General features: G+C 35.8%; 1 protein-coding gene across 4 annotated transcripts; it reads left to right on the top strand.

The window, feature by feature from the left end:
• Positions 1-39,900: 39,900 nt before the first annotated feature.
• On the top strand, positions 39,901-140,167 carry Atp2b1 (ATPase plasma membrane Ca2+ transporting 1). 4 transcript variants are annotated; one of them, XM_090328369.1, is made up of 22 exons: positions 39,901-39,993; positions 80,203-80,631; positions 91,508-91,705; positions 100,376-100,630; positions 100,718-100,843; positions 106,368-106,508; positions 108,774-108,812; positions 109,518-109,679; positions 111,133-111,347; positions 113,524-113,766; positions 115,213-115,454; positions 119,454-119,691; positions 122,368-122,547; positions 123,329-123,416; positions 123,755-123,861; positions 125,279-125,470; positions 125,698-125,911; positions 126,358-126,569; positions 128,161-128,268; positions 129,781-129,963; positions 130,357-130,443; positions 136,978-140,167. In XM_090328369.1, the coding sequence occupies exons 2-22, from the start codon at positions 80,424-80,426 to the stop codon at positions 137,287-137,289; spliced, it is 3,750 nt and encodes a 1,249-aa protein (XP_090184495.1). In that variant the 5' UTR covers positions 39,901-39,993; positions 80,203-80,423; the 3' UTR covers positions 137,290-140,167. The 4 variants fall into 4 exon arrangements, with proteins under 4 accessions (XP_090184495.1, XP_090184498.1, XP_090184497.1 ...); XM_090328372.1 differs by having other exon boundaries at positions 39,902-39,993; positions 130,357-130,510; positions 136,978-137,096; XM_090328370.1 differs by lacking the exon at positions 39,901-39,993 and adding an exon at positions 40,417-40,686.
• Positions 140,168-144,179: the final 4,012 nt, after the last annotated feature.

The following is a 144,179-nucleotide window of genomic DNA, read 5'->3' as shown; positions in this document are numbered from 1 at the left end:
TGTTGAATATCTCTCCATCATCATAGGCCATGTTTATTTCTTCTTCTGAAAATTTTATTTTCAATTTATGTGTTCATTTATTTATTACATTGTTGTTTCGGGTGTTTTTTTGAACTCTTCATATTTTCTGGATTTTAATCTTTTATCCAAGGAATATCTGGCCAAGATTTTTGTTTCTAAAGGTTGTTTCTTGGTTCTGGTAATCGTTTCCTTTGCCATGATTAACAATTGAATTCAATTGTCACTTTTTTCTCTTATGTCCTAAGCAACTTGGTATCCTATTCAGAAAGATGTTGTAAATGCTTACATTTTCAAGGGTCTTCCCTCTGCTCTTCATTAGTAATTTCAAAGTTTAGACTTTATATTCTAAACAAACATTTTTGTAAAGGTAAGAAACAGGTTCAGTCTTCTTTCTACATGAAGTTATCCAGTTTTCTCACCATTTGTTGAAGAGACTTTTTCCCCCAACACATGTTTTTGACACCTAGTCAAAAATCAAAGGCCTAGTTATATGAGTTTATTTCTGGATCTCCTACTCCTAATGCACTCATTCTTTTCTATTCTACACAGCATACCTTTGCTTGTGCTAATAATCTGCTGTTTCTGTTGTATGCTTTTAAATCAGATGTTGTAATATCTCCAGCATTGCTCTTTTTGCTCAGGATTGTTTTGGCTATTTGTAGTCTTTTATGCTTACATATATATTTGGGTTTTAAAAATACTTCTGTGAGAAATGACATTGGAATGTTGATGAGGATGTAAGGACTGAAGATTGCTTTCAGTAGAATGATCACTTTTACAATATTAATTATGCAAATCCATGAGGATGGGGGTCTTCCATCTTCTAATGAATTCATTATAGAAGTAAATGTATATCAGAATACTCAAGTATTAAATTTTTTGATTTTTTTCATATATTTTTATTGTAATTAATAGAAGGGTTACATGATATTTGCCAGATAGATGGAGCATTAATTCCCATACATTGATACCCTTTCACATGTCTTGGTCCCCATTTCCCTCCCCCCCACCCCCACCTCTCATCTTGTTTTCCCCCATTCCCTATCCAATTTCAAATAACCAAATACAAATATATCCGATATATCAGGTAACAAAGTGAGATACTGTAACAATATGAGATAACCAAGGGACAGCAAAAGAGATGAAAGATAACATAGTACCTTAAGAACAACAATCATTCATTATATGGCTTATGTTTCTATATTCTAGAGATCCTTTCATTCAGCGTCCTACTATATGGCCTTTTGCATCAAGGTTTTGCTCTACTGCAAATCTCTGCTAGGAGAGCCCAAGGTTTCTACTGATTATGACAAATGAGGGAAACCATTGAGCCTAAGTTCCTTTGAGTCTGGCTAGTAAACTAATTAGGAAGCCTACAGAGTGGGAGAAGATCTTCACCAACCATACAACAGACAAGGGCCTCATATCTAAAATATATCAACAGCTCAAAAAATTGAATCAATCCAAAACTAATCTCCAAAGAAACAACCATCCCATTAAAAGATGGGCCAAAGACTTAAAGAGAGTCTTCTCTGAAGAAGAAACAAAAATGGCCTATAGACACATGAAGGAATGCTCAACATCTCTGGTCATAAAAGAAATGCAAATCAAAACAACTCTAAGATTCCACCTCACTCCAGTTAGAATGGCCAGGATGAAGAAAACTAATAACAACAGATGCTGGAGGGGATGTGGCCAGGAGGGATCACTACTACACTGTTGGTGGGAGTGCAAACTCGTTCAACCACTATGGAAAGCAGTGTGGCAGTGCCTCAAAAGACTAAACATAGAGCTCCCTTATGACCCAGCAATTCCACTACTTGGCTTTTACCCAATCATCCAGAAACAAGGACATACTAAATCCACCAGCACAACAATGTTCATTGCAGCACTATTTACCATAGCAAAGATATGGAACCAACGTAGATGTCCCTCAGTTGATGAGTGGATCAACAAGATGTGGTATTTGTACACAATGGAATTCTATGCTGCTGTCAGAAAGAATGACATCGCCCCATTTGTTAGGAAATGGAAGGACTTAGAAAAGATCGTATTAAGTGAATTAAGCCAGACTCAAAGGAACTTAGGCTCAATGGTTTCCCTCATTTGTCATAATCAGTAGAAACCCTGGGCTCTCCTAGCAGAGATTTGCAATAGAGCAAAACCTTGATACAAAAGGCCATATAGTATGACACTGAATGAAAGGATCTCTAGGATATAGAAACATAAGCCATATAATGAATGATTGTTGTTCTTAAGGTACTATGTTATCTTTCATCTCTTTTGCTGTCCCTTGGTTATCTCATATTGTTACAGTATCTCACTTTGTTACCTGATATATCGGATATATTTGTATTTGGTTATTTGAAATTGGATAGGGAATGGGGGAAAACAAGATGAGGGGTGAGGGTGGGGGGGGAGGGAAATGGGGACCAAGACATGTGAAAGGGTATCAATGTATGGGAATTAATGCGCCATCTATCTGGCAAATATAACGAAACCCTTCTATTAATTACAATAAAAAATATATGAAAAAATAAATAAAATAAAAAAATCTAATCTCCCTACCTGGTCGGGGTGTGTTCTCTCTCTATCCCTTCTGCAGGTGGGGTTTTTAATCCTCAGTCCCTTCCCACCCTCAGGAGGGATAGAGAGAACCCGCCCCTCCCACCTACCTACCCTTGATCTGGAACATTTGTCATCAGCCTTTAAACTCTGACACAGACTCGAACTTACATCATCCTCATTCTCAGATTTGGAGGCTTAAAATGAAAATTAGATTATCGATATTCTTCATTCCCATGTCCCAAGATCCGACTGGAGTTGTTGCCCTCTGTTCTCTACCTTGCTGACTACAAATCCTGGGATTTCTTAGCCATATAAATCTATGAATACAAATGTCTCTGCCAGTTCTATTTCTCTGACAATCTATGCTAGGACAGTAAGCAATCAATAAATATTCACTGAATAAATTAGTTAATGGTGTTATATATAGCTAAAAATGTGTCAGAAGAATTAGGACACAAAGCTAAATAAATAGCTATATTAATAACAAATTAAAAGAACTATGCCTTCACTATATGCAATATGCTAAAACACCCTAACAGACCATTTCATTTAATCCACATATATTTATGTAATATTTATTTTTATTATCTTTGCTATAAAGAACATTACAAAAAGCATAGAGAGAATGGGCTACTTTCTATAGTCTCCTTATTACAAAATTTTAAAAAATAATTTCAAAATAGAAACATCTTTATTATTTAAACTTACTATTGTGACACCCTTGGTGGTTTATTCTAAGGAAATTAAGCCACAAACAGTGATACAGATATCTCCCTGGCTTCAAGAAATAGTCATAAATCAACTGATGTCTTTGGATAACGTTTACTTTTTTTAGTTGTAAAACTCTTGACCATAGACAAAAATTTGAAGAGCTAAATAACAAGTACTTACAAACAACTATAAATAAGAAAAAAATAAGTTCCACAAAGTCCATATTATCAGTAACCTGGGAATTACGTTTTAATCTAAAAGCTAAAGAATCTGCCTCTGGTAGAGCTGACTTAAAAAAAAAACCCTCTTTTACCCTACAGTTTATCTTGATCTGAGGTTAACAAATCTTATCTGTAAAAACTCAGATAGTAAATACTTTTACCCTTTGAAGATTACCCAGTGTTGGTTCCAACAACTCAAATCTGCTGGTACCACAGGAAAAACAGCCAGACATTATAAGTCTTGCTATGTTCCAAAAATACATTTCTAAAAATGTATTTCTAAAACTGGTGGTGAGCTAAATTTGATATAAGAGTTGTAGTTTGCATGATCCAGAAACTATAAGCTTAGGTGTCACATTCCCAAGTGAAAAACCATAAGCAGAGAAAAAAGATAGCCTATTCATTTTATGCAAATTATCTATTGATAGATCTAACTTGGTGAATACTAGTGCTTCTAATAAAGAGTATGTTGAGAAAGGTAGCAGTAATTACAAGATTGTATCCCTTCTAAAGTCTATCATAAGTACAAAAGAAGCTAAATTATTCAATAACCCAAGAGATTACCACTTTTAAGACAGAAAACTCAGCATTATACTCAACATCACATAAGTTTTGCATATATATATTTGCTGGCCCTAGAATGAAGCAGATTTTTTAGTTTCCTCACAATTATAGTAACTTGTTTATAAAAGCATAGATGCCAATTAGATAATAATATCTGCAGATAGCTTTTCTAGATTATTTCTTGCCTTTCACCTAATTCCTAACCAAAGCTAATTCATATAATAATAAGAAAGTCTTCACAGTCAAAACACTCAAGTTTATCATCCACGCTGAGTTTTAAATCACAATATATTGCACTGAAGATTCTACAGTGAAAAGTCTGTAAAGTTAAGACAATATCCAACAGCCATTTCTCTTTTGTTTTTCTTTTGGTCATATTGCCTTGCACTTGGCTAAACAAGTACTCTAACATTGAGCTACACTCTGCCTCTTTTTGATTTAACTTACTTTTCAGGTAGCATCTCATAGCTTTACGTGGAGTCAGTGCCACCATATCTGGTCTTTTAGCACCAATTTCTAAGTCAACTTTTACCATAGTTCTTCCCTCAAGCCACTATTAAATGGCTGTTTTCTAAATGCACTGTGACAAAGTATAACATATTAAGTGGTCTAAATAACAGAAATGGCAGAGTTTATGCAGAGTTTGCATCTATAATCTCAGCTACTTGGGTACTTGGGAAGCAAAGATCAGGATGACCATGGTTCAAGGTCAACCCAGGCTGAACTTAACTACTTAACTGAAATCTGAAATCAGTGGTTTATACCTGTTATCTCAGCTACAAGTCACAGTCTAACATGCACCAGAGTAGGAAGCACCATCCTATATGAAATGTAAGCAATACATAAAAGGATAAGAGGAGTGGGCTACATTCCAAAAATACCTATATTTGTAAAACTGGTGGTGAGCTAAATTTGATTTAAGAGTTATAGTTTTCATATTCCTGGAATTAGAAACACAAGTTTCTAGGAAATAGGAATCACAAGTTACAAGTTCAAACCCTACAACGGCTAGGGAGGAACAAAGGGAGGAAAGGAAGGAGCAGTGGGGGGAAAAGAAGGAAGGAAGGAAGGAAGGAAGGAAGGAAGGAAGGAAGGAAGGAAGGAAGGAAGGAAGGAAAAGGAAGGAAGGGAGAGAGGGAGGGAGGGAGAGAGGGAGGGAGGGAGAGAGAGAGGGAGAGAAGGGGGAGGGAGGGAGGGAGGTCTCATAGCACTGAAACCTATATATTTGGCATAAAGGTGTTAGCATGATTGGACTCTTCTGCAGGATGTGAGGGAGAATTTTCCAGGCCTCCTTTCCAGTTGCTAGTACTATGATTGTCATCATAGTACTTTGGAATTTTTTTGTTTGTAGATACATCATTCTTTTTCTGCCTTTATATTAATATGACATTATTCCCATGTACTGCTCTGTCTCCGTATCCAAGTTTCTCCTTTCTATAAGAATATCCATCTTACTAGATTAATACCCACTCTAATGAACTCATTTAAAATGGATAATAAGCATTTCCAAGTAAGACCAAGTTCATAGACTAAGACTTAAAAGTTCATTGGCTAAGACTTAAATGTTATAAAGTCCTTTGACATGATGTAAAATGTCATAGCAATTCCACGACTTCACAAGATACACCCAGAAGTGACTTAATAAAGATTTTAGAACTAGAACCAAGAGTCCAGATAACTAGTTACATAATAAACTCAAGTACTGGCATATATATTTTTTCTTATATATAGATGAAAGCAGCAACAAAAGAAGAAAACTAGACATGTACAAAAGATTTTTTAAAATAACATATAATAAGAACACCAAATAGAAACATAAAAATAAATAGTCATGAATTGTGATAGCATGAATCACTATTTCTGGATAAGTCTATGGCTGAGACTCAGATTCACTTGCCTTTCCAAAGGTAAGTTTTATTTCATCAGGCTATGTAACTCAAGCAAAAGTATTAATTAATATTATTAACATCTCTTGAAACTCATTTGTAACCATGTTTTTCTACTTTTATCACTGAGGAGATCCCAAAAAAGATTAGATTATACAAAATGCTCCATGCTAAAAATTATTGCAGAAGTATATTCTACCAAATATTCAACATATTATTGAATATATAAATGTTCTAGTAAACCAAATAAAAAGTCATTGAGAGACATTAGAAATGTGAAGAATGGGGAAAAAAACCTACCAAGGTCAATAAGGACTTTAATGATTATGTAGAGATCCTTGTAATCTTAGAATACAGTAACACATACTTTGGCCTTAAGGAAACATTTATTAGCTCTGTTGTCTACTGATGGTGCCTTGTCTTCCTAGATGTTTGTTAAGTATTTCTTAATGTATTGAGCAAATACTGACATACTTGAAGAACTGGTAGGACTGAAATTATAGGGAAATATTTATTTGAGAAACATGAAACCTATGGGGAAAGACAAAGTCCCTTTATTTCAGAGACAGTAAACATAATAAAACTAAAAACTAAAGTGATAGTAATAGTTACTAACAATTTTCCTCAAGATCAATCTGATGGAGTCCTAAATACTGGGTGAGGTGAAAATCAAAGAGAAAAGTAAATTTCTCCTAGATCTCCTAGATCACCTAGATCTCCATGGGTCATTATTGTTTTGACAGCAGCAGACTGATGCTACCATCTGTTATTCACACTTAACAACAACATGAAGTAGCAGAAACAACATCAGAGACTTTAACATAATGACTACTTTTTGTATGATTGCCATAATAATTTCAAGAGAAAGAAAATAGCACACCTCCAATGGTATTCAAGAGCACTAATCTATAACCATATTGGAGGCCATTTTCTAGGGATATTCTGAATTATTTGAGAAGAACATAAGACTGTACTTCCTATATAATTATAACCTTATAACCTTACTTTTGCTCCTGAGTATGTCTAGTTAGAAAAAAAAATATTTGAGACAAGGGCTCACTATTTAGTCAAAGCTAGCTTCAAGCTGTAGCTCCTTTTGTCTCAGCCTTCCAAACACTGAATTGTATGAATGTGCCACCATGACTAGCTAGAAGTAATATTTCTAAAGAAATAGTGAAACATGCTTTTTTGTATATTTTCAACTATTCTATATTCACTCCCATTTGTGGTTTTACCATTTTCTGAAAAATTTTGGTTGTACAACTAAACCATTTTAGCATTTAATTATTTTGAAAAATCACAATGAAGTATTTATTAAGATTGTTCTTAAATAGTAACAAAAGTTTCAAGGATAAAGATGTAGGCATCAAAACAGTAACTAATGCCAGATATTTATTGCTTATTATTTATTTCAAAAGCACTCTCTGTAAAAGTATAATCAAAATACTTGACCAGGAGCTAGTGGCTTATACCTGTAATCCTAGCTACTCGGGAGAGTGAGCCCTGAGGACTTTAGTTTGAAGTAGCCTGAGTAAAGAATTCATGAGACTTTTATCTCCAACAAACTACAAAAAAAAAGCCACAGTGGCAGGACTGGAACACACACACACACACACACACACACACACACACACACACACCTGATCTATTGTTTTTATTATTATAAAATCTTAATTTTCAATTTGAAATATTATTTATTAAAACTGAAGTCTTATTAAGAATGCATTTATATTGTAACTAAACAACATGTTCCATTTGTTATTTAGAGCAATGTGTATCTACAGTATTTTATATTATTTAATGTTGAAAATATTCATCTAAAATGACACTGTTTTGAGGACTGAAGGAGCTGGATGAAGTACCTTCCAAGGAAAGAGCATAAGTCTCATGCTATTTCCTAACCACTAAAAGACATTGCTGAGCACTTTGAAGGCTTCTCCATCCTTGACAGAATCTTCTGCCTTAACTGTGCTTCAGAGAATTTAATTTTAAGTCTTACCAGTCTTTAAAATTATATCTTTTGATTTACAACTATGTGGTATTGCTACCACAATTCTGAGTTACATGCAGGGAACAATTGCTAGAAGATTTTGACCAACTTGTAGAAATTTTTTAAAAATAAGTAACTTAATGATGTTAATCTTTACTTAAATTACAACATAAATCATGACAATAATCTCAGAACAACCAAAGGAATGCTTTGTGGGAAAAGTAAGAAAGTTAGAGAAAATTAAATTCTTACTCACCCATGGGAACAGGTTTGGAGAATTACGCATACATTTTTCTCAAGTGTTCTTTCAGTCATTTCTGTACCTTATAAGCAAGATTTTTGTACATAGCAACACTGATCAGTTGATTATCAACAACTGCTTACACCATCCACAATGTCAAAAAAAATGTGGTTAGACACAATGAAATTCTATGCTGCCATCAGAAAGACAACATCACCCCATTTGTAAGGAAATGGAAAGACTTGGAAAAAATCATATTAAGTGAAATAAGCCAGACTCAAAGAAACATAGGCACAATGGTTTCCCTCATTTGTAATAATTAGCGAACATCTAGGACTTTCCTAGCAGAGGATTACAATAACTCAAAATCTAAATACATAAGGTCATATAGGATGAACCAAATGAAAGGATCTCTAAGATACAGTAACAAGTGCTTCATCTTCTGTGATTGTTGTTTTTAATGTACTATGTTATTTCTCTTCTTTTTTTGCCCTTTGGTTAATCTCATATTGTTACAGTATCTGAGTTTACCTGGTATATTATATATACTTTTATTTGTTTATTTAAAATAGGAAAAGGGGAAAACAGGATGATTGGGAGGGCTGGGCAGAGGGAAATGGGGACTAAAACATAAGAAGAGATATCAATGTCTGAGAAGTAATGCACCTACTATCTGGCAAATGTAACTGTAACCGCTCTATACATTACTCCAACAAAAAAAATAAAAGGAAAAAAAAGAAAGAGAAAAATGTAGAACCTAATCAACTGAAGGAGGTAAACTGAAAAATTTCAGAGAAAAGGTTGAGTGTTTTGAAAAGGACAACAGTGTAAAGAGATTAGAAAACAATAGAAAAGAAAGTGAAGCTGAAGAGAACAAAAAAAAGTGGCAAAGAAACTTAAAAACAGGTGTATGTTGAATGCATGTCACTTTCACACAAAAAAATGAAAAGTTAACTAGGAAAAATAGAAAAATGAAAGTTAACAGGCTAGGAAAAGCATAAACTGTGACTACTCCCAAAATTATAGAATTGAAAGTTTAGTTACCAAAGGAGCACTTTTGTTTCACAATTATATGTTATGCCTACCATTTCTAGAGCTGATTTGCTGCCTCATCTGATTTGCTGCCTCACCTGATTTGCTGCTTCATCCACTATCAGATTCAATAACTCATTCCTTGTTCCTTCCATCAATGCAGGGCTGGAGTCCTGGTGGTGTAAGTCAATGTGTGCTAGAATAGAATACTAGAAGTGCAGCCTTAAAAGCATCAGTTTCCTGGTCTATAGAAAACAGGTAATCATAGAAATTTTGTAGCAGCTAATTCAGGCAAAACGCTAAAACCCTGATCTCAAAGTGTTGCTCCAAAATAATGATAAAAGAGAAAGTTTATCTTTACAATAAAGAAATCTTGAAGCCTCCATCTTAATGGAATGATGAGAGAAACTCACCAAGAATAAAACAACCTGATATTCACCTGTTGTACTATTCCTGCCCAAAATACTTTAACCTAAATCTAATTGTGAGGAAGCAATTGATCAAATACAGAATTTGGGACGTTCTATTTAACAAGTGACCTGAACATTTCAAAAAAAGATCATAGCATGAAAAAACTGGGAACCAGTTCTGTTAAAAGAGATGAAAGATGCCACATTCAAATGCTTGCATGACCCTAGACAGGGAACTATGGAGAAAAAAATATAGCCATAAAAGATGTTTAGATATTTATAGCACTTTAAATATACAAAGCATATGAGATGACAGTTTTGAATTATCATCAGTTGTCATGAATGTAAAAAGATTTATTTAAGAGATTATCCTTATTCTTAAAAGATGTAAGTTAAATATACTTGCATATGATAGAATGCCTGCAACTAACTTATTTTCAAATAGGTCACCAAAATATGTGTGTGTGTGTGTACACATGTGTACATGCTTATAGGTATTTACATGAGTATGTATCAACTGCGGCAATAAAACAACTGTGATGAACTAGGTAAAAGTTATACAAGTTTTCAGTGTATTACTAGATAAGTTTTGTGTGTCATATTATCAAAATGTCCTAAATAAAAAAATTGATCCTAGACAACAATGGCTCATGCCTGTTTCCTTAACTACTCAGGAGGCTAACATCTGGAAGTCTGTAGTTCTAGACCAGCCCAGACAGAAAAAGTCTATAAGACTCTGTCTCCAAAATAGCCAACTAAAACCAGAGTTGGAAGTGTGTCTACAGTGGTGGAGTACCACCTGAAAAAGCAAGTGCCTCAATCTTGGGTAACTGAGTTCAAACACTGGTATGAGCTAAAAACAAAAATATAAACCAAATGAAATTAGTTTTTTAAAAGCCCGGTGGCAAGTGGGTATTAGCAAGTTGTTGGCCTAAAAATCAGAACTTAAAATCTTTAACTATTGTTACTGTACACAGAAAGCCACTCCTCCCTCTGAAAATGAAAATGGTAACATTACTGAGCCATGTGAGGATGATTAACATATGCAAAAGACTACTTGTGGCGGGATTCAGTGACTCACGCCTATAATCCTAGATACTCAGGAGGCTGAGATCTGAGAATAGGGGTTCAAAGCTAGCATTACAAAGCTGTGAGACTCTTATCTCCAGTTAATCACTAGAAAAAGGGAAGTGGGACTGTGGCTCAATGGTAGGGCAGTAGGCCTGAGCTGAAAAGCTCAGGGACAGCGCCCAAGCTGAGAGTTAAAGCCCCATGACTCGAAGGAAAAAAAAGGCGACTTGTGAACTATAAAACACTTAACTTCAGTGTTGAGTGTTTAGGCTTAGACAACAGGGTTTTATAAATTTTGACAGGAAAGTCACAAGCCTCTAACTGAATTTAACAGTTTCTTTGATTATACAGGTAGGCATGAGTTAACATGTGTGTATTTAATACATGGCGAAAGCTTAATAGATGTTAGCTCTGTTATCATAGTGGTCTATTCTGTTAAACTACACAGATGACAGTCATGAAAAACATGAGTCAGTGGCAGAGCTCTTACAATCCTGCATCCTCTTTTTCTTTGCACATCCCAAAGAACACGCCTACTCTGAGCCAATATTATGTGCAAGATACTCTGTAACTGACTCATGCTTTCCACAGCTCTCACTTGTGCAACAAAAAAAAAAAAACATTGTAAGAACGGAACTAATGCAAATGCAATGTGTTCCAAACAAAACTCATGACTGACCCTCCATAAAACAGAGCACTCAAAGCCTCTTCCTGTTTCCTACACCCTATTCTTAATCCTTAAAAAAAAAAAAATGCTGATGGGTCGCCTTTTAAAATATAACAAAATTTAGAATGAGGCTAAATGAAAGGACCTACAGGATATGGAAATAAGAGCCATATAATGTGTCATTGTTGTTCTTAATGTACTATGTTATTTCTCATCTCTTTTGTTGTGCCTTGGTTATCTCATATTGTTACAGTATCTTACCTTGTTATCTGGTATATTGTATATATGTTTATTTGAAATAGGATAGGGAAGAGGGAAAACAAGATGAGGGGAGGGGATGAGGGGAGGGAAATGGGGACAAAAATATGAGAAAGGGTATCAATGTTTGTGAAGTAATACACCTTCTATCTAGCAAATATAATGTAACCCTTCTATTAGTTACAATAAAAATTTAAAACAAATATATAACAAAATTTAACAAAATTGTAATTACTATCCATCACTTCCAATACTCAAAATTGAGCCACCACCATCTCTCAAAAAGCTAAGACAACAGCTTTTCCAACAGGTCTCCCTGTTTCTTTTCTTGCTAACTTGATTCTATGCCATCTATACATAATTATCCTTTTAAAATATGCCACATCATCCCTTCCTCTACTTAAGAATTCAATAGTGCCAATTTTCCACAGAGTAAAAATTAAAGTCCTCAAGGTGATCTCAAGAATATATAATCCTTCTCCTCCCCTGGTTACCTCAATTTCCGTCTCTACCCCTGCCCTGTTGCAGCCACATTCACTATCTTATAGTTCTTTCATCAAGCCAGGTATGACCCACCTTAGAACCTTTGTACTGGGTGTTCCCGCTGCTTTGAAATGCTTTTATTTATTTATTTATTTTTTGCCAGTCCTGGGCTTGAGCTCAGGGCCTGAGCCCTGTCCTTGGACTTTCTCAAGGCTAGAGCTCTACCACTTGAGCCTCAGCACCATTTCTGGCTTTTTTCTATGTATGTGGTACCGAGGAATCGAATCCGGGTCTTCATGCATGCTAGGCAAGCACTCTACCACTAGGCCAAACTCCCAGCCCTTGAAATGCTTTCCTCACAGCTATTTATGTGGCTCCATGTCTCTGACAGAGCAAGAATAAGACCTAACCTCACAATCCTACTTAAAATACTAGCTTTGATCACAATTCCTAACCCCTCTCACCCTTTTCTCTTTCTTGATGCCCCTTATCACTTCTTCAATATAAATTATTTAATTGTATATTATCTATATCTCTGTGTAGATATGAAACAATTTCTACACACTTCCATTTACTCATATTTATAAGAATCTAGAGCAGTGTTTACCACATAGGTACTTTAAAACACTTTACTAAATGTGTACATACTTCACATAAAAATTTCAAATGTCATCTCCATCTAGAAGATTTCCAGAATTACTCAGGCAGTTTCCAGCTAAAATTCTCCAGTTTTTGCTAAACTATGTCTTCTTGAGACTCTTTGAAGCATTTGTAATACATTTGGCCTTTCCTTTTGCTCTTATGTATTATCAATTATTAACCTCATAGTTTCAGCCATAGCACATGTTTATCAAAAATTCTGTGAAAGAATGCATAGTTGAATATCACATACACCAGTGTTGAGCCTACCTCAAACCCAACTCTGAGATATCCTGTATACAAAGAAAGTAAGTGTCAGCTAGAAAATATATAGAACTACTTTTTTCATTGTCATAAAAATCAAAGCTTCACAGTATACAATATCCTTTTACATATGTTAATATCCTTTTACATGTGAGGGGGGAAACACAAAACAAGGATGAATCTAATCCAAATACATGGAGGCTGGGCATGGAATGGTGTGTCACATCTGTAATCCTAGCTACTTAGGAGGCAAAGGCAGGGAGAGTTATACTCAGGCAAAAAGTTACTGAGACACAATAGATTACACCTGTATGCAAAAGTTATGTGTTAAAGGCATTGGTTGAAGGATCCAGGCCTAAGTCCCCTTATTCCTCCTTGAAGCAAATGCGTAAAACCGTCTGAAAAAATAGCATAAAGCAAAACTGGGACTATGTTTTAAGGAATAGAGTACTTTATTAATAAGCAGGAGATCCTAAATTCAAACCCTAGTACCATTTAAAATAATAGTAACATGGAAATTTTTGTAATAAAAACCACAGGTTTCAAGATTCAGCTGTTTAAGGTCCCATTCGTGTTCTGGAGAGAAATAGATAAAAAGTTTAGAAAAGTGCAGTTGACATTTGTCATAATTAGTATGTCTAGGATAATCCTAGCACAGCTCAATAGTTACATACATATGACAATATAAAATGATGCCAATCCAAATGAACTCCAAGATAAAAAAAACAAAAAAACAAAAAACCAAGAGGGCTTGTGTTTGTTTGGTTGGTTTTGTTGTTAATGTACTGTGTGAAGTTGTTTCCTTTTTCTTTCATTTTCCCCCCTTTGGTTTATCCCTTATTGTCACTGGGTTTTTTTGTTGTTTTTTCTTGTTTGTTTGCTTTTTTTTGCCAATCCAGGGCCTGGACACTGTCATTGGGCTTTCTCAAGGCTAGAGCTCTACCACTTGTGCCACAGCACCATTTCTGGCTTTTTGCTATGTATGTGGTACCGAGGAATCGAACTCGGGTCTTCGTGCATGCTAGGCAAGCACTCTACCACTAGACCAAACTCCCGGCTCTGTCACTGTTTTTGATTCTGCTACCCTGTGTCTTATATATACCGTTATATGATTGGGGAAGGTAAGGGAAAATAACAAAATAGTGAAACAAAGGACAATGAGTGAACTAATGCAACAGTGACACTCATAAGACACTATGTTGGAAATGAACTTTATCACTTGGCGGGGGAAACAGGGGAGGAGAAATGGGAGAAAAAGAGAGAGGGGACAACAATGTTCAAAAAGAAATGTACTTATTACTTATGTAACATACATCCTTTACAATGAAATTTAATTTAAAGAAAACTGCAACTGATACTCTCCCACCTAAAAAAGAAAAGAGAAATTCCCTGGCTAAAGTAAAAGAAGGTCAAGATGTCTAAAATCCATCCTGTGATACCTATTATTAGCAGTGAGGAATAAAACTTTGCAGGGAGACTTATGGTTGTGTTGCTCATATTTACTTCCACACAGCCCCTAGGAAATGCTCCAGATTCTTTGGCAGACATGTCTGTAAACTAAGAAGCAGGCTCACATCGGGATCCTGAAACAGCTGTGAGCAGTGGTGAGGAGGAAACCCCCCGCTCTGCTATGTCACAGCAGAAAGGCAGCAGCTGCCCAGAAGAGTAGGGAAGAATGGAACAGAGCCAACTGTACAGAAGCAGAGCACTGGACAGTGACAACTGCCACAGGAGCAAATCTTCAACTTCCCCTGTGGAGAGCATATGTGAGAAGAGATATGGTAGAGCTTAAGTAGGTAGATTTTTAAGTTAAACCCTCAAAATCCTTACTTATCCCCTCCCTCTGTCCTCTGGGGCTATTATTCCAAGGAAAAGCACAATTAGCTCAACTGAGTTGAATTGTCCTGTCTTGATTCAAATTTCAACTACACTTTCAGTTACAAAATGGGTCATAGAAGGTCTGTGTGCCCTTACTCAGAATTCTGTATTCCCAAATTTCACACTGGTTGAGTTTTTCATCAAACTGTGGATTAAACCTCTATGTAGGCTTAGATCTGAACATTGAAAATAACTTCTAATGGCTGTTGAACAAAGTCAGGCTACTTCCTTCACATCCCAGACCCTCGTTCTTCTATTTTTAAATGTCTCTGTTGTGATACCTAAATGAAAAGCTGTAGCTTTTCGAAGGGCAAAGAAGTAGGAGGTTGGGTCATGATGAAAAAAATAAAAGTAACACTGTCTACACTCATAGGCTCCTACCACTGGCCAAAATCCAAACTCACAAGCAGCACACAAAGTCACAGAACCTGATGAACTGGACAGCTCAGAAAATTCCTCCAGCATCTCTCATCTGCCTCAATCTATCTGAAAGCTTGGTTATGCTTCATTAGTATTCAGTGGTGTGCCTTCTAGTTGCTTACCACTATCTCCTCAGGACACTTTTTACAATGTTCTGTCAGTTCTAAGAAAGCAGGACACCCCAGGGAAAATATCAGCCAGACTCACAGTACTTGCCAGGAAAGCAAATCAGACACGCAAGTAATGTGAAGTGGGGAACCACCCTTATCACGTGCTGAAGAATGGGGTGGGGGAGGAATGAAATTCACTTTTACTCCATGACTAAGTGCTAGATTATACTCCCTTTAGAGCCTTTGAGTTGGAAGAATTCTTAAATCTTAAAGGCTAAAGTATTGAGAGAGAAGAATTCAGAGAAAAATGGAAGTTTTTAAGGACTGGGTAAAATGGCAGCAGAATTAAGAAGTGAAAGATCCAAATTGCGAATGTGGGAAAGAGTTCTCAAAAAGTATGTCTTGGCTATTTGTCACATTTTTCACTAGCTTACCATGCAGAATCTATATATAGATGATCTTATAAATGATTGTAGGTCCTAGCTGTTGCCATCTAAAAAAGCTATTCCTACTTCTGTTTGTTTTGCGACAAGTGTAAGGGGATGTATAACATCTAAGTCAAATGAGGAGAAACAAAAAGCTGGAAGTGGTGCTGTGGCTCAAGTAGTAGAGTGCTAGCCTTGAGGAAAGCCCAAAGACAGTGCTCAGGCCCTGAGTTCAAGCCTCAGGACAGGAAAAAAATGGGGGAAGGAAAGGGGAAAACTACACTCATAATTAAGCTATTGTTGGTCTAATTTTGTTATTTGCAGGTGGAATCATGCCTGACAAATGGGAAATTTCAAAAATAAATAATATTAAATTGCCTACCTTGCTGAGTAATACAATGAAATCTTCTACCATCCCTATGTTCCTTCTTTGGATACAAATCATTCCTTTGTTCATTGTATCCTTACTACCTACCCTACCTGACAGTCACTTAGTACCAATTTCAATGACCTCACAGTCAGTTTCACAGTATTTGCATTTAGATAACCCTTACTTGATTATGTTGTTAAGTTCTTACTATTGTCAAACTTTCAATATGAACATTTTATAATACTCATGACTGTGTCAGAAAAACATATTCTAGATATGGGATTCAATACCACCAATGGATTCAAGCATCCACAAGGGCAGAGATCTTAGAACATATACTCTTAGAGGAAGATAGACCAACATATGGTCTATTTGAAGCTGGGAAGGCAGAATTGGGCAAGTGCAATAAAGACTACATGGGCTACAAAAGGTACAGTAATTACTACCAGGTCTTTTACAGAAAACATTATCTTGCCCCTATTAAACTACAATTATTACTACCCCTACTCTGGTCCCAGATTTAGAAATTATTTAGTCAATCCTTTCATGATACAGAAGAAGAAACAATGATACTCAAAGTGTAAGTGACTTGCTCTAGGTCATATGAACAACTATGGCAATTCAGACTTTTTATTTGTCTATCATGAAGTACAGCCATTAGATGTTACAAGTCAAATTTCTTGATTCTAGTATTTAAAAGCATACTTTTAAATATATTTTAATTCACAGGCTTTCAGAATTTCTGTAACTCACATTTATTAACAAGGACTAACTTTCTACTAGATATCATCATTAATCTACATATAGATATCATTTTATTTTGTTTAGCAGCTGTTTATTCTTTGAGATACTAGACAAAGCAAATCAATAAGAGAAATTGCAACCCATATAGACATTGCATTCAAAATCAAGAAGACATTACACAATATAGAGTGCTAAGATCTATCTATAAATACACACGAACTATCATAATATGAAAAGAGTATCCAGAATACTCTAAGAATTTTCAAAGTATTCTTTTGTAGGAACCATCTGACCTGAGATGTAGATAAGACATGTCATGAGGGAATCTGGGAAGGTTTTATAGACAGAAGAAGCAAATATTGCATTATTAAATAAAAACAAGCATTTCAGTGCAGCTTTAGCAAAACAGGAGGCAGAATGGTGGGAAAAGAGGAGACCAGCTCATGAACAACCTTGTTAATCATAGAAAATAAGTAAAATTGTACTCTCAGTAAGGTAGTATTCTATTTAGATGGAGAGCTCAGAGTCAAGGAGCTACAAAATCACAAAATATCATTCTAAAATAAAATCATCAGTTCTCACTATGAGAGATATGATAGGTATAGGTCTTAAGTTTTAGCCATTAACAAATATAAATCTAAATGAAACATATAAAGTAAGGCTTTTCAAACACTGGACAACTGGGCCTACAAGGCTGTCATCCCAGAGTATGAAAATCTGTAATGAAGCCCCCATTCATCCTAGCTGCTTGCCTGCAGGCACTTTCTCACTCAGCACAAGAAAGTTGAGTCCAAAAAAAAAAGTCTTTGCTATATGGAGGAAAAAGATATTGGAGTTTGAGGATATTGAAGTAACTGAAACTTGTGGAGCTTCAGTAGTGTTCACCCTATACTATTTTTTTCCTTCTAGTTTTCTACTCCTCTCAAGCAGCCCCATAATTATAAAGTGATTTTATACATGTGTATGTGCGCATATATAGATGACCTTGGGTGTGTTTGCACGTGTTTATCTTTCAAGTCTAGTATCCACATATGAAAGAAAACTTTTGTCACACAGTCAACTTCACTTAACACAATACTCATTAAAAGTGTAAGCACAAACGAGATAGAGCTCATCTGAATGAACACCCACAACAATATGGCATGGCTATAACTTAATATGGTTATATGTTTTAAAAAAAACATAGGATCACTTAAACATCTGAGTGAATAATGCTATATCCACATGAGTAACTGCAGAAGTCAGTTACTCATAGTAACAGCCTTGTGGCTGACTATAGAGTTACAACTACTAAAACAACTTTTAACACTACTTAGGGGATCATGCTTAAAAGAAAATGAGACATTTCTATTCAATAGTGACAAAATTTTCCTATATCAGGATACACCTAGAAAAACAAAAAGAAAAAACAGAGAGAAAGAAAAAAGAAAAACAAAAAGAAACTTTGGGGCTAATTATGAAGGATATATGGATAATATATAAATGGTCATAGAAATAGAAGATCATTTGCAGCAAAGAAGATTTTCTCATGTGCATAATAAATAGAATCTTGAAGAAATCTTAATTTATGCAGTATCCACACAGGGAACTGTGCCCTATTGTGCACAGTGGCAAAAGGGAAACTTCTGCCATGTTTTGTGCTAGAGTACAATCAACTTTTAAATGTTAAGGTTCCTAAGTTAACACCTTTGAAAGACATACTACCAAAAGACATATTAAATCATCCTGTTTTCCACACAACTGGGCTAAAATATCATTTGATTGTACCCTAAAGCTCTAGGTGCATATCTCTTTGATAACATTCATAAGATGCTGTTATTATCTCCACATGTCTGTTTGCCTCATAAGACAGTGTAATTATCTTATTCAGTACTTAGCAGACAGCCTGGTAGAGAGTAGTGGTTAATAAATGTTTATTTGATGAATGGGTGGATGGATTAATAAGAAGTGACTGAGTAAATGCATAATTTTCAATTTTCATTCAGATTTCTGCTCAAATAAGCTATCTTTAGAGAAGCTTTTCTAACCAGCCAATCTAAATAACCCCATGTTTGTCAGTATCTCTTTTTACCTTGCTTTCCTTTTCTCTACAATATTTATGAATATCTGAAATTAATGAATACATCTGTTTATTTTTTGTTATCTGTGTCTCTCAATAGAATGTGAATGTGATGGTTAATTTTATGTACTTAATTTTCCAATTTGACTGGGATAAGGGATGTCTTGATAGCTGGCTACAAAGTAGCTGGCTACTTTGTTTTTCAGTGGTATCTGTGAAGATGCAATGGAAAAAGATTTACACTCGAATTAGCAGACTGAGTAAAGCAGAGAAGCCCCATTCAATGTTGTTATGCATCATTTAATCTGTTGGGAGTCTAAATAAAATGAAAAAGGCAAAGGAAAGGCCAGCATGCTTTCTCTGCCTGAGCTGAGACATCCATTTTCTCCAACATGTGGACTTTCTGCTCCTAGTTCTCTGCTTTTTAGACACAATGTCTTTGAGAACCTCAATTAGCATAGTAATCTTTGTGGTAATCTTTGATTAGGTTATTTACAGATGAATTCCTTAGTACTCAAAACAGCTACGGGTACTATAGTTTCTTTATTATAAATAATAATGAATTTATTGCCATATAATAAATTACCCTAAAAGTTAATGGGTTAAAATGACAAATAGTTTACTATATCTTATGGTTTCATAGGTCAGCAACTAGGGCAGGGCTGAGCTGAGGACCTATAATAATATTTGGCTGATAGACTGGTTGGTCTATAGAGAGACCCTAAGAGAGCTTTACTTAAATTACTTTGACAGGGATGACTAGATAACTGGGTTTATCCAGGTCTGAAAACTACAGCGTCTATTATATGAAGTCATTCCAGTGTGGATGTCTTAGTGTAGGCAGACTTATGTGGTGATTTCGAAGTCACAGAGTATTCAAAAATATGTGGGTAGAAGATACAAGATTTCCTATTACTTAGTCTAAAAAGTCTTCCTCAGTCATAGCCTGTTCATCAAGCAAGTTATTAAATCTGATCTATTTTCAAGAGAATAGAATGCTCTCAAAGGGAAGATTCGCAAAGAATTTTTGGACATTTATTAATCTTCTACATATACTAAAGGAATAATGAATATGTAAAATCAGGCAAGAATCTAAAACAGATTACTGATTACCAAATGAACCAGACAGAAGTAGCCACGAAGAAAAGAATTTACCATCCCTGCATTTTTTTCTCCACCTTCAAAAGAACAACTTCTGTGGGAAGAAAGTGTCTTTAATACACTAACTACATATTAACCACTAAATTAGGTAATTTATATGTATTCTCTCAGTCCTTGCAAACCACACAATTGAGTGGCCATTATTATAATCACTCACTTTTTACAGATTATGAAGCAGAGTAATACAAAAGATCATGTAGTTAGCAAGTGACAGATTGAACTCAGATACCAGAAAATTTCAACCCTAGACCCACACACAAGACTTTTGAAATAAGCTTTATACCATAGAATTCATTCTAGTATACCAGCTCATGGTGACTTTCACCCAACACATGAGCAAGTAGGACCTAATTTCAAGGCTTTAGAATGAAGCCTGTGTTCTTCCTAGCTCTAACTGTGCCACTGTGGGTAAGTTATTTAACATTCATTACTCATTTGCAAATTAGAGATACTAATATATAGTTTGTAAGGTACAGTGAAGATTAAAGATAGAAGTACAGTGAAAATTAAAAATTAAAATGTCTAAAATAGAGCTATCACTGAAAGACTAAAAAAGCATTACTTTCTTGGATATATATCTAGTGCCCTACTTACAGGAGAATCAATCCCATTGTGTGTCACAATTTTTCAGAAGAATTTCTCATGACATAATTAAATATTTAAGCTCAGAGGAAGAAAAAGTGCTTCAGAAATTTAGATATATCCATCCCCTTAGCCAGTTTAGTTTCTGCTATATATGAAAAACAGACTAAACTCTTTAAACAAAATTAAGGCTAAAAACAAAACAAGAGTTAAAACAAAAGTGTGACAAAACAGTTTTAGAGATCTGTCAGTACAATTTTGCATTGGTGGTATAGACAGCTTTATAAAGTGCCTACTTTTAACATAAATCAGCATTCAAATGATCTACAAAGTAATATCAAAAATGAAAACTTGCCCTAGTATCTAGTGTGATAGTCTACTAAATATAATAGGGGAGAAATGGTAGTGGTGAGATGGTCCATTTCTAACTCTCACAGTATTAAACAACCAAAGTCAGTGTTCTGCTGGCAACAATGTATAGTCATGGTTTTGTAAGAAAATGTTTCCTTTGTCACAGCTAAAAACACACACACACACAAGATTGGCACTCTGCCAAATATACTTGTTACGTATAATAATTTGCACTGTTATTTTAAGTCTTAAATTAATTATTTGCCTACTATATAGCAAAGAACATACCCTTTTCAAATTCTGTACTTTGTTTCCTTCTAGTTCCAAGGATTTGAACCCAAGATATTGCACATGCTTTGCAGTAGACTTCCACTGAGTTATTTCCAGTGCAAATTCTGTACATTATGAGTAGGGATATAAGTAAACTTGAAACAATCTAAGAATACAGAATATTGGTGCATGATTTGAAAAGGGAAGTAGATTCGCTTTCAGTGACTCAAAGAAAAGATTTGGAACTTTTAGAAGAAAAACAAGCAAGAAAAAGTAGTTGGAGCCGGGCAGGGTGACTCACACTTATAATCGGGCTGAGACTCTGAGTATCTTGGTTCAAAGGCAGCCCAGGCACTAAAGTCCTTGAGACTCTTATTTCCAGTTAACCACGGAAAACCGGAAGTGGTGCTGTGGCTCAGTAGGTAGGGCAGTAGCCTTGAGCTGAAGAGCTCAGAGACAACACCCAGGCTCAGAGTTCAAGCCCCACCACCAAAAGAAAGAAAAAGCAGTTGGAGGTCAAATGTGGAATAATTCAGAATAAATACCTAGATAAATAAACAACGAACATAAAAGATTAAAAAAACTTTCTGGATTTCTAAATATACTATATTGATAAGTATCACATTTAAAAGTTCTCTAGTACATATTTTATCATAGTCTAAGTTGTCAATCAGAGTTCTGAATTTTAAACTAGAGAGATTTCTCATTGGAAATAAGAGAAATGGGTAGGAAAAACAAAGTCTGGTGATTCAAATCTTAAAAATAATGAAGCTGGATGGGACTGGGAGTTTGACCTAGTAGTAGAGTGCTTGCCTAGCATACACGAAGACCCTGGGTTTGATTCCTCGGTACCACATGCATAGAAAAAAGCTGGAAATGGTGCTGAGAATCAAGTGGTAAAGCTCTAGCCTTGAGAAAGTCCAAGGACAGTGCTCAGGCCCTGAGCTCAAACCCAGGTCTGGCCAAAAAAAAAAAAAAATTATGAAGCTGTATTTTCTACAGATAGGCATAGCAGCAGCAGAACTTCTGTGGTGGTAGCAGTGGTTATTGTTGCTGGGGTTTGTTTGTTTTGAAACAGGCACTTACTATGTAACCCAGGCAAGTCCAACTTGTGATCTTCCTGCCTTCGATTCTCAAGTGTTGGGAATATAAACATGTACTACCAGGCTAAACAACTTGTATCTTGACAGGAGAGAACTCAAAGGAATATATGAAAGAGGAGATTGCTTACCTTTCAAAAAAAGTCATCTTTAAGGTGACTCTGTGCTGTTGACCCAGAGTGATAGAGTGACTACAATTATAAAATTAAGTCTTTATGGCCAGTGACTAAAAATGGATCACAAATCTCTCTTAATTGTGTAATAAATGCATATCTAAAACCCTCCTATGACTTAGCCAGTGGAGACCAATTAAAGATATAATAGTTTGTTCTGTGCTCATTAAGTTATTACCAGAAAGTCTGGCAGCCAAACAAGGAAACAAAAACAAAAGAAAATGGACTTTTGTCCGTGGAGGGTATTCGAACTCTATGCCCTTTATAGTCATGGAAAATATTACAAATTACTACACTTAGGATTTTTGTAATTAGCTCACTTACTAAGCAAGATACAGTGGAAAAGTGGCATGGTCAAAGTCTGAAAGCCATAAGTCTTCCAATGCCCTGAGTCACCTTCCTCACAGGATTATGGACTGGGCAATTGCTACATATCCTTTTTTTTTTTTTTTTTTGCCAGTCCTGGAGCTTAACCTCAGGGCCTGAGCACGTCCTTAGGTTTTCCTAAAGGATAGAGCTCTACCACTTGAGCAGCAGCATCACTTTATTATTTTTGTGTCTCTATATATGGTACTGAGGAATCGAACTCCTGTCTTTGTGCATGCTAGGCAAGCACTCTACCACTAGGCCAAACTCCCGGCCACACTACATATCTTTTTTTTTTTTTTAATCGTAAGGGATAAATGGAGATATTAATGTATGCACAATGGAAAATAAGTAAATGTCAACTCAGATATAATATTCTAATGAGTCATTTGGGAAAGAAAATGTTAAGCATATCTAAATGGGTAGCTCCTTGCATATTCTGATTCAAGAATCACCCAAAGTAGAATCTGCTCTCTAACCAAAAATATGTCTATAAGTCATACTTTCCCTTATCTTACCTTTAGGTTTTCAGCTTGTAAAAAAAGATTCTATTTTTACTAATAATGAGGCCAACTGGAACATTAAGACAAAGAAGTCTGGATAACCAGAGTTCAAAAAGAGAAAGAGCTCTATATTTTCCTGAAAATATTAAATTTAGAAATATTAAATGTAGAGAATATAGAATTGGTTACTATGGTGCTTATATCTATTATGTATAACATATTCAAATATGTTCTGTCTCCTCAGACACATACATATCACTTAGGATTTTTATGACAAGAAGAAATATATATGTGCATTCTAAGCTTTAATATCATGGGATATTTACTTTACCATTACAAGACACTGGGCCCAACCAATCTCTTAAGCTTTATTCCTATACCCAACTTTCAATTACATTATACTCTCTAGCCAACATGAATCGTCTGTAACTTGTAAAGAGCTAGCACTTCCTCATAATTCATTTTTTGTACGTGTTATTCCTTTTATATGAGAAGTCTTCTATACTTGCCATTCACAGTTATGCTAATTACTGAAAATTCATTGGACATCATCTTCTTAGTAAAGCTCCAAAGAGACATGGATATCTGACACTTATTACACTGAATTAGAATTTCTTTTTTCTTTTTCTTCCTACTAGTCTGTGAGCCTTTTACCTCAAACCAATTTATAGTATGACAGTACCACAAATGTAGCTAGATACTCAGGACTGTCTAAACAAAAGAGATTGCTACTATTAAGGAAAAAAATATGATGCATGGGACTACTAACAGTCTTAAGATTTCTTTATTTTTTAAGATTTCTTTAAAACAACTATTTCATAACTTTATCTTAATACGTCTAGTAACTCAACACTCTAATCATCATTCTCCTGGCAACTTCTAAATTTTTTTTGAAAAGACTTCTTGCTCTCTGACCTTTCACCTTTAAAAACACTTAACACAGCCAGGTACCCGTGGCTCATGCCTGTGATCCTAGCTACTCAGGAGGATGAGATCCAAAATCGAAGACAGCCCAGGCAAGAAAGTCTGTAACCACTAGAAATTTTGAAGTGGTACTGTAACTCGTGGTAGCCTTGAGAAAAAGAGTTCAGGGAAGTGCCCAGGCTGTGAGTCCAAGCTCCAGGACCAACCAAAAAAAGAAAAAGAAAAAAAAACTTAACACTTTATATAAATTCCTAAGAGATATAGTAGACTTCTTAGTAACTCGTTTTCTCTATTATTACTTATCCCCAAATCTACCCCATACAAGAAAAAAACTATCCTTGTATCATTTTATCAAGTCATCTAATCATTTCCTCAGGGATTCTTCCAAGCCCTAAATGTAGTAAAATAACCACTGGTTAACCAGTTGCAGTGATATTTGGAGTTAAGGGCAGAAGCTTACTGTGGTTCCTTATCAATGGAGTATCTGAGCTACAGAGGACAGTGTTCTGTTTTATAGATCAAAATATAAAGACAGCTATGAAAAAAAATCTATCAAACTAATAAATGCTTTTTTTCACTTAATTAACTTTAAAACATTATTCACTGAGAAAGTCTTTCATCCCTACTTAACAATTATTTAAGGAAAACCAGACAAGAAATCTCTTCCTTGACACAAACATAGTATGCCTACATTGGAAAGACTAAAGAAACTAATCTGGTGGAGTACCTATGGAATAAAAATTGTAGATATGTGTACCGGTTTTTCTCTTATGTCAGCTAATTTATTTGGTGAAAAGGCTGCCATAAGATTATCTTCATTTCTATACTTGTATAGATTTTAGAATTTTGTAATTCATTATGAAAACTAAAAATAACTTTTAAAAGACATGTACAGAAAAAAACTCCTTTACATTACCTTGTAGTTTTATTTAATTTCTTTTTGCTTCTATTTAACTTAAAAAAGAAGTGTATGTTATAAGTAAAATTTATTCATTTGTTTGCAGGAGATTTCTACATGTTTTTTTCAGAATGACTTTTACCTGGCACTTTAATGCTTCAAATTATTGAAGCATTAAAAAGCAGTTACATCATTTTATTATAGTATTGAAATAAGTACAAACAATGTGCTTCTTTTCCAGTTTTAGGGATGAATGGATAGGATAGCAAAGAATTCACCAATTTCCTCCATGTATTCATGAGTATATACTACATCAATGTATGAAAAAACATGATATGTTTTATGACCTCTAAATTTTTTTAATCATTAAACATCATCATAGCATCCTGTTTTTATTTACTGTCCATTCATAATAATTTAAATAGAGACAGACATCAATATTTACTAGTAAAATAAGGTATTTGTGTTCAAATTTCTATATATCAATTTTAAAACAATAATTATCATATCTCACAATAATTTAAAATATACTTTCTCATTGGTTCATTTCTGAACCAATGATAATTGGTAGATAATTACTACATATTTTTGATTTATAAAGAGGTTCTCACACATTACTGGTGAAAGTGATGAGAGTGGCCCTTAGAATCTTAGAAATAACGGTATAGAGTATAAATTTACTTTTTTATTTAAATGTTATTGCAAAGGTGATGATATGCAGAGGGGTTATAGTTATAGTTATATGTCAGGTAATGAGTACACTTCTTTTTGTATATTACCCACTCCCTCATTTAATCCCACTTTACTCTATTATAACTCCCCTCCCCCCACAAGCTGTAAAGTTCATTTCCAGTATAGTATCTGGTGAGTATCACTGTTGAATTGATTCACCCTTTGTCCACCATTTCTGTGATTCCCTTTCAATTCCTCAAACATATAAACATAGGTAAACATATATATATATATATGTATATATATAAAGACCAAGGGTACAATAATCAAAAACAGTGACAACAGGGGATAAACCAAAGGGGGGAACTTTAAAAAGAAAAGAACTACAAATAGTATAATAAAACAAAAACCCTATGAAAGGATCTCTAGAATATGGAAATAAGAAGATTTTTTGACATTTTTGAGGTTATTTTATTAATACAATTATTGACAATAAGCAGGATAAACTAGTACTTATGTACATTTCAGTTAAGCATTGGTAACATATCCCTGCCATTTGATTCATATGTTTAAATATCATATACTTAAGAACACTCTCATGGATCCATCCTCCCGTCACTACAGGTTTCATCAGTATTAAAGGCTAAAAAATACATCAGCACATTATTTATTTGTATTGCTGACAAATATATTCAACAAGAGATTGGAACAATGTGAACACATTTCCTTAATAGTCTCTTTAAAGAATAAGTCTCTTCTAATGATATACTGAATTTACCTGAATTTACATAAAGGAAAGCACTTCTCAGGAGGAAAAAAGACTTTTATCTTGTGTGACTGTGGTTCTTAATGTACTGTTATTTCTCTTCTCTTTTTTTTTTGCCCTTTGGTTAATTTCATATTGTTACTGTATCTGACTTTTTTTACCTGGTATATTGTATATACATTTATTTGTTTATTTGAAATAGGAAAGGGAAGGGGGAAAACAAGATGATTGGGGGGTAGAGGGAGGGGAATGGGGACAAAAACATAAGAAGGGGTATTAATGTGTGAGAAGTAATGTACCTACTATTTGGCGAATGTAACTGTAATCCTTCTATACATTACCCCGACAATAAATAATTTAAAAATTTAAAAAATCAGAACCCTACACCTTATAGAAAGGTCAGATTGATCATCAAGTATTAACTATTTACATGTTCAGTCTTTAGCATTGTAACAAGCCATTTGCTCTTTCTTCTTTTTTGTTCTTTTCTTTTTTTGCTATACATTCATTCATTATATATAAACAAAAATAGATATATCCATAAATATGTATGCATATGAGTATATATATAGCCATACACACTGTATTATTTTACACAAAAGTATTGCACGGAGTAAGATTAAAATGTATATAGAACTGCTGGCATAATTAAAAAAAACTCTCATTTCCATTTCTTGGAGTTCATATCAGTAAGCATCATTTATATGGTCAAATGCACATATAGCTATTGAACTATTGTGGTCTTCTCCTAAGAATATCCTAGACATATTCTAGTTGTTACAAATGAGGGAACCTGAGGCTGGGAGTGTAGCCTAGTGGTAGAGTGCTTGCCTAGCATGCACAGAGCCCAAGGTTCGTGTGTTTGGTACCACATACAGAAAAGGCCGGAAGTAGTGCTGTGTGGCTCAAAGGGTAGAGTGCTAGACTTGAGAAAGCTCAAGGTTCTGAGTTCAAGCCCCAGGACTGAAAAAAAAAGAAAAAACATGAAGGAAGCCATGCAACCTATGTTTCTTTGGGTCTGGCTTATTTCACTTAATATAATTGCTTCCAAGTCTTTCCCTTCATTCTTTATGAATGAGGCAATGTCATTCTTTCCAATAGAAGCATAGAATTTCATTGTGTATATATACTATATTTTGTCAACCATTCATCTACTTGAGGGACATCTGGGTTGATTCCATATCCTAGCTATGGTAAATAATACTGCAATAAACATAGTTGTGCTGGTAGCTTTAGTACAGCCTTCTTGTCATTTGGGTAAATGCCTAGGAGTGGGATTTCTGTGTCACAAGGAACCTCTATGCTTAGTCTTTTGAGGAACCTCCATACTGCTTTCCAGAGTGGTTGAACCTGATTTAAAAAAAAAAAAAAAAAATGGTTGGTACTGGCACAAGAACAGGCCTGAGGACCAATGCAATAGAGTTAAAGACCCAAAAATGAACCTACAGACCTATAGCCAAAATCACAGGATGGAAGAAAGACAGCCTCTTCAACAAATGGTGCTGACAGAATTGGCTATACATGTATAGAAAACTGCAGTTCGATCCTTATATATCACCCTGCACCAAAATCAGTTCCAAATGGCTCAAAGACCTCAATGTGAGACTAGATGCCCTGAAAATATTACAGGAAGGGATAGGGGAAACATCAGGGCTCCTTGGCAAAATTTGAAACTTCTTAAAGACCCAGAAACACAAGTCAAAGAAAGGCTAAATAAGTGGGACTGCATCAAACTGAAAAGTTTCTGCATGACAAAGGACATCTCTAACAAGACAAATAGAAAGCCCACAGACTGGGAGAAGATATTTACTAGTTATACATCAGACAAAGGCTGATGTATACTTAGATCTCAAAATATTAATCGCCTCCCCCAAAAACAAATTCTCAAAGAACCAAAACCTTCTTAACAAGTGAGCTAAAGACTTAAAGAGAGGATTCTCTGAAGAAGAAATAAGAATGGCCAATAGACACATGAAGAAATGTTCAACATGTCTGGCCATAAAAGAAATGCAAATCAAAATAACATTGAGATTCTACCTCACCCCGTTATAAGTCATTATCAAGAAATCTAATAATAACTAATGCTGGTGTATATTTCACCTAAAGAGAACACTACAACACTGTTGGTGGGAATGTAAACTTGTAAATTTACTTTTGAAAGTGCTCTCAGGTTATCTAAAGTACTAATTTTAGAATTTAGTCTCAGAGAGCAATGGTCTCATTATTTTGCTTAGAAATTCATTGCTTGGTTTTTGCATCTGTATGAAAATCTCAGACTCCCTTTATAATAAGCAGTATATCCAGTATGTTAATTTTAAGTGCTGTTTTAAAAAAATGGCTTCCTTCTGATAAACCCAAGACTTTAATAACATGTCCCCTGAATTGATTCTGTAAATGCAGTACTGAAGTTCAGCACAGCAATCTAGGCTCTTTAATTAGACTGCAGCTGCACTGTTGGGATAACATATCTTGTTGAAGAAGTAACTTGGTACTTATTATTTGGGCTCTGGTTCAGAGTTCAATGGTCATCTTAAGCTTTCTGGAAGAATGGCTTTATCTTTGTTTTTAGGGAAGGACATATACTCCCTTGCCTAATCATTGCTCTAAAATACTTGCTCATTTTCTTGCCCTGTCTCTATAGTTACTGAGTTGGCTTTAAATCACAGCAATCATATTCACATATAGAAGGATCTTATATGATTAAAAGTTAGTTATTAAGTTAACTAATATATGTCACATGAATAGAATTTAAGTGTCAACTTCTTTACTACAACCTTCTTACTTTTGTATATACTTGGGAATATGAAGATTTACTTTGAAATATAATAGATTACATGGCAAAAATGATTAAACATCTAATTATTGACTATCTACTATGAAAAATCATTGTCTTAATTTCATCCTCAAAAAAAAAAGGAGCTGGAAGATTCTTCTCATTTAAAATAGGGGGAAACAAAAGAATCAAGAGTAGGTAAAGAACTTGCCCAAGATAAATTCCTTTTTTTTCAGAACATGAGAACTTAGATTAATTATATTTTTGCAAAGAAATGCAAACAAATAAAAATCAATAACTATATGCCATAGAAGTGAGAAAGAAAGCCTCCCCAGCTAAACAGCGATTACTGAGGGAGACAGATACATGGAGAAGAAGCTGATAAATTTCTAAGAACTGAATTGCGGTTCAAATTCAGGCTTTCCTAACACCTAAACTCAGATTATTTTGATATGTCCTATTGTTTGTTCCTCATAGCCAAGTTTAAGATGTCTATTAATTTTAATTTCCTCATCATAAATTTATATAGTACATATTACTCTGTCACACATTTCATATTTCCTTGCAATTATTTTTATGTTTCATCACTAATCTCTAAGTGTAAATGTTATATCAACTTCCTTTTATTTCACAAGAGCTATTACAAAAATTATAACAACTTCTTCCACTGGTAATGCCCCAGTGTGCACTCTATATATTAGTATTATTTGAACTAGAAAGGCACATCTATATAGATGACCGTAGTTAGTGCAGAAAGTATCTAATAGTAAATGTCTGATATAAAAAAATTCTCAAAAAGTACAAGACTTTATCTGTACATTTTATATAATATGCCTAACTTTACAATTATTATTTAGATTCTTGTAGATATAAAGGAATTAATCAAACTTGGCATTTTAATTATTTTTACTTATAATAGTGATGCATAAATTTCTAAAAATCAGAAGAAAGGTACATTAAGAATTAAGAAAGGATTAAGAATATGGAGTTATTAAATATCCAACATTTAATTTTTAAAGATAGGAGATGAATTATAAAGAGTAGTGAAAATGGCTATCATAGCCAGAAAAGTCTGGTAAAAGGCATACAAAGCAAGTACCAAAATAATAAGAAGGGCCAAACCCAGGTTGATGGCCCTAGGCTTATAATCCCAGTACTTGAGAAAGCCTGAGCAGGCAGAGGGTTGGAAGTTCAAGGTCATATTGAGTTTCATAGTAAAACTCTGTTTTACTTATCTTCAAAAAGACCAAAACAAAACAACAATAACCACAAGAAAATAATAGGAAAAATATACCATATTTTAAAGTATTGAAAAAGTAAAAACATAAATCTCAGTTAAGACTACTACCTTCAGTGAAACACAAAAAATCACATAGAGATTTAATTACAGTATTGAAATAACAGTAACCCAAGGAGGATTTAAAATAACCAATTAAAAAACTAAAACCATCGTCAAATTATTTTTTAAAAGTGTGCCTCTGAGCAAGGTACTATTACTTGAGAAAACAGTTGTCTTTGGTAAACTTTGTGTTTGATGGTAGAGTACCTTCTAATAGCATTAAAACAAGGCATTTGAGAAATATAATGTTTAATTGGATGAATAAGAAAATGATATTGATAATGGACATAATTTTTTTTTTCCTTCTTCCTCTTCCCTTTCCTCTTCTTTGTAGCTTGGGGTTTGAACAGGGCCTTGTACTTAATAAGCAGGCATTCTACCTACCGTTCCAGCAATATGAACAGTGCGTCTGCCATTTTTGGTAGCCTGAGCCGACTTGATCAGTGATCCCGCTGTTTGACTTTCTAAGTAACAGCCCAGCTACTAGTTGAGATGGGTGCAGAGTAGGGAATGAGGATCACCTTTTTGCCTGGGCGGAACTCAAACCACAATCTTTCTAAATCACCCTTCTTTCTAAATTAGCCTCTAAAATAGCTAGGATTACAACTGTGAGCTTTTTCTGGTCTAAAACTTGATGTGTGTGTGTGTGTGTGTGTGTGTGTGTGTGTGTGTGTGTGTGTGTGTGTGTGTGTGTGTGTGCGTTTGAGAGAGATTAGTTTTCTTGCAAAATTCAAAGCCTATAAACCTCATGCCATGAATTCCTGTTTCACAGAGGATTTGGGAAGAGTCTACTGTCAGTTTAGAGTAGTTGAACATACTTTAGAGATCAGCTATCACAACATTTTTTTCCCCCAGAAACAGACATAATTAAAGTTCAAGATGGGTCAATATGCTCAAAAACTAATCAACAATCAAGCAGAAGTGATTATAAGTAGATGTGAATTAAGTCCTTACCACTGATCAGATACTGGGTAGGCCTGAAGCAGATAGAGGACATGCTTCCTGGAGTTCAGCACAAACAATGAGAACATGGAGAACTCAGGTTACAGATAGAAAAGGAAAACAAGTCAAAACTTGTCAGGTGAACTAGAACCAGAAAATTTCAAATAGCCAGATCTATAGCTAGAACAGAACCATTTGATTCTGTGACAAGCTTTCCTCAGAAGTTTCTCCAAAATCATCATAACAAACTTTTGTAAAGAATGCAACATGTCTATATTTCAAGAACAGACACACATTAAACACAACTTATCCCCACTGACTACTTATTTAATTTATTGCCTCAAAATAAACCAGATGACATATTTTTCTCGATTTTTTTCTTTGAAGTCTTTTTTTAACAGTTGACCCATAACTCAATGAATCACCTTCACTTATTCCTCAGCAATATCTGAAATGGATTTTCTGGGACCTTTATACTTTGAAAGCTTCACACGAAAACAACCAAATATTTTTTTTCTCCCTCATCACTGTGTCTATTAAAAGAGAAAGGCTCAATATTTCTACTTTTACTCTCTATATCCTTCCCATTTCAAAGGTATAGCACTTCAATTCTGGAGACAGAAAAGATGGAGTAGAAAAGGGCAAAGTATCTTTTCTTAGCCAGATTTTACTGGTAATCCCCTCTTGGCCTTCTGTGTGACAGGAATCCCAACACTGACTTTCTGAAATATATGTGAAATTCTTCACAGGAGTATAGTGCCCACCTCCTATTGCTCTTTTTTTTTTTTTTGCCAGTCCTGGGCTTGAGCTCAGGGCATGAACCCTGTCCTTGGGCTTTCTCAAGGCTAGAGCTCTACCATTTGAGCCTCAGCACCACTTCTGGCTTTTTTTCTATGTATGTGGTATGGAGGAATTGAACCCGGGTCTTCGTGCATGCTAGGCAAGCACTCCCGGCCCCGTATAGCTCTTTCTTATCATGGAAGAGATAGGCTTCATACCAACACTTGCTTCTCTGGCTCAACTTCCTATATGGAGTTGCTCTTGGCAATCTTCTGATAGGTGTGCTTACCTGGCAGTAGGTTTCTTCCAAATAGACCCACAGGGAAACAGATTTGTATGCCGAGCTATATTATGGGCAAACTGAGATACAGAGGATCATGGTTCAAAGTAGTCTGGGCAAAAAAACTCTAAAACACTGGCTTCAAAAATAAACAAAGAGCAGGGCTAGAAGTGGCACTCTAGTGTTAGAGTGCCAGTTGAGCAAACAAGCTGAGCAAGAAAGCAGAGCAAATATGAGTTCAAACCCTCTGCACTGTCAAAATGGCAGTTTTGAAGGAATAACAAAAATACAACATACAAAAAAGGCATTCCTTTCCTTGTTTTTGATCAATAGTGAGCTGCCTGCTTTTTATCATTCCTATCTGAAAGAAAAAATTGACTATGAGAGAAGTTTCTTCATCAGAATAAAAGAGTAAAGCTGTGGGCATAAAATTAGAATTCATCATGGGAGAAATGACAGTTAATTTGCTTGTTCGTTGATTTGGGCCAAAATTTTATATTAAGCACCTATTTGATGCCAAATTCTATTATGCTTGGCACAGGCTATCACCTTGATTCTAATTCCTCATAAATAGAATCATTCCTGCTTTCCTACCTTAGTAACCTCAGGGAGTTATTTGTCAAACTCAACAAATGCATAATAAGCAGAGTAATAATATCTTTATCTTTAAAGGGCTGAAGTAATGAAAATGGGGATAGGAGTAAGGATAGAGAAATGCTCAAGTAGAAATTAGTATTGAAATAGTCAGGAAATTTCAAATTTCAAATTGGATAGGGAAGGGGGGAAAACAAGATGAGGGGTGGGGGGGAGGGAAATGGAGACCAAGACATGAGAAAGGGTATCAATGTATGGGAATTAATGCACCTTCTATCTGGTGAATATCATGTAATACTTCTATTAATTACAATAAAAATATATGAAAAAAATAGTCAGGGAAGAAAAGGTACTGCTAAAAAAATGAAAGAATATTACAAAGAGGAAGAATTAGACAGTTTGGTGCATCAGAATCATCTAAATACACTGGCAACAATATGAGAAAATTTTGATCTTCTTATGGTAGTATATTCAGAGATTGTAGAACAGAAGACCATGAGACTGTATCCTTGGTGGCTGTGCTAATCGGCTGAATCACCACTTTGAAGTTTTGACAAGAGAATAACCCATTACTGTTTGTGTAAAAAGAATGTTTCCAAAAGTTCTTGTGTTGAAGGCTGGATTCCACAACAGCGTTGTGGATTATTAGATCATAAGGGTCCTAATTTCACTAATAAATTAATCCACAGATGAATTCCTACTTAAATGGACTATTAGGAAGTAGGGACTAGTTGGAAAGAATACGCTGCTTGGTGGGATGGGGAAGAGATTCCTTGAAAGCTGTATCTTATCTTTAGCACTCTCTCCCCTCCAAACTTCCTCCTACATTAAGCAGCTTTGCTCCATTATGTGTTCCCCCAACATGACATTCTGCTTCACAATGGCCTGTAAGCAATGGAGTCAGCCCACAGTGGGTTGAAACTTTGAGGCCATGAGCCAAAATAAATCATTCTTTTAAACAGCTTTTCTAATGTATCCTGTCACAAAGACAGAAAATTAATACAAGGTTGGGGCATGCTGGTGCAAGGCTATAATCTCAGTTTCTAAGGATGTACAGATCAGGAGAATGAAAGTTCAAAGCTAAGTCAGGCAAAAAAAAAAAAAAACAAAAAAACAAAAAAAAAACCTGGCAAGACTCTATTTCAACCAATAGCTCAGGTATAGATAGTGCTTCATAGCTGCAATCCTAGCTACAAAAGGAGAAACAGACACAAGGACTGCTGTCTGAAACCAGTGCTGGATCTATCTGAAGAATTACTAAAGTAAGAGACTGTTGAAAAAATAACTAAAGCAAAAAAAAAAAAGATCTTGGGGTACAGCACAAGTGATAGAGCATCTTCATAAGCAGGCATGATGAGGCTGAATTCAAACTCTAACACCACACAAAAAACCAGTACAACCTCAATTCATTTACTTGTAGCCAACAGCATGTCTAACTGATTTAATACACTTAAGAGTTTATTTCCTAGGAGGAGGCTTAGTGTTCATCAGCCAAATTAAATTAAATAATGATGGATGATAAACTTGACATGCTTTTTGATGGTACTGGAGATTGAACCCGAAATCACTTATATGTTCTACCACTTGAGAGTCATGGTCCTAGCCATTTAGAATGCTTTAAAACAGTCTAAAATAATGTCAAACTCATAAACAATTCTATTCCAAGGTAATAACATATTTGACAAAACAAGAAAAATATATATGTACTTTTTCTTTGTCATATATTTACTTGGTAATAAGAAATTAAATAAAACAAATGTTTCTGATTTATAATGACAATATATATTCAAAACTCATACCACATCAAACACTGTATTATGCTGGGAATGGTAGTATCTACCTGTAATATCAGCGCTGCAGAGGAACAAGCAGGAGAGTTCCAGGGCTGCCTGGCCTATAGTAAGTTTTATGCCAGCCTGGATACATAGTAACACTCTATCTTAAAAAAAAAAAAGTAAAATTTTTATTAAGAACTTTAAATAGTTCACCCAAGCCTTATTATAATTCACTATTATTGATGGGGAAAATTAATGAATTTTACTTGAAGAGAGGAGGACTATTAAAAAATAAAAGGCATATGTTTTGAGATAAAGAACATAAAGCTTGGTGCTGGTGGCTGATGCCTGTAATTCTACCTACTCAGGAGGCTGAGGTCTGAGGATCATGGTTTGATCCTCCCATTATCACAGAAAAAGTGGGAACTGGAGCTGTGGATCAAGTTGTAGAGTACTAGCCTTGAGCAAAGGGGGCTAAAACGCATGCCCAGAGTTCAAGCCAAAAGAGCAGCAAAAAAATGAGAAATAAATGTAAATTTGTTAATTTTCAGATACCTTTTCTGACATTTATTCTACAGTACATCTTCTTTTGCATTAATTTAAATTCTGATTCTGTTTTGTGGCACAAGTCAGATCCAAAGCCTCCTTAAGAAACCTTCCTTATATTCACTAATTCAATATACATTATGTAAGTTGAACTATGTAATTTGAGGGTAAGGATAGGTGATGGAAAAATAGGTGAAAATGGTGAAAAGGGTAATATTGATCAGCATGCATTGTATTCATAGTCAAACTTATGGAATTGAAATCCCTTTCAACAAATACTTAGTAATAAAAAATGAGAAGGAAACCTTCCTCAATAATATTTAGATATGATCTTACTCTTTTTCTGATTTCCGGAATTTAAACTTATGATGGTAGCATATGTCCTACTTTAACAACCTTTGGAGTAGAAAAAATGCCTAAAAGGGGAAAAAGTAGGCAGTAAATAATTCTCATCAAATGATGACATTTAATTATTTTATGCTTTTTATATATAAAAATTTCCCATTATGTGACTTAAAAATTGTTCTTTCAGACATACTTAGTAAAAGATAACAGTTCTCTTGTTTTCAGCTAAGTAATGTTTCTCTTGACAGGAGAAAGACGGAAACATTTCATTTACTATTCTGCAACCACCAGGCATTTCACACACCCACCCACCCACACACACATATGTACACACACATGTGTACATTCCCAAATACATACATTTGGTAAAATGTGGTTTTAAAAGTATGCTAGTCTAGGTGTGTCTTTATTTCACTCCATTTAACATGCATATAATAGAGTTCTTGAGGGAATAAAAATCCTAGTATTTCCTTTTAATTGCATTGAGGGTTTTAGAAAATTGTTTCCATGAGTTATACATATTGAATTGATCAATTAACCACCAAATATGTCAATAGCCCAGGTTTCCTCCATTAAAATATACCATTTAAAATTACCTAATATTTTGAATATGCAATATTGACTCAATGTAGTCACCCCAAATAATAACATATGTAGGGTTTAAATGTCTTCATGGTTTTTAGTTGAAACTAAAAATTTTATTTATAAACACTATGCAACCTTAAGTATTTCAACAGTAATTTCTGTTACTATGTTGCTACTCACTACACACTAACACATGTCCAGATCTATTAAATCCATGAGATATCTTTTTTTTTTTTCCCCAGTCCTGGGGCTTGAGCTCAGGGCCTGGATACTGTACTTGGGCTTTTTCCTCAAGGCTAGTGCTCTACCACTTGAGCCACAGCACAACTTCCAGATTTCCTATGTATGTGGTACTGAGGAATTGAACCCAGGTCTTCCTGCATGCTAGGCAAGCACTTTACCACTAGGCCAAACTCCCAGTCCCTCCATGAGATATCTTAAACCTAAGACTGAAGATGATGTGGTTAATGTAATGTACAATGGCATCACTAATTTTACAACGTTGATTTTCTTTATCAGTAATATTACTCAACAGCCAAGAATCTACTCACTTGTAAAGTGCTTAAAGTCTGCATTCCCCAGCACTGGAAAAAAGAAAAAAAAAGTACTAATTAAGCAATCCAATATGTTCGGGATTTTTACATGAATAAAGATTTGAATGCCAAACTTTTGAGAGGAAAACACTAAATTTCTTATGTAATGTGCAGCTATTTCTATATTGTTTTCAACTTTTATTTCAGATTTAAAGAATGGAAATATACATATCAATAATTATCTTGATTATGAGTATAGGTTTATCATGTATGTGACACATGACTTATATTTCATTTAAATGCATAAAAATATATTCTAAGGTATGTATGCTTTCATTTATGGGTGCATCTACATACCTACAAATAGCAACTTGATTGAAATGTTCTATAATGAGGATGCTCAGCAATTTTCATAATGACAATACTTCAAAAGCATACATCTTATAATTTGGGTTTGCAACGTTGCAAATCTAAATCAATTCGCAAAGTGAATAGATTCTAGTTTAATCTATTACCCATTTTGCTAGTGTACTAAAGTAATGACTCATATATTACTTTAATGGCAAATTCTTGATTAAAGTACAATACAAAACTCAATTTTCAACTGTTACTTCCTTGGAGGAAAAGTTGGAAAAAAGCCAAGGATTCCTACATGCATCTGAGCCATTCTGAAAGGTATTTCAAGGAGAAAGAGTAATTCAAATTATCTAAATGCAATTTAATTTGTTCTTCTATTAAGATTCAAAATAGTGTCAAAAGTATTTATTGTACTACACCAACCAATTCTCCAACAGTGATTAAAGAGAGAAAAATGCTATTGTTATGTCCAGGGCTAATTTTGAACATCAAGGACACAGCTCAAGAGGGTTGGGAACGTCAACCTAGCAAGATATAGAAAGTGAAAAACTACTTTCAACGAATAGTATTTTCAAAATACTCCCCTTTCATCTTCAAGTATTTTTGTCTCTAAGCCTTTAAAATATTTTTCAACTCGCACTACCAGATAGCGACTATACAAAATACAGTATTTCTCACTGCCTGGGTGCTTTTGAGAAGACTGAAAAGCAATTCATTCTTCCACTTAGGGAGGCAGGCGAAAGAAGACTGCAAAACATATCTTTTTTTTTTTTGGTTCTGGTTAAGCGATACAGAAAATAACACTGATAAGGTTTGAAGCAAGCCGAGATGGTTAGTGCAAATAGAGGCGATTAGACAAAGATGGACTATGATACACGTTTAAATGTGTCTGTATAGGAAGACAGCAAAACCCACTTTATTTTAAAAGTAGATAAGATGGGCGATTCTGATGATGATGTTTGAACTTGCAAAATCCTCTCAGGGTGAAGGGGAGGGGATGTTACCTTTCAGCATCTAAAATACTGCGTGTGTGTGTGTGTTGGGGGGGGGTCTTCCCCCACTCTCACTGCCTGTTTTCCCCTCAGGAAAAGAAGGGTGAACACACTACAAGAAAATGTTAAGTGTCACCGGCATGGCATAGGTAGAGGACGCCAAGCTGAAACAGACACACAGGTCTCTAGAGCGCGAGGCCTGCCTGTGCGCGCCGGCCGCACGCCGGGGTGAAACCCCTGTGGGTGCCGCAGTGGGGATCCCCACCCCCGGGTCGGGGACCGCAGGCACCCCGGGGCTCCGTTCCCCCAAGCCGGGGACCAGCTGCAAAGCCACTTTGGTCTCCCTGCGCGTGCGTCACCGCCCCGGGGCCGCCACCGAGGAGGCTGGTATGCCGTGGGCGCCAGACACTCGCCGCTCAGATGTCCGCGCGCCGGGGTGTGTGTGTGTGTGTGTGTGAGTGAGTGTGGGGGGAGGCGTCGCCTCCACCTGTCCCCGCCGCCGGGAGTGCTCACCCTCACGCTCCCCTGCCCGCCCGCCCGGCCAGTTCTAGGACCCTCGAGGGATGTCGGACCCGGGACGGCAAGGTTGGGGGGGGGGTGTCAAGGTGTCAGGGTGTCCTCACTTCTTCTGCGGCACTCATCGCCCTCCAGCCTCCACACGTCCCGGGAGCCGCCTGGCCCCACGCTCAAACAGCCGCGGTGACGGACGGAGTCCCCGCCCCAGTCGACCCCCCTCCCCCGCCTCCTCCTCCTCCTCTTCCACCTCCGCCTCTCTTCTCCACCCCCCCCCCCGCATCGATACGTCATGGAAACACGGACGTCAGAAGCTAGCCCGCCAATCATAGGCTGCGGCAAGAGGGAAAGGGCGAACTGGAGGGGGGCGGGAGCAGGAGCGAGCCCGGGCGCTCCGGGAAGGAAGAGAGGGAGGGGCAGCGCGGAGGCACCAGTCCCCCACCGCACCCCCGCCCCTCACACTGGCCACCCCTTTCCCCACCGCGGGCCGCAACTTATAATCCTCGGACGCGCGCTCGCCAGACGGGAGCGCACTCGCTGGGTCCTTCCCTGAAACGCCTTCTGGGTGCAGCTCCGTTCTCAAGTCACGGTCCGAGCGGCGCTGTCCCCGTGCACGCGCCCGCGCGCGCGCGTGCGTTCTCGCCCGCCCTCAGGCTCCCCGCGGGCCGCGTCACGTGACCGCGCCCAGCCAAGGCGGCAGCGGCGGCCGCGCGAGCTTCGGCGGCGGCGGCGGCGGCGGCGGCGGCAGCAGAGGCAGCGGCAGCGGGAGGCGGCTGCGCCGCCAGCGTGCAGCGGGAGGCGTGTGGGTGTGTGTAGAGACTGGAGCGCCGCACCGGAACGGGTGAGCGTCCTCCTCCTTCTCCTCTCTGCCTTAACCCGGGCAATCCGGAGGGCCACCCGGTGCAAGCGAGCTCCTGCCTGGAGCTTGCACGCAACCCCTCGTGCTCGGCCGTCTGCTCCGGGTCTCGTTCCCGAGTGGGCCGAGCGCTGGCAGGGGGGTTGCTCACGGAGGCCGGGAGTGGGGAAGGCGCTCCGGAGCGGGTGGCACCCTTGCGACCCTGCCGGTGGTGGACGGCGGCGTGAGGCCGGCGGAGCTGCCCGGACCGCGCGCGGCGCGCCCTGTGCGCGGCTCTGCGGAGCTGGGGAGGCGGGTCCTGCGGGGATCCGGACGGCCACTCGGTGGCTGCCGGGCCCTGGGCGGGGGCCGGCTTGGGCGCCGCCTCCTCCTCCTCCTCCTTCTTCCCCGTCGCCGCCGCCGCCTCCTCCTCGCAGTGCAGCGTGAGTAGAGAGCCTCGGCTGGTGGAAGCCGAGCCTCTGGGCTCCGCGGTCGCCTCATCCTCCCCGAGGTGCAAGCCGCACCTCCGCCGGGCGACACCCGAACCCTGCGAGCCGGCTGCGGACGCGCGGAGGACCGAGCCTCGCTCTTCCCGCTTCCTCTGCCGCTCGCCGCCTCTCCACCCCGACCCTCTCGCAGCCTTTCCTCTTTCCTTCCCCCCCCCACCCCCTCGGAAAATGGTTCCCGCAGCTGGGCGAGGTGAGTGGTGGCCGCCGCCCGCCCTCCAGCCCGCCCGCAGCGGGGGCGGTCACCTGCGGGGAGGAGGGCGGGTGGATCGCCGAGGTCCGGACCGCGCGGCCGGGGTCCTGACAGGTGGGCGCTGGGCGGCTGGCGGTAGATCCGGGAGAAGTTGGCCGGGCGGGCAGGGGAGGAAGGGGGGGGCTCACAGGTTGTCTCCTGCCTCCGAGAGCGGAAAAGATGAAGATTCTTTGCCGAGCGCCTCAGCGCCAGGCCCGGAGCCAGAGGGACAGGACTCGGTGGAGCTTGTTGTCTACACCCGGGGCTCCCTGTGACTTGGGAACCGCCTCGGCTGAGCCACAGCCCATCCTGCCACCAGTCGCCCCCACCCCGGCGCGTGTTGACCTTGAGGGCAGCGGTGCCCGATCCTCCCTCTCCCCGAGCCCCGGGAGGGTCACCCCTCTAATCCTCGGCTTTGGGTCCCCAAGACGCGCTGCGGGGCGGAGAAGTGGGGGGGCCTCCTTATCGGCCCCGGCCAGAGTGGTTTGATGGATGGCGTGTCAGACCGGACGGTGACTCCCTGGGAGTTGCAAAGACGCCTCGCCTTTCTCCCCAGGTTTTCAATTGCCCTCCGCCCCCCCTCCCCACACCCCCAGGATGTTGGAGGTGGTTTCCGATTCTTGTTCATGGACTTACTTTGACAGAAAAAAAAAAGATTCTTTTTTTTTTTAAAAAAGGAAGAAAATCGCGAGCGTTCTCCCACCCCCACCCCCTCCCCGAAGGGGTCAACCGAGGAGGACGACGTTCTGGTTCTGGGTGTGTGTGTTCATTCCCTTTATTCCATCCTGCGAGAGAATCTTGTACTGAGCTGGTGGGCGACCCCTGGGTCTGCGCCTCCGTCACGCTCGGGGTTCGTGTCGGTGATCATTTCATTCACCAGTTTTCTGCGGGACACGAAGCCCGGGGAGTGCTCCTGCTGTGGCTGTGTTAGGCGCCCCCAGGGGGAGGGAGTCGTCGGGATGTGTCCGGGAGTCTGCAAAGCTGCCTAGGGCTTGACCCTCCTTACGACGCTGATTTTTTACCTTTCCCCTAGGATCTAGCGCTGCCCACACCACCTTTGGCATGCTATGCTCGCCACTTCTCTCTCTCTTTCTCCCTCTGGTTTTTATTAATAATCTAATGGCTCCTGTTGGTATCGACTGCTGTTCCTGATCAATTAGCTGTATGGATTTTTTTTTCCATACATGTGTAGGTATATATGCACTTGTCTGGACTGTCTGCCTTTCAACATGGAAGCCTTTGTTATGTTTAACCTCCCCCACCTGAGGACAGTCTTATTTTAAAATAAGGCTCTTGCTCAGCGTGGGTGTATTTTATAATAAGATGTACTTGTAAGGGCCTGGTTTGTATGAATCTCTCATCAGACATCCCTTTTGGATGGTGGCCCATGTGAGTGAATGAAGGGCTGTCATTTGCTCTGCCACCAGTCACCCCAAGGGATACTCCCTGCCCTTGTTTGTGGCAGGGGTGGATTGGGGGAATTAAGAGGGATTGGAGGAGAATCTGCTTTTTGTACTTGTGCATTTAATTTGATTTAGACCCCCTCCCCTTTTTATTTTTCCTCTTGATAAATTCAAATTCAAAGATAATAGAAATATTTTTCTTCTCGGGAGCCTTTGAAGGCTACTATATGAAATGGATTGTTGGTTTTTTTTTTTTTTCAATCCATAATTTCAGGGAGACGTTTTACTTTCTACCGTGCTTTGGATAAGACAGTTAAATTGCAGTAATTAAGTGTGGATCTCTGTCCTGATTTGGGCTTGGGTGTAACTGTAAAGATCTTTGAAAAGTAACTGTTATTTCCTACCATATAGTCTGCAAAAGTGAGTCACAGTAGGGTGAGTTGAGGACAGAGCGCCACCTTTAATTTAAAATTTTGTGATTTTTTTCCCCCTTTTATTCAAATGGTGAAAATTGAGAATAAGCCTGCTTTGTCACAGTTGTCGTTATTGGCCTACCCAATTTTTCTGTAATAATTTCTATTTGGGGAGGCATTTTTGCATTTGCTGTGAAAAACAGATGTTTTTTTAAATTGAACCTTGGGAATTTATATAGTATTCTGACATAAGATGAGGAAATAGTTTTGATTGAGATTTATAGTAGAATAGTAAGGATACTGGTAGCCTGAGTCTACTTAGGAAAAGAAGTAAGGAAAATAATAGCTGCATTATAAATAGATGTTTAAAAACTAGTTTTTCTACATGATAATGGGTCTGTACCAGCATGATAATGGCTTACTATTTTTTTTAACCTGGTAAGCCATTAACAGATTCTAAAATAAGCAGTCAAAATTAGTAAAATTGTTAATCTTCTTTGGATAAGATATAGTGATTATTTTTTGTTTTTCGTCTTTCATCTTTGCCTTTTATGGTTTTATTGAGGGTTTACAATAGCTTTTTTAAAAATAACACAAATGAGCACTTTTAGCAAGATTTCTTATATTCAATGTTTAATGAAGACCATGTTGGGACAAGTGGTTTCTATGTTTGGCCGCATCAGATGCATCTCTTTAAAAAATGCATTTTTTTCATGCTTAGAAAATAAATGATGTAATAACAAAATTCACAAGATTTCCCTCCCTTCTTTCTTCTTCCCTTCTCCTTCCTCCAAATTTAAGGTACACCATCTCTAGGCACAAGATACTTTTTAATGACTGTACAAATAAGATGAGACAAAAATGAGTGACGCTTACAAGTAATAAATTAACATGGATAAATAGAGTTTTACTTTCAAACTACAAGATACTGCTGCATTTCTGTATTATCTGCATTTGTTTGGATTCAGTATTTGTGATTTCTTCAAGCCACTTGCTGTCTTGCTCTAGTAATTAGTTTTATAAAACTAAGATTAAGCAAAGAATATCTGTTTGAGATGGGAAATGGTTTATGCTTCATGCCCTCTTTCAAGTTGTGGAATATGACCCTCGTTTAAAGGTCGTTAGTTATCTAAGCTATTATATTGACTCATACAAAGTAATTTTATATTATTCCATATACTTTGAATAGAACCCTTTATTTAGGAATTCAGTTTATTGTCTTTTATTGATAAACATCTTAGCTTCATTTTTGATGAGATTTCATATCATAGAAAATGCGTTTTGTGGGGCCGGGAGGTTGGCCTAGTGGTAGAGTGCTTGCCTAGCATGGGTGAAGACCCAGGTTCCATTCCTTGGTACCACACACTTAGAAAAAGCAGGAAGTGGTGCTGAGGCTCAAGTGGTAGAGCTCTATCCTTGAGAAAAATCCAAGGACAGTGCTCAGGCCCTGAGCTTAAATTAAGTCCAGGACTGGCAAAAAAAAAAAGGAATTTTGTAAGGAATTACCTAAAACTTTTGTAATATTAAGCTAAAGAAGAGTGCCAATTTCCTTTGCATTTCAAACATATGCATAGTTAAACTGATTTTTCCTCTTAATACTGAAATTTTGTAATTTATGAGAAACAGCACTTTATAAACTACATAGCAGGAAACAGAAACCTAAGATTTAAAATTTTGTATTTTCATTAAGTACCTGTTCAGTTGGAAGATACCTAGCAGGTATCTTTTAAAAAGTACTAATAGCTTGTTTGGGAATTTAGATTCTGAGGTAACACTGCCAGGAAAATGATACATAATAGCTATGTTTATCATTTTCAAAGTTTCTTTTAGATTTTAGAAACATTTAAACACATCACATATTCTAGGCTTATTAAAAATTTTTTTCATAGCTGTTTTCAAACATGTGAGAAGAGAGAATGACATACTTAGTGACCAGTTTTCACAATGTAATTTCTTTAGATCATGGCCAATCTAATTTCTTCAGATCTTCATTCTAGAAGTAGATCTGTTATAAATGAGCACATAGGACAAGTAACTGAATTGAATCCTTACATTTTTATGTTTGTAATACCCAATAGTATACAATGTTTAATTGAATCTGAAATATCAGTTCTTATGTTCTACATTATGCAACATATTTTAACTCTTCTATTGAGTCTGTTTTAAAGCAAGAACCTAATGGTAGTGACTTTCAAATGTTGCTATTATAATACTGACTTGTATACAGGTTTGTTTTTTTTTAACAGTATAGTTACATACTGTCTCTTGTTTTTCACATTAAATAATCACAGAGAAGAATAACAGAGACAATAGTTTTATTGGTTATTTGTTTTTGCCTTTTTTCCTCTTTGCATTATACATGTTTATGCAAGTTTGTGGAAGTTATGTAAGTTTATGGAAGATAAGCTTCTGATCAGAGTAAATTTAATAATAAACTATAAACACATTTGTCTGGTTTTAGCTGTTTCACTTATTGTTTATGTTTGGTGTAATGTAAATAGTTCATCCAATTTACTGAACTGAGTAAATGAATTTGAACAAATTTAAAATATTGAATTCTTAATGTTGTGGAGCTTTAGAATAATTTTGCTTTTAAAGATCTACTGGCCATTGAAATTACTAAGTTTAAAATATATATGCTAAAAGTTCTTTTAATTCTTGCTTAATGTTTCAGTGTACTTGTTTTTATACCCTCTTCATTATGTAAATCTCTTTGAAATATTAATCTGTTAGAGAATGAAATTTAACATGTGGATATTTTGCTTCCTGAAATCTAAAACTTTGTTATAAATCTTACAAAAGGGATTTTTTTTCTAGCACAAGTGCACATAAGAATACCTAAGGGTGGTGGGTGAAGAAGTATTGAACAAGCACATTCTTTGGTTTTGTCCCTGCAATTCTGATTAAGCAGATTTGGGGTGGGACTCAGTAGGCTGCGTGTTGAGAAAGACTAATTTTGAATTTATAGATATCCTTTATAAATCAAGAGGACATCATTGCTTTATTTTTAACATCAGAGTTTTTACTTTGAAGTAGTTTTGACGGAGCAGGGTTTTTTTTGTTTTGTTTTTTGCATGGTTTGGAGGACAATTGCAAAACAGACGAATTAAAAATAATTGTGTTACCTGTGTGAGCATATTCTTTTTTTTTGATCAGTCGTGGGGCTTGAACTCTGGGCCTGGGCTCTCCCTGAGCTCTTCAGCTCAAGACTACTGCCCTCTCCTTGAGCCACAGCGCCACTTCCAGTTTTCTAGTGGTTAATTGGGGAGAAGAGTCTCACAGACTAGTGCTCGGGGCTGGCTTTGAATCAGGGACCTCAGATCTTAGCCTCTTGAGTAGCTAGGATTACTGGCATGAGCCAGCCACCACGCCCAGCGAGCATATTTCATGAGTTCTGTTTGTTACTAAAAAGAACTAGAAACTCTTACAGAATATTCTTTTTTTTTTTTTTTTTGGTGCCAGTTTTGGGCTTGAGCTCAGGGCCTAAGCACTGTCCTTGGACTTTCTCAAGGCTAGAGCCCTATCACTTGAGCCTCAGTACCACTTCAGGCTTTTTTCTATGTATGTGGTACCAAGGAATCCAAACCGGGGTCTTCGTGCATGCTAAGCAAGCATGCTACCACTAGGCCAAACTCACAGCCCACTTAATATTGTTTTAATTTCCATTTCCTAATGTGTCCTGTAACCACAGCATGTACACTTGTTTTCATAAAAATAATGCAGGTATGTCATAGCAGTACTATATATTTATTTAGGCTTTTATTGTTGGAAGGAAAGTCCTTCTAACTTAATGGACATTGCAGGATAGACAGTCATCCTTTTATATTTCTTTTAGGAAGCAGCTGCTTCAAAAATGGCAGGTTAATGCTGAATGATCTTTTAAAAATATTAATGATATCAAATTCAATAAAAATTTACCATTTGTGCGTTGAAAACAAAGTTACTTCTGTTGTGTTAAGTAATAGTTTCAAATATTTGCCTATATATCCCCTTAAAATGTATTTTAAAATGAAGTTAAGTTCAACATTTATTCCTCTCAACACTACACTGAACCAGTTTTAGTTTAAAAACTTAGGCTTGTTGGTTACATCTTAAGGACCATGGTTATAATATACAAGTGATTGTGAAAATCGAAGTTAATATGTTTGATAGGGAGATTTAGGTGCTGTGCACAAGCTTTTCTCCATATTTTTATAGGATTATTTTATAGGGTTATTTTTATTTTTTATAGGCTTATTCTTATAAAAGTCATTTTCTACTAAAATTTCCTTAGGATAGTGTCAGCTATTCTAAATAGTAAGTCGTGTTTCTAGTTACCTCTCTAATGAACACAATTTTGTATTCATGTACTGTACTTACTAATAACTTCTGATAAAATGGTTTCCTAAAACCTGTAACACCTGCTTCTGTATTGCCACCTGGGCCTCTAGGGGAAAGAATAAGGATAGATTTGAATGGACTAGTGCTTATTTGCTCTGTGAAATCAGATTACACTGCCTAACTGTAAAGTGTTATGGCAGTGCTGTGCAAGCCTTGATAAATTACCTTATACATAAGATATAAAAGTTTACATTTTCTGAACAGTGGATCTTAAAAAGGATTTGACACATTTAAAAAGATGCTTTTCAATTAATTGTATTTGCGTTGTGGATCTATTCATTTTATTTGCTCAGGGAGTTCTGTCTAGGAACAGAACATTCAAAAAAAAGAATAAGGAAAGAAAGAAAGCAAACTTGTCCTCTTAAAATTCTCAGTTTTGCTACTTTAATCTACTTCCATATTTGTGCCAAAATTTTTATGATGTTTTAAAATAGTTTACCTACTAAAATGTTCAGCTGGTCCTTACTTTTCTCCATCAAGATGCAATTTGCTTGTGATGGTCTTAGGTAAAAAGAGCTCACTTTTCTGAAGTTTATTTTTCAAGTATTGTTTGTAAGAAATATTAAATGTGAAACTTCAATCTAGAATATGTGGCTTGTGCAGTTTTCTGATTTGGGACTTTGCCAGTGCTTTAATAGAGACTGGATAGAATTTACCCAGATGTGTTCAATGCTTTGTCTCCCTAGTGCACCAACTATCTTTTTTTGGAGCATCTTACATGTCAACACCCTGATAAAAGTAGGTTATGTATGAAAAAAACAAAGTCTAGTAAAAGCTGTTTGAAAACAATAGAAGAGCTTAAGAAAGAGTACTGTAGTTGGGCATTGATGTCGCATCCCTGTTATCCTAACTGCTTGGAAGAATGGTGGTTTGAGACTAATGGGGCAGAAAAGTCCTCTGGATTCTATCTGTACCTGAAGAGGAGGCATGATAATAAGAGCCTAGGAGCCCAGCTACAACAGGCAGCCCAGAGTAGAGGATCACTGTTAAACCTATACCTGGGCCGGAAGTAAAAAGACACTATCCTAAACAAAACAAACGAGTGAAAACAGCTGGGGTGTGTCTCAGCTGTACTGAGCAAGCCTAGCAAGTGCAAGGCCATGAGTTGCAACTCCAGTACCACCCCCCAAAAAGTCACATAGATGGATTGATCAAAGTATAATGTGTGTATATGCCTAAATATCACAAACCCCTTTTGTAGTATTAATTTATGGTGATAAAAAAGTGATCACTGTTCTGCATACCTCTATGGGAGTGCTATTCATATAGAACAAACACAAAGGAAATTAATGTTTTCTGGAGTTAATAGCTCTGCTGCATACTGTGACAACTATTGACTGCACACTAGAAAACAGTTGTATAATCTCTCATTCTTCTTGTCCCCTTAGTTAAGTGATGCTGTAACTACTCTTTTGTTCAAAAAGTGACTCTTGACACTAAAGTCCTTTGTACATTCCTGACAACTAATACCTAAAACTACTGAATTAAAGGGTACCAGTGCACATAGGCCTGAAAACAAGGAATACCAATCAGTGAAATGGGAAAGAGATGATGGCAAAGTGGAGAAACAAGGGGCATCACATGTGTCAGTTATCAGTGATCCTCCTGTGAATTCACACAATGGATTTGGTGTAAAGTTTAAATTAACCTGCCTTTGTATTTAAACACCAGGATTTTTATTTATGTTGAATGCAGAAACCTTACTAACTTCTCTGTCATTTCGAATATTCTTTCATAAGCAGAGCTTTCAGTCAGGGTGCCTTTCTCTGATCCCAAGTACCTGTATGATATTCCTTTGTGTGATCTGGACTGTAAACTTTTCAGTTTTGGCTTTTGCTTTATGATGTCTTATTCTCCTGATTTAGATTTGCGTTTTACTTTTGCTAATAACCTTGAGTAAATAAATCCTTTAAATCTGTTAACCTCCCTTAAAAAAAAGTATAAAGTAAGATGTCAGAAGTTTTCTTGAAATGAATTATCTTTCAAAAATCTTTAATGTAATTATAGCAGACTTTCCTCCTCCAGTCCTTTTCAACTTGTCATTTTTCAATTCTGTTAGAGTTCTCTTTTTCTAACTGCCTTGTCATTTTGAACTATCCTTATCATTTGATTTTTTTCATGTTTATTGAAAAGCTAGATTATTTAGGCTTTCAAGTTAAAGAAGTAATGAATGAGAGTAAAGAAATCCTTAAAATAATACTAAAACTAAAATCATAAATCCATAAGTAAAAAAACATCAAACTTCTAGGAGGAACTTGTATAGTAGGCTCAAAAGGTTGAATTCTGAGACAGTAAGAGAAAAGCCCAGTAGCTTACATTGCCAAATTCCCCAAAGGCTTTGGGGTTGGGAATATGAGGCACCTTTGATGAAGAGGTGGCAGTGGGGCTAAAACTAGAGAACTGATTTTAAATCTGTTATTCTTATTTTCTTCCTTTCAGAAGGCTAGGACTTTATTTTGTAGAAGAGGATGAGCACATTGGAGAAACACAGTTGAAAACTAAGGCACCATACTGAACCCTGAATGAGCTCTTACAGATTCCAGCCTTCTTTTACTCAGGTGTTAAGTGCTGGCCGAAATAAAAATGTCTTTTCAGTGCTTCTGACTGGCTCAAAGGAAAAGACCTGAAGATTCTCACGTTTATGTGTGTGAATATGAACAAGAAAAATATTCTCCTTAGATCCCCCTATAGTGAAATTTATAGAAAGCTACACTTGGGATCCTGAATTTCTATGCATCTTACTGGTGTCCTGTTCTTTTGTCTTTTAACTTAAGTGGTTTGTTTTGTTTTGTTAGGGCATTATTAATGTATAATTAATAGCAGTAAATAGCATGTATTTAAAGTGAAAATCTTGAGTTTTGATGTATAAGTTTTCCAAAGAAATCACTGCCCACAGTTAGAAAATTTTCCTTGGGATCCTTCATATCCCCTCTTCTGCCTCCTTTCCCCAACCACTCCTCTGCTTTCTGCCACTTTAGGTTAATTTGAATTTTTTTAGAATTGTATATTCATGCAACCTTACTATATGTGCTCCTTGCTTTCACTCAGCGAGCTTCATCCATGTTCCATCTGTTAATAGTTTGTTACTGCTCATAAGGATTTCATTTTATATAACCATGCTGCATTCCGTTTACCTACTTACCTGTTTATAGACATTGCAGTTCTGATGAGTCACAAGTCTTATTATTTAGTTGTATATATTTATACTTTTTAGACTAAAAAATACTTTGGAAAGCATTTATGTTTGTTCTTGGTGTTGGAGGAAAGGTTGTGATAAAAGACATGTAAATCCTGAAACTGAAAAGGCAAAACAGGAGTTCTCCAAACATTATTTATGAAGATAGAGTTTGGTACTGTGACAAAAGACCTAAAATAAATCACCTTAAAGAAAGAAAGGTCTATTTTGCCTCATGATTTCAGAGGATTTAGTTTTTAGCTGGTTGGCCCCATTGCTTTGGGTCTGTGGTAAGGCTGAGCACCTTGGCAAAACCATGTGGCAGAGGAGCTTTGTCACCTCGAGGCAGCTAGGAAGAAAAGGAATGATAGGTTCAAAATGTCCCCTTCAAGAGCCCCCTCAGCAACCTAAACTTCCATTCACATGGCTCTGTTTCCTAAAAGTTCTATTACATCCCTGAGTATCACAGCCTTTTGACCAGTCATTTACCCATATGAGTCTTTGGAGGACAGTGCGATCCAAACCATAATAGATACTAAAATGAATAGTTACAGAATTTGAAAGCACTGTTGCCTCAGTATGGAAAATGATATTTGAGGACTGAGAGGGCTACTAATATTTATTTTAAAAATAGCTTTATGGAACTTTTTGGGGGGGGTAAACAAACTTTAAGCATGTAGAAGTGGGTTAAAACTAAAAATGAAGAGTGTGTTTAAATTTGTCTTTAATTTCTGTGTCTGTGGTGTACTAATTCAGATGAATAGCTTCATGTTACTTTGCATAAAAGAATCTTTTTTAGCCAGACATGGTGACTCACACCTGTAACCCTAGCTACTCAGGAGGTTGAGATCTATGGATCAAGGTTCAAAGCCAGCACACGCACAAAAGGACCTGAGACTCTTATTTCCAATTAACCTCTAGAAAACCAGAAATGGGGCTTGGCTCAAGGGTAGGGCAGCCTTGAGCTGAAGGGCTCAGCGACAATGCCCAAACCCAGAGGTAGGGCGATAGCCTTTAGCTGAGGAGCTCAGGGATAGCACACAGGCCATAATACAAGCACCAAGCTTCATAACACACCAAAACAAAACAAAACAAACAAAAAAAAAACTTTTTTAAACAAATATTAATGATTAAGTATTTCTTCAGCAAAGGTAGTCTACAAACAACTTAATGTCTTTTCTTGATTTCTCCTTAAAGTTCATTCCTACTTTTGCAGGTTCTTCATTCCTTTTTTATGAACAGTTGGTCGTCTTTTTTTTGTTTTTAACTGGGATTTGTACTCAGGGTCTCACATTCACTGGGCTTGCTTTCTCTACTTGTTGAGCCATGTGTTTTGCTGGTTGTTTTGGAAATGAAGTCCTTTGGACTTGCAAGTTTAATTGTGATCCTCTGGATCTCACTTTCCTGATTAGCTAGGATTACAGGTGGTGCCACAGCTTCTAGCCTATTTTTTTTTTTATTGTCAGGATAATGTATAGTGGGGTTACAGTTACATTCTTTAGGTAGTAGGTGCATTACTTCTTCCACATTGATACCCCTTCTCATGTTTTTATACCCCCTGTCCAGCCTCATTCCTTGGGCTTTCTCAAGGCTAGAGCTCTATCACTTGAGTCACAGAACCACTTCCAGCTTTTTTCTATGTATGTAGTACCAAGGAATTGAACTAGGGTCTTTGTGCATGCTAGGCAAGCACTCTACCTCTAGGCCAAACTCTCATCCCCTTCCCAGCCTAATTCTTAACAGCATTAAAGAGGTGGTCTATCTTTCATGGCACCTAGTAGAAAAATAGACCAGCTTTAAAACATTCTAGTTTATTATATAAAGGGAATTTAAATTACTGAATAAAAGATGAACAACTATGTATCTGTTTCCTACCAGCTGTACACGCTTCTAAGCAGAAGTTTGTTAACATGTTTATATGAGTGAGTTCAGTGGAATTTGTGAGAGATTCATGAAAAAAATCCATAATGGTTATTTTAAAAGAATATCCTATAATACAATGACTTTTTACCTACTAAAAGTATACCTGCAGGCCAAGTGTGATGGCTCAAATTCAACTATTTGGGTGATGGGGGGGAGAGATTGCTGTTTGAGGCTTGCCCTAGCAAAAAGTGAGATGTCATCTCAATATAAATGAAACATGATGGCACATGTCTGTCATCTCATACAGTATGCCATAGTTGGGCAGATTACACTTAGGTCTACCTTGGGCAAAAAGTGAGATATCTGAAAAGTAAAGTATTAAAAGGAGGGTAGAAGAATGGCTCATATTGTATGTAGAGTAGTAACTGCTGCCTATCAAGTGCAAGGCTTGAACTCAAACCCCAATGCTGCTCAAAGATAAACAAAAGTGTATCAGTGGCCAGGAGAGGTGGCTCATGCCTGTAATCCTAGCTACTCAGGAGGCTGAGGTCTGGGGATCATGGTTCAAAGCTAACCCTGGCACTAAAAGTCCATGAGACTTTTATCTTCATTTAACCACTAGAAAAGTAAAAGTGGCAGTGGGGCTAAAGGGGTAGGGTGGTTGCCTTGAACTGAAGAGCCTAGGAACAATGCCCAGGGTCAGAGTTCAAGCCCCAGGACCAACAGAAAGAAAAAAGAAAAAGTGTATCATTGATTGTAAAATGTTCAGAAAATACAGAATGTTGAAAAAATGAAATAGAATCACTCCTAATCATAAATCTGAGAAATAGCTAGCTTTACATTTCAATTCTTTTTCCTCTAGTACACTTAGTAACATAGTTGACATAATGTACATATGACAGGGTGCTTTTCCAAAATGTATCCTTTTCATTCACACTAATCTATTAGTATAATGTTCTACCCTACATTTATTCCTGTTACTTAATGTTTTAACTTTGCCCTTTTTCTCTGTTAAAAAGTACACATCTGTTCAGTGTGTACTTTATTTGTAGATGTTTATCTCCATTTGTGATTATTTCCTTTGTAATTTGAATTAGGCGGTTTGTGACCCTTTGCTTAAAATTTTCTTCCATTGTCCCTTCCCTCTGGACCTCCTGCTACTGTGCAGTGTGTCCTGCTCATTTTAGATCTTAGCTCTATTTAAATTCCCATTACACTTAAAAAAAAACCTATTTATATGTTTGGCACTTATGCAGGATATTTAGCTTGAGAGTAGGGACTAGAAATCAATCACTGTGGCCTTGGCACAGTGCCCTGTTCAAAACTGTAAGGGTTTTATGTTTGTTTGTCTGTACAAATTAGCATTTGAAATACTTAAGCTTGCTAGCCCAGCGCTCTACCACTTCAGTCATGTCTCCAGCTCCTTTTTTTGCTTTAGTTATTTTTTAAGTAGGGTTTCCTATGTTTTACTGGACTCAGGTTTCTGTTACTGATAGTCCTCCTACATAGTAGGAATCACAGGTATGACGTTCCATACTCAGCTTAGTGGTTAAAATGTGGGCTTCGCTAACTTTTTGTCTGGCCTTGCCTGAGATCTTGATGTTCCTCATCACTGTCTCTGGAGTAGCTATGGGTACTTAATGACACTTGAATAAATCATCTGTGTCTAGTCTTGAGCTTGAATACATTGATACTGGATTCCTGTAAAACATTTGTTTTCTTTTCCTTTTTTTTTTTTTAAGAAATGGTAATGTGATTATGCTACGATTTATCATCAAGTACTCCTTCTTTCAACTTGGAGCCCAATGGCAGTATCAGTTGAGTGAACCAAAGATGAGAGGTATTTTGTTAAAACTATACTATGTGAGTTTCTTTCTGAAACGAAAATTCCACCACCCCTTAGGAAAAGAGGATAAAATACTAAGAAGCTCTTACAGATGAATTTACTATTTAAAATGCCAGGGAATTGACAAGTAGTTCTTGTAAAATCCTTTGTAAGAGAATGTGTGTATGTGTGTGTGTGTGTGTGTATGTATGTCATGTGTGCTTGCTTGCTCCAACTGGGGTTTGAGCTTATGGCCTTACATTTAGTATTCTTTTTGGCTTGCTTGCTTGGCTGGTACTCCTATTTGAGCCACTCCTGCAGTTGCACATTTTGTTGGTTGTCCTTGAGCATCTTTTTGCTCATGGCTATCACCCTACTCTTAAGCCACAGCTCCATTTTTTGGCATTTTGTGGCTAATTGGAGATGAGTCTTAAGACTTTCTTGCCTAGGCTGACTTCAAACCAAGACCCTCAATATCTCAGCCTCTTGAGTAGCTAGAATTATAGACGTGAGCCACCAGCACTCGGCTAATTTTGTTTTAGTAAGATTTTGAGATAGAAAACATAAGATTTTGGTCTCCTCTCTCTCTCTCTCTCTCTCTCTCTCTCTCTCTCTCTCTCTCTCTCTCTCTCTCTCTCTCCATATATATATATATATATATATATATATATATTAAAGTACATACTCACTTTGCTGGACAGTAATGACTAAACAGCTAAAAGAGATACTGTTATATGGAGTTTTTAAGTGTGCCAGTCTAGTGATCCTTCTGTTTCCTTTTTTTGCAAGGTGATTCATTATGTACTGTGTGCTTCCAGGAACCAAAGTGTGTGGACATGTTCCCTTGCTGGTCTTTGATCTCTCTCTATAATGGAAGGGGATATATTGTTTTTTATCTATTTTGCAAATAGAAAAAAGCACTGTCGAAACTGCTTTCAAACCCTGCTGTTTTAACTACTCTTAATCCTATTAGAGTTATCTGTAGAGGGTTTTCTGAGTGGCATTGAGCTTTGCTTATATTTCCATGCTCAACTAAAGTGTTGAATTCGGTTATCAGTTCTGAGTTATATAATGTTGGACTTGTTCCTCCTTTCTCTCCTTACCTGGTATATATTTATAGGCCTATATTCAAAGGGAATGCTTCCTCGAGTACTGTGCTATGTAGGTTTTTGTGCTGAAAGGAGAGAAAGCTCCTTTGAGGGGAATTTTTGGCCTTGATACTCCATGATGATATCTCATTGCCCCATTAGACAGGTGCCTGAAATAACTGAACAAAGTTTTATTGATTTTAGGGAGTCTAGAGAGATTACAGTTTATCTTAGAGCTGCAGATGTGCAAAGAGTTTGAGGTCATCATGGAAAATTGCAGATACTACTTGGTTGGGCTATTTTTGCTGATGTTCAAGATCAAGATTCCAAACTTGGTATCTGATGCTTTCACTCATTGGCTGACACTCTACCACTTGCCATGCCTCCAACCATGAAATTAAGATGACACCTGCAGAAGATGTAGGATGTCAGGCTGCTGGGGGAAGGGGAGACAGCCAAGACTACTCCCTTGCACAGAAATACCACCTCCCTAGGTACAGTTTCTTCTGATTGACAGTTCCGCTTTTTATCCTAGCCATAAAAGCCCTGCTGCAATCAGACCCAGCAAGACCTTTCTGATTCTGACTAGGGAGTTCCCGTAGGAGCATACCCCAATAAACTTTCCTTTACTTGCCTTATTTCTCCCTGTGTGCTCTTTTCTCACCTACAGTCTTACAGTAGTTGGGAGAAAGAATAGGACAGATTATGTAATTGATTATAACTTCAACATATTGAACATTCAGAACAGGTAGGATTTCTCCCTAATTAAATAATGTTTCTGAGTTGCTTAGAAAAGCTACAGATGTAAAAAGAATGAAATATAACAAATTAGGCACTCAGCATGGCACTCACCTAATTTTTTTCCAGTTATTTTCTTTTTTTTTTTTAATTGAATGTTATTGTTGGGGGATAGAGGGGTTACAGTTATATTTGTCATTCACCTAATTTTGAAGTCAGTGAAAACCAACCTTCTTGTCTTGGTGGTGGGGGTAAGGGGTACCGTTTAGTAAACTGTTATCTGGAATGGGAAAGAATGAAGGAAACAAATAGAACTGAGGTGAGAGATGTGGGATAATTTCTGTTAGCCTGAGGCTCTTACTTATCCAGCTTCCTGAACCTTGTAAAACAAAAGTAGAAAACCAGGAAATTGGCAAAAAAAAAAAAAAGGCATCCTGTGAGACAGAAGTTCCTGCATCAAAACTCTTGGACTGTCTTGTTCTACTTTAGGTGTTTACTTGATGTGTTTGCTCATGTTTTAGGTACATTTCTGTAAGATTTTGACAACTTTATTCCCAGTGCTTTGCAAATGATAAAGGGCAAATTTGAGAAACAAAATCAGGAGAACAAATCAGGAATTGACATTTGAGGATGTAAGAGGAAGTTGCAACTTAAGATAAGAAACTTAAATATATGTTTATTTACTAGTACATAAAAATGTAAAAATTGTGCATAGCAATGGAGTATCATTTGTTTTATTCAATATGGAAATATTTGGGTCCTTTTTGATATTAAAGTCAGTTAAATTATTTTTGGCATGGATTAATAATAACATCATGGTATAATATGTTGTCAGAAGATTTTTGTGTGAATTATTTAAAATAATTCATGAGTGAGTTTTCATTTAGAGCAAGTACCTTAGAACTCAGTTCTGCTGAATAATTAATGCTTTTGACATGAAGAGTTTGAGTACTCTAAAAGCAGTCAGACTTCAGACATCTGCTTTGAGTTAAGAGTAGATTAGGCTTACCGACTTTAATTTTTTAGGTTACATAGATAATGATTTATTTCATTTGTAGCTATGAGGATAAAGTGTCTGATCTTCTTTTTATAGTTACAAGAGAATGGATTGTGTAAGAAGTATGTTATGTGTAGCAGTCACTTAATATATTTGTCTGTCAGACCCAATAAAGGTGGTGTTGAACCTAAACACAATGTAAATACTCTGATTTAACATTCTATATGTGATTAAATTGATGAAGCATATACTGCATGTTTGCCTCCTTTTTTGACAGTTTAATGAATTCTGTGACACTTTTTAGTTATTCCCAAATATACCAAGTATATTTGGTTTATTTAAACATTGAAAAAGCAAATACTGTAACTTGTAAATCAAGTAACTAAAATTACTGGGCAAGTAGTATTTATTTTGATCCTATGTTGAACTTACTCTCCAAATATTAGTACTTCTTCGTATATCAAGTGGGATTTACTTCTTTTATTCAGGTGCCCCAGTGTTATCAAGCTCAACATCAATTCTTTATCAGTTGATGTACATTAAGGAAAAGAATAAGCTAAATTTATATTCTGGTGTAAGAATATTTGGAATGTGTTTTTTAAGTATTTGTAGCTATTCATAGCAACATACATCTGTAATACCAGCTACTCCACGTAGGATGTGGAGCAAGTAGATCATAAGGCTAGTCTAGGCAAAAATCAGTTAGAAACTATCTCGAAAAAAAAATACAATCAAAGAAGTAGAATCATGTCTTAAGTAGTTGAACATTGCCTAACATGTGTGTGGCTTTGGGTCCAGTCTTCAGAATCCCCCCCACTAAATCTTGCAGGTTTCACTATATATTTAAATTCTAAATTGGAGCATTTTTTTTCTGTTTTATTTTCTATTTAGGCTCTAAAGTTTTATAATATATGTGTATATATATATGCATACACACACACAAACACACACACACACACACACACACACACACACAAATGGTTGGTTGTGGGGCTTGAACTTAGGGCTATGACACTGTCCCTGAGCCTCTTTATGCTCAAGTCTAGCATTCTATCACTTGAACCACAGTGCCCCTTCTGGTCCTTAAGTGGTTAATTGAAGATAAGACTGTGGGAGGTAAAGTGGACCTCCCTTTCCTGCCCACCCTCCAAAAGCCTGATTTTCTTTCCCTGCTCCTATAGTCCACTGACCAGTAGCTTTCATTGAAGTTTTTAATGTTGTTTTCTTTCATAGTTGCAATATATTTCAAAGCTATTCACCCTCGGGTTTTTTTTCCTCTTTTTCCTTCTCCTCCTAAATAGGCTTTTAGTTAGTTAGACCCATGTTCTGTGTTTATATAATAAATGCCTACAGGTATGTATACATTTGTACATGTCTGTGAATATATGTATGTCTTGAATATGTATGTCTTCTGTATTTAGCTCACACATATGAGTGAAAACATAAGATACATGTCTTGTGTTGCTTCATACAATGTCTTCCAAATGTTCTCCATTTTCTCTCCGTTTTTCTCTTAACCCTTTGAAAATGTAAAATCATTATTACCAAATTTTTGACCTGCCAACTGTGGATGACTGGCCAACTTCTGCGTTAGACCACCTCCAGAAATGTTTGTTTCTTTGTTTTAGTCAGCCTTGTAGTTATTATTATATTTCCTTTTTTTCTAAGCGGAAAAAAGGTGTTTTTATTTTTTTTAATGCTTAAGAGTGAGTTTTACAGCAGAAAGTATACAAACAGCAAGATAAAATGGCAAATAGCAATATAGAAGTTGTTGCTTGGATTCTTTAAACAACCAAGGATCCCTAAAAATAATGTGAATTACGAGTACTTGGAGAATAAGTTGCAAATATCCCTCCAGAGTTATTACATTTTTTAATTTAAATTTTAATTTTTTGCTAGTCCTGGGGCTTGGACTCAGGGCCTGAGCACTGTCCTTGGACAGTGCTCTTTGCTCAAGGCTAGTGCTCTACCACTTGAGCCACAGCACCACTTCTGGCTTTTTCTGTGAATTTAGCACCAAGAAAACGAATCCAGGTCTTCGTGCATGCTAGTCAAACACTCTACCACTAGGCCACACTCCTGGCCCCAGAGTTATTAAATTTTTTTTAAATGTACACCTAAATAGTTTTTGACTTTTCTATGACAGAAATTGAGCTTTTCTGGCAGTTTACAGGTTTAGTTGTTTCTTGAGGCAACTCTTGATATGTGTTAGAAAGACAGATGCAAAATAGCTCTTTTTTTTTTTCCATGGCCAAAGGACATGTACTTGTCTAAAAGCTGAGTCATATTGTCTGAATGTATTGGAGAAAGTGCATGAAATCTACTGTATGGATGCCCATGCTTCCTACTTCTGATTTTTAGGCTTTCTTACAAACACAAATCATACATGCGTAAGACTTTCTTAAGGAGGAAAAGAATTATTTTGGAAGGATACATAACATAAATAATACATAGAGATGAGGATAATTAAGTTTACAGGCTCATTCATTAATCACTGGTCATTTTTGAATGTCAATCACTGACAGGCTTTTTGTTCTATGTACTTAGAAGAAAACATAAAGTGGAGTCCTCCTGCCGGCCAAATGTAAAATAACATTCTATCATTTTGTATTCTACAGGAGGGGTTGACTTCTATTATAGGAACATTAGTTTAAGGTATGGATTTTCTTGAAGGAGGTTATTTTATAAGTTTTGCCCATGCTGGGTCTTACCCAGTGCCTGGGCACTGTGCTTGGCCTTTCTCAAGGCTAGCACTCTACCACTGGAGCCCCAGTACTTCCAGCTTTTTCTGTATATGTAGTACCAAGGAATTGATCCCAGGACTTTATGCTAGCACTCTACCACTAGGCCACACTACTTGCTGGTTATTTTTAAGGTATTATCCATCTTTATTTTGGTCACCAGTCATCTTGTTGTTCATTATACACAGATGCAATCAGTGTTTAAAAGTCTTTTACTCAGATTATACAGGGGGGAGAGCGGATCATTTGTAAGTTAGTAATTTTGTCTGATAGAGTCAGAGTTCTTGAAACTTCCTCTTCTGTTTTGGAGGATGTCATGACTTTCATTTCCTTGCAAAAAAAAAAGTAAAATAGACCAAAGTAGTAATTACAAGTTCATCTCCTTCCCCCACCATGATCCTTCTCCCTCACAGAGGCCAATCGTAAAGCACAGATAGAACCATATCATTTCTCAGTTGAAACAGTGTTCAAAGTACTTGCTGTATCCTACAAGCCCCTCAACACCTAGCACTTTCTAACTCATCCAGTTTGTTGCTTACTGGTCTTTAGGTGCACTGTATGTATATAACTATTAATTGAGAAGGTGATCTGTGTATAACTGGTTAACTTATTTAAAAATAAACAATTTGATGTTTTGTTCCATGAGTCAAGTAATTGTATATACCTATAACTTTTTTGAGTGCTAGGAAAGCAAGGAGGATGGTATTTGTCCATTCCTAAATGATACCTTAATCTCACATTCTGCAGAAATGGCTTACTTTCTGAAGTTGCCCTAAATAAGCAAGGAAATTTGGTTCTTTAAGATCTTGCACTTGGCCTTCTATCTAGGTTGGCCAGATTTTCTTAGTATCAAAGACTCACTTAAGCAAATAATGTTTTTCCTTAATCAGTATTTTTCAGAAAACTCCTAAGATTTACTGCTACCTTCCTTTTTGGGGGCGATGGCTGGGGTGGGGAGAGGTTATGGGGCTTAAACTCCTGGCCTGGGCTCTGTCCCTGAGCTCTTCTGCTCAAGGCTAGTGCTCTACCACTTTGAGCCACAACACCACGTCTTCGGTGTTTTCTGGTAGTTAATTGGACATAAGACTCTCGCAGGCTTTTCTGCCCAGGCTAGCTTTGAACCATACTCCTCATATCTCAGCCTCCCTAGTAGCTAGGATTATGGGCACAAACCACCAATGGTTGGCTCTTCCTATACAGTATTTTACAAGAAGGCTTAGATTTTAGCTTATAGTGAACTAAAACCCCTTATATATTTTTTTACATTGCTTTCATTCTGCCTCCCCTTCCCCCCCGCCTAAGGTAAGGAGTAGTATTCAAAAATTTTTATCTTCCCCCCCATCTTTGAACATGCCATCCATCATGTGGTTATGGTGTATGAGATCTCCCTAGCGTGTGAGATCTCCCTATGGTATATGAGGAGTCCCTATATGTCCCTGGTTAAAATTAGTGAAAAGGGTTAAAATAAGTTTATATTGTGTCACTTCTGAAATTCATAATAGCCACACCTGATTTATTTGAACTATGGAGAAGTAATGCACACTGCTTTCAGCAAGTAAGTAAAAAAAGAGTTGAAGAAACTAATTTTTGTTTTTTCAAAAAGGTATGTATTAGTGTTATTACTTCCAGTAGATTTTTTTTTGAAGACAATAGAGTTTATTAACAGGATATGTTTGTTCTGTGGCATTTTCAGTCATAAAATGAGTAGAACATACATTTTATTGTAAGATTGGTCCTGTGTTAAAAGTGTAGTGAATTAGATATTACCATTAGTGAGTTAATAGGAGAGTATTTGAGGGACAATTAATCTCAGTTGGAGACTATTCCTTAAAATGTTCATTAATGTGCTAGAAAGATTGGGGGAAGGTATAATCACTGCCTCACATTTTCAGCATACAATTGAAATTAAACTCCCGTGGATAAATTACTCAGAAACAGCTGGGCTTTGCATAGGAATACTAAAGAAGCTGGGCCCTAGATCCATATAAAATACAAGTATTTAATATCCCAGGAGATCAATATTCAGCATCTTTTTTTTTTTTTTTTTTGTGGGTCATGGGGCTTGAACTCTGGGCCTGGGGACTGTCCCTGAATTCTTCAGCTCTAGGTTACTGCCCTACCCCTGGAACCACAACCCCATTTCCCATTTTCTAGTGATTAATGGGAGATAAGAGTCTCTCAGTCTTTTGTGCCTTGGCTGGCTTTGAACCATGATCCTCAGATCTCAGCCTTAGAGTAGCTAGGATTACAGGCATGAACCACCATGCACGGCTTATTCAGTATCATTTGACAGTGATAAAAGGAAGCATTTATCGGCCTGTTCTTCCTGAACATTATTGGATATGTAAAATTATTGTCAATTCCTAAAGCTGTAGAATACTTTTCAGAATGATACTGATTTTATTTTATTTTATTTTAATTTTTTTGTCATTCATGAGACTTGAAATATGAGCTGTGGGCCTGGGTGTTGTCCCTGAGCTCTTCAGCTCCTGGCTACTTACTACTCTACTCCTTGGCTTGGGTGTTATCCCTGAGCTCTCCAACTCAAGGCTACCACCCTACTCCTGAGCCATAGCCCCACTTCCCATTTTTTTAATGATTGTTGGAGATAAGAGTCTTAGGAACTTTTTGGTGCCTAGACTGGCTTTGAACCATGGTCCTCAGATCTCAACCTCCAGAATACCTAGGATTATAGGAGTGAGGATAGGATTATAGGAGTGAGGAACTGTGCCCACCTGTTTTGTTTTTGTTGTTGTTGTTGTTGTTGTTTTTTGGTGGGGTGTTTTTTCGCTGAGAGTGACTTCTGACTTTTATAAAATCTACAGTGGGTTCTGGCTTCCAGAGTATCCCAGGGATAGATGTGATTTGCCATTGTAGAGAAGCACTACAATTTTTGTGTTGTGTAATAAACTTTTTATATACGTATTTATTATTTTTGTTAGTCATGGGGCTTGAACTCTGGGCCTGAGCGCTGTCCCTGAGCTCTTCAGCTCAATGCTACTCCTTTACCACATTGAGCCACACAGCACCAATTCCAGTTTTCTGATAGTTAACTGAATATAAGAGGCTCAAAGACTTTTGTGCCTGGACTGGTTTTGAACTGCACTCATTAGATCTCAGCCTCCTGAGAAGCTAGGATTACAGGTTGTGAGCCACCATGCCTGACTCCAATTTTTCAAAATACTCTCCATAAGTCTGTCATTGAAAATTACAATTGTTTTTAAAACAGGGTTTTTGAAAAATTTGATTTTGAGACACTCTCATTTTGCACCTTAGGTAATCTTCCAATTTATAAAATCCACCTGTCTCAGCCTCTGGACTACTGAGATCATGGACCACGGTACCAGTTTTAAAAATTAGTAATTAGAAAAATAATAATTATCTTGAAAGGATATAGGATCTAGACGGTTTTGCTTTATATGAATGTGGTAAGTGCTATAAACTGAGCTGTATGTGTTTAACTTTTATACCCTTTTTTATATAATATATTGTCTTTGGTCAGGGAAAACTCTGTTCTTCTAACTTTGCATGTCATTCATCAGTTTTAAATGAGTGTTCCATGTTACACATTGTATCTGATGCTGCCACACAAAATGTAAAAAAAAAGGAAGTCACCAGTTACTCTTCTAACAGTCAGTTATATAAAACTTGATTGTAATTTCCTAGATGGTTTTACACATCCAAGATGAATTCAGGAAATAACTTATCGTTAAGAGTGATTCAATTTGAAAACTTTTGGTTTTCACCTTTTAATGTGTATATCATGTGATGGGAGGAGATCAGGCAGTTCCCCTACCTCTGCACTTTATCTGTGTCCTACCCTCTAATTATATACCTAACATACAAAACATGTAATTCAAGCCTGGAATTTTGTGTTTTACATGTTGGACCATAATCCCTTTCTAATGAGGAAACGTTTTATGACATTAATCTCTGAGGTTTTGAAATGTCTGTTCTGAAGATTGATATATTAATTATTCTCTAAGCAATATTCTTTCTGAAAAAGCTCCCATCATTTGAATTTGAAATAATGACACCTAAAAACAAATCTTGGCTTATCTGAGTATTACAAATAGTATCTTTCTGTAGAAACACACAGTAGTAGCAAGTATACTACTGAAATTCTATGGTCATTGAGGTATGTAAGAAAGAACACTCTTAACGGTTTTGTCATAGTATTAACTAGTGTTTGAATTATGAAATTCTTTGGCACTCTTGAACTTGAGACCCAGCTCCAGCTCTCCACCTTCATTTTTGAGACTTAAGATTCCACATATGAGAGAAAGCATGAGGAATTTTACTTTCTCAGGCTGGATTATTTTGCTTAACATAATGATCTCTAGTCCAATCTATTTTCCTGCAAATTACATTTTATTCTTCCCTATGGCTGAATTTAGTACATTAGGCATTGTAACATTTTAGATGAGAAAAAGAGTACGCAAGGAGAAAAATACAGCAAATAGAGGAAAGTTTATTGGGTTCTGCTCCCAGGTAAACCCCCTGATCAGGACCAAAGAGATTACACCAGGTCTGTTTGCAGCTGGGCTTTCTGGTTTGGGTAAAAGGGGAACTGTTAATCTGAAGAAATTCTTGCGGGGGGGGGGGGGGAGGGGGAAAGGCAGTTCCCTATCAACGCACCCAAGGCTAGGGAGGGGGGATTTCAGTACAAAGGACTGGTCTTGGGCTCCCCCCTTCCCCCAGCTGGCTTAACCTGCATAAATACCACATTTTATTTGTCCAGCAGGCTTATTAGATTCTTTCAGCTATATGCCTAGGAGTAAGATTGGTAGTTCTTTTAGTTGTTTCTTTTTTTGTTTGTTTTGGGTCTTGAACTCACCTGAGAGCTGCCCTGAGCTTTTGAGCTCAAGGCTAACCTACCTCTACCAATAGAGTCTTAGCTCCACTTTGGTTTTCTGGTGGTTAATTGTAGATAAGGGCCTCTAGGACTTTCCCCTAGGCTGGCTGTGTACCTCAGCCCTTCCCCCTTACAGGCTTGCCTCTCTTCCTTCCCCTCCCCACACCCCCACCCCAGCTACTTCTAGTTTCTTAAGGACCCTACCTACTGATTTCTTACTGATTTGCACTAATTAACATTTCCATCAACTGTGTTATAAGGAAGTACTTCTTCCCCAGTGTTTATTGTTTGTTTCTTTGATGATTGATTGACATTCACCACTGAGGTGAGATAGAATTTAAGTGGTTTTCATTTCTTAAACCTCTTTAGAAAATTGTTTAATTTGTTGGCACATTTATTAATTGGATTATTTTGATGTTTAAGTTTTTGGAACTATATATATGTTCTTCATATTGGTTATATCTGGTAAATAACTGAGAAAGATTTTTCCCTTACTCTGCATTTTTTTGTTTGTATTTTTGATTCTGGAAATTGTTTCTGCTGTGCAGAATCTTTTTAATTTTATGCAGTTCAATTTTTCAGGTTGTATTATTTTCAAGTAATTAGAATTCTGTTCAGAAAAGAATATATCAATGCCTTTACTTTTACTTGTTTTCCTTTAGTCGTTTTGAAGTCTTGCTTTTCCATCAATATCTTTAATCTATTTTGATTTGATTTTGTACATTGTGAGATACAGAGGCCAATTTTATTCTTCTGCATGTGTATATCCATGTCCAGTTTTCCCATTACCATATGTTGAAGAAGTTTTTTGTTTTTTTGTTTTGCAACATAGGTTTTTGGTACCTTTGTCAAAAATCAGAGTGCTGTAGATGTGTGTTTATTTCTGGATGTTTTATCTCATTGTTCTTTAGTAATGTCTGGGGAACATCACTATGCCATTTTTCTTTCTGTGGCTCAGTAGTATAATTTGAAGTAAGGTATCATGATGCCTTCAGCATTAATTTTTTTGGTTGTGGTTGTCCATTCACTCTTTTGTGCTTCCAAATAAGCTCTTGGATTGGTGTTTCTCTTTGGATGAGAGGTCTTTCCATCTTCTAGTGTCTTCAGTACTGTAGTGGGGTATTTTTTGTTTTTGTTTTTTAATCCTCAGTAGTTAAATTTATACCTAAGATTTCACTTTTTTTGAGGGGGAGGCTGCTGTGAATGGGATTGTTTTTATAATTTCCTTTTTAATCTGTTCATTATTGGCAACTAGAAAAGCTACTAATCGTCTGAGTGTGTGTGTGTGTGTGTGTGTGTGTGTGTGTGTCTGTACACACCAGTCCTGAGGCTTGAACTCGGGCCTCAGCACTGGCCCTGAGCCTTTTCTGGTCCATGCTAGAGCTTTACCACTTGAACCTCAGCTCTACCTCTCTTCAGTTCTACCTTTGGCTTTTCTGATATTTAATTGGAAATAAAAGTCTCATGGGGGGAGGTTGGAGGGGTGGAGGTGGGGGTTCCTGGCAAGTGTAAAAGTAACTAACATTCTTGGATCAATCCCTAGTACCAAAAAAGAAAATACAAAAAAAAAAAAAAAAAATCCACCAGCTCTCCTGCTAGGCTGGCTTGGAAACACAGTCTTCAGATCTCACCTCCTAAGTAGCTAGGATTACAGGCAGGCATGAGCCACTGATACTCTAACTTTTAGGTGCTACTTTTTTTTTTTTTTTTTGCCAGTCTTGGGCCTTGAACTCAGGGCCTGGGCACTGTCCTTGGGCTTTCTCAATGCTAGAGATTTACCACTTGAGGCACAGCACCATTTCTGGCTTTTTTCTAAGTTTGTGGTACGGAGGAATCGAACCCGGGTGTTTGTGCATGCTAGGCAAGCACTATACCTCTAGGCCAAACTCCCAGCCCAGGAATTCAGTTTTAATTGAGTAAAGATGTCCACATCTCAAAGGGTATTACAAGCACATCACAAGGAAAAGTAAAAGGCAAACATGCAAGACCCATAGTGTTTGGCTCAGAGAACATAAACAAGGTTGACCAATTGTTCTCCCTGATTTTCAGTTCTATATTTTAGAGTAGTTAGTCTTGAGCTCTAGAAAATATATGTAACCTTATCTTGCACTAAAAGTAATAACTTTAAAATGTCTTTTTGTTCTCTTTTACCAAGGGAAAATGGTACTGAGAAAAATGTTATTTGGGACTAAGACCTATTTATATATTCATTAATACCTTTTTTTTTTCCTGGAGTTCATTTCCATAATTATTTTGTATGATCAGATGCACATGGACATTGTGCCTTATTGTTCTTTTCTAAGACTATCCTCTTACAGTCTCACTGTGTGTGAATACCTAAAGAACTATAATGTATTACATTCCAGTGTTTTGGATCTAGCTTCATCGACAGCTTATTAAATATTAAACACTGGCTAAAAAGCATAAGGATGATTCAAGATATTTCAAGTATGTGTTTAATCTTTTAAAAAAAAAAAATGAGGTAAGCTTGGCGCGGCTGGCTCAAGCCTGTTATCCTAGCAACTCAAAAGTCGAACATCTGAGGATCATGGTTCAAAACCTGCCTGGGCAGGAAAGTCAGTGAAACACTTATCTCCAATTAATCACCAGGGGCAGGGGGAGTGGTAGAGCACTAGCCTTGAGCTGAAGAGCTCAGGTACAGTGCCCAGACCCAGAGGTCAAGCCCCATGACTGACAGGGGAAAATTATGAGGTAGATGCTATTATCCCATTTTTGCAAATTAATAAGCTGAAATACTGGGGTAATTGTCCACGATCTCTTAGCTAAGGTGACTGGGAAGTGTTGGAAAACTGTGGACTTACCACATCTTAATTATGATTCAATAATAGGCTTGGTATCATTTTGAATGCTGAAAGAATCTTCCTTTCTCTGGAATTGAAGGCTTGTTTTGCTTGTACTAAAGTGGCCCTTACTTACTAAAGGACCACTGTTTGTCTTTAAAGTCATTACCACATGTTCTGTAGTTCAGTTTAATTACTCTGTGTTGAACGGTTTCTATGGGCAAAGTACTGTTGCTACAGTGGTCACTAGGAGATACAGTAATAAATAAGATCAACCTTTCTCAGACCTTACAGCTTTAATGAAGAATAAAACTACCTACACAAAAATTACAATATATACTGAGTGCATGCTAGAAGCACCAAAAGACTAGAATTAAAGTAATGAATTGGTTCCATCCTTTGAGGTAAAAGTAGAGGGAATATTATAATTATTCCTTGAAGTTAATAAAAAGCAAAAGAGCTGAGTGCTATAGCTCCAGCCTAATTCCTAGCTATTTGGAAGGCAGAAATCAGGCTGCAGTTTGAGGCTACTCGAGGCATGAAGTCTTTTGATACACCCTCTTATCCAGTGGCTGGGCACAGTAGTATGCCTGTCACCTCAAGTTACAGGATAAGCACAATAGCTGATAACAGTGGAATGCACCTGTCATCCCACCAACAAGGAAAAGATTGTCCAGATCAGCTTAGGTAGGTAAAAATGAAGACCACATTTTTGAAAATTACCAGCGCAAGGAAGGGGCTGATAGAGTGGTTTAAATGTAGAGTGCCTGCCAGGCAAGCATAAAGCCTTAAATTCAGAAATTAAAAATAAAGTCAAATAGACCATCTTATTAAGGGGAAGTCCACTAAATTTCACAATAGAGAACTATTGTCCAAAGAGAAGAAGGAGAATGAAAGGGGGGAGGGGGAGCTTGAGTGCTATACTGGCACAAATGAATGCATGGGAGATACTGATGATCATAGGATATCTATGTTGATCTGTCAATTTCTCAGTTTTGCTAGTTGTCTTATTACATATGATGTACATTGAAGACATCTGGGGAATTAATGCTCACAAGTTAGGTGCCATCAGCTTCTATTACCATCTTGAAAATAATCCTCATCTCCTTGGGTTATTCAGTTTATTTTCTGCAGTTGCTGAGAAAGGAAATTAAATACGTTTTGATCTTTTAAAGGAGAATTCAAATTTCTTTTATTTTATTTTATTTTTTTTTTTTTTGCCAGTCCTGGGCTTGAGCTCAGGGCCTGAGCACTGTCCTTGGACTTTCTCAAGGCTAGAGCTCTACCACTTGAGCCTCAGCACCACTTCAGGCTTTTTTCTATGTATGTGGTACCAAGGAATCGAACCCGGGTCTTCATGCATGCTAGGCAAGCACTTTAACCCCTAGGCCAAACTCCCAACCCGAGAATTCAAATTTCTTTACTCTTAAGAGTTTCAGTTGTATTTATGTAAAAGTTACCAGAAGCAGTTAGGGAGTTAAGAGCTTCTAAGAACTGTATATTTTCTTTATCCAAGTTCTATGTTAACCTGCATTTCACTTACTTCCTTTTTCTTGTGTACTCTCTGTTAGGGAAGCTTGAGGGTTGATAGGATTAATCCTTCTCAATTTCACAGATTTTACAATCTGCTAATCTGTGCATTGGCTCTAGAAGGAATGCAAATTGTGGCTACTGCCTACCCTCAGGAAGCTTAAGTTGTACTTTAAGAGAAAATATTTAAAGAAACTCTTCAAAGATAGAAATATAACGAATGATTGTTGTCCTTAATGTGCTATGTTGTCTCTCATCTCCTTTGCTGTCCCTTGATTATCTCATATTGTTATAGTATCTCACTTTGTTATCTGATATATTGAATTTATTTGTATTTGGTTATTTGAAATTTGATAGGGAAGGGGGGGAAAACCAAGATGGGTGAGGGAAATGGGTACCAAGACATGTGAAAGGGTATCAATGTACATGAATTAATGTACCTTCTATCTGGCAAATATCATGTAACCCTTTTACTAATTACAATAAAAAAATGCAAAAAAAATTTAATCACTCCAAAAAAAAAAAGAAATAGTGTTTAACGTTGGTCCTTTGCCTATTCATGCTGCTTTTGCAGTTTATGTCAAGAATACTGATTGCATTTGCTTCTATACTTGTAGTTTTCCTTAATTTAACTGAAAACTTCTTGAAAACAGAGCCTTTATTCAGATATCTCTGGAATGGATACAAACTTCTAGATTACAGATTTAGGAACGACAACAGTAACTCTGATGTTGATAACTACATTTGAAGCACTAAAAAATAAAAGTGGAGGAGATGCCTTTAAGCAGTTGTAATATAACCTGGATCTAGGTCAAGGTAGTAGATGTATAAATTGCCAAGAGAAACATTTAAAGAAGAGAGGCCTGTAAATAGATTGCTGGATGATACCCTTATTTAAAGTGTGGCAAGATTTTTAAATTTGGGGTAGAGGAGGATTGGTTAAAACCTGTAAGAACTAAATAAAGATACGGTGGATAGGAAGGAAGAATACTAACCCTTAAAGGCTATTTGAAGAAATGGAATAAAAAAATTTAGCAAGGGTATGCTTTTGAGAGGGAAGACTTGTGTAGAATAAAATACATCTAAATATTGGTGAGCCTAAGTGAAGTGAGGGACCAGCAAAAAAGGAATTGACATGCTGGGGTTTGCAGTGGCAATCAAAGAAGGAAGATGATAGGTTGGATTTTTATCCTGGGTAAAAACAAGCAGTAGTAATTTAGGAAAGACGTGGAATTCAAAGAGGAATATTTTGGAAAGTTGTGATACGTCAGTGTATCATAGAGTACCGAATTAAGTTTCTAATGGAACTGAGAATTTAGTTTAAATTTTCTTTCCAGCATTGTGCAGCTATATGGTTTGTTCAAGGAGTAACTAATTTAACCAGGTTGTTGTAGTAGGAGGATAAGAGCAAGCCAAACATAAAGATCATCGGGAAGTTAGCTTTTCACAGGACTGATCAGAACAATTTTAATGCCATTGAAGCATGGAGGTCAGATGTGTGTGTATGTGATTCAGTAAAAGTGAAGAGCAATAAGTTGTACCAGAGAGGAAATGGCAAATAGAACAATTCCAACTGGTCGTTTAATGAGTCTCTGACCTTGAATAGCAAGTTAAAAAAATCAGTATTAGAATGAAGGACAGGAGTTCAAAGGTTCATCGACATGATGTGATAGACCAGTTTATCTTCAACACATCCCTGATGTACACATTCTTTGTACTTTATTGACTATGAATCAAATTCTTGCCTGACATCCTCTTTATTACAGTTTCACTTATTTTTTTAGCTGGATTACTTGAACGTGTTGCAAAAATGAGTATTAATTCACTGAGCAATTCTTTAATAACTATACTGGAAATTGCAAAGGACCATCAACTATCAAGCAACATAAAGTGTCCTATGCTTTTAGATCTGCATTGGGTTCATATATTGTAATCTTTCAAAACTATTTTTTAATTAATAAAACAGAAAGCCCATGTTAATTGGCAAAAATACCTCACTTAGTATTGCCAACTTTTATTTTTGTGAGTTTCTTTAGTGCCATAATGAGCATCCTGTTTCTTTAAGCATTTGAGTGTAGGTTCTTGTGAATTGACAGGATAGAAGCGCTTAAGAACTGAGTAGGCCGACAAACCAGCTGGTGTGACATTCAAGTCTTGATACTGCCTTCTTAGCTCATGAACAGAAGGGGGAAAAACTGTTTTAATTTAGAAATCTCTTCTTTGACTATAGTTGAAAATTTCAACACCAGTGAGACTAGAAGATGATAGAACATTTGGTTCTCATATTTAACCGGAGGTATAGTCTGTTCTTATATTTGGTAAATTGCACAGGATTATATAAAATTAGCTTACCTTATTTTTGAGATATTTTAAAGATTTTTTTTTTTTTACTAGGCTTACTGTAAGGTGAAAGGTTCCTAAATGACTACATTGGACCACAGAATGGAAGAAAACAGTACAGTTTATTTTAGGGCAAGAGTAGATGAGGGTAGGTATCTACATTATAGCTTCTTGTTAAATTGTTGAAGTTAATATTTGAGGTGTTTAGATAATGTATGTTCTAAATATAGCAAAGTGAGTCCCTATACTTCTCTATGAAGAAAATTATAGTGTTCATATAATATAAGGTTTAACTAGAAAAAAGTCAATATGCTTGATGTTAAAAACAAAACAGTTCAAAATACCAGATCACAGAATATTTTTAGAAGATATTTTGCTTTTATTCATGCAAATTAAAAATAGCGCAATAAAGAGCCATAAGGAATTTGTTCATATTTTTGTCCTAAAACTTTTTTTTTCTTTTTTTTTTTTTTGCCAATCCTGGGCTTGATCTCAGGGCCTGAGCGCTGTCCTTGGGCTTTCCTCAAGGCTAGCGCTCCACCCCTTGAGCCACAGCACCACTTCCAGCTTTTCTGTGTATGTGGTACCGAGGACTCAAACCCAAGTTTTCGTGCATGCTAGGCAAGCACTCTACCACTAGGCCAGACTCCCGGCCCATCCTAAAACTTTTAGAAAAAGACAATCTAGCTATTTCTTCTCTAGTGAAAAATCAGGGAACATTTACCTTCCTTGGTAGTTCTCTACATAATTAGCATTGCCATCATCTGAAAAGTCGTTAAAAATGTTACTTCACATAATATATTCTGCATCACTCGAAGAAATTTCTAGAATAGTTTCCAGAAATTGGTGTTTTGAAGAGCTCTTCTGGTGGTGCTGATGATGGAACATTGAAGTTTGAAAGCACTGATCAGTATGGAATTCACTTTTTCCAGTGTTGGAAAATTCAGAGAGATTTCTTTTTTGACTTATAAGTACATCCTTTCAGAAGGGTATCTACTAACTGACTTGGCCTTATTGCAAACATTTCTAGCTTCAAGGTACTTGTGCTTATGACCATGCATGTTAAAATTTTATCATAAACCAATAATCTATACTAGAAATAACAGCTTTCAAAAGCTTGATCAAAGGAAGATAGTGAATCACAATTTATAGAACCTGTACTGCTTTGGGCTGTCATATTCCTCTAGAGACTAAAAGTTGTGCGAGTAGTTGCTGAGTTTGGGGTCAGCATAAGAAAATTGTGATTTTTCTCACACTCTCACTGAGCCAAACTGTTATAATGTGGTTTCATCATTTTATTGAATTGTGAAATTCTGAAATATGATAGAGAAAAACATAAATAAGCCTCAAGTACATACACGCAAATAAATGTTTGTTATTATCTATAAACTGATCTCATTTTCCTTGAGTAGAACCAGATGAAAACAATTAGAGTAAAAATTACTGTACCACCCAACCTCCCCCTACTGATTTCCTTGGCAGTTATTCAAAAAGTGGGACAAGTAATGGAAAGTGAGCAAATTAGCAAGAGATGACAGTATGGTGGGAACAAAAGTCTAGCAATAGAGGATTAAAGCTGTACATTTCAAGAATGAGCAAGTGGTAAGGAACAGGAAAAGATTGCCCATGGAACTGGAAAAGGTTGCCCATGGATCAGATAAGAAGGACTGAGTGCATTCATTAAATTTAGGAACAGCAGGAATGGTCACATAGGAGAAACTTGATTGTAGTTGGTTGATCTATGAGTAGTAAACCATAAACAATACATTCAGAGAAAATTAGTTTTACTAGATAAGATGTTTGTGTATTTAGACCTAGTTGACTAAGTTTACACCGATAGGTATATTTTTGTTTAGCATCAGTAACGCTAAAAATTATTTCTCAAATAGTTCAGCCACTTTTGCCAAGCTTTATTAAATATTAAAACTTGATATTGTTTGCATATTCTTTTTGTTGTTGTTAGTTGTGGGACTTGAACTCGTAGCCTAGATGTGCTGTATCTGAGCTCTTCTGCTCAAGACTAACGGCTTTGAGCCACAGCACAACTTCAGCACAGCACTTCTTCAGCTCAAAGCTCTAGTGCGCTACCACTTGGGCCACAGTTCCACTTCCATTTTGCTGGCAGTTAATTGGAGATAAGCGTCACAGACTTTCCTGCTAGATTGGCTTTGAACTGCTCCATCTTCAGGTCTCAACCTCCTTAGTAACTAGGATTACAGGCCTGAGCCATCAGAGCCTGGCTTGTTTGCTTATTCTTAAGAATACAGAAACCTGGATAAAAACAATTGACATGTAGCAGTATATAATTCAATTGACAATCTGAAACACCTTTTGACCTCTGTTGTCAAATAAGGTCCAAAGGAAAGCTAAGTTGAAATATCTTGCCTAGCAAGGTGGATTGAAAACTCGAATGCTGACTTTTTCAGGGCTCATATTACAGGGTTTTGTTTTGCTCTGCTATGTGAATTATCATTGATTTTGATGCAGAACCTCTTTTCAAATTGATTTGAGCTTACTCCTCAAGGGCATTTCTGTTCAATAAACATTGAGACCCCAACTATGTCCCAGGCAGTGCTGGGGTTTAAGAATGAATGAGGCAGCTGTGCACTGGTGGCTCACATCTGTAATCCTAGCTACTCAGGAGGCTGAGATCTGAGAATTGTGGTTCAAAACCAGAAGTAGTTTTGTGGCTCAAATGGTAGAGCACTAGCTTTGAGCTGAAGAGCTCAGAGAAAGCACCCAGGCCTAGAGTAGAGTTTGAGTCCCATGACCTACCAAAAAAAAAAAAAAGAATGAGGCAAATTCTGCCTTGATTGTTTGTCCATTTGAAAAGGCATAGAGGTAAACAAATCATTGCAGCTGTGTGTAAAACACCTACAACAGTAGAATAAATTAATGCCTCCCTTATTCCAATGTGTTTCTCACCCTAAACCACTTGCTGAATTGGTTGCGCCTGATTTATAACTCGTCAGCTACTCTTAACTTGCCTTTAAGGTACTGTACTTAGTCTCTGCCTCTAGAAGCTGACAAAATACTGAAGGAAATGGGGCTAATTTTAGTCAACCCATACATAGGGATAGTATTTATGAATCCTTCAAGAATAATAAGTCAGGTATTAGAAGCAATGTTATTTTCTGCTCTACCATGCTATATGACCAAGACCCTGTTTATGAAATTACTCATTCATTACTTATTTGATAAATTAACTTTCCTACTTAATCTGTAAGTGCTTTTTGCCCTCTTATGTCACTAGGCTATGTTGAAAAGTGAAAAGTGTGAATGCAGAATATTTAATTTATATCTTTTACAATTTTCATCATATTTTATTAAATTATATATTATGATAAATTCCTCATTTTACTGAGAGAATATTACAGTTTTTTGTTTCTTTTCTTTTTTATTAATAGAAGGGTTACAGTTATATTTGCCAGATAAAATGAGTATTACTTCACACACATTGATACCCTTTCTCATGTTTTTGTCCCCACTTCCCTCTACCCACCCCCTCCCCTCATCTTGTTTGAGAGTATATTAGTTTATTTTCTCACTATTTATGATGTTACAGTACTGCTCTTCAATATGTAGTATCAGACCATCTGCTCTTTTCTACCATTCTTAGATCTAGTGATTAGTAATTTTTCCATTATAATAGACATTAAATCTAAGCTGCGTTGTGTAGTAATTATACTCTCCAGCCCCTATAGGGAACATTTAAGCTGATTAGTTTCAGGTTGTCCACACACTGACTTGAGGACCACTGCTGATACCAAGGAAGACTGGGTAGAGTAGAATTGGATTTCTTAATTTATAAAGTAGCTCTCACTTTATTAAAAAAAAAAAAAAAGTGAGAAACAGCTTCTTCCCTACTTCTAGGTATAGAAAAAATACAGTTGATTTTATATTAAAGAAGAATTGTCTGTCAAAGAAAATGGAGATCTCTTGAGTGCTCTTCACTTGAAAGCCCTAATTGAAATGTGTTCTTTAATTTTTCATCAGTTCAGTGTTGTATATGATGGCTAGGATGTCAACACGTATTTTGTTATGAAATACAGTGCTGTTCATTTCCTCGGTGGTAAGAGCCTCCTTAAAACTTGCACATTGCTTTTGGAATATGCCCGGGAGTGTTGAAGCACTTGTCTAGAAAGCACAGAGCCCTGACTTCAGGGTCCTAAGTTCAAACTTCAGTAATGCCCTCCTCTCCAAAAAGGAAAGGACAGAACAGAAAAGAAAAGAAAACCTGTATATTGTTAGAAATTAGCAATCATGTTTTAAAATGGTTTTGTAAGCCTTTAATAGTTTTATTTTAGGCATCTTTCTGATTGATCATTGAGATAAACAATATTTCTTTTGGTCAAATTTCAGGGTTCATTTTTTTAAAAAAAGATTGCTTAGCAGAAAAGTGTTTTTAGAGTTTATTGTTAGTATGTTATTTTGATTTGGGTTTACTAGCTTTTATAAAATTTAGTACTTACTACAAAGAATCAGTAATTACTCTGATTAAGATTGACACCTTAACCCAGCACCAGTGGTTCACACCTGTAATCATGAATTCTCAGGAGCCTGAGATCTGAGCACTGCAGTTCAAAGTCAGCCAGGGCAGGAAAGTCCAAGAGACTTTATTTTCTTTCAAAAAGCAAGAAGTGCAGCTGTGGCTCAAGTGGTAGAATACTAGCCTTGAGCAAAACAAGCTCCTGAGTTCAAGCCCCAGGACTCACACACAAACAGGGATTGACACCTTACTGTAATCATGCTAATTAATAGCAAGTTGATGTATATTTATCATTTAGTATATTCAGCCTGTGTTTGTGTGTATGCTTTTACCTGTCTTCTATGTCATATGTATTCAGCAATGTTTCTGGAACTAAATATAGGAGAGTATACTTTTCTGCCAATTAAATGTATAGCCCATTTCTGTCCATCTGGATTCTGATCCTATCATCTAACATACTTGCTGATTTACTTAGCTTCAAGTCATATAAATCGAATAAACTTCTGTCTTCAATTTCTGTATCGTAAATCACTAACAGAAGTTTAGATTAGTTTGGGTAAATAAATGCCTCTTTACAGGTTGTTACTTTTCTTACTGATTCTCTCAGTTTCATTAGCATACGTTTTACAGCTTTCACAAGAAGTGTGTTGCTGTCTATTTGTTTTGTTTTGTTTTTGTTTTTGCCAGTCCTGGGGCTTGAACTCATGGTCTGAGCACTGTCCTTGGGCTTTCCTCAAGGCTAGTGCTCTACCACTTGAGCCACAGCACCACTTCCGGCTTTTCTTATGTATGTGCTACTGAGAAATGGAACCCGGGTTTTGGTAGTGCTGGGCAAACACCCTACCACTAGGCCAAACTCCCGGCCCCATTACTGTATAATATTAAAACTCATTTTAGAGCTCTATATTTCCTCTGTCTCCTAGTCTGTACTTCTTCTGAGTGATTTTTTTGCCATCATTGTTGAATCGAGATCACTTTCATACATTTTTTTTCTATGATGTATAACGTTGTGAAATTGTTTTACTAACAAAGCTGTCTCTGATTTCCAATCATTATAAGGACTTCACAGTTATCCTTTGTTTTCTTTTGGGATCCTGTCCTTACATAGGGGAGCTTATGAGATAGTAGAATCTCTTTTACTCCTTTTTAAAAATTACAGATATCTTTTCCCAACTCTAGTCTTCAGCTCGCTCGCTCTCCCTCCCTCCTTCCCTCCCTCCCTCCCTCTCTCTCCCTCCCTCCCTCCCTCTCCCTCCCTCCCTCCCTCTCCCTCTCCCTCCTTTCCTCTCTCCTTTTGAGTAATACCTTAAAGACCACCAACTGTGATTTAATCAAAGATGTTATTTATTCTGGGATGAATTTTGTAAACTAAGTGTCCTATAAAGAGTAATATTTAAAACACACCACTTCTGAGTTTTCAGCTTCCCCTTTACATTTCTTCCTGAGCTTTTTAGATCAAAAAGTGAATTCTGTTTGAAGAATGGTGAGAATCAAAATGGTTATTCTTTCAGTTTATCCAACTCCCAGATATTATGTATCATGTTGAAGCTAACAAGTACAAAGAAAACATTTTTGTTCCTTGGAATTTTTTCAGTCACTTAGTTAACTAGATGAATGAAAGAGTAGAAAAAAAAGAAAATAGTAGAAGAGAAAAACCAATAGCCACCTAGAAATAGATAACTGCTTGCTGTGTAGCTTACTAGGTAATCAGTGAGTAAATATAGTCCATTTTTGGAGAATGGCTTACTTACTTGCTTTTCCTGAACTACTCCCCCCATAAGTTACATGCTTACTAATGGAATGTGATTGGTAATCACAGTCATCATGTAACTCAAACCCTAGAAAACTTTATTGACAAATTGCTATAAAGACAGATAGAACAAATTTTAGTCATTGATTAACCCAGAGACTCAAATGATGATCCAGGACTGACAGTTCTTATGTAATTCCCATATTCACCCCACCTCCATTCCTCAGCTCAGTACCCTCTGTTCTGAATTCATTCTCTGAAGCTATCTTTTGTGAAATTAGCTGGTTAAGTAGTGACATGAATCTATTTCCTTTTAGAATAATTTCTGTCAGGCAAGTCATTATGTCTGTGGCAGATGGTCAGTTAACACTTGCAGAGGGAAATTCCTCTCTGTGGAAGCTAAAGAACACATGCCTTGAACACATAGACTTATACATGTTAATTATTTTTAACTGTTAGAAATAATTCTGTAGGCTAATAACTTTTGGGTATGGTAACTCAAGGAGATTAACAAATATCTACTGTGTTTTCCAGGGGTTTTTTTTGTTGTTGTTGTTTGTTTGTTTTTTGGTCAGTCCTGGGCTTGATCTCTGGGCCTGGGCGCTGTCCCTGAGCTCTTCAGTGCAAGCCTACCACCTTGCCCCTTGAGCCACAACCCCACTTTGAGTTTTCTAGTGGTTAATTGGAGATAAGAGGCTTATGAACTTTAGTGCCCAGGCTGGCTTTGAACTGTGATCCTCAGATCTCAGCCTCCTGAATAGCCAGGATTACAGGCGTGAGCCACCACATCAGGCATGTTTTCCAGTTTTTGAACATGGGTTATTATAGTAATTGACATGTGAGTAGGAGGGAACTCACTTTGCTTAGGAGATGAGCAAAATTAATAATAATTGAGCAAGCAGAAGGGTTTGTGTAGTGGGAGGAAACAGGCACTGAAAGAAAATCTCTTTAAATTTCATTTCTATCACATCCCTGCAAATTTAGCCCAAGGCGCAAACAAATTTTCCTCATCTAGTCACTCTCAAACGGTGTAGATTTTTGATATAAATGCTTTAGTTTTTTGATCAGTTCTACAATCCAGTGATTCACACAGTGTTCCATAAAGAGAAAAGCATCAACTGAGAATTCAACAGAAATGCAAATTACTGAATTCTTTTTAAATCCTACTAAATAAACACTGGAGGTGGAGCCGAGCAATTTTTGTTTCAACCAATACTCCAGTTGACTTCTCTAGAAATTGAAGTACATGAAAGCTCATACCACAATTTATCCTCATAACAATTTTCTTTCTTCTCTCTTTCTTTCTCTCTTTCTCTCTTTCTTTCTTTCTTTCTTTCTTTCTTTCTTTCTTTCTTTCTTTCTTTCTTTCTTTTTTTTGCCAATCTTGGGGCTTGAACTCAGGGCCTGAGTACTGTCCTTGAGCTTTCTCAAGGCTCTACCACTTGAGCCACAGCACCACTTTCGGCTTTTTCTGTGGTACTGAGGAATCGAACCAACCCATGGGCTTCATGCATGCTAGGCAAGCACTCTACCACTAGCCATGCTCCCAGCCCCTTCTTAGCAATTTTATAGATTACTTATGACCTCCAATATCTTTTCAAGTTCCTGACCGTTAAATATTAAATATTTTTTGTCAGGACAAGGAAAATTGCTTGAGGAAGAAAAGTTGAATCACTTCATTGGAGCTTGGCTTTGAATGTCAAATAGGCATGAGCAATTTTCCTGCTATAAGTTTAGATACAGTGTCAAAATGTCTAATTGAAAAATTAAATGTAGTAGGAAAATATGCAAGACATTGAATGTAGGAGATAGGAAATTGAGAAGAAACCTGAAAAATACTGATTATAGTTTGCATAGATCCAGGAAGAAAGGCTTTGAAGATCAAAGAAGAAAGGGTTACAGAAGAGACCTTACAAAGGAAGAATTAACCAAACTCAATAATGAAGGCAGAAGACCTAGAAATTAAAGATGATATAACAGTTTAAGACCAAGTAATTAGGGTAATGCTGATAGTGATGGACACTTTTATTAGGGAATATAATAAATATCCATTCTTTCCCAGATTAACTTTGAACTGATAGAGATAACTTTGATAATGAAGAGAAAGAAGAGGTGAAAGGTCATCTTATGGTAGTAATTTTTACTTTTCCAGTCCTGGGGCTTGTACTCAATTGTCTGGGCTCTATCCCTGAGACTTTCTGTGCTCCGGGCTCGTGTTCTACCACTTGAGCAATGGTGCCACTTCTAGCTTTTTCTAGGTATATATTGAAGAATTGAACCCAGGACTTCATGTATGCCAGGCAAGCACTCTACCATTAAGACACAAATGTTTTCTTTTTGTCCATCCGTCATGTGAGACAATTCTAGATCCTCAGAATAAATTTAGTGACAGGAAACCCCAGTTCTCAGAACTAATTTTACAGGAAGAGAAATACACAAAAACATGTAGATAAATGAGCATGGTAATTTCAGATAGTAATAAGATTTTAGATAATAATAAGACAAGTTTAGAAAGCCAACTTAATGTTAGTGAGGCTAAGTGGCTAAGGAGAAATGCAGGAAGCCATACTAAACTAAAGGGTTCCTTTATGTTTTTTGTCTTTTGAAAAGTTATTCCACATAAAAGGTTCAGAGAGAGGTTCATTAATATCAGCCCAATCTGTTATTCCATCCATTTGTTTGCTGAAAGTTTAATTTCTGTGGATCTTAGTCTTAGTATAGTAAATAGTAGTATAATTTTATTGACTGAAAGTGCTTGGAACTAAGTACCTCAATGATGCTGAAATATTGGAATAACAGTAACAACTGATTTCATTTAATAATGATTACATGTGATCTCTTGATATAAATTATTATTTAGAAGCCATTTATCTTGCAGTAAAGTTCAAAGCCATGAAACAACAATTCACACAAAAAATTACATACATGTAGAGTATATATATATACGTACATGCACAGGGAAATGGGGACCAAGACATGTGAAAGGGTGTCAATGTATGGGAATTAATGCACCATCTATCTGGCAAATATCATGTAACCCTTCTATTAATTACAATAATAAATATATGAAAAAAATTTTCTTATTACAGATGTGTATGTCTCATGATTGATGGGAAGAAACAAGTCATGGGCCAAAGGTCAAGATACTTCTCTGGGAAATGCTGCTGCTGATGCTGCTTTATCGAGTCCTACAATGAGTGTTGAGTTTGAGAACAATTTTCATATTTAAAAGACTTTCATCTTGGAAGTATAACAAGTGAAAAATAGAATCATTTGGGAAACATTTTCCTCCTAATAAATTATACTTATAATGGGTGACATGGCAAACAACTCAGTTGCATATAGTGGTGTGAAAAACTCTTTGAAGGAAGCTAATCATGATGGAGACTTTGGAATTACCCTCGCAGAGCTGCGGGCTCTAATGGAGCTCAGGTCCACAGATGCATTACGAAAAATACAGGAAAGCTATGGAGATGTCTATGGAATTTGTACCAAGTTGAAAACATCTCCCAATGAAGGTAAGTTTTATTATGCTCATTTCTACTCTTTTGTCCAGAGTGCTGTTTATCCTTTAAATAATGTGATTATTGCAAAGAATATATTTATATTGTCTTCCCTATCATGTGATCATGCCATAATTATAGGGATATTAAAAATAAATTGCTTATCAGATTGATATAGAGTATGTTTAGTCTGAGAAATGCTTTAGAGAGATAAATATTTGGTCCTGGTGTTCAAATTAGTGATGTCTGTTTACAATAACAAGAGTGTCTTTCCACTGAAGCTATACAGGATGTAACCAGGCTTGGTACCCCCGAAGGGATACAGTGGAAATAAACTTAGTTCATCAACCTCCATTTTGCCAGCTAGCTTAAAATAGTTACCACTGTAAATAGCCATCCAAGTTGTTTTAGTTCATGGGGCTTAACCTAAGAGTATTAATTTATGCATAAACAACATTGTAGATTAGAGGACAGTTTTTCACTTAGCTGTGGCTAAAGATAATTTTCAGTTTTTAAATTGTTGATTCCCCTATGTTTGTTTGTTTTTTAATTTTCTTCCTTCCTTGCTTGCTTCCTCCTTTCCTTCCTTTCTTGGTACCAGCACTGAGGCATGGACTTAGGGTCTCTCACTCTTTTTTGTTCTGTGCCGGCAGTCTACAGTCTACAGATCTATTAATTGGAGATAAGAGTCTCTTATGTTTTTGTTTCTGGGCTGGCTTCAAAACTTGATCTTCAGATTTCCTTAGTAGCTGGGATTACTGGCACCCCAGTGATTTTTCTATGTTTAAAGAAGGCTTGTCTTACAATTCTTTTCTTAATGTAGTATTTTCATATATGCATATAACATAAAATTTCCTTTTGAGAATCAAGAAAGAAAATTTTATTATGACTTCATTGCATTAGGGTCTTTGAAATTACTTGAAAAGGATAGTGTTTTATTCATGGATCAAATTAAATATAATGTATGGTTAGGCATTTCAGAAAGGCAAGTTTGAATTGGCAAAGGTGAAAATGGTAGGGAATAATACATGAAGTTATATGCTTGATGATTAAATATTTATATAGTATTCTAAAGACAATTATAGAAAAATTATGTGGAAAAGATATATATGATTATGTGAATTGCTATTATGATATATGATTATGTGAATTGCTATTATGATAGTTTCATTGATTTCTCTGAGATAATATGATGTTGAGGAAACCAGTATAAGTAGTCATATGTCTCCAAAGGGCTTTATTACACTACTTTGGGTGTGATCTTTTCCCGCTTTTTCATGCTATTAAATAAAAGTGCATTGTTTTCTCTTTGGTTTTTATAAAGTTCTTGCTCATGTTGTTCCTAATGTTGTAGATTTAATATTAACTACAATATCATATTAAATATTATCTTTATTGTTTATATATAACAATGGTCATTTGAAAATGCTTTTAATGATAAAATAGCCATTGTAGCCGGTACTGGCTGCTCACACCTGAAATCCTAACTACTTAAGAGGCTAAGATCTGAGGAATGCAGTTCAAAGACAGTCCTGGCAGGAAAGTCTTTTAGAGTCTTACCTCCAATTAGTCCGAAGAAAACCAGAAGTAAAGCTGTGGATCAAAGTGGTAAAGCATTAGCCTTGAGAAGAAAAGCCCAGGGTTAGTGCCCTAGCCCTGAGTTCAAGCCCTATAACCCGCCAAAAAAACCAAACATTGTAACATTCTGTTTGTATTAATAGTTTTGAAAATACAAATGAAAACTCAAGTAGCCTTCATGAAAGTATATTTTCAAAAGACTTGACAGTTTCAGTTTAATTTCATAGAGCTATTTCAGAAAGCTATAGATCACTTTGTCTCATATCAACTAGAGAGACAGCAAAATATCAAGAATAGGCAACTAAAAGTTTGTAGAAAATGATCTAGATAGAAAATACTGTTGTTTTTACCTAGGGAAAGGGAGAAATAAAATGGTTCCTCAAAGTATATTGACTTTGATTGTTTACCTGTCCTTTTAGTTCCTTAATTTATCATCATTGACTCATACAGTCTTTGGTCAGGCTACAGGTTTGGTTTTTTTTGTTGTTGTTCCTGTACTGGGGCACTGCCCTGAGCATTTTCTCTTCAAGGCTAGTGCTGTACAACTTGAGCCACAGCTCCATTTTCAGCTTTTTGGTGGTTAGAGATAAGAGTCTTATGGATTTTCCTGCTCAGTCTTGTTTTGGCACCAGAATGCTCAGATTTCAGCCTCCTGAGTATCCGGGATTACAGATATGAGCCACTAGTACCTGGCTCCAGACTATGTGTTTTATATATCACTCTTTAAAAAAAAATACACTTTTTAATCACTACGACATACTGCCTGTTATAAACGTTCAGCTCACATAGCTTTTAGAATAGAATTATTTTGGAATTACAAGGTGACATTTTTTAATTTACTTTCTGTCACTAACAAAATACCCAAGGTAACAAAAGGAAAGAAACATTTGTTTTGATTCATGCTTTGAGGTTTATGGTTAGTCAGTTTGTTGCTTTAGGGACTATAATGAAGCAGAACATTATTAGTAGGAACATGTGGCAAGGAACCTATTTACCTCATGACAGCTAGGAAACGGAAAGAGACAGGGAGGAAGGATCACAGTTCCACTAATCCTCTTCAAGGCACACTCCAGAAACCTAAGTTACTTCCAATAGGTCCAACCTCCAAAAGATTCCACTGCCTCCTCATAGTAGCACAGGATGATGAGCAAGCCTTTATTTAACACATGGGCCATTAAGGTACATTCAGTATTCACATTGAAACCGGGGCCTTCTGATTACTAGACAAGTGTGATACTACTTGCCCCCAAGTCCTTGTTTATATATTTTTTGGAGATAGGGGGTGGGTTACACTAATTTACTATACTACCTTAAACTGAAAGATTCTTGCCTCCACCTTCCAAATCACAAGCGTTATAAGCATACTTCACCATGCCAGACTTAGCAAAATAGTTCTTGACATGTTCAGTAAACTAATGTTTACTGGAGATATTTACTAGAAGTGTTTGAGCCAAATGTGATTTTTTTTTTCATTTTAAATAATTACCTACTTTTTCCCACACTGGAATTGGGCCCTATACTCTTGGTTGGCTTGCCTGTTCATGGCAGACACTCCTACTCGAACCAAACCAAGCTTTTTGATGATTAGTTAGAAATGAAGTTTTTGAGGGCTTCTGCCCAGGCTAGCTTTGAACTGATGTCCTCCATATCTCAGCTTCCTGAGTAATTTGGATTATAGGCGTGAGCCACAGCGAGCACCATCTCTACTACCGTTACTCTTAAAGGAATTGGAATTATAAAATTTAGGAATAACTGAAATTGGGATTTGTAACTTTTTATTTTTAGCTTTCTTAGAACAGCATCTGTCTTAGAGTCCTTGGGATTCAGAAATGTATTTTTATACCAAAATGCCCTGTTTTATAGCATCCTAACTGCATAAAATTACTTTAACATTTTTCCTATAATGTTTTTTTTACATTAACTTTCTTATATTCAAAATTGCATTTCTTGATGCTTTTATTTTTATTTTGTCAGTCCTGGGACTTGAACTCAGGGCCTGGGCACTGTTCTGGGACATTTTTTGCTCAAGGCTACTAGCACTGTGCCACTTAAGCCATAGCACCACTCCCAGCTTTTTCTGTGTATGTGGTACCCAGGAATCAAACCTAGGGCTTTATGTGTGCTAGGTAAGCACTCTACCATTAGGCTATGCCCCCAGCCCCATTCCTTTTATTTTTAAAATAGCTTTTAGTGTCTTTTCAGTGAATTCTTTATATCGAATGGTAGAGAAGATTCTCTGATAAGATTTCTGGAATGCAAGCTTCTAGCTCTAGTATCAACTTATACAGTTGACTGCATTAAACAAAATATAAAAATAAATTCATGAAAATTTAAAAAAAATCAGGTGCCAAGTTGTATTCTGTAAGAGGCATTGATTTCATGGACTTACAAAAAACATAAGATAAATGAGATGTTACTTTTGCCATGTTGATGCCAAAAATTAGGTAGAAGAGACAAACAAAAAGAAAAAAAAAAGGAGAAAGGAGAAGATGGTAGAGTTATGTGGTAGAAAACAGGACAGTGTTACCAGAACTTGTCTGATTGCCTTAAGTTCCCATCATGTTTTAGATGACAGCATGCATGTATTTACAATGGCTAGAAGTAAGAGCTTTGCAGTGGTGTTCTTTGACTGTGTATTCATTATAGACTGCAAAACCCCAAATACTCACAGACACATACATATTTTTTTTAACTCTTTGAGAAAATGTTCTTCAAGCTGGGCATGAGGACATATACCTGTGATCCCAGCTACAGGGAAAGGATCACAGTTTGAAGGTAAGCCTAGGCAAAGTTAGCGTGAAAAACATATGTAAGACATATAAAAAGTCTAGCAATCAATCATGTGGCACTGAGTTTAGTCCCTAGTGTCATGCCACTTCCCCCAAATCAATTCTTCCACCCAGTGTAAATCTTTATTGACTTAAAAGACTACTACAAGAATGCTCTGGTGCCTCAGTGTATGCTTGATTATTTAGATTGGAACTGGTATTCAGCAAGTATTGGATGGATATTACCATTGAGAGTTTTATATTGATTTTACATGACCTTGTCCTAGAAATGTGTTGCTTCCTTAATTGAAAATTATACATTTATTTCCGTAACAGTCCTCATCATTAGTTCTTATTGCTTATGAATTTATTAAAAGATAGCTTTAACCTTACTTTGTTAATGTTAGCATGTTCAGGTACTTTCATATATGAAAGAATCTGAAGTAGTATGGACATTGTTGTTTTTTATGCTTAGTTTTCAGATTACTGTATTCACACTTCCTTTTCAAAACATTCTCTTTTTCTCCTTAATGTTATACTCTGTAAGAATTTTATACCTGTGCTTTCTTTTATTTGTTAGTTATCTTCAGTACAATCTCCTTGATGATTCCCTTATTTGTAGCTCTAGTAGAATTTCCTCCTGAAACTAGTGCCTAAAGGCCTGAGTCCTTTTTAATATCTCCATTTTTTAATACTATTCAGCTTTTCCTTTTAAAAGTGTACTTATCTTCCAATCTTGTTAAGTCAGAAACGTCTCTGGATTTGAGTTTGAAATGCACTCTTTACCTACTCTCACTCATTTCATTGACAAATACTGGAAATTCTGATACCTCACTTTCTCCTAATTAAGAGTAGCTACCTTTATCTCCACTGGCCTCTTGGATTTTATTGTGTTGTCTGGGAATAATTTAGGTAACAATAATTAATATCTCTTCTTCACAATGTCTTTCACGTTCCTATTTAATAGCAGGAGTGGTTTCATAGTACCATCAGGATGGAGTTTAGATTTCTCATTTGGGCTTAAATCTTCTTGAGATCTGATCCCTGATTTTTTTCTAATCTCTCCCTAAAAAACAAAAAAAAATTCTGGTCTTCTAACATTTGAAGCATAGCAAAAACTTGCTTTAAAAAAACTATTATATCATGGTAATCTTGCTTTTGGGCTTCTTCTTCCTGATCTCTACCTAAACCACTTGACCTCTGCCTAAAATACTATCCTCTATATAAAAGAAAATGCTTCATTATTTAATAAAGATAGGAATTTTCATTATAACTGTTTATTCTTTTTTTATTTTATCTTTTATTATTGAGGTAATATATAGAGGGGTTATAGTTACATTCACCAGATAGTAGGTACATTACTTCTCACGCATTGATACCCCTTCTTATGTTTTTGTCCCCATTTCCTTCCCTCCCCCCCAATCATTTTGGCTTCCTCCCTTTCAAGTAAACCAATAAATGTGTATACACAATATACCAGACAACAAAGTCAAATACAATAACAACATGAGATTAACCAAAGTGCAACAAAGAAGAGAAATAACATAGTACCTTAAGAACAACAATCAAGATAAAGCTTTTGTTTCCATATCCTAAAGACCCTTTCATTTAGTCTCATCCTATATGACCTTATGTATCTAGGTTTTGTGCTATTGTAATCCTCTGCTAGGAGAGTCCTACATGTTTACTAATTATTACAAATGAGGGAAACCATTGAGCCTGTGTTCCTTTGGGTCTGGCTTACTTCACTTAATATGATTTTTTCCAACTCTTCCCATTTCCTTACAAATGGGGCAATGTCATTCTTTCTGATAGCAGCATAGAATTCCATTGTGTATAAGTACCACACCTTCTTGATCCAGTCAAGGGGCATCTGGGTTGGTTCCATATCTGTGCTATGGTATAACTGTTTATTTCTTTACCTGTATTAAGACTTCAAGTCCAATATATCATAGAATTATCCCACCTATCCAGTACCTTACATTTGGATTCCGTCATACACTTGATTGTATTTAACTAATTAATTACCAAATTCGGCCTTCCAGACTATGAGTTCCTTGGGACAGGTGTTTCAGGAAAGGTATCTTGGCTAATTTACATCTTGTTTGTATGTCTATTGCCTTCCCAGTACCTGGCACTTGGCAGACTTTTAGGAATGAATATATAAGCTTGACATTATTCCATTGGTTCTAAAATTTGGGAAAGCAGGGAGAGATTAGCCCTTCCTTTAAAATTTGCAATAGAAGGAGAATTACGTTGTATACCAAGAAGTTCGCGCAGAAGTTGAGGCAGAATTTGATAGGACTAGTAGGTGCTGTCTGTATATTGGCAATCATTTTCAGCTAAATTCACAAGCCTCCAACATTCCGGTAAACCACTCCTTTCTTTCTTGAGTTAATATCAAATATCAAGTTATTGATATAAAAATCAAGGCCTTTCCCCCCCATTATCTACTCATAACTGAACATGGCTCTTTTTATTTACAACAGTGGTAGATCCAAGCCTCAAAATCATGTAATTCCGAAGTTGCTTTGCTGGGTTTCTGTTATATTTTCTTTCTAGGGCTGAGTCATTAGAGATGGAATCCATGCATATCTTTGACTTCATTGCCAATTGAGCACTTATAACTCCTGCCAAATGGTTAATATATCTTTTATATTTTTTAAACTAGGACCAGGTTTCATCTCTATCCATTTTGTTATGTATCTCTTTCTTACAGAAACTGCTTTCTCCTTGCAGTTACTGTTCTACATCTGTATTAGGCTAACACCCTTATACACCATTCCTTCTTGCCTTTTCAGAGGTTTTTTTTTGTCAGTATTACCCTTTGTGTTTTGTATCATGGCTGTTACCCTTTCTACTTCTTACTTTCTTTGATAAATAACTTGCTTTACTGTTTGTCACTCACTGTTAGCAAGCCAAAATGCAAATAAAACCCACTTTAACTCACCCCCACTACATCATGCTCACTGAAAAAGTTATGGGTACTTACCATTTATGTTTTCTCACTCCTATTCTCTGTTTAATTCTGACTAATGGGATTTTATTCTATGTAACACCAATGGCAGGTTCCTTCTCTAGATCATCAGCCACTATTATCTTAGAAAAGAAAGTAATCCATTCTCTGACTTCCATCTTTCTCAGCCTGCTAACACTACTTGCCATAGTCAGTCATGTTTTCTTTTTTAATGTTTTTTTTCCTAGGTTTTATTAGTGTTGCGTGAACATGTTTTGTTTTGTTTTATTGCCATGGTCACCTCCCACCTAGCTTTTCCTTCCCAGGTGCTTTTGGCTTCTCTTTCCCACATGACCATCAAATATTAAGAGTGTTCCAAGGCTTCTAACCTTCATCCTGTTCTTTTATTCTAGCTTTCTAGATGTTCTCATCTGACCTATGGCTCCGGAATCTTCTTATATGAACAATTCCCTGGCATAGAGAACTTTTCCTGCATTCTGATTTTGACTAGACATCTGGTTACTATTCAGCTCCAGTTGTTTTGTTTAAAAGTATAAACAAAACCATTATTCTTTCCTTTCCCCTTTACACTGATTCTGCAGTCTACAAAGCCTCCCCTCTCTTGGTTAATGTTTCTATTGTCTACCGCATCAACTATGATTTGTCAGTGACACCAACCCTACTTCTAACCTTCAAGTAAATTATCCCACTCCTGTGTTTGGAAACTCCTGTCCCTCCCAAAAAAGGTGCTACATAGTATTCTACCATTCTTTTCTCTCTACTTTTCAACTCACATCCAGTCATTCCTCAGGTCATTAGATCTCCTTCCATGGTACCTCATAGAGAGAGCTACTCCTCCGTCTCTTCTAAAAACTCAGATCCATCCACAACCACGTTCCTCTCTTGTTTTTTGTTACTAAAGCAGCTTCCCACCAGGTCTTTTCCCTTCACGCTTGTGTCATTCTTTAATTTATTCGTTACATAGCAATTTAAATGACATTTCTAAATTGCAAATTATTTACCACTTCCCTGCTTTAAAACCTTTCTTAGTCATCTCCATCATACTTAAATGCCAGTCTTCTGCATAGACTCAGGAACTTGCCTCTGACTGCTTTTTCCATTATACCCTTTCCTTGTTTCTTCATTGGACTGTAGCCCCCCTGGCTTGTTTCTGACTTCTGAGTAGTCATTGTTTTGGTCTCTGGGCTTTTGTATTTACTTTTGTGCTGCTGAAAGAGTGTTGCTGTAAGTTTTCAGACTCAAGTCATATGTTAGCTCTTTAGAAAGGCTTTGGCAGTAATAAGAGTTCTAATGTGCCCTCTTTTTACTGTTCTTATTTGTATGTAATTGCTTTAATTATGTATCTATTTGTCTCCCTGTTGTGTAGTATGTACTTGATAGATGTAGGACTTGTCTTTCCCCACTGGCTTTGCAAAATGTAGAACAATATCTGAAAGTAGTAGGTGTTCAGCAAATTACTCTTGGAGAATCAACTGCTTTCATGAAACCCATAGCTTTATTACAGTTAGATTCACATTTTTTTCCAGAAAGTAATTGCCCTTAAAATGTAGTTAAGACTATTGTGTTCAGTTAGTTTATAATTTGTCTTCTCTCTGACTTAACTTAGTAACAATATCTCTATAATTTATGTTTTTACAAGCTATGTGCCTTTTCCTTTGGTACAATAAAACAATACTTAGCCAACAAATAGTAGTGCCTTCAACACCAGGGAATGATTTACATAGATTTCAGTATTTAACTTCTAAAATCAAGCCACTTTATTAATGAACTGTAGTGTGTGCATGCTCATGTGTATAGTGATACTTTCGAAGAGTTACAATAATTTTGCACTTTTTCTCTTCAGCATTACCAAAAAATAATGACTTCCATTATAAGCTCCATAAAGTTTGGACCAATTTTTATAGTTTCAGGGTCATTCTTAAAGCCATCAGGTATTAGTTACATGTATGCAATTAATGGTAATCTCTAGTCAGTTTGAGTTAAGCTAACATAATCAGTTCTTCGGGAAAAATTTCTTAGATAAAGGAAGAAACCAATATAGGAATAATAGCATCTCTCCCTTTCTTTTTTTTTCTGCTAGTGAGAGCATTAAGACATGAGACAAGACAAAACTACCCTCTTATATAACATCATTGCTATACTATAGTTCTTTACTGCCCTTCTTTCCAATAATTCTTTCTACAAGCTTAATGCTCTGGTTGATGACTTCTCACATCGGTAATCTAAAATACTTTTAAAACTGCCATGTTTCAGTTGAAACTGCAAAGTTAACTCTGAATCATCTGGTACCTGCAAAGTATTTGAAGTCTGTGTTCATTTCTCACTTTCTATTCTGTATTTTGTTTGTACTCCTATATGCCTTCAGTATTCAATATTAATAGCTAAAGCACTTAAAAACAAGAGCCTTCCAGTAATCTTTCTTATTTTTTCATGAAAAGACGCTTGCCAACAAACCAAAAAAACAAGCTGAAGTTAGGTCTAAAGTGATAAATTAAAGGTACTGTTATTCTGGCATCTCCAGTTTCTCATTGTTGTTTTATTATGTCCACATAACATGTACATGTGTGTACACTTGATGTTAGCTGATCAGATCTATGTAGATGTGGCAGGATGAGCAGGGTTAAATTAACGTGGATGTACTTGATAAGTAGAAAGTAAGGCAAAGGAATATTCACTTAACCTCTTCCCTAATATCTTATAATTCTGCACTCCAAACAATAAGTATTCTGTTCTATAGTGTGCCTTTTCCCTTACAATGATAACTATGCAGTCAGCCAGTAGAGAATACTTCTGTTTCTTGAAACAAAGGTCATTCTAAGTCTCCTATGTTTTATGGTTTGCCGAATCTTTTCTCAATCTGAGACATTTCAGTTGAGAAGCTTAGAGGCTGTGAAAAATTATAACTTTTCATTCTTCTTTAATAAATCAAAGTCAAAACCCTTTTAGTTGACTATTCAGGATTCAAGAACTAAATCAGATCTGCAAAGATATGTGTGTGTATATACATGTATTGTATGTATGTATCTATGAATGTCCTGTTTTGAAAGGGAAAATATCCTAAGGTGACAGAAAGGCTCACCTAGCATAGAAACTATCACATTGTCAAAATTAGTTCTGGTGTCTTGCACCTTTTAATATGGTATAAAAGAGTATGATGCAACTGAGAAAGTGAAATTTCTGAAGTCAATTTTTTTCTCTCTCTTTCTTCGTAGGGACTCAAATCCAGAGGCTTGTAATTTTAGACAACTAAGATACATGCCTACCCCTTTTTAGTCCACTCTTGAGTTATCTGATTGAAATGAATTATTAAAGTAAAACATTGCACATGTTTTCCAATGACTTAAATGTTATTCACTTAGCCTAAAGCATGAAAATAAACAATTTTAACCTTAACAATTTTTAAAGATTTTATTAGAACTCATTTTTACATCATATTTCAAATGTCATATGAAAATAAACATTCTTTAGTGCCTTATAAGTTTCAGTCTCAAGTGTAATGATCTAGTGTATTTTTAGTAGATATAGATATGTTTCACTCTGGTCATTGAAATTTCTTTTTTTTTATTAGGTTTAAGTGGAAACCCTGCAGATCTGGAAAGAAGAGAAGCAGTGTTTGGAAAGAACTTTATACCTCCTAAAAAGCCAAAAACCTTTCTTCAATTAGTATGGGAAGCATTACAAGATGTCACTTTAATAATATTAGAAATTGCAGCCATAGTATCCTTGGGCCTTTCTTTTTATCAACCTCCAGAAGGGAATAATGCACGTAAGTAAATAGAGAGGATAAAAGGTTGCTGTGTGATGTTATTTCAGTATGTTCACTTGCTCGATACATAATATAATAGCAGCCAAATTTTCAGTATTGACTGTAATGTGCGAGGCACTGTTCTGAGTGTCTCAGTATATTACATGAGATAATTTTCAAAATTGTAGTAGAAAATGTTACCTGAGTTTTATAATAGACACAGAGATTTAACAACCTGCTATACATGTACACTATGTGTAGCATATGTTACATAATATGCATATATGAGCCAGTTGTTAGTTACGCACACTATGCTCGTATTACATGATCTATGCTATCATTGTTTAATATTTTAAATAATTTTATTCATGAAACACATGTACACGGTATGGAATTTTCCACTTGTGACATTATGTCCTCAAAAAGCTTCAGATCGTTGAGCTGTCGGATATTTTTTTCTTTTGTAGTGCTGGGCTTTTAACTCAATGTCTTATATTTGCTGGATAAGCACTCTACTATTTGAGTCAGTTTCTCAGCTTTGTGTGTGTGTGTGTGTGTAAAACTTGTTAAACAAAATAGACATCTCTGTTCAGAAAAGCACACATATCTTCTTACCACACACACCCCTACCAGGTAAGCATTATATCCATATACATTATTTTATTTGCTTAAGGGCCTTGTGCTTTTATGCCTATGCTTCTTACCTATACTCCCCACATAGCTATCATTTTATAAACACAACACTACCTCTTGAGAAAGGAATCTCACTAAGTTTTTCCACCAAGCTAACCTAGATCCTTCTGAACTCCTATCTCCACCTCATGAGTAACTGGTATTACAAGAATTAGTCTCAGTACCCAGTAGCATTTTGGAATTTTGCTTAAGGATGGTCAGTCTATAAAATGTATCCTAACCAATGAAGAATAAATATTATTTGCTTTAACTTATTGCCACAAAAGCCTTTGTATTGTTCATTATATACCTTTCATTTATCTTTTTAAAGTTACTTGAAATGAATATGATTGTTAGTATATCCTGAAACTGTTAATAATGGTAGCTTGGCTTTGGTTATTGTACTCATCTAACAGTAAAGTAATCCAGTAGTAGTAGTAGATAGTTGGTCAAAAGTAATCAGTAGGTCAAAACACTGATTCAGCACACTTATAAAAGTTACATTCTGATGCTTGGGGTTTTTTTTGTTGGTTTTTTTTTGTTGTTGTTGTTGTTGTTTTTGTGGGCTTGAACCCTTGGCCTGGGCATTGTCTCTGAGCTCTTCAGCTCAAGGCTAGCACTCTACCACTTGAGCCACAGCCCCACTTCCGGTTTTCTGGACGTGATTAATTGGAGATAAGAATGAGAGTCTCACAGACTATCACGTCTGGACTTTTATGCCCAGGCTGGCTTTGAACTGTGATCCTCAGATCTCAGCCCTCTGAGTAGCTAGTATTACAGGCGTGATGGCACCCAGTTTTGATGCCTTTTAATTCATGAAGAATCAAATATTCATTACCTCAGAAGTTGCTTAAATAGCAATATGAAGTAATTCCTTCAAAGGAATTAGTCAAAGAATAAGCCAGTTTATCTTTGATCAGTATAGAACCATGTTTCTAGGATCATCAGCACTGTTGAAATGTTGAGCCAGAATAGTTTTGTTGCTATGTTTTTGTACTTACCACAGGTGAAGCAGCAAATACTTTCAAATTTTGTCATGTCTTTTCATGGGGGTAAAATTGCCTCTGGTTGACACTCTTAAAATCACTGATATAAATAGGAAGATATTTAGGCTCTTATCAGTATTAACAAGCAATTTTTAAAACTTTTTAATACATAGTACATATTTTGCTGTAGAAAAATATAAAGAGAAAAAGTCTAAAGGAAGTAGTAACATTCACTAAAAAAAGTCTAGAGATTTCCAATCTTACCAACTTTTAAAAGTGTTCGTGTTCTGGCTATTTGCTTACCTGTGTGAATGCATAGTAGGTGTGTATATGTGTGGCAAGAAGTATAGATATGTGGGTTGGTCTGAAAAGAGATGCCTACTTGGTTTAGCAGGTTTTCCATTTATCCAGCCTTTACCAGACAATATCAAGAACTGGTCTTCTAGAGTTCACGGTGTTGATATATTATCAAAAACTTTACTTTTAGCATTTTTGCTGCTAAGACTAAGAAAAATTTAGTGCCTCATTGTATAATTCCAGCTACTCAAGAAGTAGAAATGTAAAGAATCACAGATCTAGACCAGTCTAATTCAAACTGTCAGACCTTGTCCACAAATACATCTTAAGCTATTATGAGTGGTAGAGAACCTGCCAATATGTACAAGTATACCAGCTAGAGAAAGAAAACTATTGCACTAGAATAGACTCAACCAAGATTGCTTGGGACAGATATTTCTAAAGCCCAAACAGAACAGTGGCCATAAAATTTTCCAAATTTGTTAAAGATTATGGCCCAATTAAGAAAATATTCTAGAGCTCTCATAGACCCTTTAAAAAAGTCCTTTAATTAACACTGTTCATGAAAATATACTTTGGCATCATGATAAATAATAAACCTCTCTACTTTATTTTTTAGTTCTGAGGATTGAACTCAAAGCCTTGCAGTTGCTAGGCAGGCACTCAACCACTTTAACCACTCTACCAGCTTTTTTTCCATTAGTTATATTTTTTGAGATGAGATTTGGCTTTATGTCTAGGCTGGCTTAGACCACTGTCCTCCTTTCTGTGCTTTTCTACATAGCTGAGTGTGACAGGAATATAACCCTATGCACTACCGTTGGTTGAGATAGAATCCCACAAACTTGGGCATGGGCTAGCCTTTAACTACACAGTCTTCTAATCTCCTCACCTTGATTCCTTATATCCAATACAATGTGATATTTGGATACTTCTGTTAAATATCAAAAAACAATGAGGCAAATAACGTCTTGGTAATATTATAAAAACCAAGGCTTAACTCTAAGGTTCCAGGACAGCACTTTATGAGTAGTTTCTGTCTACGTTAATGTGTATACTTGGTATATACCATCCAAGAAATAGCCAGAACTGGGCTGGGAGCTTGACCTACTGGTAGAGTACTTGCTTAGCCTGGACAAAGTCCCAGATTTAATTCCTCGTACCACATACATAGAAAAATCTGGAAGTGGTGCTGTGGCTCAAGTGGTAGAGCTCTGTCATTGAGAAAGCCCCAGGACAGTGTACAGGCCCTGAGTTTAAGCCCCCAGACTGGGGAAAAGGAAGAATAGTCAAGAGATTTTTTTTAAATGAAATGTTTGCTTTCTGACAGAGGAGTTTTAGTGAAGTTTAGATTGTGTATCTCTCAGTTGAAGATACTTACAAGGGAATCCTTTTGCTACAAATAGATTTTTATTATCGTCCTCCCATTAAAAACCTCTCTCTTAAATATTGTAAACTAATTGGCTTGGGTCATGATTCAAGTACTGCAGTACCTAGCAAACATAAGCATAGTACAAAATAATAAAAACCAAACAAAAATTATGTTACCATAAACTGTAATCTTTTTATGTTTGATCTAGGTCTATTTACCCTTCAGCTCCTATAAATAATTTGTTGCGGTCATCAGAAAAAAAATTTTTTTAAATATTTTGCTACCATGTATTCGAAGATCATTTTGGTCTCATCTGTATAATAGAGTAGAAATGTGTATGAAGTGAATTGTATCATTAATTTGTTTCAAGAATATTTAAAACTTGAAAATAAAGATGACAAAGTTCAAACTATTCATTATTTAGTACAGTTGCAAAATAATAATGCTAACCTAACTTAGGTCTAAAATTCAGCTTTTTAACCTGACTTCATTGTTTTCCATAGCTGAGAAGAACACATTATGTAAATCAAATGGAAATTTACTCACCAATCCCATCTACCAGTTTCACAAAATTTTTGTTGAAGTGTAGCTGATAAATTCTATTTTCTAATGTCAGTCTATTGCTCGTGTATAGTATTATAAATTATTACATTTTTATGTTTTAAATAAATAATATAAAAACCTACTTAAGTGCTTCATTTGGGTAATATTTTAGCTGTTTCCAAATTGTTTACAGTTTTTTGTTTTTTCTGGATTTTTTTTTGGGGGGGGTAGTCCTGGGGCTTAAACTCAGGACCTGGGCACTGCCCTCGCACATTTTTTGCTCAAGACCAACGCTCTGCCACTTGAGTCACAGCACCACTTCTGACTTTTTTCTGTGCATGTGGAACCAAGAAATACAACTCAGGGCTTCATGCATACTAAGCGAGCACTGTATACTAGGCTACGCTCCTGGGTCAATTTGCAGTTTTTAATGTGGTTTTTAAACCTTTACCTCAAATCCAGACTTGCTCTAATTAAGAAAATTAATCCTTCTTCTGGGTGGGAAAGACAGGTAAATAGAGAGTTATTCTTTTTTTTTTTTTCTGTGGGTCATGAAACTTGAAGTCTGGCCTTGGCACTGTCCCTGAGCTCTTCAGCTCAAGACTACCGCCCTATCCCTTGAGCCACAGAGCCACTTCCAAGTTTCTCGTAGTTACTTGGAGACTCTTTAAGAGTCTCACAGACTTTAGTGCCTGGGCTGGCTTTGAACCACGATCCTCAGATCTCAGCTTCCTGAATAGCTTGGATTACAGACTTGAGCCACCATGCCCTGCTTAGAGAGTTATTCTTATAACTACTGTTTAAAAGATTGTAAACCAAAAATTTATTTAAATAGTTATTATAATTTTTCAGGTTGAAAATAATTAAAATACAATTTCCAGTATTTGAATTGGGACAAGAAGTAATATTATAGTGAAATCAACCTGCTTCAAAAATGCTTTATACTCATTGATGGCCTGATTCTAATGTTTCTGCAGATGGTTTTTGTGTGTCTAATTATTTGTTTAATCTTACTCTTAATTGTTCTACATACTCCACATAAAGAATAATCTTTAGTAAACAGTCTCATATCCTAGAGAGTTTCTAGAATATGCTTTAATCATTTCCAACTCCTTTTGTTTACTTATTTTCTATATCATTTTTCTTTAGTCTTATATATCCAGCCAGTGGCTATTAAAGCATTTCAGGAAGAAATAATTTTACATAGCAATCCAGAAAAGTATATCCCTTTCCGTGAATTTATAAATAGCAAAAGTAAAGCTTCAAGGAACAATACTTTACTTCCTACATATATATCCTTTTTTATTTTAGTCTCTTTCATTTTTTTAACAAGTTGGTAATGGTCCACTGAATTGATTTTTGGACTCAAAGTCCAAAAAAAACCCCCACGATTCCATTTTACAGCATTGACCTTAGAGTATTTGAGTGGAGTTTTTGAGAGGTCATTCCCCATCAACTTTTCTGATCCTCCCCCCACCCTTTTTGTTTTGTTTTGCCATACAGCACTTGTCCTGACTTTACTCTCCCTCAATTCCTTTCCTTTAGGTCTATGTAGTTGATTCCTATTAACATTTGGCTCCTAGCCCAAATGCCATAGATATTACTTATGTTTTATTATACAATGTCTACATCATTTCCATTTATTAAGGTGAATGAGAGTTCTATGAAAGGAAGTGGATATAAATTACTAGTGTATCTCATACTCCTAAAATAGTGTCTGGTAGCAAGTAGGTCCACATCCAGGTAAATCTACAAGTTGCATTTTTCTTGACTTTTCATTATATAAACAAGATTTTGTATTTTTAATCACAGTGTAATAAAAGTGGCATAATTTTAAGTTATGCATTGTATATAATACTTCAATTTTCACATATATTTTTCCCATCAAAAGTAATCATTTAATAGTATCAACTACTTTTAAGTATAAAGGATGCTCCAGCCACTGCTTTTTAGTTGTTCTCCACTTCATAACAATCCTGGGGTTAGGTGCCTAGTTTAGCAGATGGAAAAACTGAGTCTTACATACAAATATATTTTGTTTTATTGCACTTGACTTTATTGTTCTTCAAGGATACTGCTATTATTATTATTATTACTATTATACAAAATGAGTTAAAAGTTTGTGCCAACCCTATAACAGAACAAGTCAGTTGGCATCATTTTTCTAACTGCCTGTGCTTATTTGTATCTGTCACACTTGGGTAAACCTTGTAAAACCTGTTGTGGTGATCTGTTATCAAAGATCTTTGCTACCATACCACATACAATAGTGAATGCAGCTGAAAAACATGGTAGGTGTGTTCTGACTACCATTGGGTCACTTTTGTCTTCAAGCCTATGTTCCCTGAGATAATTATACTGAATTTAGATTAATTATTGTATTAAAGTAGCTTCTAAATTTTCAAGTAAAAAGAACAGAAGCATGTCTTTTAGACATGTCTTAAGAGATTATTAAGCTTAGCTGGGCACGGTGGCCCACATCTGTAATCCTACCTACTCAGGAGGCTGAGAGATCTGAGGATCAAGGTTCAAAGCCAGCCCACGCAGAAAAGGACCTGAGACTCTTATCTCCAGTTAACCTCTAGAAAACCAGGAATGGGGCTTGGCTCAAGGGTAGGGCAGTAGCCTTCAGCTGAAGAGCTCAGGGACAGCACCCAGGCTGAGTTCAAGCCCCATGACCTTCCCCTCCCGCCCTCCTCCTACAAAATTATTAAGCTTAATGAAGAAGGTATTTCAAGACCAAAGAAGGCTGAAAGCTAGGTCTCTCATACCAAACAGGTGTGAGTATCTTTTGAGGAAAGTTTTAAAATGCACAATAACAAAGTGAAAAGTAAAGACTGTTTTAATGGTCTAGATAGAATATCAAACCAGCCACATCTGTAACCCAAAGTCTAAGCTAGAGGAAGGCAGAAACTTCCTTCAGTTTAATCAAGGCTAAGAAAAGTAAGGGACCAGTAAAAGAAATTTGAAGGAAAAGAACCATTCTCAATAAATGAAAGTACAAGGTAAAATGGCAAATTATCCAGAAGACCTAACTAAAATAATTGATGAAGGTGGCTACATGAAACAACCCATTTTTCAATGCAGATGAAACATTCTTATATTAAAGAAAATGCCATCTATGACTTTCATAACGAGAAAGGGGAAGTCAGTGCCTAGTTTCAAAGGACAAGCCTATTCTAATTAGGGACTAATGCAGCTATTGAAACCTTTTACCATTCCAGAAATCTTCAGATTATATTAAATCTACTTTGCCAGTCAGTGATCTGTAAACAGAACAACAAAGCATAGAAAGTATCATGTCTGCTTACAGCTGAAAATTTTAAGCCTAAAGATTCACCACGCTGGGTGGGTAGAACTCTTCAAAATATTACTGCCTATTTACAGTTCATCTGGTTACTGAAGGGCTCTGATGGAGATGTACACAAAGGTTGTTTTCATTTCTCAGTTTGCAATCCATGATTATATTTTTCTTACTGAAGAAATATATTTTAGAAAGCTTCTAATACCGTGTAGAGATTCTTTTTGATGGGTTTTAGGCAATGTAAATTGAAAACTTCAAGAAAGAACATTATCAATGTGGATGCCACTAAGAGCATTTGTAATTCTGGAAGAAAGTCAAAATAAAACCATTATTAAAAAGAGTTTAGAAGTTGATTCCAATTCTTATGGATGACTTTGAGAGGTTGACAACTTCAGTGGAGGAAGTACATGTAAATGTGATAGAACTACAAAGACAGCTAAAAGTGAAACCTGGGCGTGTCACTAAATTGATGTAATCTTGTGGCAAAACTCAAAATGGATGAAGAGTTACTTGAGATGGATAGTGGTATCTTAGGATGGAATCTATTGGTGGAGATCCTGTGAACATTATTAAAATAATTTAGAATGCTACATAAAGTTAGTTGACAAAATAAGCAAAATGGTTTGAGAGGGTTTATAGTTTAAATGTTATTAAGCATCAAATGCTACAGAGAATTCTTCTGCAAAAAGGAAGATTTAAGGTGGGAAAACCTTATCTGTTCTAAGAAATACTCCTACTGCCTCATTCATCAGCAGCTACTGTAGTAATTAGTCATTCACCAGTAACATTATGTTGAGACCCTCCACCAGAATAAAAGTTATTACTTGGTGATGGCTCAGATGATCATTAGCATTTTTTAGGAATAAAATTTTTTTTTCTATTTCTTTCTTCCCCTTTATTTTGACCAGTCCTGGGGCTTGAACTCAGAGCCTGAGCACGGTCCTTGGACTTTCTCAAGACTAGCAGTCTACCACTTGAGCCACAGCACCACTTCCAGCTTTTTCTGTGAATGTGGCACTGAGGAATCAAACCCAGGGCTTCATGTATGCTACGCAAGCACTCTACCACTAGGCCATGCTCCCCACCCAAAATATATTTTAATTAAGGTGTGTATAACACCATTATATACTTATTATATTAAGTTGTCTAGTAACATTAACTAGTTTCTAAAAGTTCATAAAGTTCTAACTAGTTCTAACTAGTTCATAAAGCTTTTGAAAAACTTTATGTGAATCACTTGATTGTGAGTTACTTCCTTGGTGGTCTGGAGTGAAGCCTGAAGTTTTTTTGAGGCATTCTGTAACATAGCTTTTGGTTTGAAATTCACTGATTAAGATTTTTATCCATGTAGAGTATTTGAGTCCAAGAATGTTCAGAAATAAGCACAAAATTGATAAAGTAAGAGACATATACAACATTGATAAAGTAAAAAGAAAGTTAAACATAAAAATACAGTTTGGCTTCATTGTCATCATTACAAAATGTTTTTGATAAGCATTTTCTTTCTTTCCAAATAGTTTGTGGAGAAGTTTCTGTTGGGGAGGAAGAAGGTGAAGGCGAAACCGGCTGGATTGAAGGAGCTGCAATCCTCTTGTCAGTGGTGTGTGTGGTATTAGTGACTGCTTTCAATGACTGGAGTAAAGAGAAACAATTCAGGGGTTTGCAGAGCCGAATTGAACAGGAACAAAAGTTCACCGTCATCAGGGGTGGTCAGGTCATTCAGATACCTGTAGCTGACATTACTGTTGGGGATATTGCTCAAGTGAAATATGGTAAGTAAAGCAAAGCAACATCTCTAAAATCTATTCTAATCTCCTTTACAGTTACCCATAACACTGCTTTTTTTTTTTTAATTGTAGGTGATCTTCTTCCAGCTGATGGTATACTTATTCAGGGTAATGATCTCAAAATTGATGAAAGTTCATTGACAGGTGAATCCGATCATGTTAAGAAATCTTTAGATAAGGATCCCTTACTTTTATCAGGTATGAATTACTTTTTTAAAACTTTGAACTATTTTCTACAACACAGCTATAATTATTGTCAACACAGTTTACTTCCATAAGAGACAATATATGAAGAGGAATCAGTATTTCCTTATAGTTTGCCCATATAATCATTAGAAACTTTTCTTATAAGAAACAGGGGACAGGGGCCGGGAGTTTGGCCTAGTGGTAGAGTACTTGCCTAGCATGCACAAAGACCCAGGTTCAATTCCTTTATACCATATACATAGAAAAAAGCCGGAAGTGGTGATGTGGCTCAAGTAGTAGAGCTCTGGCTTTGAGAAAGCCCAAGGACAGTGCTCAGGCCCTGAGTTCAAAGCCCAGGATTAGCCAAAAAAAACCAACCAAACAAACAGGAACAGTGTTCAATGTTGAATCTAGACAGTATTGAAAATAGAGAAAAATCTTAAGTTTAATGATTTGTGTTGAATTATTTTTGAGGGGGTGGGGTTTACATTCATTCTTAAGGATGGTTGGAGTATAAAGGGATGATTCATTATATAGAGTTAAAGGAAATAAATGTGATGATAGGCACAGGACAAGATTTTGTCTTAATAAATGATTTTTTTAAAACCCTTAAGGTTCACATACTCTAGCTATTTTAGGCATGAATTCATACATGTACAAGACATATTTGAAGGATGGAGAATATGTATGAGAGTACTGTTTAAAAAGGAAGTGTAGGCTTCATGCAATGGCTCTTGAATGCAATCCCAGCTATTTTAGAGGTAAAGATCTTTCAGGAAGACAGCTATTCAGGCTAGGCCAGGCAAAAAAAAAAAAAAACTGGGAAAAATATCTATCTCTCCTACCTTAACCAGTGAAGCAAGCATGGTGGTTCACATCTGTGATTCCACTTATGTAGAAAGCATAGATCCAAGGATATCAGTCAAAAGTCTATTATTGTTCACAGATAAGAACCTACCTAAAAAGGGAAAAGAGGAAGGCTGGGAATGTGGCATAGTGGTAGAGTGCTTGTCTAGCATTCATGAAGCCTGAGTTTGACTCCACAGTACGACATTAACAGAAAATGCCAGAAGTGGCACTTTGGCTCAAGTGGTAGAGCTCTAGCCTTGAACAAAAGAAGCTCAGAGACAGGGCCAAAACTCTTGAGTTCAAGCCCCAAGACTGGCCAAAAAAACAAAAAAAAAAGAGGAAGGCACCTCAGTGGTACAGAGCACTTCACTAGTCAACAAGAGGCTGAGTTGAATGAAACCCAGTACCACAAAAAGTAGTAATAAATAAAACGTAAAAATAAAAGGAAGAAATTGATGTCTGTTCGAGATATTTGTCATAGTGTGAATGTGATCATTTGAACTCAGGTTAGTTGGAAATGAAGTCAAAAGGACAGTGTAAAATTTTACAAACTACTTTCTAAGATGCATAATGAGAAGGAGCCAGAGTACCACAACTTGACCCCCATTAGAATTTCTAAGATTCTTACTCTTACTTTTTATTTATTTTTTTTATTTATTTTTTAGTGGTCATGGGGCTTCAACTCTGGACCTAGGTGCTGTCCCTGAGCTCTTCAGCTCAAGGCTACCATCCTACCCCTTGAGCCACAGTGCCACTTACAGTTTTCTAGTAGTTAATTGGAGATAAGAGTCTCACATTCTTTTTTTTTAATATTTTTATTGTAATTAATAAAAGGGTTACCAGATAGAAGGTGCATTAATTCACGTACATTGATACCCTTTCACATTTCTTGGTACCCATTACCCTCCCCCCACCCCCCACCCGTCTTGGTTTTCCCCCTTCCCTATCAAATTTCAAATAACCAAATACAAATAAATTCAATATATCAGATAACAAAGTGAGATACTGTAACAATATGAGATGCCCAAGGGACAGCAAAGGAGATGAGATATAACATAGTACATTAAGGACAACAATCATTCATTATATGGCTTTTGTTTCAATATCCTGGAGGTCCTTTCAATTAGCTTCATACTATATGGCCTTATGTATCAAGATTTTGCTCTATTACAGATCTCTTCTAGTAGAGCCCAAGGTTTCTACTGATTATGACAAATGAGGGAAACCATTGATCCTAAGTTCCTTTGAGTCTGGCTTACTTCACTTAATATGATTTTTTCTAAGTCTTTCCATTTCCTAACAAATGGGGTGATGTCGTTCTTTCTGACAGCAGCATAGAATTCATTGTGTAAAAATACCACAACTTGTTGATCCACTCATCAACTGAGGGACATCTAGGTTGGTTCCATATCTTTGCTATGGTGAATAGTGCTGCAATGAACATTGTTGTGCTAGTGGATTTAGTATGCCCTTGTTTCTGGATGGTTGGGTAAATGCCAAGTAGTGGAATTGCTGGGTTATAGGGGAGTTCTATGTTTAGCCTTTTGAGGCACTGCCACACTGCTTTCCATAGTGGTTGAACAAGTTTGCACTCCCACCAACAGTGTAGTAGTGATCCCTCCTGGCCACATCCCCTCCAGCATCTGTTATTACTGGTTTTCCTGATCCTGGCCATTCTAACTGGAGTGAGGTGGAATCTTAGAGTTGTTTTGATTTGCATTTCTTTTATGACCAGAGATGTTGAGCATTTCTTCATGTGTCTATAGGCCATTTTTGTTTCTTCTTCAGAGAAGACTCTCTTTGGCCCATTTTTTCAATGGGATGGTTGTTACTTTGGATTCTTTAATGCTCAGCCTGGCTTTGAAGCACGATCTTCTGATCTCAGCCTTGGTTACAGGCATGAGCCACCATGCCTTGCCATTTACTCTTACTTTTATGGTATACCCTACAGAATTTGTGAAATTGTCAGAACTACATTTGTTTCTACTACAGTTTGGAAGAAGCCAAAACATTGCATGTTTTCTGTTACCACTAGCAGTTGTTAATGGAATTCTCACATTGTATACATTGTCAGAACATCCCTGTTGATTTAATTAAATAACTGGGAATGTATAATCTTTCATTCCTATGTGAGCTTTATATTTTAATTGACTGGATATTATTTTAATGAGACTGAAGTCAAACTTGTGATAATCACAAGAATCAGTTAAGTTAGCCATAATTCCAGAGCAGAAGCTCTAATTTTAACCATCCCTCTTTTAAGAGTTGCAAATATCTGACAAAAAAAACTACAAATGTCACAGTATTAAGTGTATGTATGCTGTAAAATCTGAGAAATGAGTTAATTGTATATGTATACCTTTAAGAACACCATTTATAAATAAGGAATACACCCAATAATAGTATAGACAACCTTTGTCAAAAAAAATCTCCTGATTTGTGTGTCATCAACATCTAGCCATTTAGAATATGCATTCTCTATTTGAGTTCCTCTTTGTATTGATGTACTTTTTGCTCATTTCATACATTAGGCAGGAATACCTTGAATCTATAAGATAATGTACTTAAGTAATATATATTCATTATTGGTGTTAATGAAATAAATTCTATTCATTATTCATATTAATGAAATAAATTCTCTGTCATTTCCAAATAGGAGGGAAAGTATGTAATCATACCTTCCCATCATAGATTCATTTTGCCATAATATTTGGCAAAGTGAGATAATTTTCTTTTGCCTTTTCTGTATATATACTTAATGGACTTTTATGTACATTTAGGGTATTTACATAGTGCTTAGCTGTTCAGGTTGATTTCCTTTAACTGAACTTTGGTCCTTTTCTGTTTTAACAGAGATAACTAGTAGGTTATCTGTAGTTCCTAGCACACCAAGTATACCAAGAGAACTCTATAAGTTTTCCATATATAAGAAAAGACTAAAATAATTTTGTAGAGTCCTCTGTCACATTATGGGTGGGAAAGTTATTCTTCATCTATTTCTCTATTCCAAAAATGTACTGAAAAACACAACATGCATTTATTTTAAGTTTTCTCTCATGATGCCATCTTGCGCTGCTGTTCTTGGCTTCTTAAATTTAGATTTTTTAAAAGTAGTATTCCACTAGTAGTCAAGATATGACCTGACCAAAAACTGTTTACATTAACTGCCAACATCTTACCAGACTGTGGTAAGGAATTGAGATTAATATAAAGTCAGAATTTTTCTGTGTGTGTGTGTACCAAGCCCGGGGCTTGAACTCAGGGAAGAGTGCTATCCCTGAACTTTTTTGCTCAAGACTAGCACTCTATCACTAGGCCACAGCCTTACTTCCAGCTTTTTGGTGGTTAATTGGAAATAAGAGTCTCATGGACTTGTGTCCGGGTAGGTTTTGAGCCATGATTCTAATATCTCGGCCTCCCAAGTAGCTAGAAGTAAAGCTCAGAATATAAATCTTTTAAAGCAAGAAAATTAAAGTAATTTAAAAGAAAACATGCATGTTGGATAAGTTATTCAGCAGTTAATAGTCAAGTATGAACCCTTAAAATACTGAAGTAGCATACATCTTCTTTCTAATCTTAGTTTGCAAATAATCATTGAGCATTGGTTTGGAATATAAGATAGTAAAGTGTTGCCCTCCAGAAGGTTAGACCAAATGCAAATGAGTGATGACTAAAAAGACTTTATCAAATCCTAAAAAGGAAAGCTCAATTTCTCAGCCTTCCAAAAAGTCACAAAAGATAGAAATAAAGGAGTGAAAGCCCAATAATGAGTAAGGAAAGATGCAGAGATATCCACATACAACTTGGTAGGAAATAACAGTAATGTCTTCAAACATGCAAGATTGTTTGAAGGACAGTCCGAATTCAGGCCATGTTCTTATCTCTGTTATATAGATTTAGACAATGAGATTTAATGCTAGAGTAGTAGAAGAGAAAGTTTAAAAGGTTGGTTGGTCTCAAGTGAAGATATTGGACCTAACTCAGAAGACAATATAGTCAGAAATTTTGAATTGTGATGAACATATAATCAAGTCACATTTTAGGAAATTTAAAATGTATTTCGTGATGAACTAGGAAGGAAGAGAGAATAACTAGAAGGCTATTAAAGTAATCAAGGCTGGTGGGGGTTGAAGCTTGGGTTAGATAGAGGTTATGGACTTGAGTTGGGTGTAGAAAATAGGACATCCATGCTGCTGAATTTATTGGATTGTAAGTACATTTCTCAGCAAAATAAGTACTTTACATTCACTGGCTTGTTTAAGGAATGCATATCTTTCTGCATTTTCATGAAGAACAAGTAACTTTTATTCCTCTTCTACATAAGAGGAATTGAGTTGTATGATTGAGTATAGAAGGGAGATGAGGGATTAATTAAAGGGGGAAAGGGTACTGAGAGTGGAGAGTATTAAAGTACATTTCATAATATGAAGATAACATAATGAAACCCACCATTATCTGATAAGGGGGAAGGGATAGGGAAATAGAATGAAGAGGAGTGAACTTTCTCAAAGTATCCTGGATCTGTATGAATTTATCACAGTGAAGTCTGTTTGCGAACATTCTAATATTAAAAGAATTTAGGATTTAACATCATGTCCCATTTTGAGGATATTAAAACCATTACTGAAATTTGAAACAGTGGTAGGAGGGACTTGTATTAGAATTTTTATAAAGTTCTCTGTTGTAGGTACTCATGTAATGGAAGGCTCTGGAAGAATGGTAGTTACAGCTGTAGGTGTGAATTCTCAGACTGGAATTATCTTTACCTTACTTGGAGCTGGAGGTGAAGAAGAAGAGAAGAAAGATGAGAAGAAAAAAGAAAAGAAAAGTAAGACTAGCAATTTTACATTTGGAAATGGAGTCAAGTATATCTTAAAATATACAGAAAATACATTTTTTCCATGAGAATCTGTGACAAGTTCCATAAAAAAAAATAATTACCAAGTATTACTCTTTTAAGTAGTAACATTAAAGGAAAGAAAATTATTCTTTTAGTAGTCCATTAGGCCTTTGGCAGATACACCAGTCTCCTCTTATATAGCTTGTGACTGATTCAGCATCTACTCAAATGCTTCCATTTGATTTTATTGTCTTTATAACATAGCTTTTTGTTTATTTTGTTTTCCCCCTGTGATTTCAGTAGTCTTTTATCAACTATTAATTTGGTCTCTGAGTTTTAAATCTTTTTCAAGTTTCCTCCCATTCACATAGAATTACTTGCATAGTTGGTCTATGACTTCACTCTTAAGCTTTATGTTTATCTCATAAGAAACTGTGCCACACACAGGGAATTTATTGCTGGGTCTATTGGCTAGGTGGAAATGCCACAGTAGTGGTTTTTTTAATTTTTTTTCCCTGTGATTTTTTTTCTTTCGGTTTGATTTGTTTCCTTTGCTTTTTGAGAGATGTATGCAGGCAGCATTGTGGTTCTAGGGATTGAACTTAGATCTTCACACATGCTAGGCAAATGCTCTGTCACTGAGCTAGCTACACCCAGAAATGCAGTTACTAATATTTGGGTTGATTATTTTTTCCTTGGCATTTTATTGTTAGTGATGAAATTATTTCAAACAAAAATATACAGCTTAGTGATAAAGCATTTGAGTGGCATACACAAAGTTCTGGATTCATTTCCTAGCTCAGAAAAAGACAGTAAAATTTTGGTTATAAGTGAAGGGGCAGTCCCACATTATCTGTATTTCTCCTATGTCTGTTGACCAGACAGACCTCAGTGTGTTCCTTATGGCTAATGGGAGTGTAGTTTGAAAACCAGTAATGATAGTGATTTGAGTGCTTTGCTTGTTCCATCTCACTGTTCTTCACAACAATATGAGGTAGAGGCTGTTTTCTTTGAACTAATTTGGCAATTAGAATGCTAGAAAATGGAAGATCAAGCCCCTCCTGAGTCTATTCTGTCCTAATATACAGAAGTCAGAAATCACTGTACCCCATTAAAAAGAAAGAGAAGTTTTTATTGTCATATAATTCTTATTGACACCAGTGTTTCCAGTAACATCTTTTTTTCCATAAGGTCTTATACAACTTTTTATTAACCCAATCCAGAATATTAATATTTGGAGGAATTAACATCTAATCATTGTTTTTCTTTTTGTTTTCTTTACTTACCTAGGTGTTTTCCTGTTTTTTTTTTCTTTTTGTAAGACAGGTTGATATTTTTTCTTCTATATACTTGAAGACTCATCCTCTTGCTTGCTTTGGCAACTATTCAAATTCAGTCCAGGGTAATCTGTCTCCATTCCTTCAGTAACCTGGAATGTAACTGGTCTCCAAATTGGAACTCATTGAAAGTAGCTAGGTATTCTCTTACTATCTCTTTATCTGTCCGGAGCTTCTGTTCCTTCCTGAATAAATTTGTTCCATGTTTTCCAGTTTGAAGATGGTTCTTTTTAATTAGAGTTGTTACAGAGAAAAAAAACTGAATTATCATGCTTCCTTTTTGCCATTTTTAGTATATTTCCTACTCCAGATAGCACTCTCCTTCCTTGATTATAGCTTCAGACATCTCACCTTTCTGTTTTCTGAATCTAGTTGGTTTGGGGAATTATGTTGGCTGACTTCTATACATTTGTATTGTTTTTTGTAACTTGCCTCACCTGTCTTGTATGTGCCCTTTGTTCTCATTCCCATTAAAATTCTATGTGCTTGTTATATATTTTTATTAACATTCCCCTCTTGTCTCTATCATATTTTTCTGCTTTCTTAAGGTTATGCCTATAATTAGTTTGAAATTTCTTATGTTCTTATGCCATATTTGGATATAAGAGAATTTTCTTATACCGTATTTGGCTTTAGTTCAGTTTGTAAAAGAATTAAAGTCTTACTGGAAAAGTCAAGTGTAGACGCGTTAAATTATTTTAGTGTATTCTCCCACAGTAAGATTTAGGGAGCTACTGACATAGTAGTTCCTTATAAGCCAAATGTTTTCTGTTCTATAGACACACACCATACCACACACGTGTGTGCCACACATTGTTCAACAATTCTCTTATAGAAATGTGAGCCTCCTCTGCATAATTTAGCATGGCTGTATTCATTTCTTTTGGAAAGCTTAATTCCTGTTTTGTTCCTACAGATAAGAAGCAAGATGGAGCTATTGAGAACCGCAACAAAGGTAAGTTCAGGACAATAAAAGTGTTCATTTTGTTCAAAAATACATCTGTTACATACTATATCTGTCCAAAATTAGGATACACCTGGCAGAGAACATCCATAGTGTTACAAACTTGAATTAAGCTTTCTTCTTCCCAGTACCTAACTCATGCTGTCTATAGAGTATTGAGAGGATTTTAATTACATTTTGTTGATATTAAGCTTAGATAGCTTTCACTTTAGCATTTCAAATATTATAACATACTTGAAATGTCTACTACATAATAGCAAAAGTGCATATGAAAGATCAAGTATAAATATTATTTGCATTTAAGTACTTAAATATATGTAGCTTTCTCCCCAGACATGTACATGATTTTGTACAGTATAGTCATATAAATAGGCACTTATAGGCTTTGGATATTACTTAATATAACATAGAGGGAAAGAAATTATTTAGAATTCCTTAGTTCTTTGTTTAAGGATCTTACATTCTTATGAGTTGTCACAATTACCTAGCATTTAAATCTTCACAGCAGTTACAGTTTCATAATATCACTGTTGTTTTATTCCCTCTGTGTAAACACATACAGCACATGGGTGGAATAGGGGAAAGGTGGATGTTTACATCTTTTCTGTTTCCCATAAGAAATTGATTTTTTTTTAATGCTTAATAATGAGTAGTGCCTTTAAAAGGCAGTAAAATTATATTTGGTCTTAAATGTAGCAAAAGCCCAGGATGGCGCAGCCATGGAAATGCAGCCTTTAAAGAGTGAAGAAGGTGGAGATGGTGATGAAAAAGACAAAAAGAAAGCAAATTTGCCAAAAAAGGAAAAATCTGTTTTACAAGGAAAACTTACGAAACTGGCTGTTCAAATTGGCAAAGCAGGTATGATATGTAGAAGAAAATAAGGTATTTTGTTTTAAAAAATGCATTTTTACTTGAAAATTATCTTTTGACACAGTTAAAATTGTTTTTTTTTAAATATAAACAAAGTCAGAAATGTTTTTTTTCACAGCTTATGGATAGTATACTGTTAAGAATCTTTTAAGTATCGATATTATGGCACCTTCGGGACAATGGTCAGCTAGTTAGCTAGTTAATAAACATTCAGAATCAGTGCCTACATCTGCCCAATTCACAAACCCACCTATGCATCTATGAATGTTCCTGAATTTTCTGGGGACAGTAGAGAGAAGATTCGCTATAAAGTTAATTCATTATAGATTATTTACCTCACATATTATTCATCATGTTACTAGCTGTCTATGAAAAAGAAATGTGTTTTTCTAAACATAGGTTAGTTTGCTTGAAAAGACCCGTGAGGCTGAAGTAATGAACCATTGAATTTGCTAAAAAAAAAAAAAAAAAAATACCTGTTAATAGAACTACTCTTCAGAAGAAAAAGTAGAACTCATATATGAAAGCAGAAAATCTCTAGCATTATCACCATTTCAAAAGAACATTGTGTGGATAAATCAACATGCATTATGAAAGTCACTTAAATTGCATCATTCTGCTATTTCCAGGAATATTTTGGAAGAGTGAAGGTTTTGCTTTGTATCCTCACTAAGCTTATTCTTTGAAGCCCAAATATTTGCTTTTATGTTATGTAACTAAATCACAGTGGTGACTCCTATAGTGTAGAAGGATGACATAGGGAACTTGTGGTGATGGTATTAGTAGTCATTGGATTTGATGTATTAGTCCCAGATATATAGACTTGCCTAATTTTTTAATGTACATTTTTAAGAAGTAAATACTACATGACATAGTTAAGTGTTACGTAATGTATAGTTAACATTTGTTTTCTTGGGTTAATAAAACAGTAAGGACAGAACAAAAATAAATGAAATAATTCAGATAGTACAATTTTTCTGTATCTTGTATCTGTTTTACATGGAGAGTTGATTATTTAATTTCAAGCTTCTCAGTTGATCCCATTCTTACTGCCTTCTCTTTCAGCATCAGGCAAGTTGCCTGTTGAACATATAAAGTAACATATTAATGCTAAGGTTTTGGAGTTTCTCCCTCATTGTTTTTTTTTTTAATTTCTCCATCATGTTTTATTTTTAAATTGAAGGCAGAAGAAACAATTAAGAATGATAAATGCTTTTCTTCTAGTTCTCCTGGTTCAGAGCTATATCTGGAAGCAAAAGTTAAGTCGAGCAGTGTCCAGTGATGAGTTAGGTACAAAAAAGGAGGTAACATCTTCTCAGAGAAATTAAATATTATTGAGCTAATTATAAAATTATTTATAGTGTAATATTGTTAACTGAAAATGAATAGTGTCTAGAGCATTGAAATAATTGCCTTTTTCTTTTTTTTTCTGCCCTGAAAGGTCTGTTGATGTCTGCCATCACAGTTATTATTCTAGTATTATATTTTGTCATTGATACCTTCTGGGTTCAGAAGAGACCATGGCTTGCTGAGTGCACACCAATCTATATACAATATTTTGTGAAGTTCTTCATTATTGGAGTTACAGTTTTAGTGGTTGCAGTGCCAGAAGGTCTTCCACTTGCAGTTACTATCTCACTAGCTTATTCAGTGAAGGTTAGTAGGAAATACTTAAAGAGCTACAGTATGTAATATGTTTAAAACCTCAATTTGTATATAAAATATACATCTAGTTACTCCTTTTCTGCTTTTGAAAGTAGACTTCTAAAATTGTACACTGTTCAGAAACACAGTCATTGGTGCCCTGTACCTACTCTTGGTTAAATATTTTGTGTATAAGTGGGACTGTGGCTCAAAGTGGTAGAGTGCTAGCCTTGAGATGAAGAGTTCAGGGACAGCACCCAGGCCCAGAATTGAAGCCCCACAACTGACCAACCAATATATACATACATATATACGTGTATGTACACATACACGTACATATAAAGTATTAAGACTTGCTTCTTCTGAGAGAGTAGCTTTAACAATGACAAACAACATTGTAGACAGTGTTCTAGCCTTATTTCCATTATCTGATAGTACATTACCAAGTCTTGTCACCTCCTTTAAGCCTGTAAAAGTGAGATAAGAATGTTTGCCATTTAACTTATACTCTTAAGAGCAAAGAGCTTGACTTGGGGCCAGCCTTCTGACGCCTCTCTGGCCTTCCCACAATTGCCCCACAATCTGTTTTTCTCACATGCATGCCAAATCATATTTCCAAAAAATAATTCAGATTATGTGATTTCCTGTGTAAAACTTTGTTAACTTCCCTCCATGGCTAGCAGAGCCTTGCCCAGTCTGGTCTTGTTTATTTACCTCAGTACTCATCTGTTCCACCCTTCTTCTGGCTCAGCCTCTGTAGCCTTTCTGATATTCAGAAATGCCAAGTAGTCTTTCTTTCAAAATGTTTTTTTCAGGTTAAAAAATTATATATAACAGATAAAATGCTACTTTCATAAATTTTGAAGTGTTAGCAATTCTCCTTAAATAGCATTGCTAACAGTAGAAAAATATAATTACTCATGGATTTTTCTTTAACACCCTTATCTTCAGTATTCAAAAGTATTTTACAATAAGACTGTCATGATATGAATATCTTTTGTACAGTGTTTGAGTTTATTTTCTTTTCAAGAATCCAACAATTTTTATTTCAAAAATAAAATATATCAAAAAATCAAAAAGGATTGTAGTGATAAGTTATCTGTAATTTTGATAGCTTAAAATAATTAGAAACATTTAAGATAGATATGAATTTTAGACATGTTGATCAATCATTTTACCAGGGCTGTCATTATAAACAGATGTTAATGATATTAATTTTTGAATTGAACACAGTGATATAGGCTGCTTGATATGATCCTTAAATGAGAGCATTGTTTAATGATTTTTAAGCTTTTCTTAAACATTTATTTAGTCCTAATCCTATTACTAATTACTGTTCTTTTCACCACAGTGTAGTTGGATGTGTTCATGTGTTAAAAAATTAAACAGCCTTTTTTTCTTTACTGAAGAATTTAATCTTTTTTTATATGCAGGTCTCAAGTAATTTTCAAAGTACACATTCCCCTTTCCTGTATTTGTTTTTGAAGGACTTAACTATTAGTCAGGGGGGAAAGCTTTATGAACAATTCAGTGTCATTTTTAATCCATTGTATATTGATGTTTTATTTTAATTTAAATGTCTGGGGACTATTGTAAAACTCTTGATTTCTAAGAAACCTATGTTTTTTTTAGTTATAAATGAAAATATCAAGACCCTTTAGGGTTAGAGGTGTGGTCCTGGTCATAAGGTGCCAGACAATGAGTGAAAGCAAGCATCAGATACCAAATTTTGGTCCCGTTGTCAAACAAATGAACAAAAAGACCATTTTTCCTAAGGATGAAAGTTACTTTTCTCCTTAAAGATCTGTGGAGAATTCTTATTTCCATTTTCCTTATTTTTAATAAAGAATTATCAGCCTGTATCATAAGTTGTTGCAAATAAAAATACCCTATATTGTTACAAAAAAAAAAAACCCTGTACTTCCAGTACAGATTTCCATTGTTTTTTTCTTTTTCATGTCAAAATATTTCATTGAGCTTCTTAAAAGCGTGTAGTCATTGTGGTTAAAACTGTGTCCATTTATTGAATATATTGTATAGATGAAATCTACTGCTCTCTTTAACTTAAGGTGCTATCTTAAATTTGTCCTTCTTGTACTATATATAAAGCAAAGTTTAATTCTCATTATAATATAATGAGGTGATTTGTTTTATATGTAGCTTAACTCCACTTTTCTTTTACCACTAGAAAATGATGAAAGACAATAACTTAGTACGGCATCTGGATGCTTGTGAAACCATGGGAAATGCTACAGCTATTTGCTCAGATAAAACAGGAACATTAACAATGAACAGAATGACAGTTGTTCAAGCTTACATAAATGAAAAGCATTATAAAAAGGTTCCTGAACCAGAAGCTATTCCCCCAAATATTTTGTCCTATCTAGTAACAGGAATTTCTGTGAATTGTGCTTATACATCAAAAATATTGGTAAGATTTTTAAAGACTAATTTATATTGCATGGATATTAATTTTGGTTTGGTGGCACTGAGATTTGAAACTCAGGGCCTTAACTTTGTCAGGCAGGTGCTCTAACACTTGAGCCACATCTCCAGCTAATTTTTAGATCTATAAGATTAGACTGCATGTAATCCATCAGATCTGTCATTGCTATGTAGAAATTAAGCTGAAGTCTGTTAGTTTTTTTAAACACTACATCTATGTAAGGTTTACAAGATTCTTTTGATATATTTATGTTGAGTAAGTTCCTCTTGATCAAAATATATACTTTAGTTACATTTTTTATTTTTAATTCTGCTGCTTAGTAACTTTCTTGCTGTATAACCTTTTTTGTTGTTGTTTGTTTGTTTTTTGCCTTTATTTTTGTTGTGCTGGAGATGAATCTCATACATGCTGGGTGGTAGGTACCTCAGAGAGGTATATGCAGCCAATCCAGTCTTAATTTAAAATTTTTTTCTTACCTTTTTTTTTAAAAGACCAAAATATCTTCTAATAGAAAATAAATTCAGATATCTCTAGAGAAAATTTTGAAACCAGATTTCAACTTAAATTAGTATGTTTCACAAATGCTCACTATGTTTTGTTCCTTCTTTATTCCCATTTATAAAGTTATCCTTAGACCTTTTTTAGAACTACTAATGTATAGACTTATGCACCTTGGCATAAAATATTTTCAACTTAAAAATTTTTTAAATCTTAAAGAACATAAAGTTTGCCTTTGCTTTTTATCTTCTAGTAATCTATATATGAAAATTGTGAACAAAAATAATGTTTAGTGAAAACATACACAAATTGGATGGAAGGACTACAAAGTTATAAGATAGTGGTTCTAGATTTAGTTTTGCCTTTTACTACCTGAAATTTCCTATCTGTTACTTCGTTTAATTACAAAGACGATCATATCTACTTAATATTGTTATTGCGATTTTATAAAGCCATGATTTTTGGAACAGCACTATGAAAACAGTAAAGCCTTTTAATACATATAAGGCCACACCATATTTCAAATGTAAAAATTAGTAGGTTTTATTCTGAATATTCAGTATGTAAATGTTCTGAGAAAACAGTGAAGAAAAAGAAATTGAATTGGGTACCAGAACCAACTATAAACTTCGTTGATCTTCTGTCATTTAATTTTATAATCCTAAGTGTACCTATATTATAGATGCTAAAGCTAGATACCACAATAGTTTGATAATTTGCCTATTTACAGAACTAGTTACTCATAGGGCTGAGATTGGCATATATTCTTAGCCATGCAATTTTTCTGCCCCACCTTTTTATGTCCCTTTTTAAAAACTGAAGTTAGTGGAGATTTTCTATAGCTTTTTATTTTCAAATGTTATATTGTCTTACATTATAAGTTTCCATACTAAAACAAGATGACGTGAGCCTCTAATCCTTTTTCTTTTACAGCCACCAGAGAAAGAGGGTGGATTACCTCGTCATGTTGGTAATAAAACTGAATGTGCCTTGTTGGGATTTCTTTTGGATTTAAAACGGGATTATCAGGATGTTAGAAATGAAATACCAGAAGAAGCACTGTACAAAGTCTACACCTTCAATTCTGTTAGGAAATCCATGAGTACTGTCCTAAAAAATTCAGATGGAAGTTATCGGATATTCAGCAAGGGTGCATCTGAGATAATTCTGAAAAAGTAAGAATAAAGTACTTAGATAAATAATGGCTATCTTTGCTTTATAGAATAAGCAGTGTATTTCAGAAGACTTCAGAATTTTTTTTTGCATTTTTAGCCATTGAGTTCTATTTTCACAACCTAGCTTCTCTTCTTACTATTTGCTATAATGAAAGTAAGCTTATTATATTCAATTTGGTAGATTCAATAAAATAAATTTCCGTGGTTGGGGCCAGGAGTTTGGCCTAGGGGTAAGAGTGCTTGCCTAGCATGCACAAAGACTCCAGATCAATTCCTTGATACCTCATACATAGTAAAAGCCAAAAGTAGTGCTGTGGCTCAAGTGGTAGAGCACTAGCCTTGAGGGAGCCCAAAGACAGTGTTCAGGCCCTGTGTTTAAGCCCCAAGGACCGGGGCACGGGGGGCAGGGACAGAAAAGAAAAATCCCATGTTTGGCTTTATTCTGTTGCTGTCATTTTTAAATGTCTTCTAACACCAGTTACTGGTAGCTCACACTTGTCATGCAAGCTACTCAGGAGGCAATTCAGAGTCCGCTCAGGCAGGAAAGTTTGTGAAGTTCTTTATCTCCAGTAAACTCCTAAAACAGGGTAACATGGAGCTATGCTTCAAGTGGTAGAGAACTAATCTTGAGCAAAAGAAGTTCAGGGATAAGAAGGGAAATGGAGACCAAAACATGAGAAAGGATATCAATGTTTGTGAAGTAATGCACCTTCTATCTGGTGAATGTAATGTAATCCTTCTATTAATTATAATAAAAAATATATGGAAAAAAAAAGTTCACGAATAGCACCCAGGCCCTGAGTTCAAGTGAGGACTGCCACACAAAGAAATAGTATATACATCTTACCTTATTTATTTATTTATTTATTTATTTTTAGTTCTTGATTTTTTTTTAAATTTTATTACATTGTTGGGGTGATGTACAGAGGGGTTACAGTTCCATTTGTCAGATAGTGGGTACATCCTGAACATTGTATTTTATTGTAGAGTGATACATAGATGGGTTACAGTTATGTTCATCAGGTAGTGGGTACATTACTTCCTGAAGATTGATAACCCCTTCCCATGTTTTTCCCTCCCTTTACCCCCTCCCAATCATCTTTTTTTTTCACTTTTGCTTCCCTATTTCCAACAAACAAATAAATATATGTACAATATACCAGAGGTACCAAAGTCAGATGCAGTAACAAGATAAGATAAGGGGGGGGAACAAGAGAAAGAAATAACTTCACATATTACATTAAGAACAACAGTCACAAAGATAAGCATCTGTCTTACGTTATTTTTGATAGTGATCCCGGTTGTTTACTGCCTCTTTACAGATGAGTAGCTTCCATTTTTACACATAATTTCACTATTGTACACCCATTATTACAGGTATTTAAATGGTTTTTTTAAATTCCTGTTATTAAATAGCAGGTGAGGTGGCTCACACCTGTAATCCTAGCTACTCAGGAGTCTATCTGAGGATCTCAGTTCAAAGCCAGCCCCAGGCACTAAAGAATGTGAGGCTTTATCTCCAATTAATCACCAGAAAAATGGGAAGTAGGACTGTGGCCCAAGGGGTAGGGCAGTAGCTTTGAGCTGAATAATTCAGGGACAGTGCCTGGGCCCAGAATTCAAGCCCCATGCCCCACGGGGGGTGCGGGGGTGAGGGGGTGGGGAAGAAAACACTTTAAATAAAAAAGAAGATTTTTGAAAATTGGAGCCAGTAGGAATTACAATGTTAAAAACTTCTTTTAATTCACTTATATATGAGTTGAGTTGTAAACCTGTGTTTTTTAATGACACTTGGCAGGATATATAGCCTTAACAATTTTGAGACAAGTATGTAGATAACAAAAAAGAAACATGTGGTAAGTGGGTAGAGTTTTGAGATAAGAGATAGCAACATTTAAGATGGCACTTGCAGCAGAGGAAAGGAGATAGGAACATTACAGATCATAATCGGGTACTGTCTGATTATATGTATAGTATAGATGAGTAGTAATGGGCTTTTGTGGTACACAATCACATGGAACTCTTTCCACAGCACACTTGGTTGTCTGATTTCATTGTGAAAGGTTGGAAATGAGTCTTTTCCCAGTCATGTTTGGTAGCAGATAAATGGTAAAAGTAGATTTTTTTTTCTATCAGAACCCATCAGAGTTTTTACTGTTTCTCTACAACTAATAAATATTAGATAAAGGGCAGATTTCCTTTACCGCCCATTTTCTCCTTGGAAAGAGGATGATGACAGCCAACTGTGTAATAATAAAATAAAACTATGTATAAAATGCCCAGCGTGGGGCCTGGTAGCCTAATTGGTAGTAAGAAGACAGAAACCCCCAGAATACTATTTACATTTTGTTCTAGAAATTTTAACATTAGACTGAGCAATTAAAACAAATAGACTGGTAATGCAACTATTTTTTAATATTAGTGACATCACCAAAGATGTTACTGAAAATGATTATTGCATCAAGGAAGAAGATACATTGAGGAAAAAAGATTGACTAGAGCCAGATACCAGTGACAATACAATTGTTATTACAGTAGCTTTAGGTGGAAGAAGGAAGGAATTTAGAATAAAAAGAGTAAACATTCAACAGAAGGCTATATAGAATTTAGAAATTAATACTATTCGAAAAATAAAGTACATAAGTACTGAGATAAGTGTTCAGACTTATCAAAGCTATTGAAGTAACATCAGTACTTATATTACATAAGCAGGGAAGAGGTAATTTCCTGTCTCTTACGTTCAGATATTAAGGTTCTGGAATATATCTGCATGAAACTTTGAAGCAGTGATAGAAAACCTTAGAAGACAAAATGAGGTGTGGACTTGACAGGTACCTCCATAGTAGCAAGAAGAGGTGGCATTGCCAAGAAAAATGAGTATAGGAAGATGTTGTGATTGTACCATACAGTTAAAAGAAAACTTGAAATTGTCTGTATCGACATTGTACTGTTTTGACATTATTGCTCTCTGTGTTAGAATGCTTATATTAACAATAATATTGTAGTTGGGGATTTAGCTCAGTGAAAGAGCACTTACCTGGCAAATACAAGGCCATGAGTTCAATCCTCAGCTGGGGGTTGGGGGGGCAACAATATTATTTAACTTTTATGGTTAAAACAATATAAGTGATTTTAAAAAAAAGAGGCTCTCTGGTAAGGGATTGATTGAACTTGTCCTTTCTCTAACTAAAACAAAATACATTTGTGGGCTGAGAATGTGGCTTAGAGATAGGGTGCTTGCCTCATATACTTGAAGCCCTGAGTTCAATTCCTCAGTACCACATAAACAGAAAAAGCTAGAAGTAGTGCTATGGTTCAAGTCATAGAGTGCTAGTCTTGAACAAAAGAAGCTTAGGGACAGTGCTAAGCTCCAGGACTGGCAAAAAAATATATATATACATATATATATATATATTCATGTTAAATGATTCTCATCTAATTCAATAATAAAATGCCCTGATCTAATTTTCCTTTGTGACTCAGATTCTCAGTAAAATGTGTTTGTTTGTTTGTTCTTTTGTTTTTTGGTCAGTTTTGGGGTTAGTAAAATGTTTTCTTTAAATGCTATGTAGAGGGCCAGAAATTTGACCTAGTGATAGAGTGCTTGCCTAGCATGCATAAAGACTTGAGTTTATTTCCTTGGTACCACATACATAGAAAAAGCCAGAAGTGGTGCTGTGGCTCAAGTGGTAAAGCGCTAGACTTGAGGAAGCCCTGTGTTCAAGCCAGGGCCTGAGTTCAGGCCAAAAAAAAAAAAATTGCTATGTGGAGATGTAGAAAATATCTGTAGGAACTGAGTAAGGAAGTATACCAATTAGAACTGTTTTATAGAAGAGAAAGAAAAAAATGATTAGGATTTATGTCTGTAAGGTTGGAATGTACATAATTCTCTAAATTCTAGATATTAGATCCTATGATTTCTCACACTTCCAGATCACTCAAATGGCATTAACCATTTTTTGCTCGTTATTGATTTTTGGACTCAACATTTCCTTTTAGGTGTTTCAAAATCCTGAGTGCTAATGGTGAGGCAAAAGTATTCAGACCAAGGGACCGTGATGATATTGTAAAAACTGTGATTGAACCAATGGCATCAGAAGGCTTGAGAACCATGTGTCTTGCATTCAGAGATTTTCCAGCAGGAGAACCAGAACCAGAATGGGATAATGAAAATGATATTGTCACCGGACTTACATGCATTGCTGTTGTGGGGATTGAAGATCCTGTGAGACCTGAGGTAGTGAAATATTCTATGTTCTACATGTGTAGAATCTCTTACAAGTATAGAGATAAATTATTGGCATTATCTATTATCAGTTTTCTTCTAATATAATTCTTAGTGTTTGTGGTGTTGCTATTTCTTTATATGAACCTAAGATGAGCAAAACAATAATTCTTGTGATGTTCTGGTACCTATTTTTTTTTTTTTTGGCCAGTCCTGGGCTTGAGTTCAAGGCCTGAACACTGTCCTTGGATTTTCTCAAAACTAGAGCTCTACCACTTGAGCTACAGCACCACTTCCGGCTTTTTTCTATGAATGTGGTACCAAGGAATTGAACCTGGGTCTTTGTGCATGCTAGGCAAGCACTCTACCACTAGGCCAAACTCCCGGCCTATGCTGGTACCTTTTTATGATGTTCAGTTAGACAGCTTCTCCTTGGGATCCTGTGTGTTTATAACTATAAGCTAGCACAATAGCCTCTTGAGTGAGAATGGACAAAAATATTATGACCTATATTATATTTTTTGTGGTTTGTGTTTAACAGCTAAGTTATATATTGATATATTAGAAAAAGAACGATAGTCAGGGACCAGTGGCTCACACCTATGACCCTAGCTGCTCAAAGCCAACCCAGGCCAAAACATCTATGTCTCTAAATATAGCCAGTAGAAAGCTGGACTGGAGGTATGGCTCAAGCAACAACGTGGGCAATGCACAAGGCCCTGATTTCAAGAAAAACTGGGTATCACAAAAAATAAATAAGTCAAAGAGGTCTACCAAGCTTCCTACCAATGTCTTACACATGCAGTCCTACCTACTTTATAGGCTAAGACTAAGGGATCAAAGTTTGAGGCCAGCCAAGACAGAAAAGTTTACAAGAGCCTTTCTCAACTGAGAACTAGCCCTGGTGATGCACACCTATTTTCCTAGGTCTGACAGAGAGTCTAAAATAAGTCAGATAGGAGCCTAGGTGCACACCAGGGCAGCAAATGAGGCCCTATCTCAACAGTAACCACTGTGAAAAAGAGATAGAAGTATGGCTCAGCAATAAGGGCATGTATGCCTAGCAAGTTCAAATTCCAGTACCACACACACAAAAAAAATGAATCAGTGACTAAGTGAATGAATATATGGAACAAAACTACCTTAATATATATCAGCTAATTTATGGGAAACACAGTATGAAAGCAGAGATACCTATTAAGAAGCAATTGCAAGCCTGGTACTAGGGGCTCATACCTGTAATCTTAGTTACTCAGGAGGTAGAGATGGGGACAATCACATTCCAGGCTATTTAAGCGAAATCCTGTCTCAAAAATATGACTTTATTAGCTGATACATTGTATTTTGAAATTATGTATAAATATGGGAGCTACTCATCTGTAAAGAGGCAGTAAACAACCAGGATCACTATAAAATAATAACAGACAAGAGACTTATCTTTGTGATTGTTGTGCTTAATGTAATATGTGAAATTATTTCTTTCTCTCTTTTTTCCCCTTATGGTTTATCATACCTGGTATAATGTATATGTATATATATATATATACATGTGTATTATATATATACATATATATTTGTTTGTTTATTTGAAATAGGGAAGGGAAAGGGGAAAACAAGATGATTTGGAGGGGTTAAGGGGAGGGGAAGGGGGACAGAAACATGAGAAGAGGTTTCAAGATTCAAGAAATAATGTACTCATTACCTGATGAATGTCACTATAGCCCATCTATACATTATCCCAACAATAAAATAAAATAAAAATAACCAGAGCAAAAATTCTGGAGGCTCAAGCTATAAAGCCCCTACCTGGCAAATGAAAAGCCCTGGGTTCAAACCCCAATATCAAACACATATACAAAAAAAAAAAAAAAAAAAAGGCATTGCTGTTAGCACTAGGCACATGACAGTGGAGGTTTGAGATAGAAACCATAGGACTCATTGGTCCTCAAGGATTTATGGAGACAGGAAAATGGAAGAAAAGACATAGATCACTTAAGTTCCTATTATATAATTAAGTATCTATTTAGTCATTCAGGTACTGCTATCTCTTTACCTGGTGTAACTATGACTACAGTTCTGACATAAGAGACTGATAGAGATTTGAATTAACACATGGCCTGAGAGTTAGGTGAAGTAAGCCTTAAAAGATACAGATTGAGGGGCTGGGTGTGTGGCCTAGTGGTAGAGTGCTTGCCTAGCATACACAAAGACCCTGGTTCAATTCCTCGGTACCACATACATACAAAAGAGCTGGAAGTGCTCAGGCCCTGACTGAGTTCAAGCCCGAGGACTGGCAAAAAAAAAAAAAAAAAAGATACAGATTGACAGGGGGAAAAAATGAAATAAGTCTGAAGAACACTTAACATTTTACTCAAGTGTCAGTAAATCAGAAAATTAGAAAATGAACCACAAAAAAATTGCCTAGTGGTTGCCAGCTGGAAAGGTGCTTTAAAAGCCTCTAATAAGTAAGTAGTGCAAACAAATTAGCTACAAATGAAACCTGACCTAAGTCTATGCCAGTGGAATAGGAAAGAAGAACCTACCAGGAATAACTCAAGAAATAGTGACCATCTTGAGATAAAGTAGTTAGTTATAATACTGTGAATACATGTTGGTTCCGTGGGATGTTTTCCTTTAGAAATGCTAGTTTTCTGTTGTAATAGGATTTTTTTTTCCTACGTAAACCAGGTACCAGATGCAATAAAGAAATGTCAGAGGGCTGGAATTACTGTGCGTATGGTTACGGGTGATAATATTAATACTGCCAGAGCTATTGCTACAAAGTGTGGTATATTACATCCTGGGGAAGATTTTCTATGTCTAGAAGGTAAAGATTTTAACAGAAGAATACGAAATGAAAAAGGAGAGGTAAGAATTTTTTTTTAAAGTTTGTTAGATGATATGTTTTTAGCATATTAAGGATTTCATTTAAAAAGCAAATGTGCATTGTGTTAAGCTCCTTGAATAACTTCTGACACTGTAGGAAGCAAAACTTCTGATTATAAAAAGTAAACGGGAAAAGAGGAATGTGCTTGTCTTGCTAGAATGCTATATGTGAGTCTAGACCAGTTTCAGAAGTACAATATACATAAGAAAAAGTAATAGGAGATGCGTTTGGGAAAGGCTGATATAGAACATATTTTATGAGGCCCCGGACATTTAGAACTTTTTCAACTAAGAAAATTTCAGTTTCATAGGCAATGGGGGAAAGTTTAAAAATTCATCTTAAAATGATGTGTAAAACAATAGATTTTCAAGCATATATGAATCACCAAAAAAGCTTGTTAAATCACAAATTGCTTGGTGGCAAAGGTGGTATCAAACACTTGTAATCCTAGCGCTTGTGAAGCTGAATCCAGAGAATCTCAAATTTGTAACCAGCTCCAGGCTAAAAGCTAAGACTTGTCTCAAAAACAAAAAGAAGGAAGGAATGGAAGGGAGGGAGGGAGGGAGGGAAAGGAAGGAAAAGAAAGAAAGAAAAGAAAAGAGGAAAAAAAATGCCCAATGCTAGGAATTTGCATTTCTAATGAGTTCCCAGGAGTTTCTGGTGCTATTGTCCTACTAACCACACTTAAAACCAGAGAAATGCGTAGTTTAGAATTATGAAACTAGATATTGGCTTATTTTAAACTTTGGTAAAATTTTACAGATTGAGCAAGAGCGGATAGACAAGATTTGGCCAAAGCTTCGAGTACTTGCAAGATCATCTCCTACTGACAAACATACACTGGTTAAAGGTGAGAGAAACTTTTACAGTTATTTCAAAATATGTAGGTACAGAAATGCATTCTGCTTCCTAAAATGAGGTACTGAATATTAGACTGAGTTACTAGTAGCATCTTTTCCAATAAGTTCTAAATAACATTTCCTTTTTGATATTTGTTTTAGATAAATTGGGCTTACTTCAGCTGTTAAAACTAAATATTGCTTCCAGTGTAACCTTAGTTTTTAGAAATGGTTCTTGCCCAACAAGCAACCTTCATTCCTAATTTTTATTTAATTGCAATTTTAGCCCTCATTCTATAAGTGACCAATTGAACTATTCTTACAGCACAAGCATTTGCTTTTGTTTAAGGTATAATTGACAGCACTGTCTCAGAGCAACGCCAAGTTGTAGCTGTAACTGGTGATGGTACGAATGATGGCCCAGCACTAAAGAAAGCAGATGTTGGATTTGCAATGGTAAGAACTGTTTTATTCAAGTTTGCAGATATAATTTGGTAACAAGATTGTTTGTTCATTAACTAGACTGATGTTGGTCTTAAACAATGTCCTCCAAGCTTAGTTTTAAGAGAAATCTCATTAAATGTAATTGATCTATAAGTATAAAGTTCTGTGTACTACATTTATTTGATTTCTACATGATTTCTTTGGAAAATTATGATATATTTACATTTTACCTTATACAATATTTAGAAACATTATTTCATCGAAACCTTAGTTTATCTTATCATTTCAAAACCATAGTGATAGATATTTAAATTAAAATGACCTTGAGAATTTTCCATTCAAAGAAAAAATTCCTCTAAGGAATAATTGGATGTCATCATTTTGTATACAGGTAGAATCCTTCAAGAGCCAAATCCAAAAACTTAAAACACTGAGGGATTTTTTTTTTTTGCTTAAATTAGCAGTCTTATCAATATTTATATTTGACTGGGAAGTTTTAGATTTGACTGCAAAATTTATTCTGAACTGAGGTGATTATTTATAACCATTGTAAACATATTAATGTATGTTTAAGTTTTAATTACCTAAAACTCACCTTTCAGAAAGTTTGAGGCACATGTACTTTTTTTCCTAAAATATAAACAACTTTGAATTCTAAAAGACAATCTAGCCATAACAGGTTCAGATGAGAAAATGCAATGTATTCATGGGTATATTTGCATAGTTTGCCCCCCTGTTATTTGACTATTAAATTTGTGATTTAGAAGACCCACCAAAGACAGCCTTTCAACATGTGAGAGAAATGATAACAGAAAATTGTATAGGTAAATTTTCTTCAAAAGACAATGAATCCAAAGCTTCTTACCCAGCTCCAGCACAGATTTATAGATGGCTGCATTAGAATGATTTGATGACCCATGAAAAGTAGCTGAAGGGCAAGAAATAGTGACACTGAATGCATTGTTAAATGGCCATTCATTTGTACAGCTACTTAAAGATAAATTTTTTTAAGCCTTACAAAAAGAAATAGTTAATTGAGTGTTCTTCCTTGTGTTCTATAGGTAAGCAGCAGCATATATTAGGAATACTGGCTCACAAACTGCTATCCGTGAGATTAGTAGTTTCTTACTGCTGTTTGACAGCAGTAATATAGGATACTTTGATTAGCACTCATATAGGATACTTTTTAACATTTTTTTAAAAAGCTTTATCCTGAATCCTTGCTGTACAACCAATGTTATTTCCTATTTTTTTTAAATATTTGATTTGTTAGAAACCCCAAATAATCTCAATATCATTTTCAGGAACTGTATTACCTCTTTTTAACATTAAGTCACTATTAAATCTAATAGTTAAACATTTTGTTCACTGCACATTATCCTTTTCAATATGTAGAAATTCAGTCATAACTCAGAATTTCTTTTAACAGGGTATTGCAGGAACTGATGTAGCTAAAGAAGCATCTGATATTATCCTCACAGATGACAACTTTACAAGCATTGTTAAAGCTGTCATGTGGGGACGAAATGTATATGACAGCATCTCAAAATTCCTTCAATTCCAGCTTACTGTTAATGTTGTAGCAGTGATTGTTGCTTTTACCGGCGCTTGTATCACTCAAGTAGGTGACATTTGTTTATTAAAATTCCCTTATATTAATGCAAACAATAACATATAACTGTCTTTTGAATGTACTTGAATGCTTAAATAAAGCGAAGCTTAATATCTTAGGCTTATTGACATAAAGATGTAAATCTGATCTAAAAAATGTATACCTGAAGGCGTCCTGAGAATTACTGAGTCCCTGAATAGTTGTGAATGTCTATTAGGAAACATATCTTTTTTTAGGATTCACCACTTAAGGCTGTGCAGATGCTGTGGGTAAACCTCATAATGGATACGCTCGCTTCCCTGGCTCTGGCAACAGAACCACCCACTGAGTCTCTCTTGCTTCGAAAACCTTATGGTAGAAATAAGCCTCTCATCTCACGCACAATGATGAAGAATATTTTGGGTCATGCATTCTATCAGCTCGTCGTAGTTTTTACACTCTTATTTGCTGGTAAGAATTTAATAAATTAAAATAAAAATTTAGTTAATTATTCCTATTGCAAGATACTATTTTCCAATATGTTTTAGTGTTATGATTTTTTTTTCAAGAGCCTAAATTATGACTCTCCATTTATCTTAAATTTCTCCTTATTCTCATTGGGTACTTAGTAAACATGGGAGAATAATAGATGTAGGGGAAAATAATCTTTATCTTTGATCTTAGCTCTGCCGCTACTTAGATGTGTGATTTTACACATTTACCATACTTTGAGGGGTATCAGTCTCTATCTGTAAAACAAAGGAGTTATACTAAAGAATCCCAAGTCTCTTTCAACTGTTTCTATATTGTCATTCCAGATGAAATAGAGTCAGGCTATGTTTTATTCTTATATACTTCTTTGAAGTGTAAGTTATTTTGTGTGGCAATTACAAAACAGTAATTTTTTTTTATTTCAGGAGAAAAGTTTTTTGATATTGATAGTGGAAGAAATGCTCCTTTGCATGCTCCTCCTTCAGAACATTATACTATTGTTTTTAATACCTTTGTGCTGATGCAACTTTTCAATGAAATAAATGCTCGGAAAATTCATGGTGAAAGAAATGTGTTCGAAGGAATCTTTAATAATGCCATCTTCTGCACAATTGTTTTAGGCACCTTTGTGGTACAGGTGGGTGATTGGAAAGCATAGGTTTGATTTTAGTTATTGTGTGTTAAACATTTTGTAACCTGGTACCTTGAGATGGAAATTCCTTGTTTATTAGGGTTTAAGGCTTGTATATATTGCCTTGTATGTCTACAGTTTCATGTTGACTTCTTACAACTTTAAAAGATTATTTTTTTTATAAAACCAACCAATTTCACAATCACTGACTTGCCCTAGCATCTTAATATTCTCTTTCATGATACCAAAAAATGTATTTAGTTTTGTTTTACTAAAAAAACAAATATATAAATAAATTTGGAATGTTGTCGTACTTATAGTCTTGGTTTGCAAAGGAAAATTACCTCAATTTTAGTATCTTTATTAAAATCCAAACTTGACTGTCAAATCAACTATAGTCTAACTGAATGGACTACTTAGAAATTAATTGGAACTTTCTGTACAAGACTACAAATAATCTTGACAATAAAAGACAGAATTAACAAATGCAAAGAGTGAGATTTATAATACTTTGTAGACTATTTTAAAATAATTCCCGTTAACTACCAAAATTATTCTTTAATGTTTAGTAGTTTCTAACAACTGTATCAAAGACTTAAAAGAAAGTGAATGTCTTCAACTGGACACAGTGGCTCACGCCTGTAATCCTAGCTACTCAGGAGGCTGAGATCTGAGGATTGAGGTTCAAAGTCAGCCCTGGCAAGTGGGGCTGTTGCTCGAGGGTAGAGTGGTAGCCTTGAGCTGAAGAGCTCAGGGACAGCGCCCAGGCCAGAGTTCAAGCCCCATAACCCCCCCCCCCCAAAAAAAAAATGAATGCTCTCTTATCTAATGCTTAATATTCCTGTGTATGCTGTTTTAGGACCTATAAAATAAGGAAGGACACATAAACATTAATATGCTTATGAGTGTGTGTATAAATTATATATATATATATATATAATTGACAACTGAGAATGTGCCACTTCAATTGGCCCACATTCATAGAACTTTGCAGGTCTTTTTTTTTTTGCCAGCCCTGGGGCTTAAACTTAAGGTCTGGGCACTGTCCTTGCGCTCTCTCAAGGCTAGTGCTCTACCATTGAACGACCACCCTATTTCCAGCTTTTTCTTTGTATATGGTTCTGAGGAATCGAACCCAGGGCTTTGTGTGTGCTAGGCATACACTCTACCACAATGCCACACTCCTGACCACAAGTCATTTTTTTTTCTCTGCCACTCCATTCATAGTTGTCCTACCATCTAAATAGGAATAAGAATACTCTGTAGATTGCATTTGTCCTCTTTTCCATAATCTAAGATCTTTTCCACAAAAACCCATTACCTTTTGTGAAAGGCATGAATTATTTAAAGAGGACAGTTAGTTACATGGGTTTATATTGAAAAAGTATAAAGTTACTCTCAATTATATAATTTTTTATTTTTAATAAGCATACATGTTAAACTTTAGGCGGATATTTTAGTTGTTTTTAGCATTGACTGTTTTTAGCTATAACTGTTAAAACAGTGGCTGTAAAATTCAGTTTTAGAGCAAATAAATTTATTTTATAGTATGAATTTTTAAAAGTAAAGTGAGCTTTACTCTTGATTATTCTTCCAGATAATAATTGTGCAGTTTGGTGGAAAACCTTTCAGTTGTTCAGAACTTTCAATAGAGCAGTGGCTATGGTCAATATTCCTAGGAATGGGAACGTTACTCTGGGGCCAGGTAAAAAATATCTCATCACTTTTTGCTCAAGTATAAAATGTTTTAAAAGATTCTACAGCTTATTTAATAAGTTCTGTTACTTGATTCTAGATAATCATTTGGGTCAGGTAAGAGAATTGTCAAGGAAATGTTTTGGGGTTTTTTATCTAATTCTATTATTTTATTCAAACAAATATTCATGTAATATTTTAAGATATTTGTTTCTATGCTTATATTTATTTTTAACTTATTTTTAGGACAAATCTTACAACAGTTATTAAGATGTATTTATAACTAGTTAACATGCTGGTTTCTACACTTATCATCTACTTTCATGTTTTCAGAATAAAATTATGAAACTCACATATACTCACTTTATTTTGCTATGCAATTGTATCTGAAATGTACCATAGGGAAAAATGTTGAGCTTTTATGTAGAAAATTTTATCTGAAAAATAGGCTTCTAAGTGGCATTTTAAGCTATTTGGGTCAATATATATTAACGTATGTTAGCATGCTATCTAACTTGTGCACAATAATTTGTCATTTTGCAAGTCAAGCCAGACTATTAAATTTTACTTAAATTTTAAGCTCACTTTTTATTCCTTTTTTGTCTTGTCGTCTTATTTATTGTGCTTCTAGGCTCTGAACTTTCCTTACTTGTCTGTCTTATTAAAATAGTTTCTCAGAAGGAAGATTCCTACTTGATTCATATTTTATTATTACCATTCCTATTGTTTCATAATACCCTCCAAAAATTCTGACTAATATCAGGAAGAGGAAATGGAATGCAGCATATATAATCACACAGTAGCAGGCTTATGTTGTCATTCTTCATTTAATTCAAGTGTGTAGTGTTAGAAGGAGCACTACCTTTGTGACCAGAAAACTTAGAGTCTTAGACATTCCATAGACAAGTCTCTTTCTGTATCTAAACCAATTTGACTTCTGTGAAATAAGATATTGGGACTAGAACTTCTCCAAGCTATTCCATGTCTGACTTTGTGCTTTTTCTTTCCCCCTCCCCCAACATTAATTCGGAAGGATGGCTGTTAGTTCTTATAAGCTAATTCATAACTTTTGGTGGTTTTATTTTGTATCCTTTATGCTTTCTGAGGTATCTATCTGTTGCAGTTTGGGGTTATCACCATTAATTCAGCTTTAAGTAAAAATAAGTGTATTTAATGAAACTTTTCAGTATAATTTGGATGCTTTTTATTTGAAGGAAATATAACTAGTAGGAATATAGATATGTGTTTATTAAAACGTGTTTGTACAGTTGGATGTTGTGAGTTAAAATATGGAAAAATATAATTAGGTCAATGCCTTTTTTTGGAAAACTTTATCCTTCAAACTTACATCTTTTATGTTACTAAGGGAAGACTTATTCTTGAAGAGAAATCTGATCAGTAGACTCTCATTGCTACATTGGTAAAGACAGATACTTTTCCAGCTTTTAACACTTTTATAAAGTTGATCAGTTTGACTACAATTGATATAACTTACTTCTAAGTTCTTTCCCCTGTGTTATAGCTTATTTCAACAATTCCAACTAGTCGCTTAAAATTTCTAAAAGAAGCTGGTCATGGAACACAAAAGGAAGAAATACCTGAGGAGGAATTAGCAGAGGATGTTGAAGAGATTGATCACGCTGAGAGGGAGTTGCGGCGTGGCCAGATCTTGTGGTTTAGAGGTCTGAACAGAATCCAGACGCAGGTATGGGCCTGGTAGAGAGGTAGGAAAGATGATGGGAGTGAGGGCTTTTTGATCTGGGGAGGCGATTCTCTGTGCTCCTTAACTTCATTTCTAGCCTTCCCAAACCACAAAATTTATTTTTTAAATATACTACTGGTGGCTGGACTGAGTGAAGCTTTTAACTGAGTGCTCAAGACTATGTCTTATATGCCCCTAAGTTCCTTTTTCCTAATGTGTTTTTTTTTCCCCCCCTTCATCTCAAAATGCTACTCTTGCCTATTTAATCTGCTCTGTTTTTTTTTTTTTTAAGTGCCTTTTCCTTTACTTTTTATATGTTGATAGATGGAATGGTCCTTTCTCTTGTTCTCTCTATCTCTTGCTGAGCAAGCTGTCACAATCTCTGATTCCTTGCAGATGGATGTAGTGAATGCTTTCCAGAGTGGAAGTTCCATTCAGGGGGCTCTAAGGCGGCAACCCTCCATCGCCAGCCAGCATCATGATGTAACAAATATTTCTACCCCTACACATGTAGTGTTTTCCTCTTCTACTGCTTCTACTACTGTGGGGTGTGAGTGTGTGTTCCTAAGTGCATGAAATTAACATTTCCTACTTCACACACCTAACGTTTCTCATTTTCTCCTTAATGTTTTAAAATTCATTGTTCAGGCTTTCCATAAAGCTTTCTTTTCGTAAAGTGGATTGAGACCTTAAAGTGTTGTCGTTGTTGTTGTTTTATTTATTGGGGGGGGACAGATAACAGATGGAATAATTGCAACCAAAAATTAGATATGAAATCTGTGAGCTTATCTCTATGTTAACGATTATAGTTAGTATGGGGAATAAAATTGTAGCTTAGAATTTGTGAAACTACTATAAATTTTTGAGTATATGCCTTTAAATGTTTGTATACTGCATGGTTCCCAAAAGCATGTGATTTGAAACTGATCTAATAGAACTAGGAAGTTACATTTTTAAAGCAAAAAATCACTTAAGTATTTCAATGTCTATCCTATCATGTTTGTAGTAGCCTGAAGTTCTGAGCATAATATAGCCAATTGCTTGCCCAACATTGCCTTGCTGTATATGTATGTTTATATTTGTGGGGGTAGGGGCATGATTTTTCTTTTTTTTTTTTTTCATTCTTTTTTATGTGTGGGGGGGGCGGGGGGGTAATGGGGCTTGAACTCGGCCTGGGAGCTGTTCCTGGGTTCTTCAGCTCAAGGCTACCGTCCTACCCTTGAGCAAAGCCCCACTTTCCATTTTCTAAAGGTTAATTGGAGATAAGAGTGTCAAGTTCTTTTGTGCCCAGACTGGCTTTGAACCTTGGTCCTCAGATCTCAGCCTCCTGAGTAGCTAGGTATGAGCCACCATGCCCGGCCAGGGCATGAATTTTTATGGTAGTTATAGTTTATTTCTATTTGTGTAATTGATTTTGTTTCAAGTAATACAATAGATAAAAATGTTCAATAAAGTTTCAAAAACAGGTAGGGAAAATATATTTTGATTGTTAAACTGTTATATGTTTTAATATCTGTTAATTGGCTAGAATCTTTCAGATTTTCCTTAAATGGTGAATTTCCAAAATGCCTTATAACTTGTATGATCTTAATTAGGATTATCTGGCCAATTTTCAGTGTGTTGGAGGCAATAAAAGTATAAACCCAGCTCCACTGCCAAAATTGATGAAATTCTTAAGTTTAGAATTATATTACTCAGTTGCCTTTCTTTTACATTTGTTCTTCAGTCACTTAAGGATTACAGACACATTGACAAGCTGCAGAGTACAAATTAATGGGACAGTATAAGCTGTTTACTCAGTTCCTGTTTGTTTAGTGTTTACTTAAGTAATTTTTATTTGATTTTTTTCACAATGTTGTAAAACAGGCAAAAAAGAACTGATCCCATTTTACAGGTATAAAACTGACTTAAGAATTTAAATGATGTGCTCATAACTAAATAAGCTGAGATGGCCTGATGTAAAGTAAAAAACAAGTGCTTTAAAGACAAACTGATCTTGTAACATTGGGATATTGTATTTACACGTAAGAATGCTTTTTTTAAAAAGTTATTTGCCAGAATGAAGTTGTAAATATAAATTTCTTGACTTAATGCTTGATACAACAAATGTCGGTTGCACATTTGCCTCCCTAATATGTAGATGGTTTTCTAGGCTTTTTACTACCCATCTCTACATGGAAGGCCTATTAAATATCAGAGCTTTTCTAGAACTTCAGAACCTGTAGTCTAGTGAGGAAAGAAGAATAGTTGGAATTTTCCCCAAGGTAATGAAACATAGATTACTCACTCACAAGGAGCCAAAAATAAGAGATTTTTTATCACAAAAGAACTTCACCTCTCCCTAGAATGTTAAATTTGAAAATTTTCAAATCTGTTGATCAATTGAAACATCAATACACAAATACTCTTCACCTGCATTTCCCATATTATTGTTTTATGACATCTCTCAAACATACACATAATGTTTTACTCTGCCATTTGAAAGTGACAAAATGTTTCATTGATTCCTGCTATTCTATTTTTTTTTTTTTTTTTTTTTTTTTTTGCCAGCTCTGGGCTTGGGCTTTGGCTTTTTTTTCTATGTGTGTAGTACTGAGGAATCCAGGTCTTCATGCTTGCAAGGCAAACACTCTGCCACTAGGCCAAACTCCAAGCCCATAATTATTCTATTTTGTCACATTGAAAAATTTTAACATTTATGCCATGTTATATATATATTATCTATATTCAGATTTTTATCAAATACTTCCAAAATGTCCTTTACAGCTTTTGATCCAGAATCTAAAAAAAGATGATCAACTGTGTATGTTACTACGCTTCAGAATCTGTATCTATTCCTGGCCTTTGATTTTCATGCCATAGACTTGTTTTGACTATCTTAGGAAGTCATTTTACAGTGTTCTAAGTTTATCTGATTATTTCTTACTAGTTAGCTTCATGTTAAAATTTCTTTACAAATTTATCAGTGGGTAGTATATATTTTATTTATTTCACTTCATCAGTATTTTAAATAATTGAACTTTTTATTTTTAAAAAGTATCACAAGTAACCTTACATATATTTATTACTCTATTTCTCAACCTCATTGTGTTCTAAGCTTTATAGTAAATAAACCAAGCCAGATTCAGGCATACTTGTATTCTAAGGACTCAGAAGACTGGAAACTTGAAGGGTTGTGAATTCAAAGCTAGCCTATAGCAAAACAGTATCTTGGGGAAAAAAATGATTTTATTGTGAAGGTAATGTACAGAGGGCTTATAGTTAAATAAGTCAAATAGTGGGTACATTTCTTTTTGAACAGTGTTACCCCTCCCTCATTTTCTTCCACTCCTCTCCTGACTCCTCTTCCCCTTAAGTTGTAAAGGTCATTTCCAACATATTCTTGTATCACTGTTGCAATGTTCACTCTTGGTCCCACTGTTTCTATGATTCCTTTTCCTTTCCCAAAATCATATAAACATATATAAGACAAAGGATACAGGAATCAAAACAGTGCCAACAGGAGAAAAACCAAACAAAAAATAAAGAAAAAAAGAACTGAAAACAGTACACTAAAAAAAAAAACCCTCATTTCCATTTCTTGTAAATTTTATTTTGATAAGTATTATTTTATATGACTATATACATAGCTATTGAGCTATTGAGATCCCCTGCTAAGAATAGCCTAGACATATTCTAGTTATTACAAATGAGGGAACACATGATGTCTTTATTTCTTTGGGTCTGGATTATTTCACTTAATATCATTCTTTTCCAAGTCTCCATTTCCTTATGAATGAGACAATGTCATTCTTTATAATGGAAGCATAGAATTTTGTTGTATCGATAGCAAATTTTCTTGATCCATTCATCCACTGAGAAGCATCTTCTTTGATTCCATAACAGCTACTGTAAATAATCCTGCAATGGACATGGTTCTGCTAGTAACTTTAGCCTGGCCTGGTTTGTGGTCATTTGGTTAAGTGCCCAGAAATGGGATTGCTGAATCATAGGGAACCTTTGTGTTTAGTCTTTTGAGGGACCTTCATACTGCTTTTCAGAGTGGCTGAACAAGTTTACACTCCTACCAAGCCACACCCCACCAGCATCTGTTATTATTAGTTTTCTTGAAAATGACCATTCTAACTGGGGTGAGATGGAATCCCAATGTCATTTTGATTCACATTTCTTTTATATTGCCAGAAATGTTGAACATTTCATGTATCTATTGGCCATGTTTATTTCTTCTGAGAAATCTCTAAGTCTTTAGCACACTTAATAATGAGATTATAGAATGTTTCTTTAAGGATTTTTGGGGGGGGATTAATTTTTTGAGTGATAAGTGTATTTTAGATATGAGGCCCTTGCCTGAAATATAGTTCGTAAATATCTTCTCCCAATCTGTGGGCTTTCTATTTATTCTACTAGCTATATCCTTTATCCTGCAGGAACTCTGCAGTTTAATGCAGTTGGGGAAAAAAAATTAAGCATTTCATTGCCAACTATGTTTTAAGTTGCATACAGACCTGCCTCTAGGTTGCTGGACCAGTGTGATGAGGAGAGTACTGTTTTATACTTCAATAAATAGAGGTATATACTTCAGAGAATAGCAAAGGAATGGTGATGGCTGTTGCCTCATCTGAGTTTGAGATCTTTATTCTGGGTCTTGTGATTGTGGAACATGAAGTATCCAGCGACTGGGTTATCTCTTGCTAATGAAATCATAAATACATGCTAGCAGATGCAGTAATTATATTGTTTCCTCATTTTTTTGAACTTTGCTGATAGAACATTGTCTTAGATAGCACAGAATGTCAGTGTACAGAAAAAACTAAAGACATTAGTGAGGATACCCAAAATATTGTCTTATGTTTAATAAAAAGTTTAATTATTTCACTGTACTTTTGCCCTAATATTGAATACTCTTAGAAATATCTAAATGTCAGATAACTTTGGCTCATTTGAAGGCCTTGTTTTACTGTGAATTAGTAATCCATCCTTCTTCATCAAATATGAGATTTGAAACAGCTCCAGGGGGATAATCTTTTTTTTTCCTCCCCTCATTTATTAGTAAGATTTTTTTTAATTAAGTACAAAGAGATTACAATTCCATACACCAGACTGAGTATAATGATTTGATCAATATCATCCTGTTAGTAAGATCATTATTCTTTATGATCTCTAGAGAACATTCTTTTTTAAAACGTGAATTGTAGGATTTCAAAACAAAATATTAAATGGATGATTTTAATAGTGTACTTAGCAATATCATTTACATTCCTTAAACAATTAGTAGAGGGGCAAACAAAACAAGAACAGCAAATTGCAAGTGTATTTGCTGCTATTCTATCTGATTAAGGCTCAAATACACATACATAAAACTAGAACTATAAAGAATCATATGATGAAATTGCAAGAGAAGATAGACTAGGCCATCTATTCTCCTTGTGCAGATTGTGGTCTAATAGCACCTGAAAGATTAAGATCTCAAGTCCCCTACACATTAGAGTTTGAAAAGCCCTAGAACTGATATTTGTGTAATGTTATTATCAGTTAGTAATCCTGTGTGCTCCACAATAGCCCCAGAAAGTGTAGGTATTGAGGGGATCAAGTTGAGTGGATTCCTGGGCTAATAAGGAGCCATTTTGAAACATGTGGTTAAAGAGATAATAAATAACTAAATAATCAAAAATGGTTACATGACTGTTGCCTGTACATTGTGTTTTAAAAATGCATATTCATATTACCACTTGAAGAAATGTACATTTATTTATTTATTTAGCCATTCCTGGGCCTTGAACTCAGGGCCTGGGCACTGTCCTTGGGCTTTCTCAAGGCTAGAGCTTTACCACTTGAGCTACAGCACCATTTCTGGCTTTTTTCTATGTATGTGGTATCGAGGAACGAACCCCCATCTTCGTGCATGCTAGGCAAGCATTCTACCACTAGGCTAAACTCCCCACCCCATTTATTATTATCTTGAGATTATTACCATACTCAAAGTTTGTAACTTCCCTTAACATTATGAGTTTATCTTTATTATTTAAACAAAAGTCATTAGAATTAAGACAAGTAAACAGTATTTGATGTGATGTATCTAATAAACACTCAGCAGTTTAGATTTTGTCTTTTTGTTGTTTGCTTTTAAATTTCAACACTGTTAATAAGGAACGTCATCACTACAATCTGGTTTTAAAGTGTACCCTTTATCTTCTTCCATATTTGTATATCAGACCTCTAAACAGAAAAGTAAATTGTTGCACTGTGTCTACAGGGGTGAATTATAGAAAACTTTGAAAGTTTGTGTCTTCAAACTTGAGTGACAGGAGCATTCCAGTAGAATTTCTCATGTTTTAAGTTGTTTCCAACATCTTTGGTGATTATGTTGTAAGCTATGATAAAGAACCACACTGAATACTGTTTAGAAAAATGGCATATACTCAAATATTTATAGCTGTTTAATGGCATTTTATAGACATTCATTTGGGTTTTGTCTTTATTTTTACTTTTTACTAAAGGGAGTAGTGGGGTAGATGTGAGTTCATTGTGACATTCAGCTTATATTTGCTTGGCTTTTTCATAGTCGGTGACACCCTAATTCCTAGCATGATAAATAGTAACCCTTTGTGCTTGACTTTGTTTAACTTATTTGACTTGTTTTCAAAAATACATTCCTTTTTAATTTAAAAAGAAATCAGCTAAGCTTGTGTATGGTTCGGTTTTTTGTTTGTTTGTTTTTGTTTTTTAGGCAAAAATCCTATAAAATGGCTATTAAATTTTTAGCCACTGATAATGAGGTTTTCATAGTATTACTTTGAATCTATACCTCTAAGTTTTTATGAATATGTGGTTTTGTTGTTCTGTAGTGTCCTACTAAAATATTCATTTTTTTACAGTGTATTGCAAGTTCCACTGCATTACATGCAAATATGATTCACTCATACCTAGCTGTTTGTGGATTCAAACTCATAAATGAGCCATTTTTTTAGTTAACTGAGTAGCGTACTGACATCTTCCTGTGTTTTCTGATATTTGCAGATTCGAGTGGTGAATGCATTTCGTAGTTCTTTATATGAAGGGTTAGAAAAGCCAGAATCAAGAAGTTCGATTCACAACTTTATGACACATCCTGAGTTTAGGATAGAAGATTCAGAGCCTCATATCCCCCTTATTGATGACACTGATGCTGAAGACGATGCTCCTACAAAACGTAACTCCAGTCCTCCACCCTCTCCTAACAAAAATAACAATGCTGTTGACAGCGGAATTCACCTTACAATAGAAATGAACAAGTCTGCTACCTCTTCATCCCCAGGAAGCCCACTACATAGTTTGGAAACATCACTCTGATTGTAAGCTGAATGTTAACACACTAGCTGCATTGTAAAGAAACAAATTGAAACTGGGTCTTTTCACATATTGTGATGGACAAGATAGTATTCTTGTCTTTGGACTTCAACAGAAGACACACTTGTACGAATGTAGATTTATTTTTTTAAAAAAAAAAAAAAAGCAAAGCTTTCTGCCAGACTGAGGGTGCTTTTTGTGGGGTGGGAGAAACGAACTGACAGATAAAACAGTAATGCAGTATAAGTGACCTGTGGAAAGGTCCTAAGACAGTGTATTAGCAGAACTTCAGTTTTTCTCAATCCTTGATGGGAGAGAGGGAGGAGTAAGCTGGGCAAGACAAAGAGCCCTGGATCATTGAATTGATACTTTCATTTCTGCTGTTGGCTGTTAATAATTTGGATTATTTATGTTTATAAATGATACAGATCTGTTTACAAGGTTTGTAGATACTTTTTTTTCCTGTTCATAGATGGGAAGCTTCCTTATAACTGATGCAGAGAAAAATTAGTCCTTCAAATACTGCTGTATTTTCAGGAAAAAAAAGCAGGGCGGGGGGGTGTTTCTATTGAAACTGTACTAAATTTTTGCCTACAATTTACCTTGTTAAATATTGTAGATAAATTGCTAATACTAATAGCCAAATAGATAACACTAATGCTTTGTTTAAAAAAAGAAAACAAAACAAAAAAAACATGAGCAGTGGTGTTCTAATAAAGTTCTGGCATCTGTCCTAATTAGTTTCTTAAATACATTTACTACTTAATGGTTTTGAAACAACTGTTTAATTTTTAAAATTTTTGAAAACTTGCTAATAACTTTTGTTCAGAATTTAGTAGATTGTTTAATGCAGGACATCAACTACATAATGAAAGATGCTTGAAATGCTTTTGTTATTTCAGGCAAATCAAATTAAATCAAACTATCAAACTACAAGAGAACCTTAGTCCTTTTTGTTTTTGTCTAAATATGTTAGTTTAGTGATGTCTTGGTGAACTGTGAGTGAATTGTATTGATTTTTCTAATAAATTCTTAGAGACCTTCATATAGCATGAGGGCTGTTGGCATTTTGAAAAGGTTAATAAGTAGAAGCATACATGTTTTCTTTTTGGAACTTGTTTGTAAACATAAATAAATATGCCCTTTTACTAAATAAATACACGGCAATGTTTTCTTAAAAAGACATTTCAGCTTCTTTCCTCGATTCTGCATATAATGGTGCATCAGTCTTTTCTCTTTAATCACAATTGGAATAACTTTCAAGATGGTAACAGCCCCATGAAATACTGCTTTAATTCCTTGTTCATAATGTAATAGAATCAGAATACAAGAATTTACCTAAAATATAATCTCACATTTTTAATTTTTTAATGCAATGATCATCACTGTCTTTTACTAAGTGGCCAAATAACAGATTAGGTAAAATGAGAGTATATGAAAAGTAGAATGCTTCTAAACAGGTATGTTGAGATTTAACAGTTCACTATATTTTGGAATGCCCATTTCTAAACCAATTAGAATCCTTACAAACTCAGTTTCTGTCCTGTCTACTTTTTCCTACTGTTTTCCTCTTGTCTTTACCCTTTAAAAATTGGTAGTGTATCAGGGCCCAGATTTCACCAGATACACAATCCTCAGGCTGACATAAAGTTTACGAGGACTACTACATCCTAGAGTGCTGACCCAGAAAAGAAATGTTAGTTGATGGTGCTTGATATTTTTGGTGGGTGGGGGAAATCTTGTTCTCTCCATCAGTTCTTTGCAGTAATCCTCTGCAAGTCTTAGAAACACAATGGCTCTGTCAGCGTTTATTATTGTACATTTACTCATCAGGTATTTATAGTGACTCATACTGTATAAAAGAGGTAGCATGATATGCTGGAAGCATATTTAGACTAGGAGTCAAGATGTGGCTGCTAGTCTTGGTTTTTGCCATTAATGTGCTGCATGATCTTGGGGAAATAGTTTACCTTAAATGAGGGTGGTGGACTAGACTCATCTTGAAGAACCCTTTCAACTCTAAAAATTGACCCTATTCACTGAGGAAGCCTGTAAGGCATAGGGAATAGAGAAAAAGGGAAATATTTTCAGTTTTCTTTTTTTTATTTGGTTATGCTTAAATATGAATGTAATTACCAAAAGATTTAGAAGTGCATGTGCTTTGGAGGATTTGTATTGAGCTTTTACAGTATTCATTTTCAACTCAAGGCAATGGCTTTTTACACCAACTTTAATCCATAAACTGGTCCTATGACATCTATGAAGTAGTAGCAAGACATGCTTAGTGTGTATTTCTCTCTTTGAGACACTGTAATTTTTACCAGAAATTTCCAGAGCATTATGTAAGTAGAAAAAAATGCAAGCAAAGCTGTTAAAGATCTCGAATCCCATTATATCATATGTATAGCTGGAATCAGCATCTGTAATGCAATCACTTTTTCTCTTTTATCCTCTAACCAAAAAAAAAATTGTTTGATTTTGCATCCCAAATGTTTTTAATCTTTGTATATTTTTTAAAAATCCTTTTCTCCTCATCATTGCCTTTTTTGTGGTTGTAAATAGACTTACTTGCACTTTGAAGATGAGTTACTCCTTGTCATCTTACAAATATGTGATATGGTAATTTTCATAACAGATGTCAGTTTTGAACCAAGAAATGGTAATTTGTTTATAAGAAAAAAAACTGGCTTCATTTCTGTGAAATTGCTCTTTGAAAATTTCTTTTTCCACATGTAAGCCAACTGAGATACCGTGATGGTGTTGATTTCTTTTAATGATGCTTACCATCTATTTTAGCCACTGAGCCTTTTATTATTTGTCTATTTGTAAAGTTTATTTGTCTTAACTCATTTAATAAATATACTGTTTATCTGTTTCTGAATGGGGACTGAACTTTTTGAATATTGAAATTGATTTGAACATCGTATTTTGGAATACTTTTTTCTACTTTAGATTTTTTAAATCTAACAACAGTTTATAATGTGCTTGGAATGTTATGGTTGTGTTACAGTGAATTGGTGTTCTAATATGCATGATCTTGGCTGTAAAATGAAAACAGTGCCTTGCCCCTATCATCTTATCCACAGCTTCAACCTTTCTAATCCCATAGGTCAGTTCAATAGTCCTGAAATGTGGTTTTAGGAAAGATTAGCTTTTCCACAAGAGTTAAAAGAATTTATTTTTCATTAAATAATTCAGTCTTGTCACTAATCATTACATGAACTCTGGTTAAAAATAATAAAATTTCTCTTGGTTTTATAATTATTAACATAAATAACAATATTGTTGAAATGCTAAGTTATCTTTACATGATTAAATATATTTTGATAGTATAAAATAGTTACTGAGCTCATATTTATGGGAAGAGTATTTTTCATTTTATATTGGGATTTATGTATTACAACTGAATTTTAAATTGTGTTCATTTTGTAAAACTAAGTAAGAAAGGGGAGTTTCTTTAAGCTTTTGCTGTTGATATACTTCCTTCTTCGTGCCTGTATAAAATTTGGGTCTTACTGTAGCTATCTTTTCTGTAACCTATGCATACCATTCTAAAACATATACACCTAAATCCCATATCAACCTTTATCTTTTTAAATTATTCTTACACACCTAGGTAAGCCCCCCCAAAAAGATACTTTCTCCTTGCATAATTGTGCCACCTACCTCCTAACTAAAGACAAACCTTTAGAATAAGTGCTTTTCCAGTATAAAGAGTGTGACAGAGGAAGTTGGTGGTTGGATTTCTATACGGCTCTCATTATATTCCAAAAAGGAAATCGTCTTTATTTATGTAGTTTCCTTTTTAAGAAACTGATCATCTTGCCCCTTAAAATCTCAGGAGTTTACTTTCTTGTCAAGAACAACTCTTTTGAGATGTTCTCCATTTTTTAAAAGACGTGTTTTATAGATGAATATACTAAAGATGAGCATGTGTAATTTGTATTGTCGGAGTTTATAGTGTCACCATTGAATAATACTATTATAGTATTAATCTACAAGTATAATTTCCCTGGCTAGCACTACTCCTCAATTTCCCAACTCAGTAACACACCCATCTGATTTGGGGTTCAGTGTAGGACTAAGATTCTCTTACTTGAAGTCAGGGTTTCAATATTGCATATTTTCCAAGCCACCATGAAAAACATTTACTTTTGAAAAAATTATTGGGGGGTTAAGGGTATGGCTCAAGTGGTAAAGTGTTTGCTTGGCATTCCTGGGACTCCCAAGTTCAAACCTAGTATGTCAGAAAAGAATTAGTCAATGAAAAGTAAAGGGTTTTTGTACAACACAACTATTTACAAAATACTTCCTAAAGTAAGCATTTTCTATGGGTATATTGTAAGCTATGTGGACTTGTGCTGTGCTATGGAAAAACTGAGGCTTTGAAGGTGTGGATGAGTTGCTCAAGGATTTTCCTGCCTGGGCTTGCTTCTGAACCATGATCATCCTCATACTCAGCATCCTGAGTAGTAGGATTCCAGGGATGAGCCACTAGTGCCAGGAAACATGATTTTTGTTTCAGTCATGGATCTTGAACTCAGGACCTGGGCTGTATCATTGAACTCTTTTACTCAAGACTGGTGTTCTACCACTGTAAGCCACAGTCCTTCTGGTTTTCTGGTGGTTAATTGGAGATAAGAGCATCACTGACTTTCCTGCCTGGGCTGGCTTTGAACCACAATCCTCAAATCTCAGCCTCCTGAATAACACCCAGCAAAATGACCCATTTTTAAATTTAAAGAGTGCAGCTATTTTTCACTGCCATCTTAATGCCATTTATATTGAAGTGGTTTATGGTTTGTTCTCCGTAAAAGTCAGATGCTTGCTGATTTTCTATGATCATTAAGGTATCTTGGTGATGATAAAATAACACTTCTTATAAGACTGGCTTTGATTAACCTAAAGTATAGACTGAAAAATGAAGGGAAATGGGTAAATAATAAATGTGAACTCAAGGGTAGCTATCTTATCTGGAAGCTAGAAATTCAAGTTAGACTCCTTTAAATTTATCCGGTATAGTAAGTTTTTAATCATGAGCCTACTCTCCAAGAGAAACCAGTAGTGTGTCTAAAATTCTTAGTCTTTAATTTCCTGCTTCATACTTATGGTAGATGGTAGGTTTCACATCCAAAATATGGTAAGATAGGGCATGGAAATTAACAGTGAAGCCACACCAACTCTGAAGGCTGGAATCACTTCAGTATGGTAGAACACTGACTTGATATCTGTCCCTGTTTCCCTATACCTTGCTCCAGAGTAACTGCTATCTGCTTTCATGTCTTTTGTCTATACTTCCTAGTCTTCATTCATTAATCATATAATATAATAATACTTGGTACTGCTTGTGATAAATTCATACTGTTCTACACCAAGCAAGGTCTTTGAGGGAGTTCTAGGACATTAGAGAGACAAACCTAAGTGAAATAGTAAGGAATAATGTTATATTTCACAGTGCAGTCAGGGAAGTCTTTGTTGATAAGAGAATATTTGAGCAGAAATGAGGGAAATAAAGACACCTCTGCTTGCTCCCTGGAAGAGCCTTCTAAGCATAAGCTCCAATGGGCAGTCCTTTGTGGGTGCAAGGAATAGACAGGAATAGTGACCAACCACTATAGCTGGAGTTGAGAAACATTGGAAACCACAGAAAGCATTTGCCATATTCAGACTTGTTCAATTCCACTTTAGCTTCTGCTTCTTCCTTATAGTTTCCCACACCCACACCCACACCCCCACCCCCGCACACACACACACACACCCTGCCTCTTCAAAGACTCATGAGCTCTGTGTTTCCTTTATCTGTGTTAACTTTATGCTTACCTTGTTCATCCAGATCTCACATGGATCTTGGTAGCCTTCACTTTTATGAAGTTGAACAACATGTTTACAATAGGAGATGACCGTTCTCAACTATTCAGTCTTGAAGATCATACTTTTTACTACATACTCCTTTTTACTTAGCTTTTTATAAGCTCTTTATACCTGATGGTCTTTCCCCCCACCCCCAAAACCAGGCATGATTGCCATCATGTCTTGTTAAGGCTAGGCAACTAGCCTGTATCATCTCCATCCTTAGCAAGGGACTTAAGTTGACTCACTCATCCTGCTCTGTCATTGTCCCAGATGGCCTTGTTTTTCTTAATGTTACACCACCTCCAGACCCACATGTGAACCATCTTCAACTTCATACCTCTTCTCAGCCTTACCAAGTCCTCAGTAATGCTGGTAGGTCAAAATTCATACTTGGTTCCTCACGAATGTGGCAAGCTAACTTGGGTTCCTTTTGTTCGTTTGTTTGCTTATTTTTCTAGATCATTCCTTACTGACTTTATTCCATACCATCACATCTTCCTAAAGCCCAAAATCTGCCTCCATCTTATATTTTCCATTTTACTACCAACCAGACCTATGTTTCCTTCATGTATTTTAGGAGACCTGTGCTACTTTGTTAATTGGGCTTTGGGTTCCAGACAGCGGGATTTTGAATCTATATTATAATCTATTATCTGTGCCATTGTTTTTCTAGTCGTCTCATAGCTCTGATTTTGTCATCGAATTTATTCTTCACCTTCTCAGCTTAAAATGCTTGTCAAAACAATGTGAGCTATCCTTTAATAATAAGGCAACTTTTTGGTTAAAGACATAAGAGAATGGACCTGCAAACCACCTTTCCTAGCTTTTCAAAACCACTACCAGGCCTATATTTAACACAATTATTCATTCAAAGATCACATAACTAAATGTTCCATTAGCCTATGTATAAATAGCTATGAAATCTACAAGTAGGATATGCTTTATTGAAATACTACCAGCTGCATGTCCTGTGTTGTTACAAATATGTCTGCTGGGGTTAGAACCTTTCTTTTGTCCGGATCTGTTTTCACTATTACTAC

Source organism: Megascapheus bottae, chromosome 2 (genome assembly GCF_031878675.1).
Source record: "Megascapheus bottae isolate mThoBot1 chromosome 2, mThoBot2.hap1, whole genome shotgun sequence".
Classification (NCBI taxonomy): Eukaryota; Metazoa; Chordata; class Mammalia; order Rodentia; family Geomyidae; genus Megascapheus; species Megascapheus bottae.
Note: the sequence above shows the minus strand (reverse complement) of the source record. Positions and strands in the feature narration are given on the sequence as shown.

What these genes read in the sequence shown, in the direction of transcription:
- Atp2b1 (XM_090328369.1), top strand. Translation starts at nt 80,424, where the DNA reads ATGGGTGACATGGCAAACAACTCAGTTGCATATAGTGGTGTGAAAAAC. An exon ending in GAAAACATCTCCCAATGAAG is followed by an intron (nt 80,632 to 91,507) that starts GTAAGTTTTATT and finishes TTTTTTTATTAG; the next exon opens with GTTTAAGTGGAAACCCTGCA. An exon ending in TGTTCAAATTGGCAAAGCAG is followed by an intron (nt 109,680 to 111,132) that starts GTATGATATGTA and finishes CTGCCCTGAAAG; the next exon opens with GTCTGTTGATGTCTGCCATC.